Source organism: Symphodus melops, assembly GCF_947650265.1.
Source record: "Symphodus melops genome assembly, chromosome: 9".
In the NCBI taxonomy this organism is placed as follows: Eukaryota; Metazoa; Chordata; class Actinopteri; order Labriformes; family Labridae; genus Symphodus; species Symphodus melops.
In genome coordinates, this window is record NC_136699.1 from 13422484 (window position 1) to 13566662 (window position 144179).

At 39.7% G+C, this 144179-nt stretch overlaps 8 protein-coding genes and 1 long non-coding RNA gene across 17 annotated transcripts in view; 6 read left to right on the plus strand and 3 right to left on the minus strand.

Moving 5' to 3' along the window:
* The first annotated feature begins 283 nt into the window (after positions 1-283).
* Positions 284-8294, plus strand: chrnb3a (cholinergic receptor nicotinic beta 3 subunit a). The gene is made up of 6 exons (XM_079352932.1): positions 284-749; positions 2165-2316; positions 5571-5615; positions 6134-6243; positions 6431-7346; positions 7437-8294. The coding sequence occupies exons 1-6, from the start codon at positions 680-682 to the stop codon at positions 7599-7601; spliced, it is 1458 nt and encodes a 485-aa protein (XP_079209058.1). The 5' UTR covers positions 284-679; the 3' UTR covers positions 7602-8294.
* Positions 8295-10126: 1832 nt separating this feature from the next.
* Positions 10127-11528, minus strand: LOC306829734 (uncharacterized protein C3orf85-like). The gene is made up of 5 exons (XM_079352881.1): positions 11431-11528; positions 11211-11246; positions 10906-11030; positions 10733-10818; positions 10127-10448 (listed from the first exon to the last, which is right to left on the minus strand). Exons 2-5 carry the CDS (start codon positions 11242-11244, stop codon positions 10370-10372), a joined length of 324 nt encoding a protein of 107 aa, XP_079209007.1. The 5' UTR covers positions 11245-11246; positions 11431-11528; the 3' UTR covers positions 10127-10369.
* A 5489-nt stretch (positions 11529-17017) lies between these two features.
* chrna8 (cholinergic receptor, nicotinic, alpha 8) lies at positions 17018-47334 on the plus strand. Its single transcript, XM_079351707.1, has 9 exons — positions 17018-17248; positions 30010-30149; positions 33207-33251; positions 33617-33726; positions 41048-41295; positions 42248-42442; positions 43206-43292; positions 45378-45487; positions 45597-47334. The coding sequence occupies exons 1-9, from the start codon at positions 17179-17181 to the stop codon at positions 46224-46226; spliced, it is 1635 nt and encodes a 544-aa protein (XP_079207833.1). The 5' UTR covers positions 17018-17178; the 3' UTR covers positions 46227-47334.
* A 13911-nt stretch (positions 47335-61245) lies between these two features.
* LOC306828886 (uncharacterized protein) lies at positions 61246-64157 on the minus strand. Its single transcript, XM_079351622.1, has 5 exons — positions 63963-64157; positions 63729-63866; positions 63524-63623; positions 62419-62549; positions 61246-62337 (listed from the first exon to the last, which is right to left on the minus strand). Exons 1-5 carry the CDS (start codon positions 64011-64013, stop codon positions 62047-62049), a joined length of 711 nt encoding a protein of 236 aa, XP_079207748.1. The 5' UTR covers positions 64014-64157; the 3' UTR covers positions 61246-62046.
* Positions 64158-64535: 378 nt separating this feature from the next.
* Positions 64536-67108, plus strand: polr2g (RNA polymerase II subunit G). The gene is made up of 8 exons (XM_079351624.1): positions 64536-64685; positions 64986-65095; positions 65335-65494; positions 65786-65836; positions 65940-66005; positions 66294-66365; positions 66470-66503; positions 66753-67108. The coding sequence occupies exons 1-8, from the start codon at positions 64674-64676 to the stop codon at positions 66764-66766; spliced, it is 519 nt and encodes a 172-aa protein (XP_079207750.1). The 5' UTR covers positions 64536-64673; the 3' UTR covers positions 66767-67108.
* Positions 67109-67280: 172 nt separating this feature from the next.
* Positions 67281-74853, plus strand: eef1g (eukaryotic translation elongation factor 1 gamma). The gene is made up of 10 exons (XM_079351915.1): positions 67281-67389; positions 68187-68345; positions 68522-68585; positions 68956-69098; positions 69906-70049; positions 70195-70324; positions 71201-71405; positions 71932-72104; positions 73566-73690; positions 74478-74853. Exons 1-10 carry the CDS (start codon positions 67378-67380, stop codon positions 74634-74636), a joined length of 1314 nt encoding a protein of 437 aa, XP_079208041.1. The 5' UTR covers positions 67281-67377; the 3' UTR covers positions 74637-74853.
* LOC306829069 lies at positions 74725-75708 on the minus strand. The gene is made up of 2 exons (XR_013779832.1): positions 75314-75708; positions 74725-75102 (listed from the first exon to the last, which is right to left on the minus strand). It is a non-coding gene; the product is annotated as an uncharacterized lncRNA (long non-coding RNA).
* A 14078-nt stretch (positions 75709-89786) lies between these two features.
* ahnak (AHNAK nucleoprotein) lies at positions 89787-121134 on the plus strand. Of its 8 annotated transcripts, none has more exons than XM_079351946.1 (7): positions 89787-90057; positions 97288-97351; positions 101039-101097; positions 101266-101422; positions 101542-101765; positions 102319-108736; positions 109094-121134. In XM_079351946.1, the coding sequence occupies exons 4-7, from the start codon at positions 101266-101268 to the stop codon at positions 120175-120177; spliced, it is 17883 nt and encodes a 5960-aa protein (XP_079208072.1). In that variant the 5' UTR covers positions 89787-90057; positions 97288-97351; positions 101039-101097; the 3' UTR covers positions 120178-121134. The 8 variants fall into 8 exon arrangements, with proteins under 8 accessions (XP_079208072.1, XP_079208071.1, XP_079208070.1 ...); XM_079351945.1 differs by having other exon boundaries at positions 102319-107860; positions 108218-121134; XM_079351944.1 differs by having other exon boundaries at positions 102319-107284; positions 107447-121134.
* Positions 121135-124068: 2934 nt separating this feature from the next.
* The window catches only part of klhl4 (kelch-like family member 4), a 26357-nt gene continuing 6246 nt past the window's right edge, over positions 124069-144179 (plus strand). The window contains exons 1-8 of one of the 2 annotated variants that reach the window (XM_079351620.1): positions 124069-124217; positions 129200-129672; positions 136472-136639; positions 137797-137933; positions 138444-138640; positions 141329-141541; positions 142834-143020; positions 143105-143329. In XM_079351620.1, coding sequence (XP_079207746.1) covers positions 129206-129672; positions 136472-136639; positions 137797-137933; positions 138444-138640; positions 141329-141541; positions 142834-143020; positions 143105-143329 — 1594 coding nt within the window. In that variant the 5' untranslated portion in view covers positions 124069-124217; positions 129200-129205. The remainder of the gene's footprint in view (positions 124218-129199; positions 129673-136471; positions 136640-137796; positions 137934-138443; positions 138641-141328; positions 141542-142833; positions 143021-143104; positions 143330-144179) is intronic. The other variant, XM_079351621.1, reaches the window with a different exon arrangement.

The window sequence follows — 144179 nt, forward strand, 5'->3', positions numbered from 1 at the left end:
CGTCCATTAGCGCCCTCCAGCGGACGAGCTGCGACAATGGCGTCTTAATGCATCGCTGGGAATGAGATGCATGAAGTCTCACTCAGTTGTTAGATTGGGCTCTTTGCCTCCTCGGCTTTGGGACGCACATACAGTACGTACGCATAAATTTTCGGTTAGTCCATACGCCACCTTCATTTCAACACATCCGAAAACATTCTAGCCAATTTTCTCCTGGACTTCTCCAAAAAAACAACAACACCATTTTAACAATAGTCAAAACTTACAATGTGCTTTTACACCAAGATCAGGAATATTATGATAACTGAATGTCGCTGTTAAAATGAGCATGCATTACTTTCATTCCTACGCATGAACTGTAGAGGTAAAAATACAACTTGCACCACGCCTCAGCTCCTCTCGGACACCCCTCCCCCTCTCTCCTCCTCTTCACGGCACCGCTCCGCTGAAACATCGCTCCCCGTGACGCCTTGACCGAAGCCATTGCATAGATAACCGGCCACATGCACCTTCAAAACGCGCCCCGGTCCATTTTTGACACTACAAGGGGCTTGTTTTTTCCGCATTTTATTGCGTCCCACTGATGCGCATCTCGATGCCGTGTCCTCTCCAGCGTAACAGCCCACAGTAGCAGGAGGCTGCGCGAGCGCTCAGTCGGGAGCTGGAGGACAACAACACCATGAAGTTAACGATTTTCCTCTTCCTCGCCTGGCCCGTGTCCTGGCCGCTTGTCTTCGCCGCCATTCCCGGTAAGAACCCTCACCTATTTATGAGATCATGATGTTTTAGTGTACGCGACAGTATCATGTTTGGGAAACAAGTCAACGCGAGCAATCACATACAGACCATGTGGTGCAACGTTCATGTCGGATACGGATTTGAATCTGCTCCTCTCATCATCTCCGAGGTGCCACCTCTAACTACAACCTATACTTACGCCAAAACAGCTATTTTATATAGAAATAACCCACACACAAAATGACACTGACGAGTGTCAGATGTCTAAAAGCTCTGCAACCACAGACGGATAGGAGTGGGATTGAAATGTCTTTGAGCTAATTGCAGTGGGTGGTTCAATGTTGGCTTGTACTTTACATGTATTCATCCGTGATGATGTCAGACAGATGTACAGCCAGATAAGAAACCAGCTGCAGGTTAAAGGTCCAAACACTACTTCACCACAAACAAGAGACGTGCATAGAGCTAGACATAGAGTCTAGCTCTTGATGGCCTCCTGTGTCTGACATGATACCTGTCCCATATTGTCAATATTACGGTCTCTGTACCTCCAGAGACACCAGAGTGCCTCAGGCTGTCCTGTGTACTCAGCTACTGGACACGATTATATGGTATCTCTGTCATCTCTGCATCAAGTGCACAGCTGTATCTCTCCTAATCCTGTCCCATTGTCATACACACCTGCAAAACATTCAGCTCTCAGCTGTTGGACTTTAGTTATGGTCAATGTTATTGTCAGGAGGAGGGCTTCCTATTAATGAACATTGTCATTGATTTTTTTTAAAGAAACTATTAGTATAATATATTTGTTTTGTTTTTGTTCTCCTGTTGAGTTACATAATTTGATTATTAATATGTTAGTTGGGCAAAATGTGTTAAATACAACCCAGTTAAACACCATCTTTAGCAAGTACAGCTGGTTGAATAAGTCTTCAGAAAATTAATGTCTTACTTTGTAAAACAAGAAACAAAGGTGACCTCAGTCAGTGGTCTCTATTTATCAGACTACATCAACCCACACAGTCCTTTTTTAGGGTCATTGCCCATGGTGTCAGAACATTTCAAACATTTTAACAATCAACAGATCAGCTTGCAAGGGAGAAGTAAGTAATATGACTATTTGGGGGTGTTGTTTATTTAAATCCTCTTTGGGTATTTAGAAAAGCGCTATATAAAACAAATGTTATTTATTGATATTTTTAAGAAAAGTTATTGGAAAAGGTGATCAACATTAGTTGTTGACGTTATAATTGTAAGTCTCAGATTGTCACTGCTAAGTGGCTGTCGTAGATATTTCTTAAGTCTGTGTGTTCTGTATTTATTGACAGCTGTCAGTTCATACCCTGCTAAAAAAAAAAATGCAGCACTCTGCAAACATCCATGTGATGAACTGATGGTGCAACACCTACCTCTTTTTTTGTTTCAGCTCCAAATGAGTTTGTTTCCTTGGCGGAAATGGAGGATGCACTTTTGAAGAACCTTTTCCAAGGTTACCAGCGCTGGGTCAGACCCATCCAACACAACAACGACACCATCAGAGTACGCTTCGGGCTCAAGATCTCCCAGCTGGTTGACGTGGTGAGAACATACCTACAAACGCAAGTCATACCTGAGTCATACCCTCAGTGGTTTAGGGTACAGAAAGGTTCAGCCAAAGAGATTTTTTCTTCAGTATTAAAGTATATGAAGCATGTCAAATTGTTTTCTTAAATACACAATCAGCTGAGTACAAGCAGCTTCAGTGACGAGCTGCTGAATGTAAATGTCACAAAGTAAAGTGGGTATGGAAAGTATTCAGACCCCTTTAAATTTTTCACCCTTTGTTTCATTGCAGCCATTTGCTAAAATCCAATAAAGTTCATTTTATTTCTCATGAATGTACTCTCAGCATCCCATCTTGACAGAAAAAAAAGCAGAAATGTAGAAATTTATTAAAAAAGAAAAACTGAAATCACATAGTCATAAGTATTCCGATCCTTTACTCAGTATTGAGTAGAAGTACCCTTTTGAGCGAGTACAGCCGTGAGTCTTCTTGGGAATGATGCAACACGTTTTTCACACCTGGATTTGGGGATCCTCTGCCATTCTTCTTTGCAGATTCTCTCCAGTTCTGTCTGGTTGGATGATGAATGTTGGTGGAAAGCCACGTTCAGGTCTCTCTAGAGATGCTCAGTTGGGTTTAGGTCTCTGGTTGGGCCAGTCAAGAATGGTCACAGAGTTGTTCTGAAGCCACTCCTTCGTTATTTTATCTGTGTACTTAGGGTCATTGTCTTGTTGGAAGGTGAAGCTTCGGCCCAGCCTGAGGTCTTGGGTACTCTGGAAGACGTTTTCTTCCAGGATATCTCTCTACTTGGCTGCATTCATCTTTCCTTCAGTTGCAACCAGTCGTCCTGTCCCTGCAGCTGAAAAACACCCCCATAACATGATGCCGCCACCATCATGTTTCACTGTTGGGATTGTACAGGTGATGAGCAGTGCCTGGTTTTCTCCAAACATACCGCTTAGAGTTAACGCCAAAAAGTTCAATATTGGTCTCATCAGATCAGAGAGTCTTAGTCTGGGAGTCCTTTCCTATTTCAGAGGCTATCTTCGGACCACTCTGCAATAAAGCACCGACTGGTGGAAGCTGCAGTGTTAGTTGACTTTGTGGAACTTTCTCCCATCTCCCTCCTGCATCTCTGGAGCTCAGCAACAGTGATATTTGAGTTCTTCTTTACCTCTCACACCGAGGCTCTTCTCCCACGATTGCTCAGATTGGATGGACATCCAGGTCTAGGAAGAACTCTGGACATCCCAAACTTCTCTCATTTAAGGATTATGGAGGCCGCTGTGCTCTTAGGAATCTTGAGTGCTGCTGAAATTCTTCTGTAACATTGGCCAGATCTGTGCCTAGCCACAATTCTTTCTCTGAGCTGCTTGGGCAGTTCCTTTGACCTCATGGTTCTCATTTGCTCTGACTTGCACTGTGAGCTGTAAGGTCTTATATAGACAGGTGTGTTCCTTTCCTAATCAAGTCCAATCAGTTTAATCAAACACAGCTGGACTCCAATGAAGGAGCAGAACCGTCTCAAGGAGGATCAGAAGAAATGGACAGCGTGTGAGTTAAATATAAGTGTCACAGCAAAGGGTCTGAATACTTATGACTGTGTGATTTTTCAGTTATTTTTTTAATTTTAGCAAATGGCTTCAATGAAACAAAGAGTGAAAAATGTAAAGGGGTCCAAATACTTTCCGTACCATCTGTAGCTATGTAGATGAATGCTTTAACCTTTGTCTTCATTTATTCAAAAGAAGATAATGTACACAATCTGTGTATTTTATTACTTAAGGAAACAGCGGGCTTCAGGTCATAAGAAACAGACCAGAGAAAAAACACATGTATTTATAAATCAACAGGATCACCCTTAATTTGGTTCTTTTATGGGGAAAAAATGAATAAATAGAGAATCATTTAATGAGTGACAGACTAAATTGGAGGGAATTTCTATTTTTTCCAGAATTATTATCTAACATTAGTTGTTGTTGAATCATTTGTTTTAGTGCTTAACAGAGTTGCTGTCCTTGGTGCTGAAACCTAATAAGCTGTCTGTAGCGTTCCAGTGTGGAGCTTTCCATGGTCCTGAAATAGATCAGAAACACTCCTCAGAACTCCTACCTAGCAGCCTCTCTCTCTCTCTCTCTCTCTCTCTCTCTCTCTCTCTCTCTCTCTCTCTCTCTCTCTCTCTGGAGTGTTCCTTTAATATTTCAGGGATTGCCTGTGATAGGTTTGGATACTTTAGGTGTTCAAAAGGAGAAAACGCAGCAAGCTAATGGAAGAGCCACTCTTCTCGGCTTGAAATATTCATCTAGTTTGGTTTGAACTCTTCATCCTTGCAGCTAACAGGCATGCAAGGCTGATAACAGAAGAGAACTCTCAGGGCTCTGCAGGGAGGAAAGATTTAGGTTGATGCTTTCTCTTATTTTGGAAAAGAGGGAGGGAAAGAGAGATAACAGCAGCTTAGCTTCACTATGCATGTCCCCTGAGTCTGACGCTACTGCATGGCTCTGTATTAGATTATGGTTCACCTCTGCTTTCCGTGATCACCGAAACATCCAACTCAGTGTGACAGCTAAGGCCTGGTCTTGAAGTGCTACGTCTTTGTATTCCTCTCAAGTTCCATTTCCCTTATTTGTCAAACTCTGCTCCAGTGATGTGGAAATAAACCTGTGCTCACCACTATCCATCTCTCCATGCCTGTCCTCTTCTATTTATCTCGTGCTGCATTTATATTGCTTGAGCATGGTTCACTGCACCCACTCTGGTTTCATGTTTCCAATGCTTGTTTGCTAAGGAAGTGGTGCAGACAGTTAAATGAGATTCCGTCTGAATCTATGGAAAAGGGAAAAGGATGATGTAGTTTTACTGTCTGCCAACCTTCTTATCTAGACGTCTAATCGGATCTGACATCATGATGGAGACACCACGATCAGAGATCATCACTATTAACCTCGGAAATGCAAACAGTATCTGCATGTTTGGCATCTATGATGAAGTTGTCTGTGTCAGAAAATTGGAACCCAAGTAAGAGATATCAGAGTCTACTGAAAACATAACATTTAAAGGTGTTAACTTCAGCATATATGAATTATACAACATGATGAAGAAAATAATGTGTTTTATATTCTGTTTCATGAATTAAAGATCTGACATATAACACTGGGAGTAATAGTGGGATCGTTTATTCTTCACTTAGGAGATGTGTAAACACTTTTGTTTGAATTCTGATATTTTTTTACAACTAACACACCATTACCTTATTTATTTTAAAGCACTGTTCTTGTGTCTGTTTTAGGATGAGAAGAACCAGCTGATGACAACTAATGTTTGGCTTTGTCAGGTGAGAAGACGGCAGCCACCTGAGGAGACTGTCCATGGTCACATCTTACCATTTAAGTCCACAGGCAAATTAAAAAGACTCGACTTGATATTTATATTCTGCACACAGTGAATATTTGTTTTTCATAAATAATATTATGAATTGGAAAAATGTAATTTTAGATCAGTAGTACTTGAGGACAAGCACTTTTTAACCTGGTGATCAATCTTTGATGTATTTTCAAAATGTTCTGTAAAACAGACAATAAAACAGCTAGTTGATAGAGACTTGTATGACAATAGTTCAATAAACACCAGTGTGCTAGTTCCTCAAAATATAAGTACTGTACAGGATAGTTTTATTTGAGTGTACAAAAAGGAGACTGGCATAAAACTCTTTGGCTTTATTTTACTTACAAGGACCGATAACTTGCGAAAAATTTTACTTATATTTCCATCCATATTACGAAGAGAATTCAGTAATATTTTGTCTTGTAAGTTGTAAATGATATTCATACTGTGTCCTGTGTTTTCGACCAGGAGTGGATTGATTACAAGCTGCGATGGAATCCAGAGAAATACGGAGGAATCACTTCTATCAGAGTTCCCTCTGAAAATATCTGGCTCCCAGACATCGTCCTCTATGAGAAGTAAGACCGCTCGAATGAGCAATGTAACAAACACATCATGTATATCCCCTTCTTGAGTACTAGGATGCTTTTTTTCTATTGAAATAAAAGAAACAAGGAGGATTCATTACAATCCCGTCATAACTACCTGTAAGATATTGTAAAAAAGAAAACTTGATTTAGATTTTTCTGCATCTAAATCTTTCAGCGCTGATGGACGATTTGAGGGCTCTCTAATGACCAAAGCCATCGTCAGGTACAACGGCGCCATCACCTGGACACCACCTGCTAGTTACAAGTCTGCCTGCACTATGGACGTCACCTTCTTTCCCTTTGACCGTCAGAACTGCACCATGAAGTTTGGCTCGTGGACGTACGACGGTAACATGGTGGACCTGATTCTGATCGACAAACAGGTGGACAGAAAGGACTTCTTTGACAATGGGGAGTGGGAGATCCTCAATGCCACTGGTGCCAGAGGGAACAGGAAGGACGACATGTACACCTACCCCTTTATCACATATTCCTTCATTTTGAAGAGGCTGCCTCTGTTCTACACACTCTTCCTCATCATCCCATGTTTGGGTTTGTCCTTCCTGACCGTCCTGGTCTTTTACCTTCCCTCAGACGAAGGAGAGAAGCTGTCACTCTCTACCTCTGTCCTTGTGTCGCTCACTGTGTTCCTTCTCGTCATAGAAGAAATCATCCCCTCGTCCTCCAAGGTGATCCCGCTCATTGGAGAGTATCTCCTCTTCATTATGATCTTTGTCACACTCTCCATCATCGTCACCGTCTTCGTCATTAACGTGCACCACCGCTCCTCGGCCACCTATCATCCCATGTCCCCGTGGGTCCGTAATCTCTTCCTTCAGAAACTGCCGAGGTTGCTGTGCATGCGCGGACACACCGATCGCTACCACTACCCAGAGCTGGCCCCTGAAAGCCCTGAGCTGAAGTCCCGCTCTGGAGGGAGAAGAGGAGGCCAAAGGGGGAACAGCGGAGCTCACACACAGACGACCTCTGACGGGAAGGAGGAGGAGGCCTGGGCGACCATGCTGGACAAGGCTATCTCTTCAGTGCGTTACATCAGCAAGCATATCCGCAAGGAACATTTCATCCGTGAGGTGGGTGCAGGAAACGGATTTATTACAATTCTTTAAATGCTTCATTTTTAAATGTGTCTTTGTTTTCTCCTATTTCTTTTGTTTCCCCAGGTGGTACAAGACTGGAAGTTTGTGGCCCAGGTGTTAGACAGGATCTTCCTTTGGGCTTTTCTCACTGTGTCTATACTGGGCACCGTCCTCATTTTCACTCCAGCTCTGCAGAACTTTTTGAAAATCCCTCCTCCGACTGCAAGTGAGGAGCCCCCTTCAACCTAGTAGCAATAATATATCCCTTTCACAACTCATGATCCTCCTTCGAGAACCTACTGAACACGTGTCAATTAAGACTTTGTAATTCCTTTCTCTCCTTCCCTTTACCGATTCCAATACCTAGAGTTGAGTATTGACCAATAACAACCACCCCTCCAGTAACAGTGCAAGAAAAACAACGTTATAGAGGAAAAACACTGATTGGTAATGTTTGCCAGCTTGTTTGATGAGCATCAGGCCAACACATGCACTGCTGTACTCACTAATACCAGATATCTGTATTTGTCACCTCTGAGCAAGAGGAAGTCGCTGCAGGTGTTCTCTATAGAGTGACGTCTGCTTCACTTCTAGTTGCTTCATTTCTCCTCCAGATCCACTCTCTGACATGTTCTGTACATCACAGAGCCGATTAGTATATAACTTCTATGAGCAAGTGATTATAGCCACATTTCATTCTGTTTAGAAAGTGACAAAGACAATATTAAGTGAACTTGGTGCAACCTGTTTTGCACTTCAGACTGTTACGATGTTTCATATTGTATACACAATGGCTTGAAGTAGCATGCTGCTATCAGTGCACACCTGCTGGCCAGTAAAGACATTTCAACATAAATCAAATGAAATAAGAAAATGTTTTTTTAAAACTACTCCAGATTTGATTATAGGATTTATTCATGCTCCTAGGTGACTTCTCCATGACAGTTACCGTAAATTCCGTACTATTGAGCGCACCTGGATATAAGCCGCACCGGCTAAAAATAAGTAAATAAATGTATTTGTAAATATATAAGCCGCACTTGATTATAAGCCGCAGGTGTCCACGCTATAACAAGAGCTATTTACACAGACGTAGGCTACCGGTAACATCCGCAAATACTGTAGCGTCCGTACGGACGTTAAACGACGACGAGAGCGTTCAAATAATAACTTTTAATAACCCGATCACTGTCGGCCGTGACCACGCCGTTTACAGCGGAGAACAAAACCATAACTTGCCGTAACAATCCAACTCTCTCCCCAGCGTTCTCTCATACAGCCACTCAACACGTTCTCGCTGGTGCATTCACTGACTCTCCACATAATCGGAATTATGAACACATTATCAACTACTGACTTTACAACATGAACCGTTACAATACGAAGCCTAGCCAACGGTGTCTGTAACACGGCTGATGAAAAAGATGACCGTAATATATTTCACAAGAAAAAGTCCATCCATTCACTGCCTCAGAATGACTTCATTACTCACTTCCTCAGTCTCTGTTGTCGCTGTCAGTGTCATCTTAACGTGCAGCAGCTCTGTTAGCTTCTTTGACAGCCAGGTCGATCGCCTTTAACTTGAAAGCTGCATCATATGTATTTCTCCGTGTGTTTTCCATCATGAGGGTGCGTGCATGAAGCGCAAAATGACTGATATTAAGATCCGACGTGACGAAGTCAAATGTTTTTGCGGCAGAAGCTCATTGTCCCCCATAAAAAATCCATGCATTAGCCGCACCGGACTAGAAGCCGCAGTGCTCGAAGTGTGAGAAAAAAGTAGCGGCTTATAGTCCGGAATTTACGGTAGATGTTTCACATTTCTTTTTATCCACCGTAGTAATCAATAATATATTTTACTCTGTACTGCTGTACTCTGCAGTATGTGATCGACTTGGTAATTCTTCAACCTTAGCTGCAGCTAATTTCCTCTGTGCAGGAAAGAAATGTTTTAGAATAAAATGTAACATAAAAATGTCATTATATTATTCTAACATTAATTTCTGTCAAACACGTCGGTCATTATAATTAAGGGGGTCAGGGTTTGTTCTTGTTTCCACATTAATGAAGCACAAACAGTTACCTCTTTGTATTGTTTAATTATACAAAAGATGTATAATGTAAAGATACACATAACTTGTAAGCTACTGTGTGCATTCATAATAAATTTAACAACCATCTACAGATTTGTAAAATCTTTGAGTTTAGCTTACGTAAGAACATCCATCATACCTGTGTGGTCTGTGAACATTATTCGTCTTTCCTGTCTTTGTCTTTCTCATCCTCATATGGAATATTTTTGGTCACTGCAGTTAGTTAACCTATTCTAAGCAGTATGTAAAGTGTAATGCGTCTCAACATCTTTAAGTTTCACAGACACTCCCAGCTTACAGTGTTCATATTGTTTATACTTTATCACACTAATAAAGGTGTTTTAAATATGTGAGGCTTCAATTGTTGTCATTTAAGCTGCATCTACCGCTCAATGAAAATAAAGTGGACAATGAAATGTCCAACTCGTAAAAGCTGGAGGAAAAAAAGTGAAGAGACAGCACCACCCAGTGGTAATTCCATAAGATAGTGAAAACTTCCTCTTACAGGAATAAAGTTGTTTTGTTTTTTTTCCACTAAATGAACGGTTCCTCCAAAGTTGTACTTAAACAGAATCCAAAACACATTTTTTAAATATGAATTCAATTATACGAAAACAAAAATGATTTTGCTTTGATTTAAATCTTTATTAATAATGGCTGTGACTACAAGCATTATTTTATTCATAAACTGAAAAAGTGGTTGGATGCATTATTGATCTACTTTAAATAAAAGATGTGTAAACATTTGAACCTGATTTGTACACATCTCAATCTTAACGTTTTGTTACAGAGCAAGTGAAGTCAAACGGACACCTTCCTTCATGAAGTAGGTCATTGTTGATGCTTGGATATATATTCCTGATTAAACTGTGTCTATGTCTGAGTTATGATATAGGCATTGTTTTTATTCTGTCGACAGTCTCTCTATCTATGTCCCCCCGTCTGGCTGTCCAGGTGAGCTCTGGCATTACGCAGCATCTCCATATACAGTCTGTTGTTTTCCCTGAAACACAACCACAACAAAAAGTGAATCAATAAAAAGAAATCGAGAAGATGTGTGGAAGAGTAACATTTGAAAGTTTTAAAAGCCTGTTGTGACACCTGTTAACAAAGCTTAGGCACAAAAGCTGTTTCAAATGGTGACTAAAAAAAAGTCTCATCTATTGATTGTAAGTTTTTAATTTGAATATCTCAGTTATATACATTTAAATACGCTAAAGGTGTACCCTAAAGCACATTTTATAGAAAATGTCCAGCAGATGCTTTGCTGCAGATGTTCTCACTCACGTAGCCACAGATTGGTCAAACATCAGGTTACTCATATCCATGTAGTACTGAGCATCTGTCCGTATGGCTGTCCAGTACTCGTTTGCCTAATGTAGAGAGACATTTGGTAAAAAAAAATTCATCCTGTAGCTGAACAAATGTCAGTTTACAGCGCTTCAACAGTGCAGTGTTACCTGCTCCTGAATGGTGTAGCCCCACTGATTCTGGGAGTGGTGTGGATCCCAGTATCCTGACTGTCTCTTTAGCCTGATGAAACGCTTTGCATCCTCTTCCTTCACAAATGGAGCAGCTAAAACCCCTGAAGAGGTTATGGGATTGGGTTTGTAGATGATGTAAATACAGGGTTAATTTATATTTATGTCAGGTTATTACATTGAAGGACTCTGTTTTAGCCTGTTTAACAGTAACAATGTTACTTGATCAAAAAAAAAAATCAAGATGATTAGAATCCACTGACTCAGGGAACTGTCTGACTTACCACCCAGAATTGCCAAAAGGATCACACACCGCATGCCTATAAAAGGTCAAATAAATGCTGTTACTTTAAGTCTTCATAAGAAGAAAATTCAGGATTGATAAAGCAACAAAACAGATGTATTTATATGCAAAGGTTAGGCAATTAATCTTCGAGCTATTTGCATTGATTTTGGCTCAATTAGTGAGTAATGTCTATGAAGAGAATCAGTAAGGAGACGTACCTGCAGTGTAAGCAGTGAACTGTTGACCAGCTGAACGTCTGCACAGCTCGGAATGTCTCGTCTAAATGTTGAAGTGTACAAGAGAGTCTTTCACCGATTTTGACCCGTAACCAGGAGAGGAATGAAAGGAGCCAAGCATCAGGCTGCCTCCTCAAGAAGCTGCTGTTTCAAGCCAGAGCTCTGACGGACCGTCAAGACCCACACGCACACAACAAGCTCTCTGACACAAAGACAACCTTGTCTTGTTGTTACATTTTCCAGTCAATATTTCTTTTTGTAAGGTTTGCGTTAAACACAGTGCACACATAACACGTGAATAAATGTTGAAGATAAATAGGACTTTATCATCAAATAAAAAAAAAAAACAATAGTCCATTTTTTCTTTTTGGACTTTTTCCAACATTTCGATTGTTGCTTTAAAGGTTTTTTTGTTGTTGTGTATATCTATAATATGCTTATTTAAAAATGTGCTTTATTGTCTATTCCCTTTTTTCTTTTTCAGAGAAGCTTTCCCAGTAAAAAAAAAAAAAGATACTGCTGTGGTATTGACGTCTAACTCATTGACAACTTCTTACTGTTAAACAATGTCAGCACAGAAACATGTTGCAGTCAAACAAACAGGATTTAGATTTTTGCTTTGTTTTGTGGAATTAAAGGAATTTTAAAAAAGCGTGCTAGAATTTGCGGTCATTTCATGTACTTCCACATTTCCTCCACCAGGCGGGGTCTAACCACAGGTTTAGCTGGTCTGAGGTGCATATTAATCAAAAGCTCTACATCAGATGTGTGAGGCACAGAGGGCTACTTTGTTTTGACAGAAAGATTTGAGAATCCATGATTAAATGAATGTAGAAGAAAGAAGATGCTCTACTTGAGGTAGAAAAACAAAGATGCACAATTATGTAAGCACAGTATGGTGCGGTATAAGCACGCACATGTAATCAGGTGTAAAAGTGTAAAAACATTTATTAGTCCAAAGTGTGACTAGAGTAGAACATGAATTTACATTTGGTAATAGAGCATTACCTACAAAACGGAAAGTATGTTTCACATTTAACCTTTCCTGGACATCCCATAACACACTGCCAGCACCACATTGTAACACAAAAAAATAAGTGGCGTCCTTGGTATCAGAGGAAGATCTTTCCCAGGATGAGAAGTACTCCACCATGTGGGTCCATATTCTCAAGCCAGTTCAGTCCTGGAGGACACACAATCCTATGTCAATAGTTGTTTTTAGACAGTTTTCACGCATAATTCTGCAACATTTGAAATACATAAAGTACACGCCCACATGAAAATACTGATTCAAAATCACACACACATGCAAAACGTGGGTAGTTCTGGGACCTTTGTGCTCTCTCCCACAGCAACAAGCTATGAACACATAAAAAGGCACACACAAAACTAAAACTAATCTGACCCCATTCTATCACACACACATATGCACACATATGCACCCTGCTGGCACATGTCGACATTTCAAATATTTGATTCAGCAATCGGGATGTTGGGTGAGGAAGATGCTCAACAAAGTAAAGCATCAAAAATTTCCACTCTACTCTTTTGTCATTTGTGAGCAAGTGTCAGTCAGAGCGAGAAGAAAGGCCAGCAAGACATTGTGGACTTGATCTGTTTTAGCTGTTGCTGATGAAGTGGTATTCACATGGATTAATACAACAACCCTTTGGTCATAGGTTTGCTTTAAGAAGCAGAAGAAGACAATCTCCTTTCGCAGAATGCTTTTCATTCATAAAAAAATAAGAATTAACAGCCCCCTCTGCACTCGCCACCATTTCACCTGCTCAGTCTGCTCAGGCTTTAAACCATGCTTTTGTTTAAAATCTTAAACAAAAACATGGTTTCACTGTGTCCTTATTCAGAGACTGAAGGATGCATTAAGAACTTCACGATTAAAATCTGACAAACCCAACAGCTCAAGACTTCCTGACATTACCTCATTGATTGTGCTACCTGCGAAATATTAGGATTTTATTTTTTGCTTTGATCTTTCATCTTATAGGCTGACAGTTTAAAGTATAAAATAGTGAGTTTAAAGCAACACATTTTAAATATCTGTGTCTGTGTTGGGGTTCTGCATTTTGTTATTATTATTATATTATTATTATTATTCAAACAAAATCGTTACAGTTACTTCCTGTAAGCATGTTAACATTTTCGAGGCATTATAATGACCTACAACAAACAAACAACACAAGATCTGTTTCAAAATAATGATGACAACTGTTTATACTGAAAAACTCTATTTTTAGGTTTTGAAAATGATCAGATATGTTGTCTTTTTATTGTTTTTGTTCTGTCAAATATAGTGAAACTTTGGCCAACACTTCTTGAAAAAAGAGATTAAACATCTATCAAAGTTTAGAAATTACCTCTCTGTGTGGTTTACAAAACATACTGATGCTTTAGGACCAAAAACTAAACACGCATTTCCTTTGTTGGACATGTCCTCTTAATTCTACTGATGAAATACATTTTTAATTAGCTGCCTCTATTTTCTTGTTAAACCGCTTTGTATAATTATTTGGTGTGCTTCCCTTATTTGAACGTAAACATCGCTGCTGTTGAATCCAGCTCTTATATCATTTCTGTGAAGTCAATATAAGATTGAGGAAAACTGAGTTTTTAATGTAGTGTTGGCTCAATCTGGTTCCCTTGGTGAAAAAAGGATTAATGTCGCAGAGTCCTCAATGACTAAGTTTGCAGAATGAGAGCAGATACAAGGAAAGGTTGTGAGCAGAGAATTCACTGAGCTTCTGTGGCTGTTTGCCCACAGACTGATAAGACACAACACCAAATCACATCTCAGAGCATGAATCTCTGAAGAAGCTCCACAAGACATGTCGGAGTATTAAAAACAACCCAGCAAGGCCAGGTCTTATACTACTGGCACAAGACTTCTTCTGTGATACGACCTTCTTTTATTTTGAGGAGAGGAAGGAGAAAATAGGAGCCAGGCATTGAGAAGATTTGCAGAGTTGTTGCAGTGTTCCTCCTCATCGCTCCACTGATCCTATTTCCTACTGGAATTATTTATGGACTGGGAGAAATAGGTCATTTGATTATGAGCCATGCTGGCACAAAAAGGTGACAAATATGACAAAAAAGGCAGTTGATGAAACTCTTTGTGACATCCGAAAGTAGAAAATTGCAGTGTGGTACACACATCATAGTCAAGGATGATAGTCTACAGCTGTGGAAGAAGGAGGATTGGGAAATGATCTGCACACGCTGAAGGAGCCTGAGTTCCTGTCCAGGTCGAGTCAAGGACTGAGATAAACTGGGAGATGAGTCTAATCTATTTGTGTTTTAATCTGAACCAGTCTCAGATGCTATTGGATTGTGGGGTTCAGCTCAACGAACAAAGTCATCATACATTTTTAAGGACACTGTTGACACCAAACATCCTCATCCCTAAGTTATCCAACCTTTCAATGGACAGGGTTTCTGGACCTCTCTGCCCCTAAAATCAATGTTTCATCACGTGTAATGTTTCATAGTGAACGATATTCAAAGACATTAGACACACTGGTCAGCAATTGCTGTGATTCTACCAATTTTGAACACTAAAATAATGTTTTGATCTAAAACAGTTAAGAACTGTAGCTAGCAATGCATCATGGGATGCTCACCTTGATGCAAAGTGACAAAGACCATAAACAGCATACTGATGTTTTAAATTACAGGACACAAGAGTATTTTTTTAAAAAGAGGGTGTTGCCTTGAGAACTTGGAGTGGACCACTAGTGTGTTATGTTAGGCTGTTTGTCTTTTGTTTCTAAAACAGTGCTACTGCTTATTTTTCTTGTTCATTTTCTTTATAAAAATACCCAAAGCCATCAACTCCTCAATGGAGAATCATTGGAGGATCATTTGAATAGCAGTTTTAAGAGAAGTAAACACAATATGGAGGACATGTGCTACACACCAATGAGACCTGCTTTATCAACATGCATCAGATTTTAAAACAAAAAATTAGATGGTAGTTCTTATTGAGATCTTATTTAATTTTTTAACATTTCATTGATATCGCAGAGGATGTTTGATACACACCGAACCGCAGTAACACTATAGCTTGTCTAGATATGGATTTTAACAAGTAATTTATGAGCGAGGCTTGGATTTTAACTAGTGTAAAAATATTACTTCTGGGCAGATTTAGTTGTATTTAGGTTAAAATGAATACAGCTGAACGGTCAGAGGACTGAAACTCTTTAACCCGTTAATTTAGCCCAAAGAGGTCAAGGCAGAGGGAGGAAAACATAACCTTTAGCCTTCTGGTAATGGATTTATATATACCAAACTTAAGTGAAGTAATTAGAATAATGTGGGAAGACAGGATGGCCTAAAGTATTATTTTACAGCGTGTATCCAACAGGGAAATATGTATAATATATATAATCATATTTGATGCACTATTAGTGCTCACAAAGCTTTACAGTTTGTGTAAACAGCTTCTCTAATCTTTAAAGTTAAGAAGACCTTGGGCTTTAATAATATTGTTAAATAGGTACAGTATAAACAGATAACTCAAAGAGATAAAGACAGCCTAAGTGATGAATTATTATAATGAATATATATGTGCTTAAGTGGAGAAGAGATCCCATCGTAACAGTCCTCCCTCCGTGCTTCACCCATTTGCATGAAGCTTTGTATCATTAGAAACATGGTAGTAGTGTTGAATGGTCGTGAATCCAGCCCTCATTTTGACCTGAGACGAGAAAAATATGTTTTTCTTTGCCTGGAAGTTTTCTTCATGTGATTCTTCTTTTTGCATCACATGAAGAAAAGGTTCAATAATCATCATCATCAGTATTAATATCACATGGCATTAGGCCATCCTGGGATGGGACAGGCAGTAGGGACAGGCAGTATCCCATCCTGGGATGGGACAAAGCTGGCCTTTTTTCCGGGTACAAGAGGTAGGAGGAGACAGGGCCGGGCTACACAATGTCCAGACTCCATTTCCTCCCCTGTTTTTGTACATCGCAATGTGACAGAATGATCTACAACAGTGTAAGAACACACAGAGACTATCAGGGTAATCAAGACAGTCGGGAAACACAAAAAACACCAGACCATAACACTAGAGGACAAGTACAATGCCATCACTGACACCACCAAAACCAGATATACAAAATAAAACAGGAAACACCAACGACTCGACTTAAAACATACTTACAGGCAACAGGGAAACACTAAAGACCAAAGCAGACACACCAGGAATCACATACAAGTAACACAGGAAACAATGTTACAGACCACAGAGAAGGACACAAAGAAACAGGAAACACTGAAGACTAGAATACAACTTAAAACTCAGGAAACACTAAAGACTGAACTAAGAAATATACAGAACTCAAAACTCTGAAATATAACGCATCCAAACCATGGCACTGGCACGCAATTAGAATTCCAGATATTACGGAAACTTTGTATATTATTTGTTTACCTGTGAAGTTGCACGCAGCCATATTTCTTTCCCACTCCTGCTCCGTATGCGCGTTCACGTGCAGCTCTGAGCTCTGCGTGAGGGAATGTGATTAACGTGAACGCGCCAATCTCGACTCTACACTCATTCTGGTCCGTAAGTCACCCTTTTCCCTATCACACACGCTGACACTGTCTGCCTCTTCGTCTATGTTCAGTCTCATGTTTGCACCACTGCCAAGTCGGTACTGAGAGCTCGCTGCCGGGGGCAGTCAGAGTCAACTCTGCAGTGCCAGGATGCGGTGCTACAAGTTTTGGGGACCCTGTTCGGTTGGATTTTATATTTGTGCTACCATGCTTTTCAAAGGTAGGTCTTTTTGGATCTAAACTTAATTAGGTTGTTGGTTGTATTTTCTTTAACAGCTTCCTAAAGGGAGTGTAGGGATCTTTCATAAAATAAATCAATGCAGATGATATTGGTTGAAAATCGCCAGAATTCTTGCAGAGGTTTGGCATACTCCGATTAAAAGAAGTGAGCTATTGGCTTATATCTGTTGCTCTCAAAGGAACTTGAAGGCTCTCCTGTCTTATTTTTAAAAGCATTTTCTCCTTTGGCAAGCCAGTCTGTTCTTATGCATTTCAAACAAGTAACGGCAACAATTTAATCTGAATTAAACTGATGGAAATATATGCTGCCTTTGTTTTTTCTCAGTGGACTGAATCACAAAATGACAAATGAATGTCAATCCTTGTAGAAATAAGTTATCAACCATGGTCTTCTCTTCAGTTTTGGATTTGTATGACACATCCGTTTGTGTGCCATCATAAACAGCCACGTAAATCCTCAAATAGTTCTTTTTAAACATGTGCATCTCTGCCTGCATATATGATAAGAAAGTGGGCATTGTTGTTTGCTATTTGTGTGCAATGAGATGTCCATGCAGGAGTATAATTCTCTGGTAAGCTCTATCCCATCATCAACATTACCACCAGCATCTGCAACATCTGGGTTGTGTCGTCTGTGACACAGTGGCTTTGCTGAAGATCTGCTTTCAATCCTTCTGTGTGTTGTGTATTTGTGTGAGTGTAAAACTGACTAATAGAACAACAATAAAGATGGATATTACTCCTTTTTATGTTCTCTTAACAATTTTTAAGCCAACCGAATGACACCTAAAAGAGGATGGATTAAGATCTCATGATGATTGTGTTCTGTTGGCAGCAGGTTTGCTTCCCAGTCTTTTACTACAATTTTATTGACAAGCAGCTGGAGCAAGTCAAGGCAAAAACTGATTTTATTTCATTGGCAGTCATTTCAATTTTGCAAATTCAGAGGAATTGGACAATCCATCTCTGGAAATTGTCAATGCTGTGATGGTTTTTCTTGTGCAAAAGGCTCAACAGCTCCATATTTAAGTGCACCAAAAATACAATTTGTTTTTATTTAATTTCTGACCTTCGCTCACAGGATCGGACACAATAGTCAGTGTGAAATAGCCTGGCACAGATGCTATAACAATATCGCCCTGATTACATTGCAATGCCTCATCTGGTCTATTTTTTCTTTTTTCATTGTTTTTATGGCAACTTTATTTTTTTTTCTCTTACAGAAATTCCCCATGCATGCTTCCTAATATTCCATGCTCCGCAAAACTTACCATCCCAGATTCTATGCTCCTTTATCATAAAGTTAATTGACTTTTTATGCCCTATTGAGCATTTTAGTCAGCTATAAGTGCTGCTGTAGGACTACTTTAATTTCCTGAAGGTTTGAACTAAGGAGTTGAACTTTGATGCTTTAAGTTTCTCATACCGTTCCTGCTCACCTGTGGAGCTTTCTTCAGTTTGAGGTTTTCAAAAGCAACACATCATAGTGGGTTGGTCATCATGGTAGAAGATGTGGTGGCCAAGCAGTTCGTGGTGCATTATGGAGAAGGTTTTAGCTCCTGGATTAGGATTAAAAATCCAGTGGTTTAAGGGCTCTGGACTCTATACCATAGATTATAAATCTCTCCCATAGGATACAATACATCGGAAACCCCATTAACACACAACACCATACGCTCAGATCTCTGCTCACCACTGTCAAATCAACATGGTGCTGGAAAAGACGCGTTGATGGATGGGTCCCTGTCTGTTCAATAAGCGTCACGCATATTCACACACACACACACACACACACACACACAAACACAGTACAATGTCACTTTTCACTGAAATTCACTGAAAGACAGAGTTGCAGAAAGAAGTAAAAAGAAACCCATCTCTTTGAGAACGTGCAGAGGGTTGAAATGGCTCGTATAAAACTGCTACAGCATTAGATATGTCCCTCCGGTCGTCTTTACTGTCCCTCATCTGTCTCTATTCAGTGTCCCTCATGTCTCCTCACACCCTCATTCCCATCATTTTACATTTTACTTTCTGTCAATAACACGCTGCCCTTCTCTTTTCTGTCTTTTGTCTGTTAAAGTGGCTGCAGGATTTAGAGGCCATTATTTACATTTGTTGACAGCTAGAATGGGTTTGAAGCTTCACAGCATGACCAGAGCAACTGAAAGTCAACGCAACACTCAATTTCCATTTTAAAGGGCACAGCATTACAAAACAAGCTGTTTTGACATAAAACAATAGTCACAATGCAGAAATCAAATGAACAACCTGACACTGCATCATCACCGCTTAAGTAACCATTACGTAACATTAATAAACCATTAATAAACTATTAATAAACCATTTATAAACCATTAATAAACCTTTCATTTGCATTTATAAACCATTAATAAACCATTAATAAACCATTTATAGACCATTCAGAAACCATTAATAAACCATTAATCAACAGAAGTATAAAGGTTTTAGCTGACCAGTTATTTCCTCACAACTTATCCTTAAAAGTGTCTTGTTAGTTATTAGGGAGGTTTGTTTGCATTATTTGGGTACCTTAATGATGAATGGATGACCTCAGCTTTTCTTCTCTTCATCCCCCCCAACCCATTTCTCTTACTTCTCCCAGCCCCCCTTTTACGACCTGTCTCCCTCATGTTTGCGTCTCCTGTATCTGTCTTCCTCTCTCCAGCTCTACCTGGATGTGTGTTTTTAAGCAGGTTTGGCCTTAAGCCAGCCACCTTGGTTAGATGTAGGTTTTTATAGCTGCTGAACATCTGGGTACTTCACTACTGACCTCCCCTGACTCATCTCGTTCTAAACGATTGATGGTGAAATAATGATGTTCTTAACCAATGAAGAAATGACCCGATTTAAAATCAATGCACCGGGTTAGTTCAAGAGTGTGTTAACTGTACACACACAGAATGGCTGGATGCATACACTGACACGTCCATGCACAATGACTCTGGAGCTAATACAAGTATCCTGGTTGATGTTCCGTCTATTTGGAGGACACCTGTTTCTCTTAAGCACAAATACAAAGCTGTTTTTTTTTTTTAAACATGTATGAACACAGACATACTGTAGACAAGCTGTACACCCCACCAGGCGTATTATTTTTCTCCTCTTGGCGTGTTTTTCTTTTCGACAGTTCAATGGCAGGTTTCAGGGTCTAGACCAGGGTTTCTTAACCTTTTTGACCTTGGGGCCCAACATTTTCAGGGCAAGGTAGTCTGGGGCCCAATCGAGTGAATGGTTCTGATTTAACTTTTGCGGTCATTTTTATTTAATAGCTATTTGTGTCACTATGTTGTAATAATGAATCCTGTTCTTCATTTGTATGTTTTTTAATCAATATATAACCTATACATAGGCTAATTATGCATAAAACCTTGCACAAGTTAAGATCATTTAATTAATTTTGCTCATATAAAACCATGTTTAAGTGCATGTTTGTCAAATACACAATATAAACTTAGCAACAAAAGCAATAAAATTAGGTGCTCAATGAAGTTAGGTAGATTTGTTGAAATTAAAATGAGCATTCTGTTTTGTGTAGCACTGCCCCCGTTGCTGTCATTATTTTTTCGTTTTAAGAACCTCTCCATTACGTTTCCATTCAGATTCAGGCCCCGTTTACACGGAGACGCTGTGACAGCAAGACGAAACATTTGGACATGCGCAGTAGTCGACAACAAACAACAATGGCGGCGGCTATGTGCTTCAGCAGCTATTCGCGTTGTATCGTCTTTTAAAACAGAACCTTGATATGATACATCGTGTATGTCGCCGCCAAAAGAGCAACGAATACTTGCGGCAAATAGTTCAACCTTTACCCAAGCACCATATGCAGCATTTAGATAAGACCTGGGAGAACTAGCCGCTAAACAGGATGTTGTGGAGGAAGTGGTTATACTGCTGAGTGTCGCGCGTGTCGCGTTGTAAAGTTCCACTACTTCTAACTGATGATACTGCCTCTGGTGGTCGGAGAGTATACTGCAGGCCAACGATCACGGCCCTTACGGCCCACAGATGCAAACATATTATCCCCTTGCGGCCCTGCAGGTGGCGCTCGCGGCCCTTCGAAGGGCCGCGGCCCTATGGTTAAGAAACCCTGGTCTAGACGGTGATGGACAGGGTAGATTGATGTCCATGTTGAAGTGGACACCTATGTACAGGTTTGAGAAAGACAGCGCCAAAATTCATACCTTGCAATGACTTTGTGACGTAATAATGTGAGGCTGTCCCCTGTATTTCAGAGTGTCTAATTTATGGTTGTCGTTTGTGTTGGACCCTTTATATCGGCTGAAATCAGCATTGTTGGTACATGTTGTATGTCTTTGTTTTATTTACTAATCGAGCAATAAGAAGAAAATAAATCCCAGTCAGAGATCACTTTTTTATTAAAGAACTACATGCACAAGTGTGTCTTATGAATCAAATCAGCGTACCCTGAGTTTACAAATGTTTTTGTAGCTTGCCAAAATGTTCCACTGTATAAACAGCAGATAATGCACAGATCCAGACAAGTTAACATGATTGTTTGGCCCAGACATATCGCTCTTTCCACATCACTTTTAGATTGTGTGAAGGCAGTTCTATTCAGGCTTCATGTTACATCATTGAGGACCTCAGGGATCTCAGCCACATTAAAGGCCCTGTGTTAATCCTAACTATACAGACAAGCCTCGCTGGCAAGAATGTTTGTCACATTGTTAAATGAAAAAAAAAACATGGTCGGAGCCAGTTAAAAGCTTAAGAAAAACAAAGCATCTCTGATGTTGCCCATGGATTTTATGATTAGAAACTTTTGGTAAGCATCAAACACCATGAACATGATAGGCGAGACAGTTAATCAAGAAGACAACCATTATAATGGTCATTTGAAAAATATACATCATCATGTATTTATACAACAATTGTACTTTACACGATTTTTGTGAATAAAAGAAGCTGAACTTGACATTTGGTGACGTCATTTTGGATTCCTCAAAAGCATAGTAGTGATAAAAATCCTCTCTTAAATGATAATAGATGAACTTATCGACATAATTATGTTAGATTATCATGGCAGAATGAGACTGAAGAGCAAACACATGATTATTACTCTACATGCTTTCATCCTAATAGCTGTGTGGGTGTGTGTTTGTGTGTGTGTGTGTGTGTGTGTGTGTTTATGCAGCTTAGCCTGGGTGGGTTTAGCTGGCCTCATCAGAGGCACTAAAACGCCCCGATGTAAGAGGTGGTCATTTAGTGCTCTGCCAAAAATAGCAGTCCTGTTGGTTTTTTGTTTCTGTCTGTTTGTTGTGTGTGTGTGTGTGTGCGCAAAAAGTGAGTGTGAATGTGTGTCCCAGGCCGTCTGTGTTTAGATATCCTGTGTCTGATGGAATCCTCATCTGAACACATTGACCCACAAAACAAATGTTCAGCAAGGGACAGAATTGTCTCGCTGAATTTCTCAGTATTTGTTAAGGAGAGGGGGAGAGAGAGAGAGAGAGAGAGATCATTATTTACCAGGAACAAATGACGTACATTTTTGGCTTGACAGTTCACACTTGTCCTCTACCTTAAAGAACCTTCTAGGACCTTAAAGGACCATTTGTTTGCAGGTGGGGCTAACTAAAAGTGACAGCACTGATCATGACCGTGCTTTTCAAGCTCTTTGTTTATTTCCTCACAGCCTAATCAGCTTTAGTGTGTGCTCATTTGTAGTGCATAAGAACAAAAATGCTGAAAGCAGAAAAAGTGAATGCAAATTCAGGACAAGGCAGAGAGACTGAAAAAGAAGGAACAGAGGTAAAAAAGACAGACGTATAGAGAGGTGTTTGAAATATGGATATCACAAGATTTGGAAAGGCTCGTAAAGGGATAAAGCTGCTCAAAGAGAAAGATCTGTGCAGACAAAATGTAGGCAAATGAAAAATGCCCATAGGAATCTCATAGAAGGTATATTGTAGCGGATGCTTATATGAGAAGAGAAGAAGGTGTAAAGAACCAAGATTATAGGTGTAAAGCATAAGAGGCAGTGAGGGAGAAAGGGAGGAGGAGAGAGAAGAAATATATTGTCCATTGATTTCTTTTGTAGTTTTTTATAATGATAATAATAATCATGCATTTTATTTAAAGGCTTAAAACAGCTTTGTCGAGTACAACCATCTCACTCGGTTTATTCCTGAATACACTTTTTACAATCCCACTGTCCGTCTGTCTACCTGCCTGTCTCTCCATGCAGTATCTATCTGTTCAAACATTGCATTGTTGGCTGGTAGACTTTTATTCGCACCTTTTGTCAACAAGGACATTGCACTCACCAATAATAGAAAATGTGGGAGGTTGTACAGAATTCTATCTTATTCAGGACCCAATTCTTGTGGTTTAAAGCAACACTACTGTGACCTGATTGATTGTTTCTCTTTACTTATAATTTGTTTTGTTCGTTTTTTAAGTTTCACGATCCATATTTAACAGCCTGATATGATAAGCAGTTTAACAAGGCAGGAAGGTGTACAGGTATCTTAATTTGGTTAGGACTAGATGAAATGAATTTAAACACTCAGTGGAGATTATCCCAAGATTATAGAGGTTTACAACCCGGATAATCTCAGACATAGTTTCTTTTTAAGAAAGAGGCTTGCTGATGGTACACAACAGTCTTGAACGAAAGAGCAGTCTTCAGCAGTCTTCCTTTAATCTCCACATCTATCACATTTATACATGAGCCACATGCCTGAAATTTGATTCCCTACCTCACATCGCGCACACTATTGAAATATTTTCTTTCAGCTGATGCTTAGCAGAATCATCCTTATCTCCTATTCTGACACATTCATGGCTACAACCAGCTCATCCAGAGGAGTTGTAGCTGCTGTTGTCGGTCTTAATTTTCCCAAACCATGTCCTTGTCCTGATATTGTCAATTCTTAATGTGTGTCTTGTAATCCTATCAGAAACAGTAGGTATCATTTCAAAAACACACCCAATATTTTTATTATGCCTCAAGTATTTGGATAGCGCTCAATCTGAACATATGGGGATGGAGCCTCTCCGAATATGAAATGATTTAAAGCATGGTGACATATTATTGGACGCTGCATGGTTGTCTTACCACCTTGGGCACTAAGCTTAATACACAAAGATAAACACACCAAATTTACATCTTTCCTAATCTCAGATTCTATTTCCTCTTGGTACTCATTGACAATAAACTGCACACAGTCTTTCACATTCAATGTTCTTCGAATAAATGGTGATGTCGAGGAAACATACCAAGAGAAAATTGGTTTGGTCTCAAAGGAGACTGTGAATATTTGCAATATATTCATATTTTGAGGGGTTCTGCCGAGCTGGAATAAATGGTCCCAGGGTGCTGCTGCCCTCAGGGTCCCTGAGGTGCCTAGAAGCAGTCTGACTCTGCTTATTTAACCAGAAATAATTCATTATGCAGTAATACTGGAATTTAGGTACAACCTCAAGGTACCATATCATTGAGCAGTTTAATATCTACATATCAGTGTATACAATAACACAACAAAAACACATTACTTGCTTTAAAGGACGTTTATCTGAAGTGAACATGAGAAGTCAAAGGAAGACTAAAGCCAGTTCTTGAAAATGTCTCTAGCCTGTGGTATAGTGAGCTTATTATGATTATATTTTGAGATTAATTGGTTTACTGGTCAGTCTTCATCCTAACCCTCACCTATGGTCGTGGGCTATGGGTCGTGACCGAGATCGTGGATTCAAGCAGCCGAAATGAGTTTCCTCTGGAGGGTGGCTGGGCTCAAGCTTAGAGATGGGGTGAGGAGCTCAGCCATTTGGGGGGAGCTCAGGCGTAGAGTGGCTGCTCATTCACATCGAAAAGAGCCAGTTGAGGATTAGGATGCCTCCTGGTCGCCTCCCTTTGGAGGTTTTCCAGGCATGCCCAACTGGGAGGCAACCCTCGGGTAGGCCCAGAATTCGCTGGAGGGATGATACATCCCGCCTAGCCTGGGAACGCCTCGCATCCCCCAGGAGGAGTTATTTAACATTGTTGGGGAAAGGGAAGTCTGGGTCGACCTACTGCACCTGAAAACACGACCCGACCTCGGATAAGCGGAAGAAAATCCCTTTTCCCACTTTGATCTTGAAAGACAAAGGCACTTGCATTGGAAAATCTTGCACTTGTAATCACAACTGCAAATTTTAATGTGCATAATTTGCAGATAAAGTAGTATATTTAAAAGATATACTGTTTGAATCCTGAATGTGCTATCGAAATTTTTGTGTAATGCTTCTTTTAACTGACCTCTGACAAGAGGCTGTGAGTTTGTCTTCAGCATTTCTCTGTGTAGTCTTGAGCTGAGAGCAAACACGTTTCAGCCTCTATAAAAAGTTAAAAAAAGAAGGAAAAGCAAATGTAAATGCTGGTAACTGAGAACTTCATAAATGTTTGGAGGAGTCATCAGTGTATTCAGTTTAGCCGTCAGCTGATGGATTGATGTTTCACATTATTGGCTCATTTACAGATGTCTTACAGGTGAATTGCTTTGAAATTGGCACATGCGTCTAAGATACACTCATATCAATGGTGATCTTTGCCACAAGTTGCTCAACTTTTTTTTTTCATTTAAAATTGAAATAGTTTCCGATATGAACATCTTCAAAAGAGAGATTTAAAAAAAATATTGAACTTTTTCAGAACATTTTCTTTACTTCTATTACTTTGCAAAGCATTTTTTTGTTTCTTTTTGTACTAACTCTTTGATGCATGGTTCAGAAATAAAGAAATAGTAATTTTTTGTGCTGCTGTGGTTAAAACAGTTGGGTAGCACTGTGTTGAGAATGGCTTTTATTCAGAGGGCATTCATCCCCTTGTAGATGGGACTGCAAGACTACTTTTTAGGTTTTAGTTTGTGGTGACATAGTCTGACTCTTCATGTCTTCTTCTTTTCTCTTTAGCTTCTCATAGCTTCTTTGAGAAGTTTGCTAACTGGGCTCAAAATGACGTTTCCCGATTCTCCAGGCTTTTCCGTATTTTTCTTGTAAAGGGCTTGACCAATGTTTTATGCTGGTAAAACAATGGCTTGTGGTTTACTCATAATTGATCACTTTAATAACCCTGTTTATCAGCAACCTTCTCAAAGACCTGAACCACCACTGACCCCAGACATTTGACTGTAATGAGACTAATGTTGTATTGATCAACTTTAGCTGCTTATTAATAGCATGTCTGAGTTATGCACAAACACCCATGATTGATGCAATTTCTTCATCAAAGCTCAATGGAGGTGAAGTTTGTCCGTGTTTGTGAGGGTGCAACAATAAAAGGTCAACCTAGCTTCAGTTAAATGGCAATCAATGGAATCTAAAGGGAGTGAATTATTTTTGGTTTGAACAAAAAAAAAAAAAAACACCAGGTCAAGGGTTACTGTGCATCACTAAAAAGGTTCACATTGTATGTTTATTTCTCATGATGTACCAAAATGTATTTGGTAATCAAAAGATAATCCTGCAATATCTCACAATTCAATTAGATTTTTTTCAACTTCAACTTCCACAATACATTCCCTATCAGTCACAATGAATTGCATTTTTCATAGATCTACACCAGCCCTCTGCGCAATAAGAAGCTATGTGAAACCTTTGTGTCAGCTGATTGTAGTTACGTAAATACATCAAAATAAAGATGGATTGATTAAATTTGATATTACAATCCATCACAGTCACAGATAGTAAATAATGGACGAATCCTGACTTACGTTACCCATTTGTTTCTAAAGGACTGTTTTGAATTCCCATCCATAGCGGGTGCCATATATTTGATTGTAAAGAACATGTAGGAAATAAAATGTGTTAATCATCGAATGAGTTGACCTTTAACGGAGTGACACATTTTCTGTGATTTTCGCTGTCAGGAGAAACAGTATTTATAGCCGCCCCTCTGACCACTAGTGCTGCCAAACCCAGCTTGTATTATTCATCTAAGACTTAAAGTAGCAAGATATCAGTTTAAATACACCTTCAGCAGGTAGACCTGCTTTAATGGAGATGCAAATGTGTGCTGCACTGGGCTCAAGTGACACCTGTTCAAGCCTTCTCCACAGATAGCCTATCATAGTAAACACTGACACTCATACTGACACTCTGACATGAAGCGCAGTGGCCCTCTGGTCAGCGAGCTTGTTGGAATGTTGGCTCTGCTCTAAAAGTCACAGCGGGGCAAGTTCAGGCAGTAAGTTAGTTCGTCGGACACATATTACCAACACTGAGAGCTAGCTAATGTTAGCAGTACACCTGACTAGCTATCCGATTTTACATACTTAAACTGGGTACTGGTGAAATTGGAAGAATTTTGTATATTTTAAATTGACTCAGAATTGTAGAAACTACAATTAATTATTCAGAGTCTGGTCTGAACCCCTAGTAATACACACAATTCTGTGTCATCCCTGCTTTAAAGACCACCTTTATTATCATCTTTAAAAAATGGTTGACAACACTGAGACGAAAGTGTGATTAACAAACAACACATTTTCCCTCATCTCCTGCTCTCATTCCCTCCCTCTGTTAGAGTTTGTTTGATGAGTTCTCCCATTGTGACTGAAAAATGATATCTTTCTGTGAGCAATTCATATCAGCTTCATTAGAAAGAAGGTTGTAAAACACTAATGAACGTATCCCATCATCCCTGGTGTAGGCTGCACATGTGTGCCTGCGAATTAAAGTTGGCACAAAGGTTTATTTGATCTGATTATTTAATCCCTTCCAAACACGGTTTTATGAGACGAGCAGTAACTGAGACTGAGCTTTCAATTCCTCTTTTCCGTGACACAATTAATTTGATTTGGTCTGTTTGGACCTCGGTTGACAACTCACAGTGATCAAAAACAGGAAAGAAGCAGAAGGGAGGTCGATAGGATAGAAGCTGTTGATGAGGATGTAGTTACTTTGGAGTGCGTGAGTTTATGCAAATTACACTTTGCAGAGATGGACAGTTTATGAATTTGATGCAGTCGTATTGATTTATTGATATTGTGTTTTTTCTTTGCTCATGCTGTAACAGCCACTTGGGCACTTGCAAGGGTGTCAATTTAAAGAGGTTTATAGCCAGACCCTAAGAAAAACAATAACTAACTAAACAATTCAGTGAAATGTATGTTTTAGATAGCGTGATTCATTTCAAGCAGTCAGAGGGATTCTGCTGCTCAGCAGCTTCTCATAGCTTGTCTGTCTTCAACCTCATGCTCAGTCCCACAATAACTCTCCTCATTAGAGCTTTAATGGGCCAATCAACACCACACATGGCCAAAGGCACATTTCTCTACTCCTCATAGCTTAATACTGGAAACACTTTTTCCTCCACGCATTTCCATCTCTGACAATCTGTTTCATTCCCACTGTCTTTCACTTTCACTTCCTGTATTGTCTGCTCTATGTTTAGGAGTGAGCGATGATGATCTGTGCATGATGCTTGACCATTTCAGCACATTTATCAGTGACTGGTTGTGTATGGAAACAAGTAGAGATTGGATTATTGTTTCATGTTTGTATATTTACAGTATGTCTATAGTATATCTGCTATATTAATGTTTACGCTTTAACTACTCAGCTTTATTGGAGGATGGATATGAGATGAATGACTTGTTATTGTGAAGAATCTCTGCAGAAGTTTTAACCCTATCACACAATATTCTTTGTTTATGAAAAAAGGAAAATAAAGGTACAGCAGTGACTCCAACGGGATTTACAAGAGGTTCTGATTGTCAGTCTGTGTGTGTGCAGGTCGGCTTGTTTGTCTCTGTCTCCCATTATTTTGGGACAAACTGTTCGTATTAAATATGTGTGGAAGGTGACGCATCAAGGATCAATATTGGTGATGAGAGTCGTGCCAGCAAACACATTTTAATCCCCCCCGGACCTTAAAATGACGCCAACTCACTGACCTGCTGCTTTGTGGCTGTGTGTGTGTGTGTGTGTGTGTGTGTGTGTGTGTATGTAGGTGTGTGTGTGTGTGTGTGTGTATGTAGGTGTGTGTGTGTGTATGCAGGTGTGTGTGTGTGTACAGGGGTGTAAATGCTGATGTCAGCACGTGATTATTTATACATTATTCATAAAACTTTCATTTTAACAACGGAGTTTCTTCTCATACATTTACTGTTTTAGCACTATCGTACAAACTGAATAGTTAATTGTAAATGGCAGCATGTTTGAATCTCCACCAGGTAAAACATAATCGGTCTTCAGGCTGTTGCCAGTAAAAGAAGGGTAAAAGGTTAGGAATTCCATTAGAGCTACTTTTGGATTAAAAAAAAATCAGCCTCAGTATACAACAATATGTTCCTGAGTACAATTTGCAAGAAAAGGAGAACTAAAGCCAAAATGCTGAGACTATTTTTAAACAAATCCTGCTCTGGACCAGAATCAATCCAAGGCTAGGTTTAAGGATTAAATGCAGACAAAATGACTGCAATTGCTAAACCTCAAAATCAAAGAGTGACCCTCAGAAACTGATAATAGTGCAAACAGGGATACGCCTTCAAATTTTTAAATCCACTTGGTCACTCATTGAAGTCATACTATGACTAAATCATGCTTGAAATCAACTTCCTATGAAATGTTCTCACCCCCAGTGACCTAATATATGTAATTTTTATAGATACTCCGATGTTGGTGCTTGGATTTGAATAGTCTCAAGTACTTTTTTTTAATAAATATATCAGCCTTCAAACTGTGCTTTTCTCTTTTTTCGGTCATTTTCCCCAGGATCCCTTCAAGGTGAACACCAGAGGAAGTTGTACAAGGAACTGATGGCTAACTACAACCGACTGGAGAGACCTGTGGCCAACGACTCAGCCCCCATCCTGGTGGAGCTGGGCCTCACGTTGCTGCAGATCATAGATGTGGTGAGATAGATCGCATTCACTTGGGATTACATTACATAGTTAAATGGAAAACCTGCAGACTTGCATTATTTAGTACTACATTAGAGAACAGTTGCGTGTGGTGATAACAAGGTAGCATAAATCCCACAACACAATCAGCACAATTCATAGCATAGCAGCGTAGCAATACTTCAAATATTGACCAACACCACTACTACTGTTTTTTCTTCTAACATCAAAACCTCTGCTTGCACCCCAGTGATATTGTCACGACTGATCACCAATACCTGGACATTTTTTTAAAAAAATACTGCGTTTTAGGCATTACAAATTAAGTTTTCTCAAATGTTCTCCAGTAAACATGACTTATACTAATCAGGTTTTCGGGAAGTATTGGGTGATGGAACAAGAATTGCATTCCTGCAAGTTGATTTTTATCACACACCGAAGCATAACAACTCACATAAACGTGTTTAAAGGTAACTAAGCTACATCCTTACCTCAGCTGACTCTAGTATGTTTTTATATTGTCTTGTCAGTGTTCCATTGTTTTTTATCATTATGCATCAAGGGAAGCTTACTGAGTGTGTTTGTTATTTTCCTGCTCCACTGAAGCAAAGTGGGATTGAACCTGGCTCTTATTTTGCTGCAATGAAACTCCAGTGAGGCACTGAGGGGGCCAATCAAATACATGAAAGCACATGTTCCTGTTAGATTCCTTTGCAGTGTGAAGAGCGTATTTCAGCTGTTCACCTTGAGCCTCCAGTGACAAAGGATAAACCAAATCAACGAGCAGGAAGGCAACACTTCTTCCATCGCCCAATACTGACCCACTGCCACAATCACTTCCTGAAAAAACTGATTGGTATAGGTCATGTTTACTGGAGAACATTTAAGAAAACTGAATTTCTGCCATCATACATGTCATGGCTATTAAAATCAAAATTTATGTTGTCTCTCTGGGACTTTTGGCTTCCTTTTTTAAGCGCAGAGCCATATTCTATCTGAATGCCTGTCGAGTGTCTTTCTCCTCTGGGGGAGGTTTAAATATTACGTACTTATGTACCCCATCCACATTGCCTCAGCCTGTTTGGACAGAAGATAAGAGGTGACAAACTTTCTCCAAAGGCAACTGTCCTGATGGTGTTTTGTGTCGGAATGAATTTGACACCCCTGACAAATTCACAATTTATGAAAATTACCATCCCCTCCGCTGCCCTCCAGATGGGGACCTGAAAATCTCTCCAGATTTAATTTTTTTTTTAATTCTTCTCAGATGAAACAGGCATGAATCCCTGACTCATTAACTATGACAGAGGACCAAAACCCTTGAGACATTTGGGAATCTGTTGGTTCGTTATTCAGTCAGCCCTCTCAAAGAAAAGGAGGAAGTGTAAGCATGTTATATGCAGCCAGATGTCCCCTCCTCCATGTTTGAGTGTGTTCTTCCAAAAGGGGAATCTCTAGGCATTCCCTTAAAATGTAAAATGTACAAATGTAAGTTGGAGTTTTCTAGCTACCACAGTCTTTTTTTACTCGGGTCAGTGTCTTTGTGAGCAGGGCACTGCAGCCATTGTATCAGTCGATCTCTTTTTCGGAGCACAAGGATGCTTGATCAACTATTGTCATGGAGACTTTGTTTCAGTAAAAATAGACACACTAAAATCATCTTACAGATTATGCAGCACTTCTTCCCTGCAACATACTGTAATATACTGCTGAGAAATTATATTGGTGACTTTTTATCTTTACAAACTTTTTTCGGCTTTATTTATTGATTGGTTGAATTAATGGAGCAATACCTGAGATGCCTAGACCACGTGGTGTGTTAATTTACTGTTAAAGTGATAAATTAACGAGTTCAACCTAAAAGCATCCTGTTCTCATCATATTAAAATGACAGTAAAAGGTTGCAAATAAACTGGTTTAACCCATAAAATATTCATACACACTTCCACCTGAAAGATGATAATAACACATCAGATTGATTGCTCAGATTGTTCATCAGGAACTAAAGATTAAAGACGACAACTCAGAAAAAAACATTTGTGCTGTCCCCAGAGCTTGACTCGCATTAGGCCTCAATCAGTCAAATCAATAGGAAAATTAAACGTATATTAATATTTAACTGCTGGAGATGTGACCTTTTGGCCTCAGTATGACTCAAAATCTTTAAAGAGTTCTTTAGACTATACAATAAAAAGCGAGGTGATGCCAGCTTCAGTTTCTATATGTTGAATGTTTGCTCACTGTCCACAAAATACTGCAGGCATTCTGCTGTTCTGACCTTGAATCGAACCTTGAGTGAAATTATTATTTACAAGTTATACATTTGATAAGATCTATCCTCGATTTATCGTTTTACAAATATCAAAGTTGTGAAAAGATCAAATACAGAACTAGAGACAAACACAAACAGGTGCACAGTCACAATCCACATGAGTGTTTGAAATCCCTGAAAAGACTATAATTACTGTCAGCTGTGACCTTTGCTCAATCATCTGGGTCATCTGCACTGAGAGGAGACATTATAGAAGGGTGGGCCATATGTGCAAGTAATATCCACCCCAAGCTTAGAAGAGGGATACAAATGAGGGAGAGAAGCAGGCAGGCAGGCAGAGGAATTCAGAAAACAGGTTTTAAAAAATAGATGCAATTCCTCTTCTCCTCTCTTCTCTGCCAGAGGACTGGTGCATTCTTCCTGCTTTGACTTTTTCCAAGATGCACTTGGAGCAGAATTTTGGTGGCTAGAAACTCAAAATTCTAGAAATTCTAAATGCAACAACGTTACTTGTAAAGTTTATAGCCTTCTTCCTATGTTGTTAAAATATTTCTTACTTTACTTATTTTATTACTAAATATTATGTCTCTGTATAGGTGTCAGGAAAGCATTTTACTGTTATGCACTTCTGTTTTTATTGTGTGTTGTGGAATTTTTAAAGCCATTCAACTACACTTTAAATGTGTGAACTAGCTTCACTAACTTGTTGGTGACAAAAGGCTGATTAAATAGTGGTTGGCCTCGCTGTCTTCTCTAATAATAATAAAAAATAATATCTCTTTTTTTCTGTTTTTCAGGATGAGAAGAACCAAGTGTTGATGACCAATGCCTGGCTGCAGCTGGTGAGCCACATTTTAAAATGGTGCTTTATCAATGTATTCAACGAGGAAGAGGGAAAAGTAAGGGAAGGAGAGTGCAACAAATGGCTGATTCATTAATTAATGGGCCTAATGCTAAAGGCCTTAGAAGTTTCAAGAAGAAAACACCTCCTGGTTGCTCCATTTAAGGAAGTAACTTCACCAATCATGACTTGATGGTACAGAAAGAAGATGAGTTCCAACATGCAGAAGCATATAAGTTGTTACTGTCCATGATTTAAAAGACAGCTTTACCTGTATGGGGGTCCATGGCAGCTATTATACATTGGACTTGCACAGGGTGCAGATGAGATGGGTTGTATGTGATGCTGTCCTTCTCTCTATCTCAGTACTGGACCGACATATACCTGAGCTGGAATACAGAAAACTTCCCTGGTGTCCAGAACCTGAGATTCCCTTCAGACCAGATCTGGACCCCTGACATCCTTCTGTACAACAGGTCAGAGCTGCCTTCTCCTGCTGATCATCTCCACCTATGAAGCTTCTTTACATTTTTATTAACAAAGTATGAAATGACAATTCAAACAGTTTCACAATGTGAAAGAGGTTGTACTATGGATAAAACAACAACAACAAACATTGTAGAGCTCATTGATGGTCAGTGAAGCCTATTGTCACGAATTTGCAACAAACCGCTTCCGCTACAAATGCAGCCAAAATAGCGTCTGTATTCCTCCACTGCCGGTTGATGCACTTTTAATACATACTGAGGAAACTTTTGCAAGCGTTAAATTTTCATAGGACCGGTCGGAGACAGAAAGCAGAAACACATGTAAAAAAAAGTTTTAATAGTTGGAAAGAAATTCAGGCATCAAGGGGTTCATTTAGCGTATCTTTTTTTTTCTGTCAAAGTGTGATAATCCGTCTTTGCAAATCCTCTACCTGGGACAGCATGCCTTCTTACTTTTGTTTTTGTTTTTTGAGGAAGCTGATTGAAATACCAGTGTAATCCCTCTGATGCAGTGTTGTTTTATTAAATTCTGATTTTAATCTTCACAAGCCATGACGCTCTAAGGGTGACTTTAAGCCAGAGTGATAATCAGTCACACAAAGTCAAATGATAAACCATAATAAACACTGATAACGCTTCTCGTATAGATTTCTTTTAGTAAAGAAAAAAGATCAATCATTTTAATAATCAATTTACTTACTGAATTTTCTTAAAGTAGAACATGTTGGAAGGGGTGTTTTACCACTTATTCTGTCTTACTTTGGCAGAATCTTCTGTCTCAGTTCAAACCTTCCATTAGTCGTCCTAAAATTCAGAACGTCTGCGAATAAAGGTTGTTGATCTCTTTTGTGATTTAATTTGGACCAGTGTGTTAGCAATAATGTTACTACTGTCTTATAACAATTACGAGACGTAAAAGCGGAGGCCCTGATTAAAATAAATGAGGTTGAGCAAGCTCATTGCATTTCTTGATTCAGGTCAGGCTGCTGCTGTTTGCTTATTCACTTTTCTTCACGCTTTTCTGCAAGGCTTTTACAAGTCAATTAGAAATGTAGGCCATTTTTTTTTCCTGAAACAACTAATTGCATTGCGTGCGCATGCGAGGGCTACAGACAGATGATCTGGTCTGAGACGGCAATGAAAGGAAGACAAAAAGATGGATAGATTTAATCACAAAGAGGATAACAATGACACAGTTAGAATTTATTGAGCAATAATGGAAAGCACAAGATTTAAGCACAAATTTGGATTAGAGAGAGAGACATCTTATAAGTCTATTTTAAGTGATGGTATTGTGTGATTGAATACACACGCTTACATACACATGCTTGTACACAAGGACAAAGGTTTGGGGGTATTAACCCAAATTTTAAAAGCTCAGCTTTCAGACCTGCCAGGATTACCCATCCTAATCTCCCTGCTCTCACCCCTCTTTTTACCCATCTCTGCTTTTTACCCTCTACCCCCCCCCCCCCCCCCCCCCCCACAACATCCACCATCTCTCCTCTCATCTCATTCTATTTATGTCTCCTTCTGTCTCTCTTTCATAACTCACTGTCTTTCTGTAATTCACTCTATTCAATCAACCCTTTCCCTCCATATTTTATTGTTTCTGCCTTCACCAACCCCTCTTTATAAATCATCCCATCCACCTGTCTCTGTCAAGGTGTCCACATGTTACCCTGCCCCTCTTCTCACAGTATATCTTTTTGATATAATTCTTCTTTCTTCTGACCTCTCCTGTGCTTGTAGTACTCGGATACCTGCAGAAATCTGTTCTCAGATGAACACATTAAAACTGTTTTCCAGAGAGCGAATAGTGTGTTTTCGAAATCTGAATATTTAAGCACCAAGTTTAGGTGTTGGCACTGTAAGCACTTGGTTATGGATTGAAATTGGTTGTCAGGTTGATACGGCAAATAATCAGGCATGCACGGCCATGCTACAGTCTTTTGAGCTAATTACATACGTTAGCCCATGAGCTTACAAAGAGGAAACCAACATGTCTCTTTAGTTTATGTCTGTTTTCAATGTTACCATATTAGTCATTCTGTTAGCATGCTAACACGTACTATTTATGACAGCTAATGCTAAATAGCATGCTATGAATCATGAAGTTCGAGAATCACCAAAGGCCATTTAATCCTGAAGTAAACCAGCAAAATCTTCATCTATAATTCACAAATCTTTCTCCAGTAAACTCCTCGATTCCACAAGGTTTAGGCTTCTTGAGATAATTAATGATATGTGGTGAATAAGTGTAGACCAAAGTGGTGGACAGATCGATTTACCTACTGCACACCTGTAGAGTCCAACTTCAAAGTTACAACTTGATTACGTCTTGTCTTGCCTCTCTGTACCTTAACCAAACGCTCTGAGTTGACTTAATATTACCATGACATTTGTTTTATGCCTAAGTCAACAGGATTGGAAAAAGTAGGGAAACAAATCAGGAAAACTGGGTGCAAACAGTTTGCAGAATCAAATATGCTTGGTCTTTTAATTCCCTGTTTGAAATGCAAATTAGTTAAAAGAAACATAATCATATATGACTGGTTGAAAAAAAAACCCAACAACAATCATTGTAACCCATAGGAAGCTGTATGTGTTTGGTACAGATGTGATATCGCAAAGTAAAAACACTGCTGAGGTTGCTTACTTGTTAAAGTTTAATATAAAGATTGGTAAAGCACAGCTGAAGGCAAATATTTTTATTTACATCTGAGCCAGAGCATTAATATCCCCCTTGAGGAGAAAAGGAAAATTACAGTTTTCAATTATAATACAGAACACTGCTGGAAACACACACAAGCTCAACTCAATTATGACACACACACACCTTTAAGTGCTCTTCTCATTGGCTCACAGTAAGTATCTACAAAAATAACACCATATAGTCAACACGCTCATCTTGCCTTCCTCACACACACTTACTCTGTCATGCAATTACAGACCATAATGGCACCACACACACCATTACACAGTGGGCCATCAGTGCACAGCCAATAACACGCTAGTCTTACTGTGTTACATAGCAAATACATTCAGGTTTATTAGCACAGTACTCAGAGGAGAGTTCACCAAAAATTCTTTCATTCGCGAATGTTGTTTGATATCAAGTTAATGATCAAAGAGCTGTTGTCGGAGGCCATCAGAACATGAGCTCAAAGGAGAAAAAAATATCTATTATTGTAGGTGATGAGTCACTCAGCTCATATTATCCAAGTGTGAAGTCTTGGATATTGCTCCCATATCATCTTTCATATTTTCAGATCATTATGCTCACACTGCCTCATTCTATCGAATAATAATATTTCATGCATGGGTTGTCCATACCTCGAGTCATGGATTTACCATCTCACCCATCAGATGTACAGTATACTGCCCACGGGGCAAAGTTTTCCTTTTGGATGATAAACAACATCAAAGACCTTAAAGTACTGTCAGCACTTTTTTTTAAACCCATGAAAACTCATGAAAGCTGGTCTTTCTGGTTATCAATTGAAGCTATTTGTGTTTTTATTTAATTTTAGTTTAGCAAGAAAGAAGAAGAAGAAGGTGAAAACATGATGAAACATGGTGAAAAATCAGTATGTGGCATTTTGGCTAAGATTGACAAGCTTGATAAAAAATGAAGTTCTCCCACTTACCTGATGAGAACAAACTGTAATCTTTATATTGGCTCCAGTTTGTCTGCCATAAAATCCTGGGTGCAGGCCATATACCTTTTTTCGAGAAGTGATTATGTTTGTCCAAAGAATTTTCCAGATTAAAAACAACTCTGTAAGCCTTTGACCTCCTCTCTCGTTAGAGGGGAAAGTCAATGGTCTCACTTGACTGGGGATCAATGAGGCAGATGAAGGACGGTCAGCTCAGGTGAAGCCACGGACAGAATCCTAATTCTGCCTGAAAGGTAGGGAGACTTTCAAACAACCAGAGCACTTTAACAGGCCATAATGATGAAAGGGGAATCAATCAGATAAATGGATACCGCAGGGAGGCATTGAGTTAGCATTTTTGGATGAAGAGATGGTTAAATTAATGGACAGATGGCAAAATTGGCTGACCTTTCTGTGATCACTTAAACACAGAACATAATAGAAAGTATACACTATGTTCAGAATGTAATTGAATGGAATGCAAGTAATGTGTAAGTTTGTAAAAACATGTCTGTAAAATTGACATTATCAGGTTAAATAAAAAAAAGAAACAGTTTATACAAGAAACAAACTTAAGTCAACCACAGAATGATTATCCAAAGCCTGCACCGTTTGCATGTCTGATAACAATTGTAACGAAGTGCAATCTAAAGGTAAGCAGATAGTTTCTTGCTAGAAGGAGAAGAACCAGAGGAAACTCCATGAAGCATGAGAAATCAAATGTTTAATCCGAAACATGCTCATGCTCAGTTTCAATATGGAACATCATCAGATTATTTTACATGCATGACTTAAACACAACAACTCATATCTTAAACATGATGTTCCCAAGCCTTCTGTTGTCTCACACAGGGCGAGGATGAGGATGTTTGGAAGTCATCCTTTTGTCATGGGTGATGAACACTGTGAAGGCCCTATAGAAATAAACATCTGTACATGGGGAATGTTGTGCACTGTTTGCCTGCAGCGTTGTTGACCATCATGTTAACCGCACAGCTGTAATCAGACACAAGGCCCAAGGCTGTAAAGTTGAAGCTATATTTCTGAGATATCATATGGTACATGGATGGATAGATCTCAAGCTCCAAGTAGGCGCTGAACATATGTAGCTTTTGACAGTGGAAGGATGAAAGCTTCAGTGAAAGACCCAACTCTTCTCTGATACACATAGCTCTTCTATACTTCCGATATACTTACGATCCTGATTTGACAAATTAAAAATGTAATACTCTGTGTGAAGGAATATAAAAGCTTCAAATAAAGATGCATTTTATAAATGAAGCTCTTTCATGTTGGAAAAACAAGCATATCAGTTCAATAATGTTGTTAAAGCTACATTAAATGTTAAATTACATTAGGATTTCTAAATTCTGCTTTCGAATTTCACTTATAACAGTGTGTGGTGATTTATTCTCCGCTACATGGATCTGTTTCTGCCTTAGGAACTCTTCTTACTTTGTAGCTGCCTTGTTGTTGTCAGTGAAGTGTGCATGTATGTGCCTGTGTTTGTGTGTGTGTGTGTGTGTGTGTGTGTGTGTGTGTGCTCCTGTGTAGACAGCAGAAGGTGTTGAGTGAGTGAGAGGAAGCTTTGTGACTAATGTCCCATGGTGCAGGAACCTGTCACTGCCACCTTTGTCATTCTGATGGTCAGTCCCTGTTTCCATCTTGCTCCCTTCTCACATATCCATAGCCCTCTGTATTCTGTGTGTGTGTGTGTGTGTGTGTGTGTGTGTGTGTGTGTGTGTGTGTGTGTGTGTGTGTGTGTGTGTGTGTGTGTGTGTGTGTGTGTGTGAGAGAGAATGAGAAAATGTGTTGTACAATCACAACCTTTTCTCCCAGGGCTATCACTTATCCAGTTTTGGGCACATGTAATGTTATCTGTAAATTCTCTTGTACTTTGAGTACATTAACTTGCCTATATTGAACATGCATTGCACAGTATGTTCTCTACAGTACAAACCCAGAGTCCAGAACTTAATCTGCTGTGATGTATATAAGCGCTGAATGCAAGAACGCGCACACCTTCGGATTAAACGACGAAACCTTGAATAATTCATCAAATAACTCTGCCTTGGCTAACCCTCCAACACTTCCCTGCCCCAAGTACTGCAATCCACAGATGATTGCGACACACTCTCACAGAGGAAAAATAAATTACAACACTTAACCCCGGGAAAAAAGATAAATCATCAATGTGAGCAAAGGCAGGACAGCTTAAATGAGTCTATCCACCAATTCTACTTAAGATGGGAGCAACACTCTTTGTGGAGGCTGAATGGGGCTCCAGCTCGTTATCTCTCTTGCAGGAATTGGCATTGTGGTGGTTTTGATTTGTGTACACCAACAGGTGAATTGTGTGTGCTTGTGATTCTATAAATGTGTGTGTGGACTGAGTTCCGTATTTGGATGTGAGTCGTAAGGCTTTGGGCTTCGAACATTTCATGCAATAAATAAAAAGGCAGAAGGTATGCGGTCAGGTGTGAACTTGGCTCAGAAAAAGGACACCCCTGCCTTGCAGAGTCCACATGCACCAAGGATTGTTTACATCTCGTCCTGTGTAATGGAAACACAATTGACCAAAAGTTTTTTTTTTTTTTTTTTAACTTCTTCCAAGCAGGCAGCAGGTTGGGAACATTGTTGTCTGAGAGAAGAAAAATCTGAAGCCAATATGTAACTATAAAAGGAGGCTGATAAAACCAAATATATTTTATCGTAGACGTTTATTAATATAGCATTAGTTTCTCTGTTAGCAGGAAAATTATAATCTCATTCAAATAAATGACTGTAATCCATGAATAAAGGAACATTTTGAGCCATTAACTAAACTGAAGACAAACTGAAACAGTGCCTAAAATTTCTTGGTTCGGATTTGCCACTGGCACTTCTTTTTAGAGTTCACACTCAAAATGACACCAGAGGAACAACTCTTTAATACTTAATTAGAGTTCAGCTGGAGTGTAAGAGCTGAAGGTTAGCTGCTCTAGGCATTTGCTTTGCTAACATTCAGTCCCCGCAAGACGTGTTTGCTACCCCAAGACTTTCATAGAATACAGATTCTTTTGTTTTTGTTGTCCCTGTGCTGTGTGAGAGGAATTTGTCTTCATTTGTAAGACCCTCACGCTTTATGTATTTGATTTTGAAACCTCACTTATTCCAAACCTGTCCATACCTTAGCTTAAATCTTCCAACCGACTCTTAGGTTTCACATCCTTGAAGGGTGTGCCGCTATTTTGTCCTGCTGATTTTAGTTGAGAATGGAATTGAATATTTCATGGATTTCACCTGGGTTTTTGAATTTAAATATGCTGCTGAAGTACATGAGTGGAAGGCTGGAGGTCCAATAATGGCTTTATGAATATATGTATTCCCCGCTAACTGCTGCAACAGCTCAGAGTAAAGGAAAATCGTCTATTACACTTTAATGAGTATAAATGAGCTGAATAATTTTTCTTTTTGCTCATGACTTTATGGTTACACAATTACCTTCCTGTGACTTCCTCCTTTAAACTTTCACATTTAGTCACATTATTTTTCTCTCTCTCTTGCTGTAAAAGGTTAAAGAAACTAACTCATTTCAAACTTTTTTAAAGCTTAAACCAAAATGAAATGTTTTAAAGTTGCACTACCATTCCTCTGTTTTCTTTCCTCAGTGCGGACGAGCGCTTTGACGCCACCTTCCACACCAATGTACTGGTGAATGCATCAGGTTACTGCCAGTACATCCCTCCTGGTATCCTGAAGAGCACCTGCTACATCGATGTCCGTTGGTTCCCGTTCGACGTGCAAAAGTGTGACTTGAAGTTTGGCTCATGGACGCACAACGGCTGGCTGCTGGACCTCCAGATGTTGGATGTGGACATATCTACTTACATATCCAATGGGGAGTGGGACCTTGTGGGTAAGAGAAGCACATTGTTTTTCTTCAGAATATATGGTTTTACATAAAAGTCTCCTCAGACTTGTACACTTAAATGCTTTGAGAAAATGAAAGCAAAGAGGAAGTTATTCTCTACAGGCCAATAAGTATATGGCACAATCAATTGCTGCTGTACTATATTTGGTCATCCCTCAACATGATTTCAACCTCAGTCTCCTTTATTTGGTATTTCAAATTTTCAATATTTGAAAAAGCTCAATATTCAGACATAACTGACTTATAGAATACGTCAAAGTCTGTAAAGGAACATCGCTCACTGTAAGGGGATCGGGCTTTGCCACCATACTCTGTACAAAATGGACTTGAATTCAAGTTTTATAAATGATTTCATGATGGGATGTCTTTTGGCTGGTTGTAGCGGGAGCTCCCCAGTGGGAGTTTCCCAGCAGCTAAAATTGATACCTGTTAGTCTTGGTAGACTGTGCTACATTTTATAAAGAAAGAAATCTACCAGACCCAAACTTTGCGATTTATAGCATGTTTGCCTTTAGCAAGAAATTAGTGTCAGACGGCACCATATGGCATATAATATAAATTTTTGACTAACTGGCGGTTGTGTAGCTAGACCATATGTTAGAGGAGCAAATCCCAGCCCTCCAGTTACAGTGTAAACAGAGAATGTTTGGTTTAAAAAATCCAAAATACTAAAAATAAAAAAGGTAGTCAAAGACAAAGCCTCATTTAAATTAAAGAGTCATCCGAGGTGTGTTTGGAGAGACTTGTACTGAGGAAAGAAAACATACAGCAACACGGAAAAGAAAATCAAACATCAGATCTAGATTCAACTCTGATAACTAAGTAGACTGATAATTATACTGTAACTGTCTCCCAGTTATTTAAATCTCCAACTTGCATCTCTATGATGGTCCACAAAGCTCTACCTGATCTATATGCCTATGTTCTCTTCTCTCAGGTGTGCCAGCCAAGCGCAATGAGCTGTATTACGATTGCTGTAAGGAGCCCTACCCAGACGTGACGTTCACGGTCACAATGCGCCGCAGGACACTTTATTATGGCCTCAATTTGCTCATCCCTTGTGTGCTGATCTCCGGCTTGGCCCTGCTGGTCTTTTTGTTGCCTGCTGACTCTGGAGAAAAGATTTCTTTAGGTGAGGGAGCCTTAAACGCAAACACATAGACTCCTTGCATGAAATTAATTTGAAACCATTGAAAACTGTTTTCATATTTTTTGCCATTGGTAAGTTAAAAAAAAGTTCAAATTATATGGTTTTTTAAAAGGATAAAATATAGTATTTAATTAGGACAGTACATAGTAATCAACTTATTATCAATACACATCTATATAAGTATGCTAGAATTAGCACACTAGCAAAGTTTTGTCTGTAGACCCGAGTTGCTCAAAAACACACTAGACATATATTACAAATGAAAGACACATTACAATACAGGTTACAAGACAGCACAGGTGCTTTGCCTCTCCCCATCTCACGTGAAGGTTTGCAAGCCAATCTATATACGGACAGTCGGACACATAAACACATTAAAGCATGCCTTCATATTTGTTTGCCTTCACTTTTGTCTACAAACATGTCCTAATCAATCATATAACAAGCCATAAATACTGAAAATCACCTTGAAAAAAAGAGGCTCGCTACTGAATTCATTTTGGAATTCCATCAGCTCTGATGAATAGCCGTCTGTGGACCAGCAGTCACAAGTTACAGTAAAGACCGCTGGAGAGATTTCTGGAGCTGTTACCTATCTTCAGACACATCAGAGAAGACTGCAGCTGATAAATAGCTGCAGTCATGAGAAGCTACATAAGTAATTACAGAAATAATTTCATAGTCCAGTGACCCTGATCACATCATTACATAAATGCTCGTGTTCTCTCTTTATCTCTGTCTCAAGGCATCACTGTGCTCCTCTCGCTAACTGTCTTCATGCTTCTGGTGGCAGAGATCATGCCTGCCACGTCTGACTCTGTCCCTCTCATTGGTGGGTATATATTTTATGTGTTTACATGCATCATATTTAAGTGTGTGAAATAATATTTGAATATCCGAGAGGAAGTTGCAGTGGCACGCTTCGGGAGAGAAGGCATCCTTGCAGATAGGATATTAGGATTAGAACCTTAGCAATACATCTCTTCTCAGATTCCTGACACTGCATACTGTTAATGCATGTGCACCTCTTGTGAAGAAGCAAAGGTTAAAAATCTCCTCAGAAAACTACAGTGACAGTAATATCGATCTGAACCAGCACCAAGGCATTAGTGACTACTCCACAGTAACAACTTAAGTGTCCCTCCGAGTCATTCTTATACTTTGAGTAAACACCAATCATATAAAACATGCATTAGTTGTTGCTTTGAAAGCAGGAGCATTGCCTGCCAGTGTCGTATATGCTGTATAGGGTCTCTTTAAAAAATAATAAATAAACTCCCATGTTGTTGTACAACAGTCCGAGGGCACCTATACATCATTCACACTTTCCCTGGTGGTGTGTGAGGTAAGTTTGGTGGCCAGAGCTAAAGCTGTCAGCAACATTAATAGGCTATGAAATGATCCTTCGCTCGGCAACAATGGAAAGAAAAGTAGCAAATAAATAATGGATGAAGAAGGGAAGAGGCCAAGAGAGAGAGGAAGAGACTAGTAACCTTTGGGCTAAAAAGAAATGTTATATTCCTAAAACGCAGGTGAAGGTGAGCAGGCACGTGTTGGCATATGGTTGTTTGTGTGTGTTACATGCTTTCAAGTCCAATCAGATCCCTGTATGTAATGTGTCGAAGTGAAATGTATCATACATATCAAATGTACATCATGTCATTCTAAGTGATGTAGCGTTCCAGCTGAAGGTGGTTACCACTACATCAATGTATGATAGCTGTCCGCACTGAGACAAGCTTGATAAATGCATCATCAGTAAAGATATAAATCTGTATTTTTGTATTTTTACGTGACCTCAGCACAAGGCCGACCCGGACATATTTAGTATTAAAATGAATCATGCACAACACAGTGGCTGAATGTTGATGAGAGTTGCATGTAATGTAGCTGCATGCATTCAACTGTAAACATGTAAAGCAAGTTTAACAGTGCTTCCAGAATCAGGCCATTATCAGCCCTTAATCTCCATATTAGCATAAAATGTTCCTTTTATTTTGGTTGGCTTTTTAAGACATAGCTTTTTATCTGTTTTAAGATCATTTGATGTGTTCAATTTAGTTCTGTTCAGTTCAAATGTATTTCAATTGAGTTCAGCTGTGGTCAATGATCTTGTCCTTGACAACGATCCCTATCATGTTTAGTTATTGTATCCATACCCTAGGCTATTCCATATAGCAGGACGTATTTGTCAGCAGATATCTCCTAACTATTTATAAAACACATCTTTTACGTGTTTGAATTCTTTCAACACTGTACAGGCTGTAGTGTATGGCTCGGTTTTCTTGCTTCTGCCGTCTCCCTCTACACATAAACATGAAATAAATACATAATTTCTTCCCGTCTCTCTAACTCCAAAAGCACCCCTGCCTTTTAGCATCTCTCTTTTTTACATCGTAACAAATAAAGCCAAAAATGTTGTTCCACATCACATGGAGTTGGACTTGACACTGCAGCATTTGTGTAGTCATATCAAGCTGTAAGCCCTTTTGTGGTTTACAGTCACAAGCAAACAAGAGAAATGAGGGCGTAAGCTTAGATATATGTTTGTGTGTGTACAAGTTTTACTCTTTTCTTGTGAGAGTAAAAAGATCTCTGCTGTGTTTCTTTTTCCTACTGGTTTGTTTACCATGATTATATTTAGTCTTTTTTTTTCACACAGATTCTATTCCCCTCTACGCATCCTTTCCCTCTGGCAATATTTTTTTTTCATTGGCTGATCAGCTTTGCTATCCTTTTAGGTTTAGGTGTGAAATCAACTTATTTTAGTTATTTCAAGCTTAATGTTTTATCTTTCACTATATGCATGTTGAATGTGATCATAAGTGAAGGTCAAGGAAGAACTGCAAAAACAAGTAATAGAATGCCTGAGAGTGTACGTCTGAAATTGTTCTGATGTTTCTTTTGTACTTTGCAGCTCAGTACTTTGCCAGCACCATGATGATTGTGGGAATGTCCGTGGTGGTGACTGTCATCGTCTTGCAGTTCCACCACCATGACCCACAGGGAGGCAAGATGCCCAAGTTGGTGAGGGACAGAAACTGATCTAATCAGATAATCAAGTTTATTGTCAGTACCATTTCGCACAAATGTGTGTCATCATGTGTTCACCACTGACCTTCTTTCTCTTTCTCAGGTTCGTGTGGTTCTGTTGAACTGGTGCGCCTGGTTTCTCCGGATGAAACAGCCTGGTGAAGAGCGCAAGCGGCCTGGCTACAAATATCGCCACCCAACCCAGCACCACTCTAGCACCAGCTCCATAGAGATGGGTGCCGTACCAAGCCTCAGTGTGCCCCTTTCACAGACTTCCTGCCCACCATGCCCCACAGGCACCTCCAATGGTTCCATGAGCCTCTATTTTAGTAACTACCACCCCATAGAGAGCCCACACTGCCCACCTTCTAGCGACTCAGGGGTTGCACTAGGAGGGCGTGCACATGGCTCGCCCAGTGATGAGGCTGAGCCACCTGGTGGGGTTGGCAGCGGTGTTGGAGGTCTGGGAATGGGAGTTGGAGTTGGAGCTGTGATGGGTGTTGGCATCCCTCCACCAGAGATCCAGCGAATCTTGGAGGAGGTTTCATACATTGCTCAGCGTTTCCGGGACCAGGATGTGGCTGAGGCCATCTGCAGCGAGTGGAAGTTTGCAGCTGCGGTGGTGGACCGGCTGTGTCTGGTGGCCTTCTCTCTCTTCTCCATCATTTGCACCTTCACCATCCTCATGTCAGCACCCAACTTCATTGAGGCTGTTTCCAAGGACTTTACATAGCTGGTTTCAGCAGCTAGAGAGGGGCGGAGGGCCATTAAATATTACAGATAGAGAAGAGATTAAGACAAAGTGGATGGGGGAGGGAAGTTAAAAAGAATGCAGTATGCCGAGGAGGTGGGCCACTCAAAGAGGTAATTGAAGCCATTGGCCAATTACTTTTATTAGTTATAAACAAGTTATGATTGGACACATTTTAATGTTATTTTTGTAAATTATTTGACCAATTTTTATTGTGATCAAAAGGAAAACAGGCATACAGGGAAGACCTCAGGCAAGGGTTTGAAATCACAGAAGAGTGTTAAATAGATTTCCTTTTTTTAAATTGTGCAAAATGTTAATGAGGAATAAAATATAGTGTTGCTGCATATTGTCTTTACCCTGACAACAGTTTGTAATAATAATAATATTCATTATAATTATAACAATTGATAGAATTTATATAGCACTTTTCAATGGACCAGAAGATGCTTTACATGGTGGACGGACCAGACAAAAAACAAAACAAAACCAAACCTAGGTAGCAAAGGGTTGGAGACCTATGGGGAGAGGTGAAGTTAATCGTGGTTTTAGGCTGTGGGGAACAGATATAGTTTAAGAAGGTATAAATGAGTATAACATGTGATTCTCCGGATGTCAGAGGGAATAGTGTTCCAGGGGGTGGGGGCTTTGACACTTAAAGCTCTGTCTCCATAGGTGCAGCGTGGTGTGTCATATGGACAGCAGGCCAGTGTCAGAAGACCGAGGGTTTTGGGACATGGCGTGTGGGTGTAGGAGGTCGGAGAGGTACTGAGGGGCTAAGGCACGGATGGTGTATTGTTGTTTTATCAGCTTTATTTGTTTTAAAAACGTGCTTTTTATACTTCAAACACCACTCTGTTCTCCAGTTCTTTTGAGTCACCCAAGCTGCTGCTGTCTTGCACTGTTAATGTGTAAATGAACATCAGTTCATACACCAGCTGTGTATCTTCTGAACCCAAGATCCGATGTCACAGACTTTTCTGAGGAACATCTATTTTCTGGTGATGTTTGCTGCCCTTTGGACGAAAACAGATTTATCAGATCTTGATCCTGCTGGCATCTCTTTTTGTCTTGGAGGCAAAGGAACAATAGACAAATCGTCTATTTAATTCTAATTTATTTAACATAGTTGTTAGCAAGGTGCATAGTGATAAATCTACTTATGTACTACTTAGTATGCTAACTAACAAATAATTTGGACAACATTTTTTAACCTTGTTTTTTTTTTACTTTTCAAACACAAAGCAAACAGCAAAGAGTTTTATGTTTTATTAGCTAATGCCAGATGATAACAACACACAAAAATAACATGACAACATGTCCCCTGATACAACTTGCACAATACTATCAGTGTGATTAATTTAATCACTAATTTAATCACACTGATCAGGAGCAAGCGGCGAATAAACATTATAGTTACAGCTTTAACGTATGGTTGATACATGTAGCAGCCATGTTGGATTCTAACTTGGGCTACTCCGAGTTCTTACAACTTTCCATCTAGTTATTACGACTTCAGGGGGCGTTAAAATTAATACATCTGACTGGGAACTCTGAATTTCCCACTTCCCAGTTCACCTGGAACGCAGCATAAGCCCCTGAATTTCAGTCTTATAATGCTACATGGGCAATGAAATTACACCTTTTCAAGTACATGTGGAATTCGACCAGGTTCAGCGACTTCTTCGCTAGCATTAACATTAGCTAGCAAGTCACTAGATGCTAAATTACCTCAAAGTAACTTAATGGTTATTAAATCTGTTGTTTTAAGTTTAAATATGCCATATGCCTCTCATTTTCATTTTCCTTTTTTCAGGAACTGATCTATTTAAAAGCAGTGAAATTATTAACCTATTGTCAGATTCTCTAAATGTTTACAACATGCAGCCTAGAAAGCAGCAGCACAACATTATGTGAACTATGAGTTCTAGATCTGATAATGACGTCAGAAGAAAACAGTTGATTCTCCACTTTTCATCAGTTTACTGAACCTGCTCTGTAGCTACAAATGTGCATACTAGTCTTTAGTTTTAAGCTGGTTAATTTACTACTGACTGTGAAATCATCTGGTTTGTGTATCATAGAAAGGCATCAGTCATAACTAATACTGTCTTACCGGTAAAGAACTCCCAAATGAGATGTTTTAACCTGAATTTGTTTGTATTTTGTTTTGTTATCACTTTTTTTTCTACAGGTAATGAAATACAACTGGATTTTTTTGACTCAAGAGTGTATGTGTGTGTGTATATATATGTGTGTGTGTGTATATACATACATATATATATATATATATATATATATATATATATATATATATATATATATATATATATATATATATATATATATGAATAGAAATGCTAAATTAGGTTAACTTGGGGTTGCTTGTATTATTTTATAGCTGAAATGCATACCATCATGTTTGAACAGTTTGTTTATTTGAAATAATGTAACATCCAGTATGTTGTATTAAATTGAACTGTGTTGAGCAGTAACAAACATGTTCATGTCCATCTATGATACGGTAAAATACTATATGTTTCATTGATGAAGCAAGTCAAATTAGAGTTATCTTCTTTAAATGGATCATAGTATTTATGACGTTTAAAATAATTAGCATTCATGTATTTCTTGGACTTCACCGTACATACTGTATATGGCCATTGAAGTTGCAGAGTGTTAAGACTGTTGAACCTTAAATACAACAGGCAATAGTAAAAATTAGAGAGGAAATCTACACTGTCCCATCTGCCACTATATCACTGGAGAGTATACTGTAGATTTAAAATTGTCCTTGTGTTCGTGAGTTTTGTCTGTGTTCGTAGTTTCTGCCAGGTGTTTAGCACAACTAAGTCTTTAGAACGTTTCGTTCCACCTTCAAGCCAACACTTTGTGTGAGCAGTCATTGGTCTTTGTATCTCTTTTTCTATTAAGTATGATTTTTTTGCACTCCATGTGAATAAAGGTTTATTTATTCTCTGTATAACAGACTCTGGTTTGATCTTTGGGATTAAAATGAGATGGGAGGGGATTTGCTTTGTTCAGTTTTAGAAGAAATCAGTGACTTTTTCCAGCCAAATATCTCAGGATCTAAATTAATTAATCAAAAAATACAATGGAAAGTGGGAATAAGTACTATATGCCTGGTAATAATAGCCGAATCCCTATAAACAGACGTTTACAAATGAATCATTGTCAGACGAAAGCCGATGGCTTACAAGATTGGGTGTTGTATTCAACGATTAGCGCATTCACAAACAGCATCAGCATCAGTGTCCTCAGCAGTAATTTGGAAGAGTAATGAGACATTAAAGTGTCTGGTTTGATTGTCACAGAGGACTCTTAATGGTCAGCTTTCACCACTGTGATGTATTCATAAAGCTATCATGTTAAATGGGACATAATCTGCTAACCTTGACATAGGGGGCAATGGCTAAAACCTTTTAGACGGGTCAGAAAGTTAAGAAATCTGGTCAGGATAGGATTAATACAAGAACAATCTTGCACATGATTTAATGGAGCTTTTTTTTCTCAAAAAGAGTTAAGAATTGTTTTGTGTGTCAAATAGAAAAGGAAAATAACAATGTGAGAAATCTGAGCTGGAATATGACCAAAAAGCAACAACAGTGCAAGACAGAGAATGTGGGACATGTTTCTCTTCTGTGGTCTAGGATACAGCTGTGCTGTCTTTTGTGTGGCCAACAAGGCTCCCACTCAACTTTGCGTTGTTTGATGTTTGGTGGATGAGCTCCAACCAGTAGGAAAACGATAACATTTCATTTAAAGGATTTGCATTTATTTCATCAAGACAAATCAGTTTTCACTGTCAGTAGAGTGAGGTATACACACAACCCTGATAATGGTTAAGAGGGATTAGTAAGGATGGTATCTTTTAAGTTGCATAATTTTCCCTTGATTAGACTTGAAACTCCTGTCAATAGAAATGCAACTTCTGTTAAGACCTATAGTATTTTCAATGTTTTTTCTGTTTTGTTTTACCGAACAGTGTTGTCAATGATTGTTTTGTTTGGTGGGTGAAAATAATAAACATAATCAGTCCTTCCTGTTTTATCATCACTACTGTTTGTCTCTATCCTTCTCCTTCTCTCTCTGTCCCACTTTCTAAGCCCGACATAGTTTCATTGCTGTTCAACATGAGTCCTGTTCTGCTCAAGGTTTGTGCCTGTTGTTAAATACATTTTTTTTCTTTGAACTGTAACTTTGGTAAATGTTGCTCCTCTGGCAAAGACCACAACAAAGCCAAAGACATTTTAGATATTTAACGATAGATCAAATGATGAGACGAATATATGCTAAGGTAATGATTAGGATGGAGGAGTATGCTGTCGGTGGGCTGGTCTGGAAGGATGAACTGACTGCAGGGCAGAGAGAGACTCAGAGAGCGGGTTCTGTCTCAAGCATAATTCTGCCCGAGCTGATCAAGGCCAATGGAGGGATGAGAAAGGAGGTTGAGTGGAAGAGAGGAAGGAACGGAAGTGTGGTTTGGACGAAGTCCTGCTCCGAAAGCTAATTTAATAACTCAATTTAGTGCTCATGATGGATTGATGTTTGGTCTTTATAAACAATGCAACAATGAGTGAGGTCTTGCTATTTTGTAAAGTAGGATTAAAAAAAACGTGAATTGGTGTTACAAATAAAGATTGATTGATTGATTGATTGAGAAGGAATGGTTAAATAAATAATTTAGATTAACTATGTACACTTTTAATGGTCTGTTGAAGTGTAAAGAAGCAGTGAGGTACTCCCCCCTCTCACTGGTTGCAACTGTCAACCCATAAAGAATATTAAGTGAGGATAATCAGAGATTGCCAGCTATAAAGCTAGATTATAGGTTAAGGATAGGTAAGAGAGTTTGTGATGAAGGGTCGTCTCTGGCAGTCCATATGTTCACAACTGCGTGTGTGTGCATGCGTGTATGTGTGTAGCTCTTGAGGAAACAGAAGGTTAATCTATTTCTCTCAGTTCTTCTGCATGCACTTTATGATTCCTCTGCTTATCTTTGCTGCTTTAGGTTTTGGTGTGTGTGTGTGTGTGTGTGTGTGTGTGTGTGTGTGTGTGTGTGTGTGCGTGTGTGCGTGTGTGTGTGTGCGTGTGTGTGTGTGCGTGTGTGTGTGTGTGTGTGCGTGTGTGTGTGTGTGCGTGTGTGTCTGTGTAGAGAAACAAACTTTGTCAAAAAATTGAAGATGATACAAATAGATCGTGCAAGACTGTGGTTGTAAAGATAAAGACTTTTCACCAATATGTACAATTTTTGGTTACATTTCTTTCTTTATCAGGATATTAATGCACACAAGTATGCGCATTCACTTTTTGTTAGTTGATAGTGCAGTTATGTTGTCAAATATCTTTGAAGTATGTAAAACCTAAACTGCATAAAACTTTCTCACATAACATTTTACACTTGGGATGACTACCAAAGATGAGAGCCATGATTAAGAAAATGTGCCATTCAGGTTTGTTTTTGCACTTTATATGCCTAAGGGTTACAGAGTGTTAGATTTTGTTAAAGCATGATACAATCTTCTGTATATCAGTACAAGCACCGACACACTTTACATCGATTACATCTATGATGATTTTTTTAAAAAGCAGAAGATAAAAAACGGAGAGCGGAAAAAGAGACAAAAACACAGTGAGCGATGATATGAAAACCTGTGTGTGTGTGTGTTTGCATGTGTGTATGTGCATGTGTGAGCTCAGCTGCCACTGCATCTGTGTCACCTATTTGTTTGTCAGCCCTCTGTGGATTCCTGTTTGCCGCAATATGAAAGAGAAGCATCTGGATAAAGAGTACATACATGATATATACTGAACCTTCTAACTTTAACGCATTCACACGTTACACTTACCCCCTACACAACAAATCTAAAGAGAAATAAAATGCTTTGAGAAGTATCGCGTTAGTACAACATTAGTGTGCCCTCAACAGTGGACTACAGTTGTTTATTGATTAATTTTAATACCAATTTTCCACCTCAGCCTTTTCTGAGAGCTGCAGTTGTAAAGAAGTAGTATTAATGCTTATGTAGAACTGTAGCAAACCTGAACTCAATGTGTTTGTCACAAGGGAGGAGGCAGATGTTGTACATCAAGTTTTACCTTCCAATTACACAGTCACTCATCACATTACACACAGTTTAATTACAAATCTGCTCACTCCTTTATTCCTGACGGACATATGTGTGAATTTCATCAGGTTGCAGAGGCACAGCAGTGCCGAGAAAGAAGAAGCACTCGAAAGACAAATACAGTTGAAATTGATATACAGGGGAAAAAAAGAGAAAACATCACATCAATAAGTTACATTTTACTTTATTTTACGCTGATAGTTTTTAATATGGGTTGACACACTAAAAATATTCAAGAACAAAATTGTCAACATCAAAATAAGAATCTAGTCTTTTGATTTTAAACAAAACAGTCAAGTATATACAGTATGTACATATATACTGCTTTAAAATCCATTCTCGACTGGTTGTGTGCATGATATGCATGGACTATTCTTTGTGAGTTCAGGACCCTCAAAGATCCTGAAGGTTTGAGACAGAATTACACCATTTAGAATTCAGAGAGATCCTGAAGAAATGTGTTCCCAGGACCTGCATCTGTTTGTCTTTAATGGTTTTATGCTTACATCAATTGACGTGTTTTACTCGTCCCACACTATTCCTTGCCATCTTGTTATGTTTTGCATTATGAAAATTAGATAAGGGTCTTGGGGAAAACAAACCATAGGAACAGATGTGTGTACCCAAATCTCATCAACACTGCCTGGTATACGTAACATACCCCCCGTGAGGTGAGACAGCTCTGCTGCCAAACGTAACTGCTAATCTTCCGTGGCTAGAAATATTCAACCAAACATTGGCAGGGATGACAACATGTGAACAAGTTTTGTTGTTTGTTGTGCTCCAATGTGGAGACTTGATGATATAGTGTTGACGAGACAAAGCGCAAGACACTGTGTGTAGATGCCTCACGTATACACGTGCACAAAGTCACTCATCCAAACACGCTTGCACGCTGATCAACAAACACGTTCACCCACACTGTGCATAGCGAGGGCCTGAGCAACACCAGATTGCACATTCAGAGAGTGTCAAACGGTCAGATTGCTGAGCTCAGCGTGTGGCTGATGTATGCCTCACAGGGAATCAAAAAGTTATGAGCCAAACGGAGACACTTTCCTTTTCTGCTGCTTTTGATGGTTAATATTGCAACCGAAGCATGGTTGTACTTCAGGTAAATTATTTCTGAAATCTAAAGCATTGAAAGGTCAAGGGCGCAAAGGGGCAAGGGATGGAAAGGGCAGGAAAGTAATGAAATCCAGGAAAAAGTTATAAAGGGTTGAAGCCAAGGTTGAATCCAATATGGAACCGACTTCTGCCTGAAGATCTGCTGCCCTAGCATTGCTTGATAAAAGAGAAATGAAGCCTCTTCCTATTGTATATTCTATTTTTGGTCAAATTGCCTGTGTTTATGGTTGGTGAAAGGGTCTGGCCTGCCAAATGCTATTCCTTTTCTCAACACACACCGAGACATGCCAAGCTCAGCCTCTACCTACTCTCTTGTTCCCTTGTTCTCTTGTTGAAATTTGTTTTGGACTCAAAGTTTGGCAGAACTTAGAGTCCAAAACAAATTTCACCAACGGGACAATAAAGCCTATTTAATTTAGCAAATGCACAGTTGCAAACTAACAAGCAAAATGTATTCAGATCTTCATAGTTGTCTAAATATTTTAAAAGCATTTCGCTTTAAAAACTAGTCAGAAACTGGGAAAGAGAACAAGCTTGTGAACACAAATAACTTACAGTCCTGTAGTACCTCTTGAATGGTAGTGCAATCACATCAGACGGCACTTCCTATAATGTCCAACAGCAAGTCTGTGGAGCAACATAACCAACAAGATTTATTTGATGTGTACCAATGAATAAAATGTAAAAATATTCAATGTCTTTTCTCTTGGTTGAAAAATACAATGACTTTTTTTGAAATCATTGATCAATGAGTTTGATTGTCAAAAACTGAAGTCTCCACTCCGACTCAAATCAAAGTAGAATCTGAGTCCCTCAAAGCTGAGCGTACGGTTGTAAGTTTCTTTACCATGTGCAGATGTAATGTGGTTAGCCTTTTTTTCATTCTATTAGCATGTAGCATGCCTTAACCTTTTTGTGCTAAATTACGGGGTTAACGAGTGTCGTCCCTCTGACTGTTGGGCTGTATTACATATTTTAACCTAAATGCAACTCAAACTGCACAGAAGTAATACTTTTTATCCTTATTAAATTTAAGCCTCACTCATAAATTACATGTTAAATCAATTGCTAGACTAGCTAGTGCTACTGAGATCTGTTTGTAATAAATATCCTCTGCAATATCAATGAGTTATTAAAAAATTAAACAAGATCTCAATAACACCTAACGTCTAATTTGTAGTTTCAAATGCGTGTTGATGAAGTAGGTCTTCCATATTGTGTGTCCTCTGAAAACTGCTTTTCAAATGATCCTCCAATGATGATCCATTCAGGAGTTGATGGCTTTGGGTATTTTAATAAAGAAAAAAGTAAGCAGTGATGTATTTTCAGAAACAAAAAACTCAAAGCCTAATGACCCCACCATTGGTCGCGCTCCAAGTTCAACAGGAAACACCAACTTTTTCAAAAATACTGTCCGGTAATTTAAAAAATCCTTATACTGTTTATGGCCTTTATCCTGTTGATTCAAGGTGAGTATCCCACAATGCATTGCTAACTACAGTATTTAACTGTTTTCGATGAAAATAGTATTTCAGTGTTTAAAATTGGCTATAAATTGACAGCAATTGCTAACAGTGTGATGTAATTCATTTATTGTTTTCTGTCTTTTCTGTTTCAGTGTTTCATTACGACATTTTTTAATCAATTCTGTAGTGACACTTTCATTACTGTAATAAGCTGTGATTCATTTCAGTGGGAGGGTATAAGGGACAGCCTGAATGCTAATGTGCCGCATCGCCAAATTAGAGAGCAAGCAGCAAGTACGGCTGGACAGGGTGTCCTGCCATCCATCAGTCTCGTCTTCTCTCAATTTCCTCATTGTATTCCTGGAGCAAAGAGCTTTTCCTTCTCTGTGGGCCAGAGGTCTGGATAACTGTGGCTCCGGCTGCAGGCTGGAACCAAAACATGGGTATTATATGAGAGACGTGTAAATCCCCCTGAAGAGAGATGTCAGCAATAAATGAGTTAAATGATATTCATAATCATGGCAGACAAAAACAAATGTGCACATCATTTGCAAATATGTTTAATTGAATCTGCCAAGTGATGATCTCGCCAAGTTTCAAGGACAAACACAGAAGAGGACAATCTACGAGAACAAGCATAACCCTGTCACCTAAACACTGTGAAAACAGACAACCCAGCAGAGTAAAGACCCTAAACTTTTAGCAGGGTACAATGCCAAAACCAATCAGGTCAGTGAGATTAAACAGTCTTCCATCTAATAGCCAAGCCATTAGTTCCAGTGTGCTCAGGGGCTCAGCGGTTAGACAGCAGGTCATACTTTTCATAGCTCCTTGAGAGGAAAGAAACAGCTCTATTTTTTGGGAAATAAAATGTTCTTTAAGAAGAAAGACACAACAGGGAATGAGATTAACCTCCCCACAGGCATCACAAATCCAGAAAGCAAACATGCCTGTGTATAAATATCACGCACATTTCAACTGCAAGTAAGCAAGGATACACAAACAAACAAAAACAGTACAAGCATGAATCTCTCTCTTACAGCAGCAAATATGTGATGATGCACAACCCATAATCCTCAGGCATAAAGTAATCTGAGTGAGTGTGCATTTGGATTATCAGTCTGGAGCTAATGTGAAACACTTTTCAAACTGGTTGATTGAGGGGTCATGAAAGAGCTGCAGTTATGTGGAGATGTAATGTATAAGTTCCTGCCTCTGTGTTCGCAGGATGATTAGACAAAACTAACGGAGGCACACCACTATTTAAACAGCTGCTAGAAAGTATCAGTGGCAGCACTTTAAATTCTAGTTCTTAGTTTCTCTTTTTTGTTGGCAGGTATCAGGAAGGAAACGTCTTCCTATTCCCAATTGGCTGCTATTTAGGGATTCCATGACTTCTCCCACACATTTCTACATGTGTCACTGTGACTTTTATCATGTGACAGCTGCTACCACAGATCTACTGGCACCTTGAACATACAGGATTGAAAAATGTATTTTTCTGTTGTACCAAAAAAAAAAAGAGACTATGAGGAATGTGTCATTTGCGTCTATCTTTGGGCCCTGTTTTGTTCTCTTTGCTTAATTTAGGAAGGTAGTGTCTTTTCTTACAAAAGTCTCATTGAGCTAAAAACCCCCAATAGTAGCTTTTTACATAACATTTGGAACAAATATCCAAGCAACTCTCAAAGTGAGTTTGACATCTCTTTAACTCCAAAAAATGTGTTCTATCGCTTTCCTTAAATAAATTCAGCACATTAAATATCAACAAGCCTTCAGATAATGCATATCCACCATGTAATTTTTTCAGTGACATTTCTTGCATTTGATTTGCTCATGCACTCATCCAAAACACAAACAAAAAACAATAAATGCATTCAGCAATGTGGATACTATGATGGCAATAGTTTCAAGGACCAAGATGCCTCATACAGAAGTTCTTTATGAATCTGGATGTCGGAGAATTCAGAAAAACAGCACTAGCATACAGTACTTTAAGTACTTTGAAGATACATGATCTTTAAGGTTTTACTTTAAATGGCTTTAAATACAAATAAACTTTGAATGACTAAAGACCACACAGTTACAGTCTGAGGTGATGTTGAACAATGTCTGTATTGCTTTGCTCTCCTTTGACTTGGTGACAAGTCAGCACTATACATTCGAAACAGGAGATTGGAAGTTGATCTATGAAGAGACGAGTTAAAGAAACAGATGAGTCTAATCAGATTTCAGGCCTGAAAGTCAGGGTATACTGTACACATACAGTAAAAGCCAATACAGGACATATCCTTAATAGATGTAATAAAACGATGAAAGAACAAGACAACAACCTCTCCTATAAGCTCTTTCAAGCAAAACTTAGTAATTATACGGCAACAAATTCTGAACTACAGAGAATGGGTTTTTCTTTTTGATGCAATGCACACGTTCAGATGTATGAATGTTGTAAAATACATATGCAGACAGAAGACCAAACACAAAACTCATTACCATTGATTTTGCATTTCTGGGCATTGTTCCACCACAATAATAAACTGCAAATGCTCAGTCCTCGTCACAGACAAGGACTCCACATCCATGCATATTTATAAAAACTGTGTAATTACTGGCGCAGCCTATTTTTAAAGATGTGTCACAGTTTTTACAACTTGTTGTGTCTACATGTGTCACAGCTGTGTGGTTGACTGTATGTTTATTCTCTATTATATAGGGTCTGTAGGGTTCAAACTGGCAGAGAAGGACAAAATAGTCCCTGTTCTACATGTGAAACAGAGTCAAACCGAATAAATGCAAATGTCCTCAGCTGCAAACGCCATCCAACTACAGACACACACAATTTGTTGCAGAGCAATTAATGACTGTGTACACACATTAAGTCAACACTATTTACACATTTGCATACTGTATACTCATGCACATTATGTCTGACCTCAGCCTTGTGTCTGACCATGTGCTCATGTCCCATGTATGCTTGCTTGGTTAAATTCAGCTCTTATGACTCTTTACATTCTCCACACTGAGTCACAAAGTGTAAGAGCATCCTGCTGTCTAAATAGATCATCTCAGGAAAAGAAAAAAACATCCTAAAATAGAATTTGTGATATAACCAGTTTGTTACAGTCACCAGATTGAATGATTTCCTGTTTTTGTTATTCAAGATTAATGTGCATCACTCGTGCATGTTGCAAATTATATGTAACTCAGTGAATTCATTCCCCAGGATAGATTTTCAACAAATCATATGATGCTGAGCTCAAAGTTGATTTAAATGAAGGTTTAATATTTCCTACAATAACTGCAGGCAGCTGGTTATTTGAATTGAGCCTACAGTACTGTGGTTATTGCAAAGCTTGTTTTCTGATGTGATTGTTGAATCCAGGGTGATTGCAACTTGAAAAATAATAACTATTATTTGCCTTATAAGTGAGAGATGTTTAATCGGCTATTAATGTTCTAACAGCTGCAGCTCTTTTAGAGATAGGGGTACAATAACAAGAAATGCCATCATCTGTGTTTGAGTAGATGTTTCCCAAAAGAACAACATACCTCCCTAAATACCACCAAAGTTCAAAACTGAGCACCCATCATCACATGTATCAGATGAAGAAATTATGAAAAAACAACAACAGTTTAATTTTTTATTCAATGTCTTTTTTGAATGAATCTGTTTCTGAGCTATATTTCCTCAGATGCTAAAGGATATTAGCATTTTGTTCATATAAAAAGGCTCAATACCATGCAGCCCCTACTGTTTCTAATGTAGTAACACATTTCTATGATCTCCTGCTTCAGTTTTGCAGCTAAACAAGGAATTAAAACTGTTGAGTTGTTGATTTATATCTTGATTCCTGGTATCTCTCACTGCATAATTAGTTTCCTCACTCTAGCTTCTACAAGTTACATGCACTTCTGAAAAATTTATGTGGGGTTGATCATTTTCTTAAAATATTGTCTGAAAAAGAAAACTGTGCACGAAGAGTTTTGTCACCACCAAGTAAAGGAAATAATAACTACGCACATGAAGAGAAGTGGACAAGAGTTTCTGAAATATAAAGAGCTCTATTGTTTTGTAACTGCAGTGTGAAAACTACAATAACGTTAACGTTAAAATTCGTTAACAAATTTGGAAAAAAACAAGAATACATCTCCTTTTCTGTCATCATGGTTCTAAGAAAGTGTGTTAAGGGTTTCATTCATTCTAGTTAAGGAAAAGTGTCATGGTGACATGAAATATATCTATTCTATGGTACGGGTAAAATATGTGTTCTTATTTTTTTTATTGTCCCAAAGAAGAAAGTTTGAAGTTTTTTAGTTCCCATTTCTTATTGTGTCTCTCGTGGCTGCACAGTGGTACAGCAATTTCTGTGCAGAGTTTGCATGCTCTCTCTGCGCATGTACTCCAGCATCTCGCTGGGATCGGCTCCAGCATGACCCCTAACAGGAAAAGCAGTATAGATAATGGATGGATGGATTGCTTCTCCCTTGTTCAGAATTCTCCTTTTTTATTCAGCTCATATATATTACGCTCTTTCATGTTGCAAGTGCAAAACTTAGAGCAAAAAGGGACCATGTGGAAAAATGTAATGTGACATGTATGTTTTGTGACTTGTTTTATCAGGAGAATAAAGGAGAATAAAAAGACTCTTTCAGTTTGCAATAGGAATAAAACCATATTGATTTTTCCCTTCAATGCAACAATAGGCTACTAAAAGAAATGGTTGAGAGTCTCCACCTGAAAGCTGTTAACCTTGTTTTCATGTTTCATGATCAATCACCACAAACAGAAGATTTCTGAAATTGCCCCCTCCCCAGTAAGATGACAACACATGAGTGACCACAGCCTACAGCAGCCTTGTCTTGAGCCTGTTGTCTCCTTTTAATACTAATAGGGGACAGGGGGTCAGGAAGGTTGTTGCTTAATGAGGACCTGTAATAGTACACAAGCTGATTGCAGGACATATGACACCTTATCAGGGCCATGAGGACATGAAAGGACAGGACAAGCCTGGGAGGAAATGACCTTGAGAAACATCATTGGATTCATTTTCAGTCTGTCAACATTGTGTATAAAGCTCTGTCAGAGGAATTCCTGGAATGAAATCTGTCAAACAGAGCTGTCAATCAATACTATTTTACAGTGTTAGTATCTTAATATTCAAGACGGCCAAGTTGTTTGTGAATCTAAACTTGTGACCTGATTGTAACTTTCTGTTTTCTGCTCTAATGTCTCTCACAAATTCATACAGAAGGAACGTCAAAGTAAATCTTCTGGTGCTGACTAAGCACAGGTTTGTAAAACCCTAAATTATAAAACAGCACAGGAACATCAGCATTAAGAGGTAGCCAAACCTAAACTCCAGAAGAACATGTCGTGAAGGCCACATAATTAAGTGAGAAGGAGTGATTAAATATGTATTCCATAAAAATATGCTTTCATTTATTTACACATTAATGACCAACTACTAAATCTGAATATGTCTCCAAAGTGTAAGTATATCTGTTTGGTTGAGGGTGGTTCTATCAATATTGAAACATCAAGTAACAATTAATAAACCATTAAAACACCATTAAGTAACAACAAAGTAAACCCTAAGCATCCATTAAGTAACCATTAAGTAACCATCAATAAACCATTAAGTAACCATTAATAAATCATTAAGCAACCGTTAGTTAACCAAGAAGTAACCATTAATGAACAATTTAGTAACCATTAAGTAACCGTTAATAAACCATTAAGTAACCATTAATAAACCATTAATAAACCATTAATAAACCATTAAGTAACCATTAATAAACCATTAATGAACCATTAAGTAACCATTAATGACCTTCCATAGAAAAAAATGTCCAAAATGGCACAAATGTTTGGAAAATGTGGATACTGGACGCGTAATATTTTTACATTGAATGAGTTCACATTGTATGTATGTGAAGAATCAAGAAAATCACAACTTAACCTGCAAAAATGTAACAAATCCACTCATCTTTACCCTAAGTGAAAATACAAAAACACCGTGGCTCATATTGACCAATTTCCAAAATTGCCAGTTTTGTTCCGGACAATAATGGGTTAAAGCCAGTCCACTATGTATGGATGTGACGCCATCTAGTGGTGATACTATCATTATTTATAAGAAAGCAATTATTCCGACAGAAAAACACTTTTTTTTCATGAAAGGCTCACAGGTCATTTTTTAAAAGAAAAATATTAATATATTATTAATTATTATTATATTTATTTAGAAGACAAAAGGAATTTTTACAGAAGCAATTTTATTTCAGAAAATTAAGAACAAACTTTCATCGTAGTTAAGTTAAAGAAAACACAGCATTACAAAAAGCACCTCCAGGTAAAACTATTGTGAGTTTAATGTGATAATATTTCAAAGGCTTTCACAGACACAAAAAAACATATTGATGGAAGCTTGAACACAGCTATTTAATTGTTGTTAAATATATTTCACACAAAAGCAGAAAATTGACATTTAACCCATCACATGGATTTTATCAAATGAAAAACACAACAACCTTTACTGTGGTTACTGTTGTTATAATTGCCCTGCACCTAAGTGATATGTGTGAAACTACTGAACCCTTTAAGTGAACACAAACCAGAATGTGACGTGTCAGTCAAACAAGCATAATGTTATTTAAATCTGGAGTCAACAATACAACGGTATCTTGCCAAAAAACAAACACATAGAGAGGTACACAGATACTCTCTCATGTAGCTTCATCAATTAACTCACGTCAACACACGAATTATGAAGAAAACTTTATAACTTTTTAAGTGCAAACTAAATCACTTGGACGTGAAATAATCTCACTTATAAATGCAATCATAAATGTCAGCTCCTGCATTCATACTGACCACAGGACACACCAGGGATTTATAGTTGCTGTCTCATACCTGAGGATCTGATAGTGCACGTCATTGATCCAATAAGAAAACATTGGATTATTTACATCAAGAGATGGAGACCTTTTTGTAACAGTGTGCACATAATGCATGTGTCACACATGGCTTTTGACCTCCACTAATCTCGTCCGTTTTAATTATTTCTTTTTCTCTTGCCCGCTGGTCTTGCTCTTGTCACGTGGTACTCTGCCCATGTTGTAAAATTCTAAGTTTGGCCTCATGTCGGTGAGGTGCGCCATCCGGTTGGACAAGGCAAAGAAAGAAGCGACGGCGGCGATGTCCCAAGCATCCTCACGGTCAAAGCCCACTTCCTCCAAAGACTGGAAATGCTGCTCAGTGATGGTGTCACAGCGACACACAGCCATTGCAAAGTCCAGCATGGCACGCTCCCGAGCGGACAGCTCCGCATTCTCATAGTTTACAACAACCTGGGTGAAGATGGGGGAGGAAAATGATTAGAGTGAGTGTCAGATGTATGGGATTCATCTTAAATGTATAGAAGATCATACCTGATCAGAGAGAGTTGGATTCTTTGAGTAGATACGATGCAGTGCACTGTGGGACACCACACAGTAGAGACACTTGTTGTGGATACTGGTAGCCACTACAATCAGCTCTCGATCTGCCTTAGTTAACCTTCCTGAAGACATTAAAAATTCACTTTCAATTGTAAAATCCCACAACATTAAACAAAAGGTACATGGTACATGAGCTAGCTGTGGCTTGAACACTCTCCTGTTGCTGAAAAAGTTTATGAGGTTTCATTACAGTGAGGATTCATTACAGCTCACAACTTGTAATACATTAGGACCTCCCCGCCCCCCATCTCAGGCAAAGGAAGCTCACAATCTAGTAGAGAGGCTGTTTGAATGGATTGGACACCATCGTGAGATGGTCTAAGTGTAGGTTCTTTTGTTTAATATACACAGATCTCCGTTGTTAGTGTAAATTCTACGAGATTAGAGGTTAAAATTGTCAAATAATGTAAAAATTAGCCACAATTGGTAAGCCAATAACCACAGACTGTACAGAGAGGTTTTCTATTACAGACTTTGATTCTGCAAAGTCTGTTATAGATGAGTGAGGTTATTCCATGCTGACTCTCAATTACTTTTAGCCTCAGGGTTAACATACCTCCCTCATCAATAAGTCACAGTTAACTGCAACATTCAAGATTTTTTCAATCAAACCAAAGCAATGTGCAAGACAAGTTTAAAACCTAGTAGAATAAATGACATAATCCTGGAAATGAGATGCGTCTATTTTACATCCCATGTGCACTGTTTAACTGTTTCTACCTGACTGTATTTATCACAGCTTTAGCTACACTGTTCATACTATTTGATCATTGACCAAAACAGATCAAACTACAGACTGGCACACTCATGATGCACCTGAACTCTGAAAGGGCCAGCTGCCACTAATCCAACACAGTGGAAGAGCAAAAGAGTGAAAATAATACTCAGCCTACAGATGTTGCCATATTGCAATAAAGGAGGGTTTTATTTTGCAAGGGGCAATCCTGCTATCCTTGCTGATTATGTCTCACAGATTAATTTCTTATTATTTGCTAAACATCTGTAATACCATACCAGTAATGCAACTAAAAATAACCTGTCTCTTTGTTCATGAGCTCATTGTAGTATGCGAAGAAGGCTCTAAACTCTCCCGGTCTGTGAGAGAGGACTTTGAAGACGTTGGGCAAAAATCCCCCCTGTAAAAAAAAAAAAAAGGTTAACTTTAGTAGATAACTGAATCAAAGCAAGCTCATCATAAATAATTCAACAACGTAATGCCTCATATTAAAATATATCCTTACTTTCGACTCGACTTCCTCCATCAGCTCAACTATATCGTAAGGAAGGTCTTTCATGTAAGGAATCGGATAACGACTGATTTGCTCCGGTGGAGGATCACTGGATAAATGTCTGATCATGGAGCCCGACCGGAGAGCCGCCTGCAGGAGGAGGGGGGCAGTCATGATTAAGAAGTAGAATTTCAAACAAGTCAAAGGGATATTAAAAAAAAGAGGGTTGGCTATTCAACAACTTACGAGCTTGATCGCAGTGGGACGAAATAACTTGGAGAAAAGGTTGCACGCCATGTCAGTCAACCCAAGGAAGTTTTATGCACTTGAAAAGAATAAGCGACTTTACAGCGTCTGGATGTGGACAAATGAAGAGCGTCACCAGGATTATACCAAGCTAGCTTTAAATCAACTCATTCTTGTCACATTCTTTAAGTTATTGAAAGATATCATTATGTATTTACCATGTATGCTCCCTCTCGTTTTGACAAGGAACCCTCTCTGTTTGCTTCGAGATGTCAACAGTCACACTATCCAATCACAGTGCACGTTTAAGTCACGCCTGTCTCCGCCGTCATGCTCCTCTATTATCTTTCCTCGCCGCTAAGGGGCAGACTACATGTGACACAGAAGGCAGGGTTTCCATTACTTATATTTGCCTTTACTGCATAATATAATTCGGTAAATGGTTTGAAGTAAGCTGGAAGTGGGGAAGGGCGGATATTGCTGGGCTAATTCCGGAACAATTTAATCAAAACGAACAGCTCTGAATAAATAGGATTGTGTGTTTCCTGATAGGCAGAGCGCAGGGCAGACAGACCTTTTGCACCGGAAGTAGTTTCTTCAGTTTAGTAACGAGCGGCAGGCTTTTCTCTCCTTCATTAAAGCGCAAGGGTTTACATTTTTATTTTTAAAAGAAGTGACCGTGTTGGAGAACGGACCGACGATTCAACAGAAATGTTTTACCATGTAAGAATGTGTATTTTTTTCGCCGTGTTTTGAGACGCTTATTGTGGTGAATTAATGTTTTGTTTACTATTTTTTGCTCAGCATGTTTGCAGCTCGGTTAACATGAAGAATCTGAACTAAACTAAAAAACAAAATCCTCACATCGAAAAGTATTGTTGCTTTACAGTAATACAGAAATCCCACAAGTTCTTCTCTTTACTTTGTTTTGGATGCTGTGAGGCAGCTTCAGCTTCATGATTACCTTGGTGTTACAGTTTGACGCTACTCTTCTCTTACATTTAATGTATTTTATGTTCTCAGATTTCTCTGGAGCATGAAATCTTACTCCACCCGAGGTATTTTGGTCCTAATCTCCTCAACACCGTGAAGCAGAAGCTTTTTACAGAGGTGGAGGGAACCTGCACTGGGAAGTGAGTAGCTGATGTGTTTGAATCCTAGTCCCTGATATATTCTTATTGACATGATTTAGATCAGAGATTATTAATGTGATTACAAGGTCAATTTGAGTTTTAGTAACTTGTGGATTAAGGTTGGGACAGATGTAGGAGTGAAATTAAAATTAACATTGTACGATATCAGTCAACTACACATGCTTTTTATGTTTTCATTCATTTAAGTTTGAATTTCTTTATTTATTTCTCTCCTTTAGGTACGGCTTTGTGATTGCAGTAACCACCATTGACAATATTGGAGCAGGTGTAATTCAGCCAGGGAGAGGGTTTGTCCTCTATCCTGTCAAATACAAGGCAATTGTATTCCGTCCATTTAAAGGGGAGGTGGTGGATGCAGTGGTCACTCAGGTTAACAAGGTAAGAAACAGTGCAGGACATAATATTTAGCTGTTGGCCTCTAACCACACTTCTCTGATTTCCTCTAGTTTAAAGTACTGTGAATCATTTTATAATGCAGCGGTTCCCAAACTCTCACCATGTGGGGGAGATCTGCAGATAGCAGATGTATCATTTAGCAAGGCTAAATGATAAACCTGTGCACACAGTTCTGTGCTGCTGTCATGCTTTTTGAAATTTGCATTAAGACTTAAGTGATTGTTAAATCCCGACTTGTTCTTTGACAGCACATTATTTCACTCTTTCTTTCAGGTTGGATTGTTCACAGAAATTGGTCCCATGTCCTGCTTCATCTCTCGTCACGTGAGTCAGCTTGTCATTTTTAGTTGTTCACTAAATCAGTTGACTTTGTTATGCCAATTGAGTTCAGGTTATTTAATACTGACGAGAAACTTTGTATTTACAGTCCATCCCATCAGAGATGGAGTTTGATCCCAACTCTAATCCACCTTGTTATAAGACAGTTGATGAGGTAAGAACATTCCCTGTGTTTTATTTTTCAACAACCTGCAGCAGATTTATCACATCATATTAGAAAAATTATCAAAATGTCACACTCCACTTGCTTAATATTTGTCCGACCTAGTAAGCGGATGTAAATGGACATCCAGGTTGTTATGGTTACTCTGGCTGGTGCTGAGTTTCTTTGTTTGGGAATGAAGACATTTGAGTATAAGTCATTACTTCTTACATGCCTACTGCTCTTCTGCTCCCGTTTGGAGTCATGCGCCTAAGGGATGTTTTTTTTCCCTCTTACAAGGACATTGTTATCCAGCAAGACGATGAGATCCGGTTAAAGATTGTGGGAACAAGAGTGGACAAGAATGACATTGTAAGTTTTTTCTTGTTGTATCGTGTTGCAGACTGTCATGTGCATATGTTTGATTTGAAGTGATTTTACAGTTCAATAAAAAAAAAAATTGTCTTATTTTTCAGTTTGCCATCGGATCCCTCATGGATGATTACCTTGGTGAGGACCACACAGACTTTTTTTATTATGGGTGCTCGATTTTTTTCATTAGGTTGATAGGAATTTAAATCCTTAAATACATGTGTTTTACGTCAAATGTTCTGTAAACTAGAAAAGACCCAGTTTGACACTTTTATTTCTACTGCATTACCTTATCTAACATTTTCTGTTACATGACCTTTATTATGAAAACGTCTTGTTCCTGCGTTGTGATGATAGTAATACGTGCCTTCTGTGCTCTATTTCCAGGTCTTGTGAGCTGATTGCCACAAAAGGAGCTCATTTTACACATTTTTACTAGCTGAGTTATTTTGTTTAAAGTTGATGTTGTTCTCTCTGATTGACAAGGCAAGTAGAAGCCTTCATCCCTTTACTTACACACTGTACAGCAAACATTTGTACTTTTTATGTTTTTGAACTGGCATAGCAAAATGTGCAGCCAGCAGAATGCATGCTGCACAAGTAAAGATGGAAAAGATAAAATGAAGTAACCTGTATTTTTGGTCAGGTTTTTTTTTCCCAACCTATTTCCATTCCAACTACATTCTTTTTTTCTTTCATTTTTGTAGGTGAACTATACAATAAAACATTTGTATTTGTTCTTATTTGTATCTCTTCTGTTGTTTTAAATATAGAATGTTAACCTTTTTTGTCATTTTGAGACTTGAGGCGTAGCTGAAAGTGCACGCTATAGTTATTTAATGTCAGCATTAAAAAAAAGTTAGTTTAAAGGTTTTTAAGAAGGACACATCACCAAGTTGACAAACTGGAGGCAGAACGTGCACGCCAGTATTTAAAGCGGGCGCACGACATGACGTGGCCGTAAATACGTCACCAGAACGCGCCGTTGTTCTTTCTTTCTCTCGTCCTGAAGATGGCGGCAGGGGTGAGTAAGATGGAGAGGGGCGTAGTGGCGACGCTTTCTCTATATTTTCAGGAGACAATCTACTATTAATCGGAGCCATCTGCGTTGTTACTTAATATTTCTACCCGTTGTTTGTGATTTGGAGCTGTTAGGTAGGCGATGCGGGGTGTATTAATGAAGCTTTCTTTTTTTCATGACGTTGCATTCAAGATGAATGACGTTCATATCCGGGCCCAGGCGCGTGCCACGTTACATTCACTTTTTTGTCCACATTTCCTAAAACAAATTGCTGTTAAATTTCCACCTAAATCTGCTTAACCAGGTGTTTCAGTTTATGTAGTTTAAGTAAACGGACCACTCATAATGCTCTTTTTTAAAATGAAGCTGTCCTGATGAAGTGCCGGTAGTTTGCTAGCACTAGTTAGCGTCGAAACCGAGCTGAAAGCCACGTGAATATTTTACGGTTTTTTCACTTTTAGCTTGCCTATTTATAATTAACTATAGTAACTTGTTCATGTACTTTAAATGAAAGCGATACAACTCTTTGTTCTATGATGAAGCGTCCAGCATCATTACAATGTGCTGAGATGATTTGACCAAGTTTAAATTCCATTTTGAGTTTCAGCTTGAAACACAACATAATGACTTCTCTATTATTTTAAAGAAGGCTTACCTGTAAAATTAAATTGTGTTGCATGTATATTTGACTACACCTTTAGCTGTAATGCGAGGAACATTTTGATACTGTAATTTTAACTTTAAACATGTGAAATGGTTTAGGATTGCAAACTAATTCCATTTTTTTTTATCCTCCTCAGACTCTGTACACGTACCCAGAGAACTGGCGGGCCTTCAAGGCCCAGATTGCAGCCCAGTACAGCGGTGCTCGCCTTAAGTTGGCCAGCAGTTCCCCTGCCTTCACCTTTGGGCAGACGAACCGTACTCCAGCCTTCCTTAATAACTTCCCTCTTGGGAAGGTAAGTTGAAGTGGTTTAGTTGTTTGCATAGGAGTGTTCGAGGCATGCTTTGCTTTAAAGGCCTTTGAGCACATGAACCAGTGCAATTAAGTATATGATAGAGCTCCTCCTGTCCTTAACACTTTGATATCCTGATTTTAAAATGTGTCAAATTTGTGTTCTGCCTTTGTTTTTAGGTACCCGCATACCAAGGAGATGACGGCTTCTGTCTGTTTGAGAGTAATGCCATTGCTCATTACTGTAAGTCATTGAATTGTTCTCTTCTATTTCTTGCATACATCTCAGTTTACTAACTTAAACAGGGTAGTTTACTGACAGCGATAGGAAGCATCATGTTTAGTTTTTCTATGTACTTTTGGCACTTCCCTGAGAATGAAGGATTCCTCACTGGAACCAATGATAAAATATTTCATTGAAATAACTGTTTATTATAGAATCAAATTGACTGTTTAGCAGAGATTTACAGAACTCATTTTAAATGAAGATAGTTACTTTTCTTGTAGGTGTCTGTAGGTCAAACTTGTGCACGACTCTGCAAAACCAATGAAAATTGACGACTGTGTATGCCAAGATCATATCAATATATTTTAATTCCATTGTTGAACTATAGTGAGCAATGAAGTCCTGCGTGGTGCTACACCCCAGGCCGCAGCCCAGGTGCTCCAATGGGTGAGCTTCGCTGACTCTGAGATCATCCCTCCAGCCAGTGCGTGGGTCTTCCCCACTCTGGGAATTATGCAGTTCAACAAGCAGGTAAGCAGATCAAGAGTTCTTTGACCCCGTAATTTAAAAACCAATCTGACAGAGTTGTTGGAGAGTGGGTGCTCGCTTTTGTTGGCTGGATTGCAGCGCTGCGACTCGCCTCCTGATCATGTACTGAGAAGAGACTAGTTTTATATTTTGTTTAATCCTCCATAGACGTTCTTCTCTTTGTTATCTGAGGCTATAGAGAGCCAGAAGTCTTCTTTAATTTGTGGCAACAAACACGAAATCCTTCAGTGACAGACATTTAGTCAGCCGACAATGTGTCGCACTATTCATGGAATCGCCGTCTTGGAAAAGGAAACATCTGATCCCCTGTCACTGGGCAAGGCAGTGTCCATTCATGGCACGCAGTCTTAATCTGACGGGGGCAGACAAACTTGAGACCATGTTCATCCCAGTCATCTCTTTTCAGTGAGGAAAAGGCTGGTTCATGCTATGGGCACAAACCCCAAACAGAACTGTTTAATGGATTAGCTTGTAAAATGTGTCCCCAATGCTTCAGTTTAGAAGTTTGTCACATCTATGAGTTGGTCCTGAAGTTTGTCAGACGACCACCACCCTGCCTTAATGTTGATTTTAGAGAACAGGTGGTGTCACGGGTACAAAATGATTGAGTTAACCAAAGAAGGAATAATGTCTTTCTGACACTGACTTCATTAAAACACTTATTTTCTCTCCGCCCTTCGTGTGACCTACAACCAACAGAATTATGTGACCTGACGTGTCTTCATTTCTTTTGTAGCGGACCAGTTTGTGTAGCCCTCCATAGTCATTCATCTGTCTTGGTCTTTTCAGGCGACAGAGCAGGCCAAAGAAGACGTGAAGAAGGTCCTCGCCATGCTGAACCAGCACCTGAACACCCGCACCTTCCTGGTGGCCGAGAGGATCAGCCTGGCTGACATCACCGTGGCCTGCTCCATGCTCTGGCTCTACAAACAGGTGCGTCTTCCCACCGAGCAGACGACAGACGCGCAACGCCACATGTTGAGGACTCCTTGGGAACATTTCCCAGGGGGAAATCTGATCTGTGACATTTGAGTCCAGAAGCTCTCCGGAAAGCTCTTAACGCCTTTCTGCTTTTTAGGTCCTCGAGCCATCTTTCCGTCAGCCTTTCCCCAACGTCACCCGCTGGTTCCTCACCTGTGTCAACCAGCCGCAGTTCAAGACCGTCCTGGGAGATGTCAAACTGTGTGAGAAGATGGCCCAGTTTGATGGTGAGTTACAAAGCCATAAGACCAGAACACGTAAAATGTGGGAACCACCGTGTTATCGAGAAGCCTCTCCATAAATCCAATAAAACATTTGTTTCCTTGGCTGAGGGAGACTCATTCTAGTTTTTTAATTTGTGATTTTTAAGTCTCTCACAGCACTGTAATACCACGTGGTACTCATGTCTGTTCACTACTTTCAATCAAAGCTTCTCCATCAGTTACAAAACAATCAGTTTGCTTAATTTGTATGTTGAGCTGCTGCGTTCCTGAGAATTCCCTCACCTGTCAAAAGGAATGAAGTTAGCACTTTAATATAAATCGTGACCTTTTAACATTTGTTTGTAAATGGCTGATTTGGACGGCTTCTCCCGTGACGTCATGTCAGACCAAACTGTTACAGCACTGATGGTTTCCTTCATCTCAGGATGAGGAGATGATTCCCTGTCACTGGGCAAGGCAGTGTCCGATCATGGCACGCAGTCTTAATCTGACGGGGGCAGACCAACTTGAGACCATGTTCATCCCAGTCATCTCTGTTCAGTGAGGAAAAGGCTGGTTCATGCTATGGGCACAAACGAAAGACTGTAACAGATAGTTTATTTGAGGAGTCTGTTGAACACTGGATGTCCCTTTGCAAAGAATTCAAACAGACTGGACTAAGTTAAAGCTTCAAAGTTGACCAAACTACATGCCATGTGGCTAAGGCTGAGCTTACAAAGATGTATTATACACTTAATCATTTAAGGGATCCAGATTCCCCGTTTGTTTTTTGTAAACAATCAGGAGTCAAAGCCACAGTGTGGGTCTAGAGTGTCGAGCCAAAGTGAAATAATGGAACATTTAAGTGAAAACATGTCTTGCCTTGCTCTGTTTATCCAGCCAAAAAGTTCTCTGAGATGCAGCCCAAGAAGGAGGCCCCTGCAAAGAAAGAGAAGGGAGCGAAAGAGGCTGCCAAGCCCCAGGAGAAGAAGGAAAAGAAAAAGGAGGAGAAGAAGCCGGCCCCCGAAGAGGACGTTGACGACTGCGACGCTGCTTTGGCCGCAGAGCCCAAAACTAAGGACCCCTACGCACATCTGCCCAAGAGGTAGAAGATCTGGAAGCTTTTGTCTGAACTGTTCGATCCTGGCATGCACATAATTACACCATTTAAGCTGTGACCAATCACACGCTCTAGCACCATAAACATGAAATCCTTCACAGTGACAGATATAGTCTGCAGACGATGTCTGATCCCCTGTCACTGGGCAAGGCAGTGTCCGATCATGGCACGCAGTCTTAATCTGACGGGGGCAGAGAAATTTGAGACCATGTTCATCCCAGTCATCTCTGTTCAGTGAGGAAAAGGCTGGTTCATGCTATGGGCACAAACCCCAAACAGACTGTTTAATGGATTAACCTGTAAAATGTGTCTCCAATGCTTCAGTTTAAAAGTTTGTCACGTCTATAAGTCGGTCCTGAAGTTTGTCAGACAGACGACCACAAATTAAGTAACCCAGGAAAGAATGTCTGACGTGTTTCTGACCTGATTTCTACACTAACGTTGTCTCTCAACTAATCGTAAGCACAGCCAGCAGAACTCTGACCTGACGCGTCTCCCTTTCTCTTTGTAGCTCATTTGTCATGGACGAGTTTAAGAGAAAGTATTCCAACGAGGACACACTGACGGTAGCCATTCCCCACTTCTGGGAGCAGTTTGACCGCGAGGGCTTCTCTATCTGGTACAGCCAGTACAAATACCCCGAGGAGCTCACCCAGTCTTTCAAGAGCTGCAACCTCATCACAGGTAAGACCTGCGGCTTTATCGCACCCCCACGTACACGGGCGAAGGCTCTTGATCGCACGGCTGCGGGTTCAACTCTGACCCTCGGCATCACGGGTAACGCCCAGAAAATACAGCATCTCCACGCTGAGGAGAAAAATCTCTACCAAATGGGAGAATAAAAATCAAATGTTTATCAGGATCATGTGTAAAGATGTTTAAACTGGATGGAAAGCCACTTTATTAATGCATCTTTCTTTAGTTGACAGTAGTGACTTGAAGGACATGACAGTTTGTAAGGGTCAGCGTGAGTTTGAACTCTGCTCTCACATTATTGGTTGGTTGTTGGAAGGATTCTTCCCCCATGGGATTCCTGATCCCTCCAGCTCTGACTGTGTATCCCCGACTCCCCCCCCCAGCATTTCCTGTCCCTTGAGCTGTCCTGTCCAATGAAAACAAAAATGGCTCAAGAGATGACTTTAAAAAAGAAAAACGAAGCAGCCTTTTTACCAAACCACTTTGTCTTTAATAAACCTAAAGAAACTCCAGTTTCTTGTTTCTCATCCTGGGAGAAGCTGCAGCATTGTTGTTCCATTTAAGTTCAGGCCCTCCATGTTCGTGGCTGTGCTGGTTCACACATTGGCCAGTTGTTTTTTTTCTTGAACTGTTAAATCTACATGAGGATGTGATTTGACTTTTTAGAACTTCTCCTGGGCATGTGGAAAAAATGTTGAAATGTATGGATCGTGTTTTGGGCTTTGAGAATGAACGAACATCAACAGTGGGCATTTTTTAAAGTGTAATGACCCATTTCTCTCAACATTGGTTGTATTGACCACAAATTCCAGTCTAGCAAAATTATGATTGTGCTCATGGTACAAGGTCTAAGGTTCTGAATAGTCTCGGATCAAATTGCATATTAAGCCAAATCAGCAGCATTGTGTTACACAGGAGTCATCCTATTGTTAGATCCCCTGTCACTGGGCAAGGCAGTGTCCAATCATGGCACGCAGTCTTAATCTGACGGGGGCAGACAAACTTGAGGCCATGTTCATCCCAGTCATCTCTGTTCAGTGAGGAAAAGGCTGGTTCATGCTATGGGCACAGTGGAGACCAGTGTGACAGCACTGTGATGTTGCTGCTCATGTTTTTTGTTTGGAAACGTTTACTTTCCTCGAAGGCAGACTTGAAGTTCCGGTGGAAGTACAGTTAGCACATTTGTCACAAAAACATATAATACATTAAATGTTTAAAAAAAAATAAAAAATTCTTTCTATGCCTTTAAGACAGGACAGTGGCTTCAGCTTGAAATCGGGTAGAGCAGGGTTTGGTATGTGGATAAGGAGCCACAGGTAGGATTACACCCTGGCCTGTCTCTGTACATGGGTCACATGAACCAACCTCTAGTAAACTGGTGCCCCAGTTTCCTTTTTATATATTTATTATGAACTCAGCCCATCTTCCCCCCCTTCATGTCATTCACAGGTATGTTCCAGCGCCTGGACAAACTTAGAAAGACTGCCTTCGGCAGTGTCTTGTTGTTTGGCACCAACAACGACAGCAGTATCTCTGGCATCTGGGTCTTCAGGGGTCAGGACCTGGCCTTCACTGTAAGTATCCATGTAGCAAAAACACTTTCCACAGTGCTCTGAAGTCATTTATATACTTACTGTGAAATGTTCAGGCTGGAAGTAAGTGTCAGTCAATGCTCGCTGTGTGAACACAGTGATTGACTGGAGTGGCAGTTAAGTACAGCGTAGTGCAGGCCGCTGACGGACAGCCGCGAGCACGGAGTGAGAATTACTAACGCGCACTGGCAATATTAAACGCAACCAAACGACATACAAACTTCGATGTGAACTGAGGAGCCGCACGCTCGAGAGCCACGGATTGGTCACCCCTGGTTTAGAGGATGATCCCCTGTCACTGGGCAAGGCAGTGTCCTATCATGGCACGCAGTCTTAATCTGACGGGGGCAGACAAACTTGAGACCATGTTCATCCCAGCCATCTCTGTTCAGTGAGGAAAAGGCTGGTTCATGCTATGGGCACAAACCATTCTGAAGATGCTTTGACACGGTGCGTGAACACGGGATTATGCGATCCTAAAATGAAACTCCTGTTTTCCAGCAAAAACACAGGAGAAGTTGTTGTACTTCAACCGGCTCTGTTTTCTTTTGCACAACCATCTCAATTAGTTTCCTTTTTTAAGCAGCAGTTCAGACAGTTGTGATAGACAATGAAAGGAGGCTCATTTTGATTGACAGGTCTATGATGTATATATTTTGACCTGACATATGATGTAGACAAAATGTCAAGTCAAATTGTTAGACAGTTAACCAACTTGTGTAAATGTACATGCTTTAAAATAAGTCCTTGTTTTTCAATTCCCTTCCAGCTGTCTCCTGACTGGCAAATCGACTACGAGTCATATGCCTGGCGCAAGCTGGATCCAGACAGTGAGGAGTGCAAAACCATGGTGAAGGAGTACTTTGCCTGGGAGGGAGAATTCAAGCATGTTGGTAAAGCTGTCAACCAGGGCAAGGTCTTCAAATGAGAAGACACTGGGAACAATGAGCGCGAGCACCCTGCGCCTCTGCTTTCCAGCACTTAACTTTATGGACTTTCAGCCACCACGTGCTTACTTTACTGCAACAATGACTCAGAACGACAGTGTTTGAAGACAACGTTTTGTCTCAATGGCCCCAACCTGGTTTTTTTTTTTTTTTTTTTTTTGGTTTGACCTGCGAAATAAAGCATTTTTCACAATGCCATCTATGGGAGTCGATGTCTGTTGAGCTTTGTCATGATTAGTAAACGTATACAATTTTGTGCAATAAAAAAAAGCCATGTTAAAGTTGGACAAACCATTTGGTGCCAGACAAGGATCAATACACAGAATGTCAGAAAAGTGAAAACTTAATTGAAAGTGTGATATGAACGCCCAACTATTATGTAGGCCTTTATTACAGCCTTTACCTCCAGTCCTGTGACACAAAAGTTCACAAGGACCACACCCAATGCTGGGTGTGGTTGGAAATGTGACGGTTAAATCTGTTTGCAAGATCAGTCACATGGCAGCAACAGAGACTCATAGTTGATGTGAACGTGTTTACTAAGTAAATCTAAAGCTTCATGAGGAATGCCATGGGGTTTTCAGCCAGTGGGGAAAATCAGCCCAACTGGTGTGGTCCCTCAAATCCTTAATTCTGGAAGTGGGGAAAAAGGACACACTTTACATTAACCAAATATCAGAAATGTCACCAAAGTAAGATTAATTTTCTGTTGCAGAGAATATTTTCAGACTATATTTAGTGGAAAGGAAAGAAGTAGCCAGCTGTATTTTAGTTTCTAATGAGCTCCTTTACCTACAGGCGGCGCTTGTGAGAAGACATTGGATACACTTATGATCCATAGTGCGTAAAGGAGAGAAGCAGCCATTAAAAACTGACTCAAACTCTTTCAGTATTTTCTGCTTATTTTGCAAAGTGCCTGCTGCCCTGCAGGGGGCAGCCTAAGACCTGACATTTAAACAGAGTCTCACTGAATGGAGTGCTCCTAAGAGGGCGAGTAAATGACTGGGCTGAGCTCTGCGGTTTGCTCAGTCTAACACAAGAATGTTGTCTGCTTTTAACTATGGGTTTTTTGTTTTCATGTCGTTTGTGCTTCCCTGGGGGAAAGAAGTCTGAAAGGAATCTTTATAAAGAACTCAGATGCCCCATTAAATGTCATCTAAGGCCAAGGGGTTATTAACAAAACCGTTTAACATTCGTTCAGTTAGACCCACTTAAACATTGTCATGCATAAAACAAAAACATGTCAATTAAATCGTGCATGTTAGGCTTATTAAAAAAGTCTGCTCTGAAATGACAGGAAAAGAAAACGCAAAACAATGGTGCTGTGACATCATCTAAAGTTAATTCACTTTTTAAAAGAAAAAGAAACATACCCAAACATACATTCAACTTTATGTTGATACTTGAATAATTTAGCTAGGAGTCTGGCCGATCGAATGATCTTGTTTGGCCTGACCACACCCAGATAAAAGGCAGAAATGGCATGTGCCAGTACTTACTTCTGCAAGTAGGTTTTACTAAAAGAAGAAATGACCTCCAAATAAGAGGAATAGATCATGAATGATGACTCTTCTTTTCCTACTCAGTCCTTTATGAATCAGACTCGATGCTCATTTTTACATTTACAACTTTCTTTAGTTTAGCCTGTTTATCTCAATGCCTAAATGAACTGTGATGACAAAGTATTAACTTTAATGGGCCACACCCAACTCTATTTAGCTTTACACAGCGCCCATTGGTTGTTGACTGTTCCCACACCTGCAGCCTGGATTATGCTTTCACTTCTGCTGTAACTGATTTCTTTGTTCGTTGCCTCTTTGTTTGCTCTATGCACAGTAGCTGCAAGTAAAAAAGGACACCTGGACCAGCCCATATTATGAGTTCAGTTAAGGTCAGTTTGTAGAATGAAGTCACTTCATCTTTAAAGTTTCAAGTAATGCATTTAGCACGTCGACACATTTAGCATTTACTTCAATCACAAATCATGTTCCTTAGTAGTGATGAAGGGTCTTGGGCGGATCTCTTTTCCTCTCTGACACACACTCACACTCACGAGGGATGCACAAGCAACAAGTCAGTTGCTGGAGTGAGTCAGACGTGTCATTTTTTCCAACTTACTGAGCGTGATTACAGATCATTTTTGCCACAACCATCTCTCACCATATTGTTAAAGCAGGGAGGCCATTTTAGGTTTTGCTCTGTGGTCTCATGGAAATCAGAAAATGGAAATGTTCCCACAACAGCGAAGTCCTTGAACACATGACTCACCCTTCCTGTGGATCGTGGTGGAAGAGGGTTGTAACTCGAGCAAATAACTTCACCCACTGCGTCGCAGCAATTACAACACTGCTGATGGCTAACCCTTCGATTTCTGAGGGAGTGGTGTTACAAATGCCTTTCACCGTGTCATCGAATATGAAATTCAAGTTTGAAGGAACAGTTTTTAAACTCTTGAGGCTATCTTTTAAATGATGGCTGTTATACGAGTATCCTGGTTATTATTTTCATGTTTGGTGTTTAGTAACTTCAGAGTTAAATAGTTAAACTAAAACAGTCCACAAGAACAATACGTAATCTTGTGCCAACAGCAACATTTTCTCTTCCAGCCCTGCCAATCTTGCTTCCCGCCTGCTCTTTAGTTCTTGGCCACACAGTCTTCTTCCTTTAACTTCCTCTTCCCCCCCCCCCCCCCCCGTCCTTGCTCCCTTGACTTTTTTTTCGACGTCCACTTGCAAGGGAGGGAGGGAAGGGAGAAATAGGGCTTCTTATTTAAAGCAGTTGCTGCAGAGAGGAGTGCTAGGAAGGGAGGGAAAGCAAGAGCCTGTATTGTTTCACAACACAGGGTCCCTGTGTGGCTGTCAGCCCCCCTGCAGGAGCTTAAGGCATGGTATGCATGTGCTGAGCATCTGGTAGCGCAGGACACTCACATCTGGAAAAGAGTGTGGCGGTCTGTAGGTCGGTGGGGGGGCTTGGAACAGCGAGTTGAAGGGCTAACACGCTTAAATCCAACAGTTTGCTCTTCTTAAACCTCTTACAGACACCATTGCTACATAAAGTCCCCTTCTATGGGTTTAGCATTTTTGGTGACTAGATGACAGAGTGAAAGAAGACAGATATAATTAGCAGGAGAATGTGCAGATTTTTTTTTTTTTTTAAAGGCTGGAGCTGCGGCCACAAAGTCCTTAAATAGACATTTTCTTGTGCTTTCGAAATGTTTACGGCTCTGCTGCAGAGTGTGCGCTTAATGGCTAATACAACTGTGGGCAAGTCTTGCCAGTGGGTCGTAGGGGCGTCTCTAGGCGCTAGAATCAACGCTCAGAAACCACACATAGACAGTCCCACCCGCACACAAGTTTTATGGAGTTTCCTTCGCATCAAGTCTGGGAATGGACTTGTTGTCCCACTAACGCACACTAAAACGTTCTGAACGGAAAAGGGATCCTTCGCCAGCCCTTCATTTAACTTCACCTTAAGCGTCCGCTTTTTTGCATTTGAGCTACAGCCAAGACGTGCTAAACCCTAAACCATAACTCAAGAAAAGGCAAGCAAGGACTCATAGAAGTCAAGTAAGGACTCCAGTGAGGACATGTAAAACAGAGGAGCTATGAAAGTGGCGGTACAAAGCAATATCTGCATACAGCTTTGTAAATCTGTTTCTATTAAACAAGAACAGTGACCTTCAGATCTTGAACTCTGTCCCGCAGTGAGGAGTGTTTCTTCCCATTTGTGCACTTAAAAGGGCGTGAGCTGAACATTTCTGCGCCGTAGGCTGCGAGGACACAAGATGGTGATTTAGTACAGGAATGGAATGAGTGAGGTCACAGGTCATTCTGCTGAGGGGAAATAGCTGACGAGACACAATGATATGATATAGTAACCGAGCAGCCAGGGCTGAATAACAATGCCTGTAACTATAGCATCTGTATGTTGAACTCTCTTGGTTTGGAGATGTGACAATGATTTTTTTTGTATGACTTTTTATATGCACTGTTTTTGTTGCCACAGCAGAGTTTGCCCTTGTGAGTAAGGAGAGGAAAGTGCGTGACACGAGGGAAGAGAGGAGAGGTACAGCGGAGGGAAAACAGACAGCCCCTGCACTTATGGACAAGAAACCCCGGTGTTGCCTCTGGCTCATGTTACCAAAATCTGGAGGTGGGGCGAGAGGCGTGATGTTGTCAAACAGAAGCAACAATACAATACATACTGCCATGACTACCAGATGGCCAAAATATTGATCACATCAAACAAACCAAAGTAAATATTGTTTATATTATATATTTTAAGAATAGGTAATAGATAATTCCCCCTTTTTGAAGTTGGAGAACAACTTGTTATTGTGAACTGAAATTATATCTTTTAAAAGTTGATTATTATAGCTTTATAATCACCTTGCGGTTTGGTTGTTGGCTGAACCTTCAATTTTTTAAATTGTCTAAGCTTTTCATTATCTCCTCTTGAAACACACTTGAAACTGTCCCATGTTGTAAGTAGGTACTTTGCAGGTATGATAACTAAAATCAGCACAGGTAAGACATTATTTCAGCTCTCTCTAAAACCCTTTAAAGACAACGCTCATACCAGTATTTACCTGGATGAGCTTCCAGAATTAAAAAAAAACAAAAACCCTGCATGTGAATAGTCTTCATGTATCGACCTGCTTCTTGTTCATATTTCACATTTCCTCCCTGAAGGAAAGCATTTGCAGTGTCGGTACGTCAAACAGCTATGACAGGAATGTACAGCTCGAGATGGTTGCTTAAGCACAACAGAAGGGTGTTGGTGAGCCATAGGGAGGAGAAACTCTTACAAAATTCCTTATCACTGACTTGGATCAATAATTAAAAACAGTTCACACTTAGTGATAGTCATGAAGAGACTTTGGAAGCTTTTAAGAGCTATCTATTGCTCTGTCAATGTGTCAGATGTTGTGGAGTTACTCAATGTTTCTCGGGGCTGATATGTTGAAACAATTGGGCATAAGTAACAAAGCTAGCACACTGGAAATGACTCTGATAGCCATGCAAGCCTAAACCTGTGAAAGGAGTTCCCGGCCTTAGTCTGTTCAGTCGAGTACTGAATGGGGCAGACGTAAAAAACAACACACTGACACAGGAAGGAAGGAGGGCAGAATCATCTTTACTGGAAAACAATAACAAACTTTGTTTAACAAAGCAAAGTTCCTTACTATGTTACAAACTGCTTTGTGGCATGGATTATTTATCTGTACACACACAAGGCATCGCTATGGAAACATGCCTGCAAGTACCTGCCCCCTTGCTTATTGTGTTGCTATAGCAGCCATCCCAGAATAGTCTCTCTCTTCTTCTTTTTTTTTTTTTTCTTCCCTCAACGGCCCTCCCTTGTGTTCGTGACTCACAACTTGCAGTGGAAACCACAATTCAATCTGTCTCTCATTCCCCTCTTGCTCCTTGGATTCTTCTTTGAACCAAAGGAACGGCTCGTCTTTTTGAATCATCAGCATGTGTGTGCGTATGACGAAGAATGTGGGGGGAATTCCAAAATGATTACCAATGATGAGTTACTATGGAGATGGCAAATATCATGCGGGGTGACCTGAGGGTTGTAAGATAGTGTATCTTGAGTAGTTCACACTGTTATAAGCTGACTGTGTGTTCCCTGTGGTTGTAATCTCTCCATGGATACACTCAGCTCTCAGTGGTTACTTCAAGTCTACTTTGTTTGGAGAAGTCTCAGCTTGTGTCCTGCTTACGCACAGGGCTACTGGAGACACGGGAACACCAAATCACATGCATTAAGACATGATGCATACAATATAAAAAATGATGCATGCAGGAAAGTTAAGAGAAGACTTTTGGACGATAATGTGGAGAAAAACAACATGCTCTCTCTGTTTTTTCTACTTTTACTTCATTAATATCTTGAAGGAAATTAGACTGTTTCAGTTCTATAGTTCGATATGTTCTTTTTTTGTTGTTGGAGATGACGAAAATTCAATTATCACTGCTAATTAAATGAAGTTCAGTTAAATGGGATTTGAAAAGAGCCTCACATACAGCTTGGTGCTGTTCCTCCACACTTAAAGTAATTTGACCATTCAGAAAATTTGTGAACGTATTTCATGCTCGATTTGTCAGAATTGTAAACGTTTAAAAATGATTCTCCGAGACACTTTGACACCAAAATTTACAAATGTTGAATTTTCTTCAAAAAATGTTTGAAAACTGTTACAGGCAAAAATATTTTAGTTTTATATTGTCAAATGTTGTTTCAATGGATTTACTGTAAGTGTCAAAGGTCAAAGCCTTGATCTGTGAACTTTACTTTTGAAACAATACTACTGCTGCTTGAATGTGTGTTTTACCTTAAATACAACTTGAATGGTGTAGCGCAGGACTGAAATTTTGGCCATTTTCAAAGTTGCCATGTCCTTCAAAGTATGTTTCATCTGGGCAGAGCAGCAGTGGACGGACCAATAACAGACACGTTTTCACGTTAATTTTAAAGTTAGTGTAACAGAAAAACCACATTTAGCAAAGATGTATAACATAACATATTAAATATAAAACAAAACTGCAATAGCATATAGTAGGGGATGTGGATGCTACAACAGCTCAAAAAAGAGGAGTAGAATCAGTAAAAGATATCCACAAGTTAGACACAAATTGACAGTGTATAAAAATAACGCGACACAAAGTGCATTGATGAAATATACACTATGTTAACTTTCTGTTGTTGAAAGGCCGAGAACAGTTATTGAAAAAAAACAACTTGAGGCTAAACAAACTGAGTCAGTAACGGTCCACTTCTGATTATAACTGATTATATGATTATAAGATCTCACTTATCTGTATAATTGTGAAAATGATATGCAAAAGACTTTTGTGTTGTACATTAATTGACAAACTCGTATGAGCTCGCCGAAACATTCTTTGAATAAGTTACAATTCAGGGGATTTATTTCCAACTCCTCTGCCAGCCCGTTCTGTCTTTTATTATAAAGTAGGTGCGTAATGGGGCTTTATCATTATTATCGTCTTTATTGCATTTCATTCGCTATATTGCTCGTGATACATCAAATAATGAAATCAACTCTTTTCTCTTTCAAGTTTCCATATTCTTTCTGCATTTTTATGTTTTGTTGTTATTTATGAAAAAGATCTGAAAAGTCTGTTTCTCAACCAGCACTTTGTTTCCAATAGCTTTCAGTAGACAGCATGAAGTCGAACCTTTAGTAGGAACACATGATGTGTCCCTGTGAATTACTGAGATTAGAGTGTTTTTGACTCGTCTTCAACAACAGGGTATTCAGTCATTTATGAAGAACACAAGCTTGGTCTGTAGTACATTTCCTTTGACATTCTTTGAAACTGACAATGCCTCTTTGACAATGTTTATCTGACTGTGTCTTCAGCGTTGGCTGCTGAGACATTAGTCACAATATTGACAATGTAGCGTTGTGTAAAAAAATCTAATGAAGCAGGAAAACAAAGATCTCTTCTACTTGCGCACAAAATGGTTTGTGTGGCGAGTGTCTGTTTTATAGAAATATCTTGGTAGAGACAGGCTGGGCTTTTTTATAGACATATAAATTAAATTTGACAATTCAAGCAACCAATTATACATCCAACAACATTTGTTTCGCTGGAATTAATGCAAACTAAAATTTAAGCTGACTTGAACTTTTTTACACTATCAGAATAAAGACAAAGGAATCAGAATGACAACATCAGACACTGTGGCTCATCCAATGACAGACTCATGGGTTATCTGCTACGCCCTACAATGTACTCAACTTAATACCTAATGTCGTTAATTAATTTCATGAGTCAACTTAAGTGAACATGAATACAAAATAAAAGATACGCAACAGAGAAGAGAGATAAAGATTGAGTAACATTCTCAAACGTGTTTTGGAACATCTATTGGATCCCTTGTTCTCAGCAATTATCTTGATGACTCATGAAAACAGGCCATTTGCCAAGAACACAGCCCACGTTGTTTGAATTAGGAAAGAATTTCCGAGGATAATTGTGACAAATATAATACAAGAATATTCTCTCTTTTCACCAAAGCCTAACAATTTGAAGTTTTTGGAATACGACTGGGAGTCCCACTGCTTTAAAAACTTGAGTTGGCAGTGTGTCAGCTAGTCCTTTGTGTCGGATCAGTCCTGTATTACACAATCAAATATATGACTCCCTCCCATATGGCTCCTTTGCAAATAATAAGCAGGACAAGGCAGTTGTTTTTAGAGATGTGATAGAATTTAAATAATCATTAGATACAAATGTTTGTGTCACTTTTATTTAATCCCATCACAAGTTTACACTGTTGCTCAGACTGGTGCCATCTGACTTCCTTTATCCTGCTCTGCACATTAATCATACCCACATGCTCAAACAAACACACACACACACACACACACACACACACACACACATACGCGCACACACTCACACAAACACATTCAAGCATCCATCCCCATCTAATCCTCTGCTTTTCCTTTGCTTTACAGTCTGAGCTGCTCTGTTTTCATTGTAGTCATGGGCTGTGAGTCATCGCTCGTCTGAGCCAAGCTATTTGCGCTGGTTCACACTGGTTGACACACCTAGGACCAGGAAACACACCCATTCCCACACATCCTTGAATTCAACAAGAGTGACCTGCCACAAAAGCGTGATAGTTAGAGGAGATCCAGCTGGTAAAAACTTGCCATGGATGTGCAAAACATTCGGGACATAAACTTAAAGTTACGATTTATATCAGTTGCACAATCTCCAATTTTATCGTCTCAAACCTCTTCTCCCACCATATCTGCTTGATCTCTTCACTCCTGCAGCCTGCAGACTGATTTATACAGTTGAATAAATAAGGAGCACAGACTTTAACCTAAATTCACCTCCCAAGCATTTGCAATAGGTCTTGAGCACCAGTAAACGTGCACAAACACGGTCACTCTTTGTAGTAAAAGCTTGGTCTCGCAGTGGGAGTGTTTACTGTGGGGTTGTTATGTGACCATAAACATTCGAAAACCTTCATACAAGTTGTTGAACAGCACTCAACTAGAAAGACATCCTCCTGTTTAAGTGTACACACATCGTAGGGGTCGTCTGAGTTGAAGCAGCAATTGCTTGAAGCTGAAACTGTTCTTCAAAGGCACTAACAGCCACACCTCTGTGAATTTAAAGCCACACCTGAGTGAAGCTGAGCAAGCAGGTGTGAGAGCAGAACACTGTGTAAGGGATGATGTACAGTGAGTGGGTTGTTAATGCGGAAGAGAAGCCAGACAGACTTTCTTGCCCTGAAGGGGTTCCTCCACAATAAAAAAAAAACAATTCACTATACAATGTCACGCTTATCAATCAAAATATTGATTTTGAATTAATTTTACTGATTGAAAAATGATTTATTACTTCCACTAAAAGGCCATTGGAATCAACAGTATGAGCTGCTCATCCTGTGGAACTGCAGCCATTAGGACAATGTGTTATTAATAAAAAAAAAGATCTCTGCAGGCAATGCCATGATATAATGCATGACCAAAGTACATCTTTCCAAACTGTCTAAGCCCTACAGCTGTGTCATATGTCAGGAAAATTATTCTGTTCTTCAGCGTTGTTTTTTCAAATCACTGCTATTGCGCTCGAGTCAATAATTCTACACTTCATGCTTCGTTAGTGTTTAAGCTGATCCTACACATGGTTAGTGTTACTCCTCCACTTTTATCTAAACATGCATATAGCTGAAGATGAACACACATGAACAATGAGTCTCCCTTCTGTGGATGAGCTGCACCCTGTGTTTTGGGAGAACACTAAATCAGAGCTCTCTTGACTCATGGTGGTTTAATGTGGTACATTAAAGTGTCTGCGCATGTTCCAGTGTGTGCGTGCCACTCCCTGTTGATCTCTTCAAACCCATGCAGTTACTTCCTCTGTGTGTTCGACAGAGCATTTGTGTGACATAGTGATAAGGCTATGAGTGATTGGCTGATACCAAATGCTTCTGTGAGAGCTGAAGAAGCACATATGTTTAAACATGCATAAAGGCTATATCCATACACCACATGACAGCTCATTTTAAAAGTGCAATGCGACAAACTTGCTTCCTATATGAGACTTTTACTCCAGGGGTCACATAAAAAGAAAAAAAATTATGGGATTATTAAAAAAATATTTCCATATTAAAGGATCAGTTTGTAACTATGACACCTAGGGTTTAAAATATGTTGCAGATACAGAAGCTTTCATGTTTAGCCAGCTCTGCATCGGCCTTTAAACCTTTCTATGTCCAAATCGCTCCATTTTTCTGAAGCATCTCCAAAATGTATCCTAGTTTTACCACATTTTTTGTCATGGAGCTAATTAGAAAATAGCCAAGGCTTTTTTGGTGCCAGGCAAACCGAGGGGCAGACCGGCCAAGTGGGGTAGCCACTGTCTTCTTCTGTGGTCATAGCTACAAACTCTGATCAAACTATACAATATCAATAAGTTAAAGACAAACGGGCTCCCAAAGATTACAGTTACACAGCTGCAGGAATAAATGCAGGAAGGACAAAATGGCATAAAAAAAGAAAAATCAGCAAGTTTTAATGTGTGCAACTTATTATATTTGTTCCATCGTTAGTTCACCTTTGAACTGACTATAAGAACTCCTGGTCAATCAGCTTAACAGACTATAATATAAAATCATATCCAACCCCTCAAACAGCTCCAGGAGCTCCACGATCAAGAGATCTGATCAGTCATTGGGCAGAGATTTTTTACAGATTGATCTCTTATCTCATACATAACCTGCTCCAGAGCCCAGGGTTAACCGTGAAGTTACTTTGGTAACTCCAAATCCTGCTTTGTAGTCCAGGCCAAAAGGCTGAAAAGAGAAATGTGTTGAAAAAAGCTGTTACTACAAAGCCTCCTCTGACTGGCTTAAAAATGAGCCGATCTTCTTTAGGGCCAATCTTTAAGTGGAAAAATGTTGATTATTTAAAATTCACTTGTTACTTGTAAGGTTTTAAATCATTGATTATTAATGGCCTTGTTGCTTTGAGTGACAGGTGAAGTTGCCATCTGCTAGTTGTCACCTAAATCACTGAATTATACATCTCAGCCATGTTTGCTCCTTCAGAAGAATTTGTACAAACAGACAGTCAAGAAGTCCTTCTCTTCCATTAACACAAATACTTATATACACTCAACAAAAATATAAACGCAACACTTTTGTTTTTGCTCCCATTTGTCATGAGATGGACTCAAAGATCTAAAATTCATTCCAGATACACAATATTACCATTTCTCTCAAACATTGTTCATAAATCTGTCTAAATGTGTGATAGTGAGCACTTTTGCTTTGCTGAGACAATCCATCCCACCTCACAGGTGTGCCACATCAAGATGCTCATCAGACACCATGATTAGTGCACAGGTGTACCTTATACTGCCCACAATAAAAGGCCACTCTGAAATGTGCAGTTTTGTCTCACAGCAAAATGCCACAGATGGCGCAAGCATTGAGGGAGCGTGCAATTGGCATGCTGACAGCAGGAATGTCAACCAGATCTGTTGCTCGGGCATTGAATGTTCATTTCTCCACCATAAGCCGTCTCCAAAGGCGTTTCAGAGAATATGGCAGTACATCCAACCGGCCTCACAACCGCAGACCACGTGTAACCACACCAGCCCAGGACCTCCACATCCAGCAGGTTCACCTCCAAGATCGTCTGAGACCAGCTACTCAGACAGCTGCTGAAACAATTGGTTTGCATAACCAAAGAATTTCTGCACAAACTGTCAGAAACCGTCTCAGGGAAGCTCAACTGCATGCTCGTCGTCCTCATCGGGGTCTTAACCTGACTCCAGATCGTCGCCGTAACAGACTTGAGTGGGCAAATGCTCACATTCGATGGCGTCTGGCACGTTGGAGAGGTGTTCTCTTCACGGATGAATCTCGGTTTACATTGTTCAGGGCAGATGGCAGACAGCGTGTGTGGCGTCGTGTGGGTGAGCGCTTTGCTGATGTCAATGTTGTGGATCGAGTGGCCCATGGTGGTGGTGGGGTTATGGTATGGGCAGGCATCTGTTATGGACGAAGAACACAGGTGCATTTTATTGATGGCATTTTGAATGCACAGAGATACCGTGATGAGATCCTGAGGCCCATTGTTGTGCCATACATCCATGAACATCACCTCATGTTTCAGCAAGATAATGCACGGCCCCATGTTGCAAGGATCTGTACACAATTCTTGGAAGCTGAAAATGTCCCAGTTCTTGCATGGCCAGCATACTCACCGGACATGTCACCCATTGAGCATGTTTGGGATGTGCTTGACCGGCGTATACGACAGCGCGTACCAGTTCCCACTAATATCCAGCAACTTCGCACAGCCATTGAAGAGGAGTGGACCAACATTCCACAGGCCACAATTGACAATCTGATAAACTCTATGCGAAGAAGATGTGTTGCACTGCATGAGGCAAATGGTGGTCACACCAGATACTGACTGGTTCTGAGTCCCCAGACCCTCAATAAAGCAAAAACTGCACATTTCAGGGTGGCCTTTTATTGTGGACAGTCTAAGGTACACCTATGCACTAATCATGGTGTCTGATGAGCATCTTGATGTGGCACACCTGTGAGGTGGGATGGATTGTCTCAGCAAAGCAAAAGTGCTCACTATCACACATTTAGACAGATTTATGAACAATGTTTGAGAGAAATGGTAATATTGTGTATCTGGAATGAATTTTAGATCTTTGAGTCCATCTCATGACAAATGGGAGCAAAAACAAAAGTGTTGCGTTTATATTTTTGTTGAGTGTATATTATTATATGCTAGCACTAAAAACACCTCTCCACCTGCTCCCCCACAATCTGGCACAGCTTGCTTATTTTTAAAGAATTGATCCGTGGCCCTTGTAAGGGATTCAAGGTTGGCTTTGTTCCTGCAGAAAAGACAACTGTCCATAGTGCCGAGAAGACTGCTTTTTCAAAGACCTCTGGTTTGTTTTTGTCACCCACCCTTTCTTCTCCTATCTCAGTGTCTGAGTGAGCATCAAGTTAGCTGTGATTGTCAAGCTGTTAATCTTTTTTCTTGTTAACCAACCACTCAAATCACTTGCTGCTAATGCAACAATATTCTCTGACGCACATTGTTGTTGTTTTATCACAGACAACAACACTATGCAAGCTAATAGAGAAGCATGCACAGCATACCAAGTGCTTGCTAACCTCCTCTCCTCTAGCTGTCAAAGCTAGCTGGTGATCTGGTAGATCAATCAAAATTGTCATATATAACTGTTTAAAGTAGATAAGTAGCTAAGGCATTGCTAGTTGAGCTACTTAGACTAAATCAATAGGTAACAGTTAACGTTTTAATTTATAATTATAGATGGTTCCATGCACAGAAGTAAGATATAAATACGTCAAGACAAATGAATAAAATGTTTAAATGGCTTGAAGATTTAGGTAAAAAGAAAGAGAGATAGCTAGCTAACGGGATAAATCCCAGCTAAAATACAATAATGGTTTGCCAAAAGCAGTATAAAATACATTTAAACAGCTTGTAATGGCAAACTGGCAGACAAAGTATTGGCTCAAAGTATTCTGTAGTATGTCGTATGCTTGGAGGATAGCTCACTGTGATGGATGACTCTACAGCTAAAAGTTAACATCAAATGTTTGAAGAATGGATTCCCACAATGAAGAGATGGTTAAAGTAACGTTTAACATTGGAAGACGTATAATAGAATCATGTGGTGTAAATCTGACAGGGCTGTGTAGGTACAGTATATACTATAACAAAAAGGCTGGGAGTCCCACTCTATTGCAGAACTAATGCCTTATCAAATATTGTCATCTATAAGCCTTTAACAGTTCTACATTTCTGAGCCAATATCATCTTTAATCCCAGGCTGGAAGACACCGCCCAATACGTCTCTGTCCCAACAGCTCATATCCTTTCCTAATTTCTCCGCAACACAAAACAGACATGCACATTCAATTTACACCAACTTTTACATGGGATTGTTTGCATTGTTTTGGCATTGTAGAAAAAAATAGTCAAATTATAGAGTATGCATACATTTTGTCAAAACTAAACAGTAACATCCAATGAAATAGAATACTGTAAGTGAGTAAGGCGAGCCCTGTTTACTTTGGCTGGCCCTGCTCTTGAGCTTGTAGAGACAAAGCCTGTATCTCTTTGCCAACGGAAATGTTCAGAGCAGGAGGAAAACTGGATCACCATTCAGTACATCATGGCTCTCTAATGTATTCTTAAAATGTGTTTTAATAACAACGTATGAGGAACAGTACCAACAACATAGGAGTGTCGTCCAAGAATAAGTCTGTCATGTAACAATTTATTGCAAAATTAAACCGAAAAAAAGAGTTTGACAGAAAATTACTGAGATTCTCTTCTATACAGCTTTTCTTAAATGTATGAAAATATATACTAAAACGTGTAAATTATTTTTAAAAAATTCACTATGAAAAGCATGAAATATCAAACACTGATTAAAAACTGAAGCAGAATAATAATAATAATAACATGCTCTCCTTACAGTGAACAGAGACTTGGGTGGGCTTTGTTCAAACAAAACTAAGCAAAAAAGAATCTGAAGTCTTGTATATACACACATACACACACACGTACTGACTTTTGTGTGTAAGTAAAGGCCTCAATCCTGAGTCATTTTGTTAATGATAACTCTTTGCCAGATTTTGTACATTAGTTAAACCTCTGTAATAACATGTTTATGTCGTCTTCTATCACATGATACTCATTTTGTGGTGTATTTAAACTCTGTTCTTCAGTCTCAGACTTAAATATATTGAGATGTAGTAGACAAGTCTTTATTTCTCCATCACTGGCTGTGGCTTACTTATACAGGATAACTACTTTGGAAGAAAGCCAGTTCAAACTCCCTGAGTGCTGGTAAAACTTAGGTGATAAGTGTAGGTACAAAGGCAGTGAATTTCGTTGTTGCATGGTGAACTAACCTGAAGCTACTTTTGCATTGTATTGGAGCTCTCTATGAGAGGCAGTGGGTGGTCACAAGCCTGAGGAGAACCACTCCCTCGCACCGGTCCCCTCCCTCTGCAAATCAGGAGCCCTACCCAGCTCCCTGTCCAGGCACTCTGCTCAACCCAGAGCAGCAGCTGCACAGAAAAAAAAGTTTAAGTCAACTTGGAGAAGACGAAGAGGGAGGGAGGGAACGAGAGAGAGAGAGAGAGAGAGGGGCAGAAAACGCCCTGGAAACTTTGTTGATCAAATAAGAAAAGAGTGACAGAATCTTCACATACTGCTAAGTTGTGACTGGAGGCAGTGCTCTATCTTGGCTGCGTAGAAGGAAAGAGGACACGTTTTCAAGGATGCTCAAGCTGGTGTGAGGCTTCTCGGGGCGCACAGACTGCGCACAGGTAAATATGCACTTTTTTTCATTCTTTGTTTGACACTTTTGTGAACTTTTTTGTGTACTTCTTTGGTTTTAAACTTAACACTGCTGAAATTAACAAAGCAAATCACATCCAACAATATTGCAAAGTTCAAACAAATTACTTGTAAAAGTGTCAAACGTATCTTCATGACTATACTGTGATATTGTGGTGAGCTTGAGTATCAGCAGGAAGATTGCAGAGACTTTGTCCTACTTTATTTGCATTTGCTTTTCTCTGGAGGCTTCCTAAGGTTTTCCTACAGGGAAGTCTTTAAAGGGAAGATTTTGATGAAGAGAAAATGTGTTTTATTACTAGAGTGCTTTTCTGTAAAGTGTAGACAGCAACTGTGAGTAAATACCATCCTCTGTTATACATGCTGAAATAAGTCAGGATATGAGAAGTGGGTGTGTTCTCGCAGCGACCACATGAATTAGGACTTGACTGGAGTTGCGCACTTTTTTTTTTCTTCAAGTGCGCACAAAGGTTTTTTATCCTGGATGTTTATGGACAAGAAATATGATGTAATTCAATATGATGAAGAAAAAAAAGTAACTGATAGCAATGAAAAAAGACTTGTGGCATGATTGGACTATTGTGCAACGTGGATGTCCCTTGCAGACATAACCCGCGTCTTTGGGATGGCAGATTTTGTTCTTTAGCACTGGAATATAGACCTCATGAGGAGGCAACAGAGAGTTTTAAAAAGTAATGTTTTTGTTCATGTTATCCTCCAGGTGATTTTTTAATCTTTCCAATGCCTTTTTGATTTTAACACACAATAAGTAAAGTTAGAGACTTCCCCATGAGAAGCTGCAACAAGTTTGGGTGTGGATTACTCTCTTTCACCTCCCTCCACCCCCTCCCTTTTTGTCCCTCCCTCCCTGCTTGCTTTGCTGTCTCTTCTCCGAGGCACACCCTTTACAGGCACAAAAAAAGAGAGGAAAAAACCCTTACATGCTGCAGACGGTTGACACAGTGGGTCAATAGAAACATATACAAAGTTTCTTCACACGCTATCAATAGGTTCTCGAGATGTTAAAGCACTCATAAGGGCTTTTTTCTACTTGTTCACTGTTTTTAAAGTGTCATAAGTCGGAGCCACAGGGGACCAAGGGAATCTTTGTCTGGTGTTGTGGAATGCTGTGAACATTTTCTGAAGGTCTTTGATACGATATGAACATGTTTTTTTTTTATATGTGCCCTCTGTCCAACCACATCTGCATTAGATACAAATCAGTTCTGCTTGTTCTAAGGCACGCCTCTTTTTCATTTCTTTAAATTAGACAGAGATAGATGTGTCTTTCTTTTTACCTTGGGTCTCTTAACATAGGCAGAAAGCCACAGTGTGCAGTGGAGGAGAGAGTAAGGGGAGGAAGATGGTGAAGAAAGTCAGGGAGTGAGTAAGTGAAGGGGGATGGGTGGGGCGAGGGCAAGGAGGGGAGTAATGGAATGTAGTGGTTTGGAAAGACAAGCTAATTGAAACCAGGTTTGGGGCTTAGAGGGGGAAGCTAAGACTTCGCACATTTAGAGAAAGAGAGGAACACTTTTTAATCTGTCCATAAAGCTGAGATGTGTCCTTCGTGCTCACAGAATCATTTCAAGCAGTCACTGCATATGTCCAGGTACGATAACCAAATAATGGCCCGCCTGGCATTTGTTCAAGATGAGCAAAACGTTGAATGAAACACAGACCAGACATAACACTTTGTTGATCAGCTGAAAGTCATATTGCTGTGTGTGTCGTTGCCTGTCCTCCATTGCTCCCTCGAGCCACACCCAAAAGTCATTTCAGTGGAGTGTTACGGAGAGCTAATTTTCACTTCCTCTACATAGAAGTCACACTTTTGTTGTGTTAAGCACCCAGCAGCTGCAAATGGCTAACATTTTTTAAATTGCTCTTGTGAAGGTGATTGTGAAACAAACCTTTTGCCGTGCCAGATGGTGACACAGGGCTAGAATGGGTTTGGGTAGGAGCTTGACATTTGGGCTGTTTCATGTTAAGCATTCCGGCTATTTGGAATATTCATGTTGTACTCTGGGATGTTATGCCACAAAGACTTCACTGCCAGCAAGAATATAAACTTATAATCAGATATAATTTATATGAATCGTACATTCGGAGCGCTGAAATGTTCATAACTGGTTTCTGACTGCATGTAGCTAAAATGTTTGTTGGTTCATGTGCCCTCATCTTTGCCTGGGGCGGATTCATGTTTGCCTAAATTCCTGCACTGTCAACCAATGCACCAATACAGAGGCTACATTATGCTGTAACCTTAAATAATGTAGGACTCCTGCTATTTCCGAGACCACGATGTACATTTTGGAACAAGCTCCAGTAATCAAATCTTGCTCAGTCATGACAGCTTACGCTGGCTGCTGTCACTCAAGCTAATTTTGTTGCCTTTGCCATCAACGTGACAAACAGCATATTTCACTAGCTGGAAGAAAAGGACGTGTTGTATTGGTTCAGAGTCTCAGCTTGACAGTGTTAAGATATTTATCACAGCACTGTGGCATTACTACTATGTGTTCTTGCTCTGATGACTGGCAGCACAGACAGGAGGAGTGGTGTTCAGCAAATGTTAAACGGAAAGAAACTGGTCTCTCACACACTTCCTCTGCCATTTCCTCATGGGTTTGTTGAGTGGGTGGTTGGAAGGAAGGGCAGCGCGGGGAGGTGACAAATAGGGAGGTGAGTTAACTGAACAGAGGGAAGGTGTTGCAATCATACTTTAATTTATTTATTTTTTACACTAGGCATTAGATTTGAGGCAATGCTGGGCTCTCGCTCATCCTCGAATGCGAGATTGATATAAAAGCAAATGCCTATGTGTAGATACACAACTGTTCCAGTGAGCAAAGGTTAATGTTTCTTCAGCAGCAAATAAAAATCAACCTGTAGAGTTTGAGTACTCTATGCAATCCACCCAGTAGCCACTCCCTTTTCATCCACCCAGCTCTGTTTTGGAATGTTTCAGCATGTCCTCAGTGTGCGCTGGGAAGCACCTATCATCAGCAGTGTTCCCCTTGTTGTCACACCCATGCACATGCATGGAATCCAGACTTGTTTATTGCAGCTTAAAGTCTGGTGCAACTTTTGCAAGCATAGAGCATAAGAGGGGTGTGAATAATTTTTCTGATAAGCCAATAACTTTTACCAAAGCTCTGCCAAACATCTGCGATGCAAAAAAAAAAACAAAAACACTTACATAACTGCTAGTATACGGCACAGCCTAACTGCCCCCACTTACTGTCTGACCTACTCCCCCACTCCTGCTGAAATGCTATGTTACCCTGTGCAGGAATGACACGCAGCATCTGTTACAAAAACTCTATTTGGAAAGATGGGGTCAAAATGTCAAGGCAGCAGAGGCCTGGAATGTAAATTCAGAAATACATGTAGCTTTATATAGGCGTTTCTTTGTCTGGCACAAGATATACAAGGACTGCACTGATTAAAATCCAACGCTCTCTTGTGCTAAACAACTTTGGACTACTCTGGAGGGCTCTAGATGTAAAGTATGTGTATACATCCTAATGCTGTGCTCATGCTGTAAGTTCAACAGCGAAGGTGGAATTGTGTCAATTAATATATTTAACTGCTCTTGCTGCCATCCATCTCTCCACTTAACTTTATTGTATCCTGCTCCTTAAATGAACACCCTGAATTGCTCCCCGTGCTGGGCCAGGCATATGGATATGTATGAAAGGGATTAGTTAAGTGTGATGGTCAATATACATAAAAACCACTGCCATCAGTGTCTGAATGAGTGTGAATGGGTAGGTGTGACATGCGGTGTAAAAGCGCTTTATAAGCTCAAGTTCATTTACCATTCAAAAAACAGCTGCGGATGACTAAAACAAAAATTTTAGCTTGGTAGAAAAATGACTTGACCTATAAAACGTTGCTTTGAATGTTTACCTTTGTAAACTTGCCTCTCCCACTGTAGCTAGTTATGCCAGTTTTAACATGTGCATCCTCCTTAAGTTATTCTGCAACTTGCCAACCAACTACTTTTTTAAATCAGTCAATTGTGCAATGTTCTTGGCACTGACACTGCCTGTCAATCACCTCCCAAGGATCACTCCTTGTTTTCTAAACTACAGCTTCAGACAAAATGTTTATTTTCTTTTGTAGTCCCATATAACGGAGTGTCGCAGTTCAGTTGGAGATGCAGCCTGATAAGAAGTCATACATTTTTTTCCTCAAAACCGTAGCACATATTGAACCGACCTCGGGAGAGAGGGCATCAAAAGCTAGACCCTCCCATCTCAGATGTCTTAGGGTGTAGTTGAGAACAATAAGTAATGATAGGAGTCACGAGTGTTCTTGTACTTTATAGCCTCATACAGAGTAGAACCTTACTTTACAGTCCTGATGTGAAAATGAGGCTTTCTGATTAAAAAAAAAAAAAAGTTTAAGTTTTCTCTTAAAGCAACCCCTGGACTTGATTGTACAGTGAAATTTTCCATTCCGTTCAAAACTTCTGCCAAAGTAACAATAGTTTAAACAACAACAGGCCAAGTGGGCGTCATGGACAGACTCTGGTCTTGTGCAGAACTTGTGGTGTGGTTAAGGCTATGTAGACTATGGAGTACAGAAAAGAAGCATTTATTTTGACTCGCATTCCTTTTCATATGTGTCACACATGCATGTCCTATCTGTGTTTTCGAGGGGAGAGTGAACCTACACTCTGGCCTGTTATGTCTCCTTCTGTATTTGTTGTACTTGCTAGAATGGAGCCAGAGGAACACGGAGTCCATTCTGTTTTGACAACAAGACTAATTTGGTCACTGCTCGTCTCTTCACTGAGGCCTTTTGATTTGTTTGTAATCAAATCTCATCACTCAAGGGCAGTGTTGTTTCTGATTCCTTTAGGATTGAGCTAATCATTGACACACCGCTCTCTGTTTTTTACTTGCCAAATTGATTTGATTTGAAACTCAGCCTGGTTGATGGACTAGAGCGTAGTTGATCAATTCCTGAGTGCTGTGACATAGTTAAAGATAGACTATCACTGTTTTAGCAGTCTAGGCATTTTCCCTCGAGGCAGATGAGACACTCAAAGTGAGAAGGACAATGATAGCAGTGAGAAGCAGATTTATGCGTTTTGGATCTACCTGGAAAATAGGTGGAGCCAACACAACAGACATGTTGACAACATCAAGGGTGAAATTGGATCCCGCGTTACTTCTCAACTTTCACTTTAAGGGTTTATTAGGGTGTCGTTAAATGTGCATATTTGACTGAACGTGGTGTTCTTGTTTATTTGAGCAGAACCTGGAGGTTTGGGGGAGTGGTAATCTAACTGGGGGGGGGGGCTCGGGGCAGGGTGCAGGGTGGGCAGCACAAAGTCAGAGAGAAAGAGGACATTGCTTTGGAGTTAGTCACTGCGGGGAGAGGCTGGGCTCCCTTCCAGCTGGCCTGACGGCTCTATCAAGGAATGTGTGAGACTGGAGGCCTGGGTGGGGCCGTCTGAACTGCTCCCTTTGCAAGCCCAGCAAAGAGACACAGAGAGCTGATCCGCCTCGGGACTGTGGCGTGGTATTTCTCCTCTTTAACACGGCATGTGCTTTTATTTTCATGTCGCACTCTTGTTGACCACACTTGACCCCAGTGTTCAGTTCTGTGTGCGTGTATGCATATGGTGTGTGTGTGTCTGTTTATGAGTATGGTCTCACCAAGGTACCGAGAACAAAAGGTGGTGCAGTCTGTGTCTTATCTTTTTGTGTTTGTATTCTCAGATAAGCACATTGCTAAGATTTCTGCATGCATGAGACTGTTTAAACATCATATATTTGGACATTACATCACACCCCTTTCATCAACACATCTCTCAATAATAAGTCAGAAGCACCTTTTTCAGAGTCAAATAACCAACCTACTAGTAGTCCACATTTTTTACAAGTGATCAAAGCAAATCTTATCTGATATGAACTTTAGATCCATACTTTAACCACCAAAAATACATCACTGTCTTACAGTCAGCTCTTCACCTGATTAACTTCCAATATGGCCGTCTGATTAACACGTCTCTGTAACAAGAGTATGCGCTAGATAGTGTACACAGCTGCTCCCTAACACAAACAAAAAGACAACCACGGATTGGATGGCAGTTATCTCAGCTATGTCCTATCTATTTTTGTATACAACCAATTCAAAAAAAAAGGACATCAAAACAGTTTTCACAAAGGCAAAACATTTGAGGCTTTGCACCAGAGTTTCCAGTTTTATGGGAACATGTGTACTAACTTTCTCTCCCAACTGGTTAGGGTCTTGCAAACACAGTTATTGGGGATAATTTTCAACAAGGCAGTGAACAGGGCTGACTGGGGAGGGGGAGGTTAATGATGGGGTTGGAGAGCCTTTCTCAGAAGAATTTTTCTGAGGGACATGTTCCCACCGGCAGATGCCTGTCTGTATACACATCAAGTCTGGTTCTGTTTGTACTGGGACGGACAAAGAGAAGGCTTTGTTTCGCAATGTGCCTGTGGGTTGAAGCAATAATCCTAGTGAGTCCTGTAAGATGTTGGGCTTGTCACAACGGGTAAAAGTAACATTGACTCAACAAAAATAATGTATACAGTTGCATCAGTGTTTGAAAACTGAAGTTGCTTCTGCGGATGCTTATTTCTGCTCAAACACTGCAATGGTTTTTATAATTTTCACCTTGGTAGAGCGGTCTTATCTCACGGTTCGCACCCGAGTAATGAAACTAAGCCGAGGGATTCAAAAGCGTATTTTGAAACACATTTCCTTCAACAGTTCCCCTTAATCCATCAAACTGAACTGGAAACTTGGGAGATAGAGTGTTAATGTTATCTTTCCATCTCCAGAAGTGAATACAACACAAATACATTGTAGGATTTATTCAATTAAATGGAGTGTTGTTACCTGCAGGGTAAATATTGCTACTATTTGCGGGTTAATTATTGAAGACTCTGAAGCAGTGAGTTGTATGTGAGTTATGGATTCTGTTAGCCTTCTAACCTGTGACTGAAACATGAGTAGTCATTGCTTAAGATAGATGAACAGAGAATTTCAGGATTGTCTTTTTTTTTGGGGGGGTGTTTCTTTTGATGAAGCATGATAGAAGTAGAGCTTCTCTGCAGCAGCAATACAGTGTTCTACAATACAGTGCCTTATAAGTCATTCTTAAATGTGTTGTCTAAACAAATGTTTTTTTTCCTTTGCTCTTCTTTCAACAGAAGTCAAAAATCAAAGAACCACAGCATCAGACTGAAGCCCTTGGCTTTGCTTGAGCAATCCGAGGTAAGTTTCCTTCGATCTAATGCCAGAAATAACGTATCTGTAAGTTCAGAAGTTAAACAAAGAAAAGTATGTTTTTCATACCCATCCCACCATTTCAAGACCATCTAGGCAGAGTCACCTTAGAACAGAGTTCTGCTATGTGACTGGACGCCAAACCTCCTTTGGAATGATTGTTGCAAAGCCTCCTTTGAACCTGGAAGGTCATAACACTGCTGTTCAGCTGTGAAAGGCCTGCCTTGTAGAAACCTGACACTCGGCTGCTTCTGCTCCCAGTGCCTCTTCTTTGCACCTCTCTTTCCTCCCCCCAGACACCACCTGTTCTGCTAGAGCCCCTTCCCCCTTCTTATGAAACAATCAACTCGGTTAAAAAAAAAAAATCATGCTGCTTTAACTGTTTGTTGTAGGCTACTGTGCACAATTTATTTCAAAGGAGCGAAGCCAAAGCTAGAAGAGAAAGAGAGCAACAGAGAACCTGAAGCATGTGCACGCATATGACAGGACAGAGAGGCATATCTAGAAATGCTCTGTGGTTGAATTCTAGTAAACAGAACCTTTTAATTTGGCTGGTCGTCCCCACACCATTGGTCAGCACATATACCAGGCTGTTGTTAAACATGAAAGATAAACGAGATCAACCACCTCTCTTTGCCTCCATGATTCCCTTCAGCGCCTTTTGTAGAATAATCATTTGGTCTGTGCTCAAATGTCAAATGTAGCATTGAAAGTAAGTCATTCTCTCATTAAGCTTGTAAAGAGGGCAGGTTTTATATTTGAGACTGAATTTACTAAAGAGTAAAGAAAGAGAGCAAATAAACACTGTATTTAGGATGCCCGCTGAAGCGTCAATATGTAAGCTGGGCCATATTTCCAATAGCATGTTGTCTTTTTTTCTTTTCCCCTTTACAGTCAACTTGTTGCCTCACATTCCAGAGAACCACTTCACAACCATTTTTAACACTTTCTTATTGACTATCTTTCTTTTTCTTAGCATTTCATTACTGCTTCACCCCCCCTCTCTTAAAGATCCTTCCTCCACTACTTAAAATTCAGGAGCTGAAAGTTTCTATTTTTTGAAGGTAACTATGTTTCAGAACAAATGCAGAGCTCAAGTAATGAATAAGAAAACAGTTTTCTCTCCTCTGCTTTAGGGGAATTTTTGTAAACTCATGTATACTGCCCTTGCTTTCCCTCTGAGGGACTGCCTTTTTTTCTTCTAAAGACCAAATCCAGGCAACTATAATATGAGCCTTGTTTGAGTGTGAAAATAACTATTCACTGCCCCCACTTCTAAAATACTGCATCGCTCTATGCAATCCCTGCAATGTGATGGAATCTTGATTGTGGGAAAAATGTCTGTCTGTTTCCGCTGACTAAATGTTAAAAAGGGCGGTGTATCGGGAAAGCAACAGTTCCTCTTGGTTTTGATGAAGTCCTTGCTATGCTGCGATCAGAGTGGTGACCTGTTAACTGGTAGTCAGTTGACTTTGGTGGAATCTGATCTACATTAATTAATTGGATAAAATATTGTTTTTGGCACTTCAAGCAATCTTGTTTTCTTCACATTTTTGTTGGGTTTGGTATAGATAAGGTTACATTTAAACATGTAAGCAGTTCAGCATATTGCTGTTCTGTCATGAGCCCTTATATCATTATGAATTGGTGCTATACTGACAAAGATTGATTGCTTGTTAAAAATAATACATTTAAATGTGTTATTGGCTGCTTGTACTCTCTCTATTATTATTATTATTATTATTATTATTATTATTATTATTATCATTTCATCAGTACTGATTCTTGTTATACGTATGTTAGAGGGAAGGCTTTATATGTAACAGACAAGTCTATTATTGACTTATGCTAACTGGTGTATAGCATGTTGTGTGATCAAGGACACAGTCCAACAAACAAGGAAGACCAGTTTGCACATCTTTTGGGATTCAAAACTGCATTTTAATGCTTTCTCACTTTGCCCTTTCTTTCACAAACACACATCTATTACTGGCTGGAATAAAGTCCAGCCAAAGGAGAACATGCATCCCAAAGCTGACTGTATATTTCATGAGTTAATGAGTGTAAACATGAGTGATGTCTTCTTCCAACCACTTATTTTGTTTAGAGTACAATATCATGGCAGTGTTAACCAAATAATATCAACAATCTGTAGGTAAAGCACCAAGTCAGTAAAAAAGTCAGTAAAAACCAAGTCAGTAAAAAATAAAATAAAAATCAAATCCTTACTTAAAAGTTTGTTCATAGTCAATGTTTTCTTGTTTCCCTGCTAAGAAAGGGTATTAAGACTTGTTCTTAAAACGTTTTAAGCAAAAAAGACATTTAAAGAAAAATCCCCACACTTTATCCTCAAGTTGTTTTCTGATTGTCAAGTCGCTCCCATAAAAACACAGACAGCCAGTCAGCACCAACTGATATGTTTCTTTTGTCTTATTTAATAGGTTGTAAAGTTGACTTTTATCGGCTGGTGTAAGGCTAAAGGAACATTTTCAGACATTTTCTGAAGCGCTGCTTATTTTTATGCAGTGAGTACCAGGCAGCAGTAAAATGATTTCCTTCAACAATGGATCTGGTAACGTAGCTTTGAAAGAGTCCAATGTTGCAGTAAAATACAGCAAAAAGCTGTTTCAGGGCTATCACATTATGACTTGTAGGACTGACCAAATAAAATGTTAAAACAATTACAGCGCAGGAAATGTACGAACAAGACGTTAAACTTTAAATTTCTCCCTATGAGTGTGTATATAAAAACATCCCTTTTGACAAAAGTTACTGAATGATACATGAACGTCTTGTAGAACATGTAAAGCGTTGTTGGCTATCGAGAAACACATGGCTTTAAAAGCTTTGTGTAATTGGAGATTGATATTAATGAAATGACGGTTAGCCAACTACAAAGAGGAGGCTGGGTAGAACTGGGTCCCCAAGTATGGATGTATAAATATCACAAAAAAGTTAATTATTGAGTAATTGCTTAGAAATTATGCAATATAGCAAGCAGAATAAAGTCGAGTAAATTATCAATTACACTGAATGAGTGACTTATTTGCTTACTAAGCTGTCTTTAAAGGTAATTTAATTTGTGATACATTGATAGAACAACAACAAGAAATATATTATCTTTATTAAAACAGATACAGCTGTCACTAAATTACCAAAGGACACATTTTAAGCCAGAAACTCTGATCATTTGCTATTTATCCAATGTTTCTTGATGGGCTTCTGTGTTACAGAATGTTGTTTTAAGTGTTAAGATGCTGCTCTGCCTTACTATGTGTATTTTCATTTAAACAGACAGATCAGCTTTATCTATAATTTTTTTCTTTATTGACATTAGAACTAGGGTGTTGATGCAGGAACAGGCTGCTTTCCTCAGGGCAGGGTGTGGTTTGACTGAAAGAAAATGTCCAAAACAGCATTCAGTAGGGAGGTAGTTGATAGTTTGTGTTTGACATAGGGTTGGGGCTGTGTTTTATAAAAGCTTTGTCACACCCTCTAGTGTTCAGTATAGTGACCTACAAACCTCCCTAATTACGAATTAAGGATGAAAAACATTAAATTAAGATAAGTACATAATGTTTTGAACAACATTTTGAAGAAGAAAGCTTTTGTGAACAGAATTGGATTCATTGATTGTCATTACTTTTGCTTAAATAATGCTTCTTCTTTCAGCAGGAAAACCAAGATTGAGTTTCCATCACACCCTAGCTTAAATCGAGGGAAAGGAAATAAAGGTATTGTGTTATTTTAAGTCACAATCAATTCCTGACTATTTATTTCATCTTCTTAGCAGCATTGTAATACATATACTAAATGAGCCCTTGGCTCTTGGCTATGATTATAAAGCTTACCAGATCAGTGTATGTTTTCTTTATTTGTTAATTGTTTGACTGTGATCACAGATGGCAGAAGAGGAGGAAACCAGAGAGGTGCTCTTTCCAGACTGGGAGGGTCCTGACAAAACTGGCTTGACTATTGAACAGACTAGTGAAGGAGAGATTTTTGTCAAGGAGGTCAAAGGAGAGTCTCCGGCAGCACGGTCTGGAAAAGTATATGAAGGTAGAATTTTTTTTCTCCACACTATTAGGTATGAAGCAATGACAGTCACACTTGCATTTGAACGAATCCACGATATGGGAATAAAAAAGGATATTTGCTGCTGTTCCTTTAATATACAGGTGACCAGATAGTAGGCGCCACTGTCTACTTTGATAACATGAGCTCAGAAGAAACAGCTGAGCTACTGAAGACATTGAATCGACACAAAGTTGGACTGAAACTACAAAACAGAGACAAATCACCTTGCTGCTCACCTCTGAGTACACCATGCCGTTCACCAATGGGCACGCTGACATGGGAAGGGAAGACCCGCTTCGGAGGTTCCAGTCCAGACATTATCCTTGTAAGTCATTTTTTCCTGTACCTATTAAATCAAATAATTAATCAATCTTCATTTGAAGCAGAGCAGAGAAAAGACCAAACTCTTTGTTATTTAATATTACAAAAGAGGAGTTAAAAGACATAACTATATGATTATCTAATTATATTATGTTATGTTAGTCAATCATGAGCAGAACAATTAGAACAATTTAATTAAATCAACGATTAATCAAAATGCAGCCAATCCCTTTCTGGCTGCTGCATCCAAAAAGAAACAGCTATAAAGAAGCAAAAAGATTTGTTAACCAAGAGCTCCTGTTAAAGGATTTATTTGGCAACAACCTTTTAGAGTCAACATGCTCTTTCTTGGACTTACAGACCTGTCTGGGGAAGTCTCATGAAGAGCATGTTGGCTTAAAAATTCTATTTTTGCTAAATAAATCCTTTAACGGGAGCTCCAGGGTATGCAGATAATTTTGCATTTCTATACCTTATCCGTAGATAAGCCTTTGGACAAATTACAGGATGCATTAATGTTTCTGTTTTGTATTAACTCCTTTATTATCTATTTACAGGGTGGAGATGATGAGGAATACAAGAGAATATATACAAAAAAAATCAAACCAAGGCTGAAGTCTGAAGATCTTGCAGAGGGAGTGGATGTTCGCACAGAACGTCACAGCAGCACAAGCAGTGATGGCAGCACAATTACCACCATCACGCGTCGAATCACTACCTACACTGTGGATATGCCTAGTGGCATAGGTGACCAACTTGAACTGTCAGGCCCAAATCTCAAGGGGCAAAGGCACGAATCTGGTGATGGCTCTCCTCGTATCAGAATTTCTCATGGCAGCCCTTCAGGTAAAGTGGAAACAGAAGGTGTTTTTGAGACAAGTGATGTTTCTTACACTGGGCCAAAATTAAGCTCCATAGAGACTCGCTTGGGAACTGGGGGAGTTCAGACCACAACAATAACAAAAGAGGTAGATGGAGAAGGAGGGGCAGGACATAGAGTTAAAGGGCCTAACTTTGGAGTAACAGAGGGTAAAGGCCAGAAAGTCTTTGAGATCTCAAGAGGGAATGGCGAGAAAGGTGATGGAAGTATTCAGGTGTTAGAAACAAGCATGCCATTAAGCAACATTTCAAAAACTGGTAGTAGGCAGGTTGTAATAGGCGGTAGGGGAAGTGCAGGGTCTGCTGATGAAAACGGAGGATCAGTTAGTCTGTCTTTGCCAGGAAAAAGCATGCAGATTATGACTTCTTCAGTTGAAACCACACAAGGAGAAGGCGTTGACAAAAGTTTAGGAGATAGGACAAAAGTCAAGGTATCTGGAATTACCATCAGTGACCCGCAATCAAAGGGTGCTGAATTAAGAGATAGCAAGATTGGAGCCTCAGCAATAACAGTAGGCAATGTTACCTCAGGTTATTCCTCAGTCCCAGGCAAGATTCCACTTGCAGGTGTGGACGCCACCTCTATGGATTTAAAGTTCAAAGGTGAGCCTAATGCAAATCTGCCAAGCACAAGGCAGGTAATACAAGCATCTGGAATACACACTGAATTCCCAGGCCATGAAACTGATGACACTCTGAGTGGCGAAAAACAGTCAATGATCAAATTACCTGACATTTCTGGGCCTAGTATCTCCATATCTGATGTGGATTTAAATACGCAAGGTCTTAAACTCAAAGGTGATGTAAATGTGTCAGAAACAAGGACTGAAGAAGACACAAAAACACCAGAGTTTCAAATGAAAGGAAAAAAAGGAGGATTTGAAATGCCTACAATCAAAATGCCATCATTTGGTTTCCAAGGTCAAGAGCTTCCAGAGGTGCACATTGATAGAAAAGACACTGAAATGGGAATAAAAAATATTGAGATTAAAGGACCAGATGCCAAACTTAAAGGTACCAAATCAAACATGTCTAGCAATTCTGGACAAGGGATTTCCTTGCCAGATGTGGATGTCAATTGGAAAGGTCAGTCACTCAAAGGTGAACTTGATCTGTCAGCTCCAAAGATAAAAAGTCAAAAAGTGGAGGGTCCAAAAATAGATATACACCTCCCGAAGGCAACTATTGATTTGAAAGCACCTCATGACATTAAAAAAACAGAGGTTGACACTGAAGGACCAGATGCAAAAATACAAGGTCTCAAATTTAACGTGTCAAATATTTCTGGGCCAAAAACCTCTTTGACAGATGGGGATGTCAATCTGAAAGGTCCAAAACTGAAAAGTGATTTAGGTGTGTCAGCTCCAAAATTAAAGGGAGAAATAAACAAACATGACATTGACATTGAAGGATCGAATGCAGATATTGAAGATCCCAAAAGTGGATTTGAGTTGCCAAAAATCAAAATGCCCAAATTTGGCTTCAAAGGTCCAAAAATGGAGGGTCCAGATGTTGATGTAAAACTTCCTAAAGCAGATATTGAAATAGAAAGACCAGATCTTGACATCAAAGGACCAGAAGTTGACATTGAAGGACCAGATGCAAAAGTCAAAGGACCCAAATTCAACATGCCAACCATTTCTGGACCAACACTCTCTATGCCAGATGTGGATTTCCATATGAAAGGCTCTAAAGTCAAAGGAGATGTTAATGTGTCAGGTCCAAAGATTGAGGGAGATATAAAAGCACCTGAAGTCGACATCAAAGGCCCACAGGTTGATATTGAAGGACCAAAAGGTCGATTTGAGATGCCAAAAATGAAAATTCCATCCTTTGGCATCAAAGGTCAAAAGGTTGAGGTTCCAGATGTTGATATAAACCTTCCTAAAGCAGACATTGACATGGAAAGACCTGATCTTGACATCAAAGGCCCAGAAGTTGACATTGAAGGACCAGATGCAAAAGTCAAAGGACTTAAATTCAAAATGCCCAAAATTTCTGGACCAAAAATCTCCATGCCAGACATAGATTTAAATTTAAAAGGCTCAAACATCAAAAGTGATGTGGATGTGTCAGTCCCAAAGACAGAGGGAGACATAAAAGCACCTGAAGTTGACATCAAAGGACCAGAGTGTGAATTTGAAGTTCCCAAAGGTGGATTTGAGTTGCCAAAAATCAAAATGCCCAAATTTGGCTTCAAGGGTCCAAAAATGGAGGGTCCAGATGTTGATGTAAACCTTCCTAAAGCAGATATTGAAATGGAAAGACCTGATCTTGACATCAAAGGACCAGAAGTTGACATTGAAGGACCAGATGCAAAAGTCAAAGGACCCAAATTCAAAATGCCAACCATTTCTGGACCAACACTTTCTATGAGAGATGTGGATTTCCAAATGAAAGGCCCTAAAGTCAAAGGAGATGTTAATGTGTCAGGTCCAAAGATTGAGGGAGATATAAAAGCACCCAAAGTCGACATCAAAGGCCCACAGGTTGATATTGAAGGACCAAAAGGTCGATTTGAGATGCCAAAAATGAAAATTCCATCCTTTGGCATCAAAGGTCAAAAGGTTGAGGTTCCAGATGTTGATATAAACCTTCCTAAAGCAGACATTGACATGGAAAGACCTGATCTTGACATCAAAGGCCCAGAAGTTGACATTGAAGGACCAGATGCAAAAGTCAAAGGACTTAAATTCAAAATGCCCAAAATTTCTGGACCAAAAATCTCCATGCCAGACATAGATTTAAATTTAAAAGGCTCAAACATCAAAAGTGATGTGGATGTGTCAGTCCCAAAGACAGAGGGAGACATAAAAGCACCTGAAGTTGACATCAAAGGACCAGAGTGTGAATTTGAAGTTCCCAAAGGTGGATTTGAGTTGCCAAAAATCAAAATGCCCAAATTTGGCTTCAAGGGTCCAAAAATGGAGGGTCCAGATGTTGATGTAAACCTTCCTAAAGCAGATATTGAAATGGAAAGACCTGATCTTGACATCAAAGGACCAGAAGTTGACATTGAAGGACCAGATGCAAAAGTCAAAGGACCCAAATTCAAAATGCCAACCATTTCTGGACCAACACTTTCTATGAGAGATGTGGATTTCCAAATGAAAGGCCCTAAAGTCAAAGGAGATGTTAATGTGTCAGGTCCAAAGATTGAGGGAGATATAAAAGCACCCAAAGTCGACATCAAAGGCCCACAGGTTGATATTGAAGGACCAAAAGGTCGATTTGAGATGCCAAAAATGAAAATTCCATCCTTTGGCATCAAAGGTCAAAAGGTTGAGGTTCCAGATGTTGATATAAACCTTCCTAAAGCAGACATTGACATGGAAAGACCAGATCTTGACATCAAAGGCCCAGAAGTTGACATTGAAGGACCAGATGCAAAAGTCAAAGGACTTAAATTCAAAATGCCCAAAATTTCTGGACCAAAAATCTCCATGCCAGACATAGATTTAAATTTAAAAGGCTCAAACATAAAAAGTAATGTGGATGTGTCAGTCCCAAAGATAGAGGGAGACATAAAAGCACCTGAAGTTGACATCAAAGGACCAGAGTGTGAATTTGAAGTTCCCAAAGGTGGATTCGAGGTGCCAAAAATCAAAATGCCCAAATTTGGCTTCAAAGGTCCAAAAATGGAGGGTCCAGATGTTGATGTAAACCTTCCTAAAACAGATATTGAAATGGAAAGACCAGATCTTGACATCAAAGGACCAGAAGTTGACATTGAAGGACCAGATGCAAAAGTCAAAGGACCCAAATTCAAAATGCCGACCATTTCTGGACCAAGACTTTCTATGCCAGATGTGGATTTCCAAATGAAAGGCCCTAAAGTCAAAGGAGATGTTAATGTGTCAGGTCCAACGATTGAGGGAGACATAAAAGCACCGGAAGTCGACATCAAAGGCCCACAGGTTGATGTTGAAGGACCAAAAGGTCGATTTGAGATGCCAAAAATGAAAATTCCATCCTTTGGCATCAAAGGTCAAAAGGTTGAGGTTCCAGATGTTGATATAAACCTTCCTAAAGCAGACATTGACATGGAAAGACCTGATCTTGACATCAAAGGCCCAGAAGTTGACATTGAAGGACCAGATGCAAAAGTCAAAGGACTTAAATTCAAAATGCCCAAAATCTCTGGACCAAAAATCTCCATGCCAGACATAGATTTAAATTTAAAAGGCTCAAACATCAAAAGTAATGTGGATGTGTCAGTCCCAAAGATAGAGGGAGACATAAAAGCACCTGAAGTTGACATCAAAGGACCAGAGTGTGAATTTGAAGTTTCCAAAGGTGGATTCGAGTTGCCAAAAATCAAAATGCCCAAATTTGGCTTCAAAGGTCCAAAAATGGAGGGTCCAGATGTTGATATAAACCTTCCTAAAGCAGATATTGACGTGGAAAGATCTGATCTTGACATCAAAGGACCAAAAGTTGACATTGAAGGACCAGATGCAAAACTCAAAGGACCCAAATTCAAAATGCCGACCATTTCTGGACCAACACTCTCTATGCCAGATGTGGATTTCCATCTAAAAGGCCCAAAGGTCAAAGGTGATGTAGATGTGTCAGTCCCAAAGATAGAGGGAGACATAAAAGCACCTGAAGTTGACATCAAAGGACCAGAGTTTGATATTGAAGGTTCCAAAGGTGGATTTGAAATGCCAAAAATCAAAATGCCCAAATTTGGCCTCAAAGGTCCAAAAGTGGAGGGTCCAGATGTCGATATAAACCTTCCCAAAGCAGACATCAATTTAAAAGCACCTGAAGTTGACATCAAAGGACAAGATTTTGATATTGAAGGTTCCAAAGGTGGATTTGAGATGCCAAAATTCAAAATGCCATCTTTTGGCTTCAAAGGTCCAAAAGTGGAGGGTCCAGATGTTGATATAAATCTTCCCAAAGCAGAAGTTGATTTAAATGCACCTGAAGTTGACATCAAAGGACCAGATTTTGACATTAAAGGACCAGATGCCAAACTAAAAGGACCCAAATTCAACATGCCAAAAATGTCTGGACCAAAAATCTCCATGCCAGATGTGGATTTCAATCTGAGAGGTCCCAACCTCAAAGGTGATGTCGATGTGTCAGGTCCAAAAATTAAAGGAGACGTAAAAGCACCAGAAGTTGACATCAAAGGACCAGAGTGTGATATTGAAGGTTCCAAAGGTGGATTTGAAATGCCGAAATTCAAAATGCCATCTTTTGGCTTCAAAGGTCCAAAAGTGGAGGGTCCAGATGTTGATATAAATCTTCCCAAAGCAGAAGTTGATTTAAATGCACCTGAAGTTGACATCAAAGGACCAGACTTTGACATTAAAGGACCAGATGCCAAACTAAAAGGACCCAAATTCAACATGCCAAAAATGTCTGGACCAAAAATCTCCATGCCAGATGTGGATTTCAATCTGAGAGGTCCCAACCTCAAAGGTGATGTCGATGTGTCAGGTCCAAAAATTAAAGGAGACGTAAAAGCACCTGAAGTTGACATCAAAGGACCAGAGTGTGATATTGAAGGTTCCAAAGGTGGATTTGAAATGCCAAAAATCAAAATGCCCAAATTTGGCCTCAAAGGTCCAAAAGTGGAGGGTCCAGATGTCGATATAAACCTTCCCAAAGCAGACATCAATTTAAAAGCACCTGAAGTTGACATCAAAGGACCAGATTTTGATATTGAAGGTTCCAAAGGTGGATTTGAGATGCCAAAAATCAAAATGCCCAAATTTGGCTTCAAAGGTCCAAAAGTGGAGGGTCCAGATGTTGATATAAATCTTCCCAAAGCAGAAGTTGATTTAAATGTACCTGAAGTTGACATCGAAGGACCAGATTTTGACATTGAAGGACCAGATGCCAAACTAAAAGGACCCAAATTCAACATGCCAAAATTGTCTGGACCAAAAATCTCCATGCCAGATGTGGATTTCAATCTGAGAGGTCCCAACTTCAAAGGTGATGTCGATGTGTCAGGTCCAAAAATTAAAGGAGACGTAAAAGCACCTGATGTTGACATCAAAGGACCAGAGTTTGATATTGAAGGTTCCAAAGGTGGATTTGAAATGCCAAAAATCAAAATGCCCAAATTTGGCTTCAAAGGTCCAAAAGTGGAGGGTCCAGATGTTGATATAAATCTTCCCAAAGCAGAAGTTGATTTAAATGTACCTGAAGTTGACATCGAAGGACCAGATTTTGACATTGAAGGACCAGATGCCAAACTAAAAGGACCCAAATTCAACATGCCAAAATTGTCTGGACCAAAAATCTCCATGCCAGATGTGGATTTCAATCTGAGAGGTCCCAACTTCAAAGGTGATGTCGATGTGTCAGGTCCAAAAATTAAAGGAGACGTAAAAACACCTGATGTTGACATCAAAGGACCAGAGTTTGATATTGAAGGTTCCAAAGGTGGATTTGAAATGCCAAAAATCAAAATGCCCAAATTTGGCCTCAAAGGTCCAAAAGTGGAGGGTCCAGATGTCGATATAAACCTTCCCAAAGCAGACATCAATTTAAAAGCACCTGAAGTTGACATCAAAGGACCAGATTTTGATATTGAAGGTTCCAAAGGTGGATTTGAGATGCCAAAAATCAAAATGCCCAAATTTGGCTTCAAAGTTCCAAAAGTGGAGGGTCCAGATGTTGATATAAATCTTCCCAAAGCAGAAGTTGATTTAAATGCACCTGAAGTTGACATCAAAGGACCAGATTTTGACATGGAAGGACCAGATGCCAAACTAACAGGACCCAAATTCAACATGCCAAAATTGTCTGGACCAAAAATCTCCATGCCAGATGTGGATTTCAATCTGAGAGGTCCCAACCTCAAAGGTGATGTCGATGTGTCAGGTCCAAAAATTAAAGGAGACGTTAAAGCACCTGAAGTTGACATCAAAGGACCAGAGTTTGATATTGAAGGTTCCAAAGGTGGATTTGAAATGCCAAAAATCAAAATGCCCAAATTTGGCCTCAAAGGTCCAAAAGTGGAGGGTCCAGATGTCGATATCAACCTTCCCAAAGCAGACATCAATTTAAAAGCACCTGAAGTTGACATCAAAGGACCAGATTTTGATATTGAAGGTTCCAAAGGTGGATTTGAGATGCCAAAAATCAAAATGCCCAAATTTGGCTTCAAAGGTCCAAAAGTGGAGGGTCCAGATGTTGATATAAATCTTCCCAAAGCAGAAGTTGATTTAAATGCACCTGAAGTTGACATCGAAGGACCAGATTTTGACATTGAAGGACCAGATGCCAAAATAAAAGGACCCAAATTCAACATGCCAAAATTGTCTGGACCAAAAATCTCCATGCCAGATGTGGATTTCAATCTGAGAGGTCCCAACCTCAAAGGTGATGTCGATGTGTCAGGTCCAAAAATTAAAGGAGACGTAAAAGCACCTGATGTTGACATCAAAGGACCAGAGTTTGATATTGAAGGTTCCAAAGGTGGATTTGAGTTGCCAAAAATCAAAATGCCCAAATTTGGCCTCAAAGGTCCAAAAGTGGAGGGTCCAGATGTCGATATAAACCTTCCCAAAGCAGACATCAATTTAAAAGCACCTGAAGTTGACATCAAAGGACCAGATTTTGATATTGAAGGACCAGATGCCAAACTAAAAGGACCCAAATTCAACATGCCAAAAATATCTGCACCAAAAATCTCCATGCCAAATGTGGATTTCAATCTGAGAGGTCCCAACCTCAAAAGTGATGTGGATTTGACTGTACCAAAAATTGAAGGAGACATAAAAGCACCTGAAGTTGACATCAAAGGACCCGAGTTTGATATTGAGAGCCCAAGTGGCAAAATCAAAGGACCCAAATTCAACATGCCAAAGGTTTCTGGACCAAAAATCAACATGCCAGATGTTGATTTCAATCTGAAAGGCCCAAAACCCAAAGGTGATGTAGATGTATCTGCTCCAAAGATAGAGGGAGAAATAAAAATGCCGAAAGTTGACATTAAAGGTCCAGATGTGGACATTGATATTGGCACAACTGGCATGAAGAAACCAAAGTTCAAAATGCCAAAATTTGGATTCAAGGGTTCAAAGGTAAAGACCCCTGAAAAAGATTTGAAAGTAGAAAAAGGGGAAATAAGTATTAAAGGAAATACTTCAAGCTCAGCAGATCTGGAACTGGATTCTGAACTGACTGGACCAAAGCTAAAGGGGTCAAAATTTAAAATGCCAAAATTTGGATTCAAGCTCCCAAAGGTTGAAGGGCCAGAGTTAGATGTCAGTCTCCCAAAGACAGAACTAGATGTTAATGCCCCAGATGTGGATATAAAAGCACCTGACATTGATATTGAGAGCCCTAGTGGCAAAATCAAAGGACCCAAATTCAACATGCCAAAAATGTCTGGACCAAAAATCTCCATGCCAGATGTGGATTTCAATCTGAGAGGTCCCAACCTCAAAGGTGGTGCGGATTTATCCATCCCAAAAATTGAAGGAGACATAAAAACACCTGAAGTTGACATTAAAGGACCAGAGTTTGATATTGAAGGTTCCAAAGGTGGATTTGAGTTGCCAAAAATCAAAATGCCCAAATTTGGCCTCAAAGGTCCAAAAGTGGAGGGTCCAGATGTCGATTTAAACCTTCCCAAAGCAGACATCAATTTTAAAGCACCTGAAGTTGACATCAAAGGACCAGATTTGGACATTGAAGGACCAGATGCCAAACTAAAAGGACCCAAATTCAACATGCCAAAAATGTCTGCCCCAAAAATCTCCATGCCAGATGTGGATTTCAATCTGAGAGGTCCCAACCTCAAAGGTGGTGTGGATTTGTCCCTCCCAAAAATTGAAGGAGACATAAAAGCACCTGAAGTTGACATTAAAGGGCCAGAGTTTGATATTGAAGGTTCCAAAGGTGGATTTGAGATGCCAAAAATCAAAATGCCCAAATTTGGCTTCAAAGGTCCAAAAGTGGAGGGTCCAGATGTTGATATAAATCTTCCCAAAGCAGAAGTTCATTTAAATGCACCTGAAGTTGACATCAAAGGACCAGATTTTGACATGGAAGGACCAGATGCCAAAATAAAAGGACCAAAATTCAACATGCCAAAAATGTCTGGACCAAAAATCTCCATGCCAGATGTGGATTTCAATCTGAGAGGTCCCAACCTCAAAGGTGATGTCGATATGTCAGGTCCAAAAATTAAAGGAGACGTAAAAGCACCTGAAGTTGACATCAAAGGACCAGAGTTTGATATTGAAGGTTCCAAAGGTGGATTTGAAATGCCAAAAATCAAAATGCCCAAATTTGGCCTCAAAGGTCCAAAAGTGGAGGGTCCAGATGTCGATATAAACCTTCCCAAAGCAGACATCAATTTAAAAGCACCTGAAGTTGACATCAAAGGACCAGATTTTGATATTGAAGGTTCCAAAGGTGGATTTGAGATGCCAAAAATCAAAATGCCCAAATTTGGCTTCAAAGGTCCAAAAGTGGAGGGTCCAGATGTTGATATAAATCTTCCCAAAGCAGAAGTTGATTTAAATGCACCTGAAGTTGACATCAAAGGACCAGATTTTGACATTGAAGGACCAGATGCCAAACTAAAAGGACCCAAATTCAACATGCCAAAATTGTCTGGACCAAAAATCTCCATGCCAGATGTGGATTTCAATCTGAGAGGTCCCAACCTCAAAGGTGATGTCGATGTGTCAGGTCCAAAAATTAAAGGAGACGTAAAAGCACCTGAAGTTGACATCAAAGGACCAGAGTTTGATATTGAAGGTTCCAAAGGTGGATTTGAAATGCCAAAAATCAAAATGCCCAAATTTGGCCTCAAAGGTCCAAAAGTGGAGGGTCCAGATGTCGATATCAACCTTCCCAAAGCAGACATCAATTTAAAAGCACCTGAAGTTGACATCAAAGGACCAGATTTTGATATTGAAGGTTCCAAAGGTGGATTTGAGATGCCAAAAATCAAAATGCCCAAATTTGGCTTCAAAGGTCCAAAAGTGGAGGGTCCAGATGTTGATATAAATCTTCCCAAAGCAGAAGTTGATTTAAATGCACCTGAAGTTGACATCAAAGGACCAGATTTTGACATTGAAGGACCAGATGCCAAACTAAAAGGAACCAAATTCAACATGCCAAAATTGTCTGGACCAAAAATCTCCATGCCAGATGTGGATTTCAATCTGAGAGGTCCCAACCTCAAAGGTGATGTCGATGTGTCAGGTCCAAAAATTAAAGGAGACGTAAAAGCACCTGAAGTTGACATCAAAGGACCAGAGTTTGATATTGAAGGTTCCAAAGGTGGATTTGAAATGCCAAAAATCAAAATGCCCAAATTTGGCCTCAAAGGTCCAAAAGTGGAGGGTCCAGATGTTGATATAAACCTTCCCAAAGCAGACATCAATTTAAATGCACCTGAAGTTGACGTCAAAGGACCAGATTTTGACATTGAAGGCCACAAAGGAGGAATGAAAATGCCAAAATTTAAAATGCCATCATTTGGGTTGAAAAGTCCAAATATTGAGGTGCCTGATATTGATGTCAGCCTCCCTAAAGCTGATATTGATGTTGAATCACCAGGGTTGGATATTAAAGGTCCTGACGTTGATATCAAGAGTCCAAGTGGCAAAATTAAAGGACCAAAGTTTAAAATGCCAAATATTTCTGGACCTAAAATCTCCATGCCAGATGTGGATTTCAATTTGAAGGGTCCAAACTTAAAAGGTGATGTGGATTTCTCATCTCCTAACTTGGAAGGAGACATAAAAGCACCTGATGTTGACATCAAAGGACCACAGATTGATATTGAAGGTCCTGAAGGTGGATTTGAAATGCCAAAATTCAAAATGCCATCATTTGGCTTCAAAGGAAAGAAGGCAGAGGGTCCAGATGTTGATATAAACCTTCCCAAAGCAGACATTGATGTGAAAGGACCTGACGTTGACATCAAAGGACCAGATTTTGACATTGAAGGACCAGATGCCAAACTAAAAGGACCCAAATTCAACATGCCAAAACTATCTGGACCAAAAATCTCCATGCCAGATGTGGATTTCAATCTGAGAGGTCCCAACCTCAAAGGTGATGTCGATGTGTCAGGTCCAAAAATGAAAGGAGACGTAAAAGCACCTGAAGTTGACGTCAAAGGACCAGAGATTGATATTGAAGGTTCCAAAGGTGGATTTGAGATGCCAAAATTCAAAATGCCATCTTTTGGCTTCAAAGGTCCAAAAATGGAGGGCCCAGATGTTGATATAAACCTTCCCAAAGCAGACATCAATTTAAAAGCACCTGAAGTTGACATCAAAGGACCAGATTTTGACATTGAAGGACCAGATGCCAAACTAAAAGGACCCAAATTCAACATGCCAAAAATGTCTGGACCAAAAATCTCCATGCCAGATGTGGATTTCAATCTGAGAGGTCCCAACCTCAAAGGTGATGTCGATGTGTCAGGTCCAAAAATTAAAGGAGACATAAAAGCACCTGAAGTTGACATCAAAGGACCAGAGTTTGATATTGAAGGTTCCAAAGGTGGATTTGAAATGCCAAAAATCAAAATGCCCAAATTTGGCCTCAAAGGTCCAAAAGTGGATGGTCCAGATGTCGATATCAACCTTCCCAAAGCAGACATCAATTTTAAAGCACCTGAAGTTGATGTCAAAGGACCAGATTTTGACATTGAAGGCCACAAAGGAGGAATGAAAATGCCAAAATTTAAAATGCCATCATTTGGGTTGAAAAGTCCAAATATTGAGGTGCCTGATTTTGATGTCAGCCTCCCTAAAGCTGATATTGATGTTGAATCACCATCGTTAGATATTAAAGGTCCTGACGTTGATATCAAGAGTCCAAGTGGCAAAATTAAAGGACCAAAGTTCAAAATGCCAAATATTTCTGGACCTAAAATCTCCATGCCAGATGTGGATTTCAATTTGAAAGGTCCAAACGTAAAAGGTGATGTGGATTTCTCATCTCCTAACTTGGAAGGAGACATAAAAGCACCTGATGTTGACGTCAAAGGACCACAGATTGATATTGAAGGTCCTGAAGGAGGATTTGAAATGCCAAAATTCAAACTGCCATCATTTGGCTTCAAAGGAAAGAAAGCGGAGGGTCCAGATTTTGGAATGAACCTTCCCAAAGCAGACATTGATGTGAAAGGACCTGAAGTTGACATCAAAGGACCAGATTTTGACATTGAAGGACCAGATGCCAAACTAAAAGGACCCAAATTCAACATGCCAAAATTGTCTGGACCAAAAATCTCCATGCCAGATGTGGATTTCAATCTGAAAGGCCCAAAACTCAAAGGCGATGTAGATGTGTCAGGTCCAAAGATAGAGGGAGAAATACAAGTACCTGAAGTTGACGTCAAAGGACCAGAGATTGATATTGAAGGTCCCAAAGGTGGATTTGAGATGCCAAAATTCAAAATGCCATCTTTTGGCTTCAAAGGTCCAAAAGTGGAGGGTCCAGATGTTGATATAAATCTTCCCAAAGCAGAAGTTGATTTAAATGCACCTGATATTGACATCAAAGGTCCAGATTTTGACATTGAAGGCCACAAAGGAGGAATGAAAATGCCAAAATTTAAAATGCCATCATTTGGAATGAAAAGTCCAAATATTGAGGTGCCTGATATTGATGTCAGCCTCCCTAAAGCTGATATTGATGTTAAATCACCAGGGTTGGATATTAAAGGTCCTGACGTTGATATCAAGAGTCCAAGTGGCAAAATTAAAGGACCAAAGTTCAAAATGCCAAATATTTCTGGACCTAAAATCTCCATGCCAGATGTGGATTTCAATTTGAAGGGTCCAAACTTAAAAGGTGATGTGGATTTCTCATCTCCTAACTTGGAAGGAGACATAAAAGTACCTGATGTTGACATCAAAGGACCACAGATTGATATTGAAGGTCCTGAAGGAGGATTTGAAATGCCAAAATTCAAACTGCCATCATTTGGCTTCAAAGGAAAGAAAGCGGAGGGTCCAGATTTTGAAATGAACCTTCCCAAAGCAGACATTGATGTGAAAGGACCTGACGTTGACATCAAAGGACCAGATTTTGACATTGAAGGACCAGATGCCAAACTAAAAGGACCCAAATTCAACATGCCAAAAATGTCTGGACCAAAAATCTCCATGCCAGATGTGGATTTCAATCTGAAAGGCCCAAAACTCAAAGGCGATGTAGATGTGTCAGGTCCAAAGATAGAGGGAGAAATAAAAGCACCTGAAGTTGACGTCAAAGGACCAGAGATTGATGTTGAAGGTCCCAAGGGTGGATTTGAGATGCCAAAATTCAAAATGCCATCTTTTGGCTTCAAAGGTCCAAAAGTGGAGGGTCCAGATGTTGATATAAACCTTCCCAAAGCAGAAGTTGATTTAAATGCACCTGATATTGACATCAAAGGTCCAGATTTTGACATTGAAGGCCACAAAGGAGGAATGAAAATGCCAAAATTTAAAATGCCATCATTTGGAATGAAAAGTCCAAATATTGAGGTGCCTGATATTGATGTCAGCCTCCCTAAAGCTAACATTGATGTTAAATCACCAGGGTTGGATATTAAAGGTCCTGACGTTGATATCAAGAGTCCAAGTGGCAAAATTAAAGGACCAAAGTTCAAAATGCCAAATATTTCTGGACCTAAAATCTCCATGCCAGATGTGGATTTCAATTTGAAGGGTCCAAACTTAAAAGGTGATGTGGATTTCTCATCTCCTAACTTGGAAGGAGACATACAAGCACCTGATGTTGACATCAAAGGACCACAGATTGATATTGAAGGTCCTGAAGGTGGATTTGAAATGCCAAAATTCAAAATGCCATCATTTGGCTTCAAAGGAAAGAAGGCAGAGGGTCCAGATTTTGAAATAAACCTTCCCAAAGCAGACATTGATGTGAAAGGACCTGAAGTTGACATCAAAGGACCAGATTTTGACATTGAAGGACCAGATGCCAAACTGAAAGGACCCAAATTCAACATGCCAAAAATGTCTGGACCAAAAATCTCCATGCCAGATGTGGATTTCAATCTGAGAGGTCCCAACCTCAAAGGTGATGTCGATGTGTCAGGTCCAAAAATTAAAGGAGATGTAAAAGCACCTGAAGTTGACATCAAAGGACCAGAGTTTGATATTGAAGGTTCCAAAGGTGGATTTGAGATGCCAAAAATCAAAATGCCCAAATTTGGCCTCAAAGGTCCAAAAGTGGAGGGTCCAGATGTCGATATAAACCTTCCCAAAGCAGACATCAATTTAAAAGCACCTGAAGTTGACATCAAAGGACCAGAGTTTGATATTGAAGGTTCCAAAGGTGGATTTGAGATGCCAAAAATCAAAATGCCCAAATTTGGCCTCAAAGGTCCAAAAGTGGAGGGTCCAGATGTCGATATCAACCTTCCCAAAGCAGACATCAATTTAAAAGCACCTGAAGTTGACATCAAAGGACCAGATTTTGATATTGAAGGTTCCAAAGGTGGATTTGAGATGCCAAAAATCAAAATGCCCAAATTTGGCTTCAAAGGTCCAAAAGTGGAGGGTCCAGATGTTGATATAAATCTTCCCAAAGCAGAAGTTGATTTAAATGCACCTGAAGTTGACATCAAAGGACCAGATTTTGACATTGAAGGACCAGATGCCAAACTAAAAGGACCCAAATTCAACATGCCAAAAATGTCTGGACCAAAAATCTCCATGCCAGATGTGGATTTCAATCTGAGAGGTCCCAACTTTAAAGGCGATGTAGATGTGTCAGCTCCAAAGATAAAGGGAGATATAAAAGCACCTGAAGTTGATGTCGAAGGACCAGAGATTGAGATTGAAGGTCCCAAAGGTGGATTTGAGATGCCAAAATTCAAAATGCCATCTTTTGGCTTCAAAGGTCCAAAAGTGGAGGGTCCAGATGTTGATATAAATCTTCCCAAAGCAGAAGTTGATTTAAATGCACCTGATATTGACATTAAAGGTCCAGATTTTGACATTGAAGGCCACAAAGGAGGAATGAAAATGCCAAAATTTAAAATGCCATCATTTGGAATGAAAAGTCCAAATATTGAGGTGTCTGATATTGATGTCAGCCTTCCTAAAGCTGATATTGATGTTAAAGCACCAGGATTGGATGTTAAAGGTCCTGACTTTGAAATTGAAGTGCCAGATGCCAAACTCAAAGGACCTCACTTCAAAATGCCAAAAATGTCAGCACCAAATATCTCCATGCCAGATGTGGATTTCCATCTGAAAGGTCCCAAACTCAAAGGTGATGTCGATGTGTCAGGTCCAAAGATTGAGGGAGGCATTATTGCACCTGATGTTGACATCAAAGGACCAGAGTTTGATATTGAAGGTTCCAAAGGTGGATTTGAGTTGCCAAAAATCAAAATGCCCAAATTTGGCCTCAAAGGTCCAAAAGTGGAGGGTCCAGATGTCGATATAAACCTTCCCAAAGCAGACATCAATTTAAAAGCACCTGAAATTGACATCAAAGGACCAGATTTTGATATTGAAGGACCAGATGCCAAACTAAAAGGACCCAAATTCAACATGCCAAAAATGTCTGGACCAAAAATCTCTATGCCAGACATGGATTTCAATCTGAGAGGTCCCAACGTCAAAGGTGATGTGGATTTGTCCATCCCCAAAATTGAAGGAGACATAAAAGCACCTGAAGTTGACATCAAAGGACCAGATTTTGACACTGAAGTTCCCAAAGGTGGATTTGAGTTGCCAAAAATCAAAATGCCCAAATTTGGCCTCAAAGGTCCAAAAATGGAGGGCCCAGATGTTGATATAAACCTTCCCAAAGCAGACATCAATTTAAAAGCACCTGAAGTTGATATCAAAGGACCAGATTTTGACATTGAAGGACCAGATGCCAAACTAAAAGGACCCAAATTCAATATGCCCCAAATTTCTGCACCCAAAATCTCTATGCCAGACATGGATTTCAATCTGAGAGGTCCCAACGTTAAAGGTGATGTAGATGTGTCAGCTCCAAAGATAAAAGGAGATCTTAAAGGTCCAGAGATTGGAATAAAAGGAAGGGCGGATGCATCTTTGCCCAAATTGGAGGGAGACCTCAAACATCCACATGCCAAAATAGCATTTCCCACCAGAACAACGGGGGATGTGACTATTGATCCTGTAAAAACAGGTGTTTCATTTCCTAAGTTCAAAGGTCCAAAGTTTGGAATGAAAGCCCCTGATGTTGAGGGGCATGAATCAACTGGTAACACAGCAACGCTCAACGTTGGTGCAAAAGGTTCCAATACAGACTTTGGTCTCCCAGTTACTGAGGCAAGTCTTGATGCCCCTGATATTAATATAAATGTGAAGGGGAAGAAAGGTAAATTTAAACTCCCTAAAGTGAAAGTAAAGGGGAAGAAACCTGAAGTGGATGTCGGAACAGCAGGAGTAGACTTGGATGTAGACGCACCAAGTATCAATGTCAAAGGAAAAAAGGGGAAGAAGCCTCTTTTTGGTAAGCTTCATTTCCCTGATGTGGAATTAGATATCAAATCATCCAAATTGAAAGGGGATGGATCTTTTGCTGGGGGATTGAAATCACCTGACACAGATTTACCATCTTCTAGCTATAACACTGCCATTGAGTCTACTGTTACTGACAGGTCGAAAATGAAATTGGAAGGGCTAGATGTAAATCTCAAGACTCCTAACATCAAAATGTCAAATCCAAACTTATCTGTTCCTGATATAGATGTGGATCTAAATAGATGTAGTTCTAAAGGTGGTGCAGAGTTTGACTCTAATGTTGCTGGTGGCCTTCATTTCCCAGAAGGTACTGTAACATTTCCCAAAATGAAAGTACCAAAATTTGGTATTGTTCTGCCTCCATTGGAAGGGCTTCAAGGAGGAGGCAATTTTGAATCAGATCTTGGAGCTAGTGGAAGCATAAACATACAGTCTCCATCCGTTAGTTCACACAATATTGAGGTTCCCAATCCAGAACTTGGAGTCCAAAAAAAGTTAAAGATTCCAAAGTTTTTTGGCAAATCAAAAGCAAAGGGAAGTAGTGTTGGTGACCTTCGGGGTCCAGAGGTAGACTTAAGTGCAAGTGGGAAAAGCAGCAAGGTTTCTAAAGACCTAACTATACAAGCTGGAGAACTGACGGGTGGGAAATTGGCATTGGAGGGTGATACTGGACTTAGTATGTCAACAAAAGGAAAATCAGCCTCACTGGATCTATTTAAGAAGTCAAGGCACCGATCTTCTTCTCTGAGTGATGAGGGAGGGCTTGAATTTGATTCTCCCTCTGCTCACTTAGATGCCGAAGGAGGTGACATTTCATTAGACCTCGGAGGAGGCAAGGTCAAAGGAAAGAAAGGCAAGTTGAAGTTTGGCACCTTCGGAGGTTTTGGTGCAAAGTCAAAAGGCTCATATGAAGTGACACTTGGTGAGGACAGTGAAGCAGGACTGGAGGGAAGTGCAGGTGTTTCTCTACCTAGTAAGAAAACAAGATTGTCCTCATCTTCAAGCAGTGACAGTGGCTCAAGAGGTGGTTTCAGGTTCCCAAGGCTTGAGCTATCTGTTTCACCCAAAAAATGAATAACTCTGAGGAAAATTAAACTTTTCTATAAACAACCAAATCTCCTAACATACTGTATCTCCTAACATCAGTCCTTAAAAATCTAAGGATACATACCCAGTCAATATTGTTGTTAAAAATGTAAGTTCATTTTCAGTTAAAGACTGGAGTGCATGACATCGTTTAAAATCCCTCTAAACTGTAAATAAGATTAATTCATTTTGTAATAATAGATATTTGTAAATAGTCCAGATTTATTAAATATATATGCAATCTCACTAATATTTCATCCATAGTTGAATACAGAGTTAGTCCTTTCTGTTCCTATTTTATTCTATCAGATGATTACTTCAAATGAATCTGTGTGGCATAGTTCTGTCCAAGGGTCAATTGCACAGAACAGGTAGACCATTTATTTTTGAAGGACATTTTTTGTCTATACACCCTGACACATGCATAAGCAGTAACTGTTTTATTGTATGATATAAATTTATTTTCATGCTTTGACGCTATAAAACAAGTGCAGAATCACCTTTCAACATTAAACTGGTCTGCAACAATTGCAAAGACAATCAGTCTGAAAACAACATCAGTCTGAAGTCCTGTCCTTAGTTTTCTATTCATTTAAGAATGTTTTACCCTCACATTTTCTGCAAATTATCAAAATATGATTTTACTTTTTTCTTTTTATACATTTTATTTCTTAATCCTGTCATTAAAATGCTTCATTCTTTTACAATAATCCATATTGTTCCCTACTTTTCTGTCACTCTGCCTCTGTACAGATGCCTTTTGATAATGCAAACAATGTAATACAAACAATGTAACAAATAAACAGTCACTTTTTGATGCCAAATGTCATGTACAAAATATGTGTTGATATATATTTGATGGACATAGGGTATGATTTTTTGGGTCTATTCTTTTGAGAACATTCTTTCAAATAAATGCAATAAAATGATTTTTTAAAACTATAAGGTTCTTAAGTAGTTCTTACTGGTGCCATATTCACATTACTTGATATGATGACTACAGTTTTATTCATCAGTTCATCCATACCAAACACTGGACAAGCACAAATACATTTTGAAGCTGTGTGTTACAAATGTGGGGTTAGCAGAGGAAATCACTGTGTAAAGACAGACAAATTATTTTAAAAAACATATTGCACCTTGTGTTACCTATTTTTCTTCATTCCAAAGTTGCCATTGAGAAAGTAACATAAACATCAGTCAACAAAACAGCTCAACAGACAAAAATATCTTTGTCTAGCTTTAATTTCTGTTATAAGTTGGCAACAACATAATATGGTAAAAAAAAAAAATAAACTTTTCAAAGAGGACATTATACCTAGTTTCCCCCTTCATAACAGTCTCCTGTGGTCTAAATGAAATATCTGTGCCATGCTTTGGTCAAATATAACATTAATCAAGCACCAGAGGAGGTTGTGACCCTACATAAACAAGGAGAGCAAATTTAAAACTGATTTTTTTTCTCTGTGTGATAAGACTTAAGCAGACCTTAAACAGATTCCTGAATGGGTTTATTTCACATTTTGTGAAGTGGTACACACTTAGGTTACCCAAATATAAAGATAGAAGTAAAGACTGATTGATTGATTAATTGATTGAAATACATGCCCAAAAACACAGTAAACGTGCATTTTTCATCATATTAACCTTTTTTTTTTATTACCTTTAAAATTAAGTCAATAATTTGATCAACTCAAAGCATTATTCATTCATTCCTAATTTGGTCCTTGCTTGTATTAAATAGGGAAGCTGAAGACAGACTGGAAAAAAGTGAAAAGAAGCTGAAGATAAAATGTAACCAATTGCCAGTGCACTTTGCTTTGGTATTTGGTGACTGTATTCTGCCAATCAGGTTGAACCAGTTCCTAAACCTCCTTTATACTTTCCAAAAGGCCAGCAAAGTAAACAAAAAAAACTTTTCCCTGTGAGACACATCCATGTCCCCTGCAACAGTTAACAAAAGCAACCACAGAACTTTTTCTGATCAAAAAGCAGCTGTTTTAGCTCATGCTATACTTTATGACGAGATAAGTTCTCTCCCATCACTACATTAATGCAAGCATTTAGTTGGCCAAGAAAATGTGCTCTTCTTCACACAATATCTAATTGAATATGTAGAAATTATTTATATTTTCAGAACTGAACACCCTGATCCATTTCAAGTGAACTAAAATACTTAATCGATAAAAATGTGGTGACAAGAGTCAAGGCTTGCAGTCAAACATTAAATCTGTTTATATTCTGCATTATACAGTTGATTTAAGTTTTTTGGTGAACTTATTTGCAAACAGTTGCTATATGTTAGGTTTGGCATAGAGAGGGTGAAAGAAATGTAGCTGCATTTGTGCAAAGGGATTTTGCAGTGAAGGGGGAAATCTTTGATACGCAAAGCTGCACTGTAATTTCAAACTGATTTTCACCTTTTAATAGAGGTTGTTTTAAACATCCTCCACTGAAGACATAGAAAGAAAAAGGAAGAAAAAAACTTAAGCTATAGACCACAAGCTATAAAGCTCTGACTAGACTGCTGTTTGCTGATGGTCATTTGATACCTGACAGGAGCTGATTAAATATGTGGCATTTAATGTGGTGAATGGTGTTGGATAGCACTGCAATTGCATGCAGGTAGTTGAGCGCCTGAAATTTCTGCATTTAATTTCCATTGGTGACTGTCATGCACTGGCTACTTATACAATTATTCTAGCTACTATAAATAAGAGATGCATCTTGAAAAAATACTCTAAATATGTCTAATCTTTTGACAGAAGACACATTTTCGGATTTTTTTTGTTTTTTGTCTGAATATAAACGTTCAATCCATGGCTTTAGTCATTGAACATGCATTCATTTTTAAATCAGCATTATAAACAGATACCATAGATGTCTTGTAAAACTTTTATATTTGGAAAATTGCTCATTAGGATGTCATATGTCTTCATCAAAAGGTAACCCACATTTAGTGTACATGGTAGAACCTGTGTGAATCATGTCATCGTTGTTAAAGTGACATGCTTTTTTAAAAAAATCCCACCATGCCCCCTGTTATCCGTCTGACCAGATTTTACCTTGATATAATTGTCCATCATTGTGATTAACAATATACTCACAATTGCAAGAGGTTATTTTCAGAAAAAAAGAACAGTAGTTTTGTAATGTGATCTAACAATCACATGGTTCTTTTTCTTTTCATTGGCTGTAAAAGCAACATGCAACTCAGTTCTTTGAAGTGTGATCTTAATATGTTATTGTTGATCTTTTTTTATAGGATCATATTTTCAAATTAAAATAAAACTTTAAAAGCCCTTAAAAAAATACCCAATCCTTGCAACTATATTTGTGTGACAAAACAGTTCATTGAATAAGATCTTCCAAATGAACATGTCATATATGCCACCTAGTGGTTGAATCAAATATTACCACAACTTTCAAAATTTAAACAATTTTCACATACTTGATTGTTTTTAAAATCTTTTTCTCAAAGAATGTTATTTCGGACAGAGACCAATACAAAGCTGTATACTGGTAATTGCCTTCAGTGCTACAGCTTTGATTGATATTCATCATTCTTTATAAAAAAAACAAACAACAAAACTGTTTGTAACACATAAAAGGCTAGCTTCAGCAATGATCATAACCACAAATGTGTTAAAACGTGTTAACTAAAGCGCTACAGGAACACAGATTGTAAGGTTAGGCTTTTCTTCTTTTTAAAAACAGTTTTTTGGGCTTTATTACAGGATGATATCCCTGCGGTCCAGGTTGCTTGAATGCAATTGTTGTTGTATTGCAGAGGAAGGAACTTATCAGGAATTTCCTTTCAAAGAGGAAAGTGCCCCCTTCCTTACTAGAGAGGCTAACATTTTTTGTTCTGCAAGAGGAGGACACAGGAGAAGAAAAAGTTGGAACTGTCCTGCACAGTTAGGATGTGTTAGTTTTGGATTATCTACTCAACGTTATCACTTGTCTGTTTCAAAAGATGATCATACACGGTGAATACTGAGGAGTAACACATTGAATCAATTGCTCAGGTAAGAAGAAAGTTTACTTTTTGAAAATTCACCAGGTACATCACTCAAATCAATTCCTTAAAAAAAAAACCATTATTTCTTACAATCCATTCGCGTTAAGTAATGTCCTTTGTTATGTTCAGGCATGCCTATACATTAAAAATGTATAGATTCAAGAGGGTTACTCATCTGCTGGTTCTACCACATGTTTAACAATTACCGTAATTTCTAACTGATCCCTCCTGCCCCTGATATTGACGGAAGCATTGTATTTCCTCTTGATGCCCTGGCAATGGGTGTATTAGGTCAAGGAATTATAAGCAAAGACTAAGAAATTGAATAGTTAAACACAATTTTATGGAATACTTTACAGAATACTCAGACAGTATGATCATATACATATGATGATAACTCAAATAGTTACCGGTATATACAATCCCAGCAAAGTATTCTGTGTATTTTCCTCATGTTTGCCCCCACTCTTGATATTAATTCTAGGCACATTTTAGTGGCAGGTCTGTGTTTCTACAAGCACAATAGAAGGTCGGTTAATTGTGAAATTTCTTGCTGGGATCCTTTGTGTGATCCAGCTGGAGTTAGCATGGTGTGAACCGATTCTAGTAGACGCCTTCAAATGGCCTAATCTTCTCCACCAGTTTGTCTCCTAATTTCTAAGTCAACTAATTTAAAAACTACAACAGACATTCAAGGCCTTTTACTTACAGTTGGTGTACAGTTTTATTGCACAGGGAAAATATTGTTCTGTTCTGCACAGTGAAAGTATAGGCGTCTTGGCATCTAGGTATATCTGTTCGCTCAGGAGGCACATGATAACATGCCTTACCTCCTCAGTCTAAAATCTGACATCTCATGTGTCATGCTGAATGCAGCCAGATGGTGTCCTTGACTCCTGCAAGAATAAAAGAGGTCACATAGTGTGATGGCATACATTAAATCATATCTCACTTTAATGGGTCTATATTTATGCACCAGCACTTTGACAGTTACAAAATGTCCTCAAAATAACACATTTAATACATTCCTTTGTTCTGGTGGATAATTAAGCACAGTGTATAGATACCCTTGCAAGCATTTGTACTAAAGAAGCACATACAGGATACTAGAGGGGACGTTTGGCACTCGCACAATCAGTTGGAATATTTAAGTGTCACTGAGTTCTGTTTTGACTTTAGCTATACAGCTTCCTGTTTTGTTGATGATATTTAGTGGTTCCTGGCTGTGCTTAAAGATGCAGTAGCTGGCAATGGTTTAGTTTCAGTCATAAAATCTACCGAAATATTGGGAATAAAATACAATATGAAATAATAAAACTATTTGTCTGTAATTAGAGTGCCCTTTAAGTGTGTAGATCTGCAGAATGTGGCTAGTCAACCTTCCTTTTTTTATACCTGTAAACATAATGTATACTGCATTTTATTATGGTGTTTAATGAGACTGATTATAATAGTACATAGTAAACTATCATAAAAAATACGTACACACCCAAACTTCAGATCATATATACAGCCAAAGGTCTTGTTGTGTTAAATTTATGGACACCATTAATGGAGTCACGGCATTAAAGATAATCACTATTCCTAGCATGAAGCAGTAAATGTCAGAAGGTGAAGGTCTACAGGAAACCAACATGGCCCCCTCTACAAACAAAGGAAACCCTACAGTCAGTAACAAAATGGGTGCTCTGGTGGATAAAGATGTATTAACTATTTTAATTCTTCGGCTCCCAAGCAGGACCCAGTTGCTCTCTTCACCTCCTTTTTACCCAAAAATCTGAATTTTCCTTTACACATGATTGAATTAATTATGCTTTTTTTTCACATTGACTATGAAAAATGTTGCCAAAGCTCGAAGCTCGCTTATTAAATCATCAGGACGAAGGCTTGATTTAAACAAAAGGTGGTCCAAAGGCTAATGCAGTTTGTCAACCATGTGTTATGTCTACCCAATAGGAAGGAAGACAGTAATGTACCTGAATATTTAACAATACATATGTGTTAATCTTAGTGTGGGAGAATCCTTGTCTCTGTTGTAGTTATAATCTTACTCTCCTTTGTGATGTTGTTTTGGCCTGTGTAAAGAACACAAAAATGTGATGGGAAAGTGATACCTTTTTTTTAAGGATTAAGCTGGATTCATTAAAAATGGTGTCTGACACTAAACCATCACTTGTGAGTTGAAAGAAAAAATACTTTCACTTGTATTTGATCAGTAAGCAGGGGCCTGTTAAGTGCAAGGTTCTCCTCTCATTTTTCTACTGGAATCTGAAACTGGAACAGGGAACAGAGAGATCTGTTTTACAAGGATACAAGTTATGCTAACACAAATACTGTGACATTAGTTGTGGCGAATCATCAAACACCACAGTTATACCAGAGGATCGTTTACACAATAGGCCTAACCATTGCTAGTTACTTTAAACAATCATTGTGGCTAAGAGATGTCTGTAAGTCATGCAGTGTTGTGTGCATGTTTAGCTGTCCAAAAATAAGGAATCTATTGGGGTTTGCAAATGTGTTTCACAGATTTCTTTATGTCTCTTTTATAGAAAAATCTACTCCAGGGTTTATCAAAGACCAGGGTTCCAGAGTTCGTAATGTCAGTTCTAAAACCTTATTAGAGATTCAAATAACGCCCAGTGTGTTGTCATAAAGAACTAGGCTAAAATTCTTAAGTCTATGGAGAAAATTAGACTGAAATGTTTGGGATGTTTGAAAGTATGAATTAATGCAGAAAACCTGAAATTCAAAGCTTTACCACTGATAAACAAAAAAGCAGACTATAACTCTGATGGAATAAATGTGCTATCTTGATTCAGCAAGAGATTCAAAAAAACATCATCACTCCAGCAGGCTATTCAAATTTGTGTCCTCTTCTAGGTTACTAGTGTCACAACAACAGATCAGCAAAACAACTTCATTTCTGGTCTGTAAACAACAGTAACAGCAACAAGGAGTTCGCTTAACTTAGTTTCATGATTGTCTATGAATACTCAGCTGTTCTCACAGTGTTTCCCATTCTGTTTGTTCACCACAGACCAACGAAATGCCAGTCAGTGTTACCGCTGAACATTCGCCGTTCATCGACCCGAGTTACTGTCATTAATTAATTATAGCAGGAATGGCGGTGGCCATGTCCTCTTTACCATTACCGTACTGTATATAACCGTCTTAATAATTGTTTAAGGGTTTGCTGGTTAGTGTTAGGTTGTAGAAGCTGGTTGCATCAAGTACTGAACATAAATCAATGAGAGAAATAACAAAACTCCTCCTACCTGCTTCTTTTTCTGTTGTAATTTTCGTGTTAGTGGGGGAGCCAAGTGGGGGAGCAAGTCTGTGGGTTTTCCAATAATTTCACTATGTTTCCAACTTGGCTACTAAAGGCTCACTGTATATTCTCATAATACATAAAATATAAATACATCATCTTTGAGTTTCAGGCCTGGCGAGGGGTCAAATGAGGTCAGATGTGCTCTTAAGCTTTGCTGTAGAAGTGTTAGAGTCTCACTTGTCAACTGCAGAGATGGATTTTTTTGTTGTGTAGATTCTGCAGATAAGTGCAGAAACAAACTCTGCACATAGATCTCCTCATTGTGTACTGTAAATAAGCCGTAATCAGCTCTTCTATAACGAGTATAGATGTTGGCTGTGAGACTACATGCCCCTTCTATTTAGAATGACTTTCCTGAAACACCACCAGGTGACCATTTTTACATGCAGAAGATGCTCTCAGAATTGATCAAATAATCCCAAACTACCTGGTATAGGCTCTTCCTCTGTCCCTTTGCCTTTGAAGTTTTGAGTGAAGTTATGGTGTCTCAATTACATGCAGTAGCGCAGGATTAAGCTTATGCCAAAGCAAGATCTATTTCTAAAACTCAGAAGCGTGTTCTCTGAAGCCCTGACTTGGTTAAAGCAGCTTACTGACCTTGAGGGTTCATCAGTATGTAGTTTTTCACTTGTAATCGCAGGGGGCTTTCAAGACAGCGACTGAAGGAGAATATTTTTTTCTGCATGGCTACATATGCAGAGACATTCCTCCGTGGGATTCTCTTTGATGATAGAATAGCAGACTGCACAGATGTGTGTTAGTGTGTAATGCACATTACTTACATTTAGAGATGTGTGTTAGTTATTTATGAGGGTTATTAATGTATCCACTGTTCAGTTAATGGATTAGCATGCGATGAATCCACGTACAAGAATTTGTTAGGGCTCACGCTAATAGCTTTGATAGCACAGTGTACTTGGTAGTCTTTTTCTTTCCCTCCATCATCAAGCAGTGATTTACTTTGTTAAGGTGTGACCTCATCCTCCTGGCTCCCTGATACCCCACATCCCCCTCTGAGCAAGAGCAGGCAACCCTGTTATCACCCACACATACACGCAGACGCACACACACACACACACTTAGAAAGTCACATACACACATAGGGTACACACAGTGCAGCAAAAAAAAGAGGACAGGGGTAGGGCTTGGGAGAATTTCACATTTTATTTTCAGGGTATATATGTCTATTTCAGTGTGTGTACGTGTGCTCAGACTTGCAAAAAGGCAGAGAGAGAGAGGGAGAGAGGGAGAGAAAGCGAAACAGGGGAGGCGAAGGGGAGGGAGTGTGGATCATGCATGTGCATTAACTCAGCTCCAGCGGCACAGCAGCAACAGCAGCAGAAGCAGCAGCAGCAAACAGAAACAGCAGCAGCACAGGAGGGAAAGAGAGAGAGAGAGAGAAACAGAGGAGAGTTGGAGGGAGGGTAGTCTCAGGCACAGGAACAAAAGCTGCAGAGGACTGCTTTCCATCTCCACTAAAAGAACAACGGAGGAGTAATAGCTGGAGGAGGGGCCAGTCATGATAGTAGTGAGACAATAACAGTGGAGAAGAGGCACATCAGTAGTCAGAGAGGACTGAAAACAGGGCTCTTCTCTGCTCTGCTCTCCATGTTTTGGGGGGCTTCACGTACCATTACCTTCGTCTCCTAACCCAGAGGAGGATGTCTGTGTCGGGGAAGAAGGAATTTGACGTGAAGCAGATCCTCAGGCTCCGCTGGCGCTGGTTCAGCCATTCGTCCCAAGGTTCATCAGGCGGCGGAGGTGGCGGCGGTGGCGGTGGAGGGGTAGGAGGCTACATACAGCAGGATGGCCTGGATCACAGAGGAACGCCTGCCCAGGGCCGGCTGAAGAGTCACTCTCGGGAAAGAGGTGTTGGAGGACTTCGGAAGACCAGCAGTCCAGTCCACAGCATCTTAGCACCTACGCCAGGGCCCACACCTGTCTGTGTCAGAGCCGGTCATCAATCATGGCACCATCAGCAGAACACCATCCAGGGTCTCCAGGTCAACGAGGAATCTTCAAAGAACAGCTCCTCGCCCAGCACCACAAGGAAAGAGGATGTCAACGCTGGCCAGGAAGATGTAAAGAGCAGCACAGAGGAACCTGCAGAGGTGGAGGCCAGAGAGAGGTATGGATCTGATCAGGTGTAGGGTACAGAGGAGACACAGATTTATTTTTTAGTGCCACATCAGTCACTTTGCATCACGTTGGTTCAACAAGTTCACACCACATTATGGTGTGCTATTTTTGGGATGACATGTTCTCCCTACATTTCATAGTCAGAGCATTTCCGCAAAATATAATTTGCATTTAATTGAGAAAGTGTGACGCCCGAGGCAAAACCCTAAGATTAACAAGTCAAATTGCCTTGCTGGGATCAGTAGAGATGAGTCCTCAGAGCACCAATATTTGCACTTCCATCCTGCATGTAGACCCTTTAACTAAGCTAAGAAGAAATTATCTACAGAGCTATCATTTTCCAATTTACTCAGACTCGGCAGCTGCCCCCACGTCTCACCTGGGGACAGCTCGCTCTCATTGTCCACAGCATGTTGGGCGGCATAAACCAATAAAGCATCTCTTTAATTATTCAGGATGAGACCAGAAGCCAAGGCTTTTTTTACGCTCCCTTGTCTGTGTTGTGGTGCATGTTACATTCATAATATCTCTCTTCCTGATTCCTTAGAGCATATTTTTTGTTAAATAACAATAATGCACTCTAATAATACATACTTCTACCATCTAAAAGGAGGATACAAGGAAAGAGCCAATACATCACCTGCATGTAAAAAAAAAGTAGCGGACCAATAAAAAGAGGAAGCAGGGTAGTCAGATGAATTACTTGGACTGACATTACAACTACTTTATTAGCCCAAAGCTGTCTTAGCTAGTGGACCGAACAGGTTATTAAAATGTTTCCTGGCAATTTTTTCTTCAGAAGCTGAAAGCAGCTTCTCGGGGTCATAGATGTCATTTTCTCCAGTCATAAATCCCACCCCTATACCTTTTCTACACAAGGTTGTGTTTGTCTTCCCCGTCTATGTCTTCTTCCAGGAAGTAAACAGGATAGAGATGTGTGGGTGTGTTTGTGTGAGAGTGTGTGTGCTGTCTGCCACATAAAGCACCTCACGTCAATGATGAAAATACCAGTTCTCCTTTTATCTTGTCTGTGACATCGCGAGGTGATTGAACTTTAATCCTTTCTGATTTCTACATGCACCTTTTGTTCTCTGCACCTGGTGGTGAAATGAACAACAAATTTGAACCTGTCCCTTTGTTGTTGTTTTTTTTTAAATTTCAGTCTCACTGCTACTGGATAGATAACTATAAATTGCAAATTGTCCACCTACAGCCCACCGATGGGGTTAAACTGAACTGTAATGGGCAGTGGAAGGTCAACTTTCCGTGAGCAGAACATGAATAATTCTGAGTAAAGATACAGTTTGGGAATCGGCTTGATGTTCTGCTCCCCGTGTTGGCATAATTGGCAGATGTTCATGTATTGGGCCTCCCTGTGCTTGAAAAGTGCATGCATAAAAGATGTGCCTCACAGGAAAAATGTGTAACTCTCCAGCTCTTGAGGGACCTTGAGTTCACGCTGGCCATGTGAAATACAGCACAGCCGTCTTATTTTGACAATGATACTGAAATATTGAAATATTCCGCTCTGGTGAATCAGAAAATATATCCTTCGCTCTGCTGTACATGGTAGTGAAATGAATTTATGAATTTGACCAGCAGAAATGAAATCAGACTTTTTTAATGAGGTGTATGTATTTATCCCCCATAATTAACAAATGAGGGATTTATAGTCAGTATTAGGCTGCCTAAGTAGCAGGGAAAAAATAGTCTGATGTGAAGGAATAAGCATGAAGGTGTCTTAAGATGCCATGCTTGAATCAAGGCTTAGTGTAATGGCAATGCATTCACAGTAAAGGACTTCTTACCTGGAGTAATGTTTGGACAAGCTCTGCATCTTGAGAGCTGTGAGAAGTTGCACAGCGAATTAGGCCAGTGACTGTGTGACACGCCATTGCTTGCATGTTCGTCAGTGGCTAAGCAGATGTGCGGATGTCACTGAGATATGCACATTCATTTACTCCACCAGCTGGGTGGCCCTATTACGTCTCACATCATAAATCCTTGACACATAATTTGTCACAATCCCTCAGGCTGAATGTAGAAATGAGTTCTGCCGGCTGTGAAAAATACAGAAAGTTTTAGCCATTCCCCTGCAGTGAGAGAATACGTGTCAGTCATTCTGTCGTGCGTGGCCCTCGGTTATCAGTTACATTCACACACTGTCTGCAGGAAAAAACGTCCCAAACAGTATTATTTCATTATGTTCATCCTATGTGGCTGGATCTTACTGGACATGATAATATCATGAAAGTATTTCTATCACATTTTGACTTTTTTAACATGGATGTTGGATCATATCACATAGCACTGTCACACAAGTTCATTGCAGAAATTGTACATTCCTACTTGAACATGTTTCTTTTGTATTCAATTATGTCATTTATGTTTTTTCAAATGTGTTTTCCCTGCCTGAGTACAAGTCATTTTGATGTGATATTCCAACATAATAATGTTGTTTGGTTAGCATTACAACTGCTGAGTTGTTAAATCAAGTGTCGTGGAGTATGTAGGACATATTACCTTGTTGTTTTCCCACCCTCGCTCCTGACACCCCTACCTATCTACAGTATATGCAGTTTATTTGTTTGTCCTCACGACTTTCATCTCCGAGACCTCTCCCCATGGTTGGCAGAGAATATACGACAGAAGTTAACCTGAATGGAATGGAAACCCTGACCTCTCCCACGTAAACACTAACACAGGCTTGACTCAGCTGCCGTTTAGTTTGAATGATATCTCAATTCCCTCTCCGCTGCCTTGGAGAAGAAATACCACCACCTCTCCCCCTGTCAACGGCAGTAATTCAAATGTTTGTTGGATGCCTCGTAACACCACAAGGCTTAAAGGTCTGTCTGTGTGACACATCCGACGGAGGCGTCCTTAAGATGCAGTAAATTGCAATGTACAGTATATCTGTGGTAATCTCTAAATAAAAACTCATGGTACAAGAGATTCTGAGATTGATTTTTAATTGAATTTGAATCTTCTTTCACTTCTGCAAATCTCCATTTTGTGTACAACAAAAATCACCAAGTGTACAGGCGCCATCATTTCACATCTAATTTAACTCTAATCTTTTTTTTAAAGGCTAAGGTTTATTAAAGCCCAATGTACAAAGGAAATAAATTCCTGTATCAGTACCTATTTGCATATCTAATTTGTACTGTAGAGGATGTGCATGCCCGAACCCTTGACTTTAATATCAAGGGTTCATTTCTTTATGCCGGAAAAGCAGGTGAAAATAAATTACGGACAATCCAACAGTGATGACAGTGTCATATATATATGCGAGTTAACCCACCATCAGCAAAGCAGGGAGGAGCTTTCTGCTACGATCTGCACATTTTTCACTTACAAGACACCCCCGACCCTCAAGACACACACACGCACGCACGCACGCACGCACCTACACACACACACACACAAACACACAGTATTTCAAACAAAATTCCTCAGCATGAGAATGCACAGCTCAGCATTGCAATCACCGTAAACCAACTACAACATATGTGGATTAAAAATTGAACATAAAATGTTCCTTAGCTTTACCATTTCAATGTCGTCTCAGTCATGTGCTGAGCTGATACTGTATGTATTTACCCTCTGGCACCTTTTTCCTTTTAGTTTTCCAATGTTGTTTGATTGCACTAGTCATGCAGAATATGATAATTGAACACATTTGGACCTTTTTTCATTTCACTGAGCAAGATTCATATTTGAAATATTCAAAACAGGAATTAGTATCCCACCTAAGGCGTTCATTTTTATTTCGCAGACATTGTGCTGACTGGACTGCTCCTCCACACTTCTTCTTTACAACGTGTCTGATATTACCGAGTATTTCCTCCACTGCACTCTGTAACATAAAAGCCCCCCCGGTCATAAATGGAGTAGATTTCAAAAGAAAAGGTTCTTGTATTCAGCTACGTTACCTCTATCGCTGTCAATATTAAGCAGGTATGTCTGTTGTAACAAAGGTATCAGAAGAAGGATGCGTGTTAAGAGCCTCAGTGAGATAGCAAAAGTGCAGGGAGGAAAATCTATTTCTGCAGAGTTATCTTCTCATCCTCACTGCAGGGTTCAAGTTATTACCGCCAGTGTGTGTATTTCTCTCCACACAAAGCTGAGCGGCACTACATCGACTGTCATAGTACAGAAGCATAAAGATCTCATGGAATATATAGACTTGGCACATGCTGCATGAGGCATTGTTGGAGTCACTGGATTTTCAATCCAAGCCGAACGACTCAGCGGCAGCCTTCAGGGGCAAATGGCTGTTATAATCCATTTTGAAAGAGACATTTCCCATTTGGCCCAGCCAGGCACAACTTTCCCTCTTTTCAGAAAGGGTGGAGTTGACACTCGTCGGAATAAGACTGAGACTCTCGGTAACACGTCTGAGTCACAACCTTTACAGCCAGAGGCTAATCTGGGCTGACGAAAAGCACATCTTAGATTGTCCAACCAACGCTTGGAGGGTTTTTTTGTTTTTTTTTTAGAACAGGGAGAACTCAGACTGATCACAGAGATCAGTGTCTTCTCTTTATTTAAGCGCTGTATATCTTTCTACCTCTTGTACTGAATAATAGCACAAGCAACTTACAGTGTACAGCCATGAAACAGGATTTGAGTCTTTTTAACACATGCAAGAAACACACAGCATCTGCTACACCTGAATAACAGGTTATATTTAACATATGCTGTGTGTCTTAGAGCCAATTAGTCACATTTGGGCTGTGATATTTTTGGGAGGGTGTAAATAGAGAATGACAAGACGTGCTTGGTGAAGTAAAAAAAAAAAAAAAAATTGTGTGTACTGCAGAAGAAGGTGTGGTTGGAAGTGGCCAAATATTCTAACTTTGTTTGTCTTAGTTAGGCTTATTGACCTTCTGACTGAACAGGGATGCAAGTCAGCACAATGAAACAGTTTTTCGACTACAAAGAAAGTCCAAAAGCCTTGTTAGGCCCTGTGACTCTCTGAATTGCTTCGTAATATGCGACGTACAGCAATGTCCCCACAGAGTTTTCTCTGGAGTAAGGTGTTCTTGGGCTTTAGTGCCTCAATAAAATTGGGCTATACCTTTGATGATCCAACCCACTGCTACTGAAAGCGAAATACCCACCTCAGAGAAATTTACTGCTCCCTAGAACGTGATACCAAAGCAATTAGTGTCGGAGAGATTGGTAGGCATGAAAAATCCTTACAGCATGCCTTGGAGCCAATACAAAGGCAATGCATCTCAGTTTTACGGCCCCATTGCTTATTCACTCTTGTTTGGTGTTCCTCTCCAAGACTCCAGAGTCAGTGGGGAATTATTGTGACAGGGCAATAAATTACTCTTGCATTTAGCATAAAGTCTCCCAATAAAGATTAGACTATAGGATAGTGTGGTGTCCGGTGGGCAATATAAACAATTCCCGGAGGAGAAATGTTGTTGCTTTGTGTAATCAAAGAGGAGAAAGTCACACAGTCGGCTTAGAACTTTGTAATAGTGCGTTAATCGGGACATCAATTACAGCCGGCAACCCTTCCCACTCCATCCTTTGTGTTATCAATCTTAGTATGTGCCAATACATTGTGCTGCCAAGCATCAAAGGGAGTGCAGTTCATTTGTATGAAGAAAATTTGTAATTTGTATGGTTTATTCATCTGCCATTCAGGCACATGAGTTTCTTTGAATAGCTTTGACATTTTTTGAGCACCCTCAGTCTGTCCACGGGAGAAGGACCATGAGATGACGGTAAATTCCCTGTTAGAGGCAGCTCGGGTCTGTTTATGTAGCGTAACAAACAGCCCTAAATGTCAATGAGTGGACTTGCTCTGTGAAGGACACAAAGTGACTGGGCTGCATTATTTGCCACGAGTCTGAGGGATTACTTGGATTCCTGTAAAACAGCATGTAATCTAGCAGCCTGTGGGGACAGGGGGACTCAGCCTAGACACAATACTGCGAGGAGCAGGCTCGTTCACTCGTTAAGACCCCGTCTTTTGGAAGACACATGCACACACAGATAATGCAGACACACTCGGAAACAGACACAGAGGCATGTTCTCACACAGGCACAGAGAAGCTCTGTGTGGAAAAGCTGCTGCATAGATTGTGATGTGTGCTCGTCCCAATGGACTGCAGAGCATAGTTGCCCACTTATGTATACGGAGTTTAGTCCATAACAGTTTTAATTTCATCTTAGACTGGCAAGAAAGATGTATATGCACCGCAGGGAGCGGAGGGATCAGGAGTGCCATTCGTCCTAATAAGCTCTTTCTTGTTCTCATTCGTTTGTTGCTTATCTTGCTGTGTGCAGCTTGTTGATTTTTTGATACTTGTGATAAGGGACCAGGAAAGAAAAAAACCGACAGCGACATAATGAATTCTCTTAATTATTTTGTCACCGCTGAATGACGTTTCTTTGTTCATTTCACCCTAGTTGTCCATTTTATTTCCCTGCTTAGGTCTGTTGTTTTATTTTCTCCCCAAGCTAAATTACCATTAGGGAGTAATTATCTTGTTATTGTCTTTGTCCAGAAAAGGTATTAAATGAAAAAGAAAATGCAGCGAAATATCAAGTGTTTTGTTGTTAATTTGGAAGAGACGCCATGAAAAATGAACACAGTCTGTACAATGCTCACTAAGGTTCAAGAAGGAAAAGAGTGCCACTATTTATATTAGACAATGAATAATACAGGAAAATAATGCAAACACAGGTCATGGGTACGTGCAGACAGGGCCCTTCACTTTCTTTCATCTCTTCTGTATTCACCCTCCATGCTTGTCTCCCCACAGGTTGGCTCTAAGCACTTTCACCAGAATGAACACCACCTCCTCCGATGAGTTTTTCCAGGCCACAAACCATGCAGAACAGACTTTCCGCAAGATGGAGACCTACCTCCAGCACAAGCAGCTATGTGATGTCCTCTTGATAGCAGGCGATCACAAGATACCAGCTCACAGGTTGGTGTTTGTGCTTCAGTCCACTTTGGTTTGTTATTCATTAAACCTGCATCAGCTGGAGTTAAGAGATGCAGAAGCTCATCAGGACTCACTTCATTAAGTTTATCAATGTGTGCACATTCAGGCTTTGGTCTGGACCTCAGCTCACATATTGGAAATGATTCTGTCAGTTCAAATCCATAGGAGGGATATCTGAGGAGTCTTTGAAACACAAAGACAGATTCTTTTGATTTTCAGGTGACAGGGGAGTTGTGTAAAACTCCATGTTTACTGGTTTGCATCGAAAGAATGCCCCTCTCTCATGTCCACATTACATTTGAGATCCATACATGGAGGTGTCAATCTTTGGGCATCTGGCCCTCGGCTGAATGGCTGAATCGAAACAAATCACATGACTTCCCGTGATTGCTGTCTATGTGCTTGTATGTCTGGATCTACAGAATATTTTGTCAGTTCATCCAAGCAGACTCATGAAATGGATACCAGAATGCTCCACAGAGAGAGAGAGAGAGAGAGAGAGAGAGAGAGAGCGAGAGAGAGAGAGAGAGAGAGCGAGAGAGACATGTAACAGTGACTGACCTAGTTGAGTAAAATGATCCTGCTCTGACTGCCTCTTTCCACGTGCCTTTATTTTTGCTCATAGGACACAGCCATGCAATGCAGGAACGGTTTATAGACATAATAAATGACGCAGAACATTAACATGAAAACCACAACGTTTCGCAAATATCGGTGTTGTGTATTTCTTGATTTCTGCTTTCTTTCGTGAATCAACCAGTGTGTCATGTGAGCTTGATAAATGAGCTGATTTAATTTGAAGTCTGACCTGTGTAGCTAAATACGACGATTGAATGTATCCCGCGCTGCTGAGGTATGATACATAATTTGGGCTTATCGGGAAGTTAATCAAATGCTCATACATTCTGGCATACAGTACGGACATAAAAGAAGCATGACTCACAGATACGACATGTAATGTTGTGGCACAGTGTGAATACATGCCTTTTCTTTCAAGGAGGGCAACATTTGAGGACATCTAACACAACCGTATGATTGATTCAACTACCACTTTACATAATCAGCAATATAGATCTCCCAGAGGAACGACTGTACAGCACGAGAGCATTAACTCTCCTTGTGTTTCCCTTTTATGACAGACTGGTCCTGAGCGCGGTGTCCGACTACTTTGCTGCCATGTTCACCAGCGATGTGAGAGAGGCGAAGCAGGAGGAGATTAAGATGGAGGGAGTCGATCCGGAGGCGCTCAGATCCCTTGTTCATTTTGCCTACACTGGTGAGTGCTCATAAAGACATTCACTAGCTCTTGTAAGTAGTTATGAGACTTCTGAAATCCAGCATGATTAAAATGGATCAATAAGGCCATTCATCACCGGGCTGACAGACCGGGCATGTGTATAACATTTTTCCATTTTACAGGATAAATCCTCTAGGATAAGGGCTGCTCATTAAGAATATCCTCTGCTACAATATTACATTTGTTCAATGGAGTAAAATAACTTAGCTGTGTTTGAATTGTGATCATTTGTCATGAGGTTGTAAAAAAGTTAATTTACTCAAATTCAATGCATCGGCTTGGGGGTTTTTCCTCCCTGATAAAGTGTCCAATAAATGCCTCAGCAATTTAGCACTCTGAAAAATAAATTGTATTTACTATTGGTGCTCTAACTGTTTACACATACCTATGATTAAAAGGGTTGATGCTGCCACATGCTGCTGCTGTTAGCAATAATAGCTACCTCCAGTCCTGACACAAAAACACATTTTCCTTGTCGTGACATTGCAGGCGTCCTTGAGCTCAAAGAGGAGACCATCGAGAGTTTATTAGCGGCAGCTTGTCTCCTCCAGCTTCCACAAGTCATCCAGGTCTGCTGTAACTTCCTGATGAAACAGCTCCACCCTTCCAACTGTCTGGGCATACGCTCCTTCGCAGACGCCCAGGGCTGCGTGGATCTGCTCAACGTGGCTCATCATTACACCATGGTACAGTAGGAGGGCAATTTTGAGCTGCACTACATAGGCACGGCTGGGTGGGCTACATTATTTATTTTTTTCAATAAGGGATTGTGCATGCAAAGCAACTCTTCCTTGCGTGAAGACTCCGGGGGGAACAGCTGCAGTAATGAGACTTATATCAGTGACAGGAGTGTTTCAAAATGCAGTGTAATTACAACCTCATAAACTTTCCCATAAGGCCAGTTATATTAACTGTGCTTCACTTATCAAAGGTGCTGACAGGATGTGTAGCCATTTTAAAGCACATCTGATTCCTAGTACCTAACCTGTGATTTTATTTATTTATTTTTTTTTTTTTAATTCATCCAGCTATATGATAACGTCACAGCTTGGTAGACTGTTCATAACATAATGGAAATATATGTAATCGCCCTCGGAACTGAAGCCAATTAATTTGAATAACCTGTCATAACCTGTAAAGGAACACACTGTTGATGCTTCCCTTTATTCATATCCTCCGATTTCAGCAGACAAACTTGCACATTTGAATAGAAATGGAATATTTCCAGGCCTTCGCTTTATCTAAATTGGTTATGTGTCTGTCAGTAAGGACTACTGTACCACGTAGTTGCACATTGATTAGTGCTCTGCCAGACATGTGGAAAGGAATTCTCTGCATATATATGTGAGGAATATTTGCATTGGATAAAGATTCACGCTCACATTTGTCTGATAAGGTCCCGCTGGCCGTGCAGAAGTGACAGCGGGAAGGAAGCGTTATCTCCTAAAGGACATCTGCTCAGCCTGTTTACGTAGGCCCCGTCGAGGAGCAGGAGGTTAATCTAATCATCAAACTGCAAAAGAGGGGCCAACTTCCTGTTCAATCACTCCAGTAAATGAGCAGAGAGAGCTGCGGGCTTCCTGGAAGTCCAACCTCTGGGTTCTGAGCGGAGCGACTTGTGTTTTGATAAGCTTGTTTTTCCTGGTTGAGCATGGCGGTGGAGATCCGCCCCTGACATCCCTTTCCTTTTTCTAAAACAGTTGGTCTTTTTATGTTGTAGGAGATAAAAAATGTATAATTGTGTGGGATAACTTTAATTCTTTTCAGCAGTAAACCATTACTCATTTGCATATCCCAGAGTTGGATTTCATGAAGAATCCTCAGCAAAAAGAACTAAACAACATATGATCCTCTGTCTTTACCAGCCCTTCTCTTAATGACATGGTAATAGAAAGTTCTTGAAGGTAATTCTTGCTGTCTCACTCCAATTAAACATCAGCCTTCGCCTCCTCAGAAAACACTATTATTACACAATTACTCTTTTGCAGTAGTTAAATCAATTAGTACCCTCTCCCACTGATCTTGTTTTCCAAGCCATTTACCCACCAACGAGTTTGCCAGCATGTGAAAACACATCCTTTCAAATGGTTATGAAACACACTTAGTTGAGCTGTCAATTTTTGTTGTCAGCGTTTCAGGACTTGTAATTACAAATAATTGGTCTCAGGCATTGTGAAAGACTTGGACGGAGTTTCCTCTCTTAGTCTTACCACGGCAGATCAATAGATGTCCCTCATTTCATTAAGGCTGTCGGCGTTAAGCTCTTAAAACCCGCTCTCATAATGGATCGGACCAAGACGCTGTAATTTGCTGCAAGGGTATGATCGATTGTGTGCTTGTATTTTGTAATTGTTGCGCAGTTGATAGTTGATTTGTCAAAGTTATCATGGCAGCTTCATAATTAAGGCTCAGCAGCCTTTTTCCAAAAGGAAAACAGGGCATGATTATGGCCATGGATTGCTCTGTATGTCTTTCATGTGTTGCATATATCATGCAGCAGAGTAGCGACAGTGTTTTATATATCATTATCTCTAATGGAAGTGCCCAGAGACAATGTCCTTGAAGAGGTAGCCATGCAGAGCGATAATACAGCTTGGGCTTCTGGCCAGTGAATTGGAGATCAATCTTTAGGAAGGCAATTGAGAACAGCTTCTACAAAACTTCGAGCTGGACACTGCATGGGTGTGCTGTAAATATTGGTGTGCGGTGCATTTTTGTTTCCAATTACACGGCTTTTGAAATCTCTGTGTGTACATGTTTAGCTTTAGCCTTAAAGCTTCCCGTGAGGCTTCAACTTTTGTTTTGTTATGTGAAATGCACAGTATGTAAAATACGCCACCAGGGGGCTTTCAATCAAAATATTAACAAAAGATGATGTTGAGGCTGGCGGGGGATCATGGGAGTGATTCTCTCTGCTACTACCCACCCAGTGAAAATGAACTCTGTGTTGAATGTAGTCAATACTGACGGGCGAAACCTAACTGAGAAAGAGAATATGTTCATATTCAGGTATAATTTACATACAGCAAATTCTGTATCAGAAAAGTCTGAAAGAAATATTTTGTTGTGGTTGTTTTTAATAGACCAACACAAAATAGTCCAGAATTTTTAAGTGGGAGTGGGGGATATTACTTAATTACTTTCCCTTTGAATTGCCTCCTAAGGACAAATAACGTTTTTTGAATTGAATTAAAATATTTTCATAAAATTACTTGTGAAAAAGTATGACATTTGTTCTGCTATTCTGTGAAACTTAAATCAGATGAAACCTTTTCTTCCCCTCATTGTGACGTTTGGACAGAGCTGCACCACGGTAACCCCTTGGCTAATGAATGACGATTATCTGCCTCCTCCTTGTCTCCTCTGTGTTCCAGGAACACTTCCTAGAGGTCATTCAGAATCAGGAGTTCCTGCTTCTCCCCACGGCTGAGATTGTTAAGCTGCTCTCCAGCGACGACATCAACGTCCCCGATGAGGAAACTATCTTCCAAGCTTTGATGATGTGGGTGCGGTATGATGTTCAGCATCGACAACAGGACCTTGGGGTGCTTCTGGCTCTCATTCGCCTGCCTCTTCTTCCTCCCCAGGTGAAAAGCAAGTAATAGGGTAGACTAGGTGGCTGAGGAAAAGGCAGGATAAGGATCATATGATGGGCTTTTTCTTCAGTTAGTGACTGAAAGCTTATCTATCACAACTGCAGAATACTTCATGTCTTTTTTTTTTTTTTAACATTTGTCCAGTTCAATTCTCTAGATTTTTCAAATTTGTTATTGATTACCGTACACAGGATTTTAGATACTTGGGCTGTAAAATGATGAGAATACATTGTATTAAAAAAAGGGACAAAGATAGTTTTGAGCCTGATATGACATATTTAAATGTCTTGTTTAGTCCAAGCAACCACTTACAATCCACTTTAAAATTCAAGAACATTTAGTAAATAACCATAAACAAAAATAGCAACCTCTCTTCAGTTGATGTCATGGAACAAGCGCATGTTTAGCCTCTATGAAGAGAAATGGCTTCATCAATTAAATGGATTATCTAAAGAGTTCCTGTTTACGTTTCTGTCAACCAATTGATGGACTTTTTATTTCAGCTCAAGGTCCCATTCATTCACCTCCAGAGGACCACCTGACATGCACTCAATCTTTGAACTGACCACTGACAGGCTGTAAAGTAATGCATCATTAATAATCACTTAGTTTGTGTTAGGAGCCATAGTAAAGAAATCCCCACCCTCTTCAGTAAGAATCAATCTGACAATATGACAGAGACACATGGCCTTTTCGGACAATATGAATCTCAATAGCTTGTTTATTAATAAACACAAGTGATTGGCTGCATTTAAAAATCTCGGGCTGTATTTGATGAGCAGCAGCAGTGTGACCTAACTGACATGACTTGCAGACATAAGATCAATAAATATATACCAAAGCTTCATTCATAAAAATAAAATATCTGGTAATATATTCACTTTTCAAAAACATTAAACTGTGCACTTGGTAAAGGTGCACCGCTTCAGCGTTGTGTTTTTTCAAGAAAAATGTAAACTTCAACTGTGTCCATCTACATCAATGAGGGTTTCAAACATTCTTTGAAAACAATATGTAGAAGGTCTTTTGTTGCACGACTTGCTTTTACACATCTTAGGTAATAATTACTTTTGCACTTGGTTGTCTCTATTTAGGGGGCCCTTTGCTCTGCCGCCTTTTATATTCAATTTTAAAAAAATGTCAATGGATTACTCAATGGATATTGAAATACAATTATTTGGATTTTTTGACAGAGCCTTTAATTGTATACCTCCAAATAACACTGAATCTATTCTTTATTAGGCTTCATCAGCAGCTGAGTAATGTGATTTCATGTCATTTAGCTCCTTGCAGATTTGGAAAACAACAAAATGTTTTCAGACGATCTGGAATGTCAGAAGCTGCTGATGGAGGCCATGAAGTACCATCTTCTCCCGGAAAGACGTCCCATGTTTCAGAGCCCAAGAACCAAACCTAGAAAGTCTACTGTTGGTGCACTTTATGCAGTAGGAGGGATGGATGCTACCAAAGGTAAGGCTCAGAGGGAAGTAGTTGTCACCACATCGCAGCACAGTTTGTTGACACAGTAATACATTTTGTTTCTTGGCTTTTTAGGAGCCACCACCATTGAGAAGTATGACCTACGGACCGACACGTGGGTCCAGGTTGGAGTCATGAACGGGCGCCGGCTGCAGTTTGGCGTGGCAGTCATTGACAACAAGCTTTATGTGGTCGGAGGGAGGGATGGACTAAAGACGTCCAACATGGTGGAGTGTTACAATCCTGTCAATAAAGTATGGTCCACCATGCCCCCAATGTCCACACACAGACATGGGCTTGGTAAGTGAGTCGTTAGCAGCAAATGCTCCAGTTCAACATTGTTACTGTATACTAACAGAAAAACATTGCTTTAAGGTCGAGTCTATAAATCATGTAAGAGTCATGCTACCATTCCAATTTATCATATCCTCAGATGTATGAAGTATACTTTGTTTGAATGATATCACTATAGATAGATAGATAGATAGATAGATAGATAGATAGATAGATAGATAGATAGATAGATAGATAGATAGATAGATAGATAGATAGATAGATAGATAGATAGATACTTTATTGATCCCGAGGGACACAATAGTGCAAGAGACACTTTAAAATGTCAAATTACAAAAAATTACAAATTACAAAAAAATAGATTCAAATTTGCTCGATTGAAACACATTTTGTTTTGATATTACATGACAGAGAAATACAGCTGACATAGCATTTTTTTAACCAAATGATTGCTAATCAAAAGTTACCATCTTCATACGTCCTTATGAAAATCTCTGTTACCTTTCTAAAGAGTACACATGCTTTAATGTGACTAGCGATGTCGATCTGCGTAGCTCAATTCATTTGAACCTTATTACTATTCTTTCAGAGGACGCTGATAATGAAAAACAATTTTAGTCCGACTACTTCAAAGTTTGGGGCTTTAGCTCAGCTACCCGCTGTTATGAAACAGCAGAGATTGCAGGATGTATGCTCAGGAGGATCATGGTCATGCTGTAAAAATCATACATTTCTTTTTTTTTTTTTTTTTTGATAGACCTTTGATATTTTCCCATTCCCCCTATCAAAGCCTGGCAGACTGCTCTGGCCCTGCTCTTCCTTTACCCCTCCCTGGCCAATAAATCTGATATCAGAA

What these genes read in the sequence shown, in the direction of transcription:
- polr2g (XM_079351624.1), top strand. An exon ending in GTTATAAGACAGTTGATGAG is followed by an intron (nt 66,006 to 66,293) that starts GTAAGAACATTC and finishes CCCTCTTACAAG; the next exon opens with GACATTGTTATCCAGCAAGA. An exon ending in GAGTGGACAAGAATGACATT is followed by an intron (nt 66,366 to 66,469) that starts GTAAGTTTTTTC and finishes CTTATTTTTCAG; the next exon opens with TTTGCCATCGGATCCCTCAT.
- eef1g (XM_079351915.1), top strand. An exon ending in ATAACTTCCCTCTTGGGAAG is followed by an intron (nt 68,346 to 68,521) that starts GTAAGTTGAAGT and finishes CTTTGTTTTTAG; the next exon opens with GTACCCGCATACCAAGGAGA. An exon ending in TGCTCTGGCTCTACAAACAG is followed by an intron (nt 70,050 to 70,194) that starts GTGCGTCTTCCC and finishes TCTGCTTTTTAG; the next exon opens with GTCCTCGAGCCATCTTTCCG.
- chrnb3a (XM_079352932.1), top strand. Translation starts at nt 680, where the DNA reads ATGAAGTTAACGATTTTCCTCTTCCTCGCCTGGCCCGTGTCCTGGCCG. An exon ending in TGTCTTCGCCGCCATTCCCG is followed by an intron (nt 750 to 2,164) that starts GTAAGAACCCTC and finishes TTTTTGTTTCAG; the next exon opens with CTCCAAATGAGTTTGTTTCC. An exon ending in CTAATGTTTGGCTTTGTCAG is followed by an intron (nt 5,616 to 6,133) that starts GTGAGAAGACGG and finishes GTTTTCGACCAG; the next exon opens with GAGTGGATTGATTACAAGCT.
- LOC306828886 (XM_079351622.1), bottom strand. Translation starts at nt 64,013, where the DNA reads ATGGCGTGCAACCTTTTCTCCAAGTTATTTCGTCCCACTGCGATCAAG. An exon ending in GCTCATGAACAAAGAGACAG is followed by an intron (nt 62,550 to 63,523) that starts GTTATTTTTAGT and finishes TAATGTCTTCAG; the next exon opens with GAAGGTTAACTAAGGCAGAT. An exon ending in ATCCAACTCTCTCTGATCAG is followed by an intron (nt 62,338 to 62,418) that starts GTATGATCTTCT and finishes ATCTTCACCCAG; the next exon opens with GTTGTTGTAAACTATGAGAA.
- LOC306829734 (XM_079352881.1), bottom strand. Translation starts at nt 11,244, where the DNA reads ATGCGGTGTGTGATCCTTTTGGCAATTCTGGGTG. An exon ending in GCTACACCATTCAGGAGCAG is followed by an intron (nt 10,819 to 10,905) that starts GTAACACTGCAC and finishes TCTCTACATTAG; the next exon opens with GCAAACGAGTACTGGACAGC. An exon ending in TTTGACCAATCTGTGGCTAC is followed by an intron (nt 10,449 to 10,732) that starts GTGAGTGAGAAC and finishes GTTGTGTTTCAG; the next exon opens with GGAAAACAACAGACTGTATA.
- ahnak (XM_079351943.1), top strand. Translation starts at nt 101,266, where the DNA reads ATGGCAGAAGAGGAGGAAACCAGAGAGGTGCTCTTTCCAGACTGGGAG. An exon ending in GTCTGGAAAAGTATATGAAG is followed by an intron (nt 101,423 to 101,541) that starts GTAGAATTTTTT and finishes TTTAATATACAG; the next exon opens with GTGACCAGATAGTAGGCGCC. An exon ending in CCAGTCCAGACATTATCCTT is followed by an intron (nt 101,766 to 102,318) that starts GTAAGTCATTTT and finishes ATCTATTTACAG; the next exon opens with GGTGGAGATGATGAGGAATA.
- chrna8 (XM_079351707.1), top strand. Translation starts at nt 17,179, where the DNA reads ATGCGGTGCTACAAGTTTTGGGGACCCTGTTCGGTTGGATTTTATATT. An exon ending in TGCTGCAGATCATAGATGTG is followed by an intron (nt 30,150 to 33,206) that starts GTGAGATAGATC and finishes TCTGTTTTTCAG; the next exon opens with GATGAGAAGAACCAAGTGTT. An exon ending in TGACTCTGTCCCTCTCATTG is followed by an intron (nt 43,293 to 45,377) that starts GTGGGTATATAT and finishes TGTACTTTGCAG; the next exon opens with CTCAGTACTTTGCCAGCACC.